The following is a 125,000-nucleotide window of genomic DNA, read 5'->3' on the forward strand; positions in this document are numbered from 1 at the left end:
ACAAATAAATACATATAGCAAAAAATAAATAGTATTTTGTTATTATAGGAGTGGGACAAATAAATACATATAGCAAAAAATAAATAGTATTTTGTTATCATATGAGTGGGACAAATAAATACATATAGCAAAAAATAAATAGTATTTTGTTATCATATGAGTGGGACAAATAAATACATATAGCAAAAAATAAATAGTATTTTGTTATCATATGAGTGGGACAAATAAATACAAATAGCAAAAAATAAATAGTATTTTGTTATTATAGGAGTGGGACAAATAAATACATATAGCAAAAAATAAATAGTATTTTGTTATCATATGAGTGGGACAAATAAATACATATAGCAAAAAATAAATAGTATTTTGTTATCATATGAGTGGGACAAATAAATACATATAGCAAAAAATAAATAGTATTTTGTTATCATATGAGTGGGACAAATAAATACATAAAGCAATAAATAAATGGTATTTTGTAATTAAAGGAGTGGGACAAATAAATACATATAGCAAAAAATAAATAGTATTTTGTTATTATAGGAGTGGGACAAATAAATACATAAAGCAATAAATAAATAGTATTTTGTTATCATAGGAGTGGGACAAATAAATACATATAGCAAAAAATAAATAGTATTTTGTTAATATAGGAGTGGGACAAATAAATACATATAGCAAAAAATAAATGGTATTTTGTAATTAAAGGAGTGGGACAAATAAATACATATAGCAAAAAATAAATAGTATTTTGTTATTATAGGAGTGGGACAAATAAATACATATAGCAAAAAATAAATAGTATTTTGTTATCTTGTGAGTGGGACAAATAAATACATATAGCAAAAAATAAATAGTATTTTGTTATCATATGAGTGGGACAAATAAATGCATAAAGCAATAAATAAATGGTATTTTGTAATTAAAGGAGTGGGACAAATAAATACATATAGCAAAAAATAAATAGTATTTTGTTATTATAGGAGTGGGACAAATAAATACATAAAGCAATAAATAAATAGTATTTTGTTATCATAGGAGTGGGACAAATAAATACATATAGCAAAAAATAAATAGTATTTTGTTATTATAGGAGTGGGACAAATAAATACATATAGCAAAAAATAAATAGTATTTTGTTATCATAGGAGTGGGACAAATAAATACATATAGCAAAAAATAAATAGTATTTTGTTATTATAGGAGTGGGACAAATAAATACATATAGCAAAAAATAAATGGTATTTTGTAATTAAAGGAGTGGGACAAATAAATACATATAGCAAAAAATAAATAGTATTTTGTTATTATAGGAGTGGGACAAATAAATACATAAAGCAATAAATAAATGGTATTTTGTAATTAAAGGAGTGGGACAAATAAATACATATAGCAAAAAATAAATAGTATTTTGTTATCATATGAGTGGGACAAATAAATACATAAAGCAATAAATAAATAGTATTTTGTTATCATAGGAGTGGGACAAATAAACACATATAGCAAAAAATAAATAGTATTTTGTTATTATAGGAGTGGGACAAATAAATACATATAACAAAAAATAAATAGTATTTTGTTATTATAGGAGTGGGACAAATAAATACATATAGCAAAAAATAAATAGTATTTTGTTATCATATGAGTGGGACAAATAAATACATATAGCAAAAAATAAATAGTATTTTGTTATCATATGAGTGGGACAAATAAATACATATAGCAAAAAATAAATGGTATTTTGTAATTAAAGGAGTGGGACAAATAAATACATATAGCAAAAAATAAATAGTATTTTGTTATTATAGGAGTGGGACAAATAAATACATAAAGCAATAAATAAATAGTATTTTGTTATCATAGGAGTGGGACAAATAAATACATATAGCAAAAAATAAATAGTATTTTGTTATTATAGGAGTGGGACAAATAAATACATATAGCAAAAAATAAATGGTATTTTGTAATTAAAGGAGTGGGACAAATAAATACATATAGCAAAAAATAAATAGTATTTTGTTATTATAGGAGTGGGACAAATAAATACATAAAGCAATAAATAAATGGTATTTTGTAATTAAAGGAGTGGGACAAATAAATACATATAGCAAAAAATAAATAGTATTTTGTTATCATATGAGTGGGACAAATAAATACATAAAGCAATAAATAAATAGTATTTTGTTATCATAGGAGTGGGACAAATAAATACATATAGCAAAAAATAAATAGTATTTTGTTATTATAGGAGTGGGACAAATAAATACATATAGCAAAAAATAAATAGTATTTTGTTATCATAGGAGTGGGACAAATAAATACATATAGCAAAAAATAAATAGTATTTTGTTATTATAGGAGTGGGACAAATAAATACATATAGCAAGAAATAAATAGTATTTTGTTATCATATGAGTGGGACAAATAAATACATATAGCAAAAAATAAATAGTATTTTGTTATTATAGGAGTGGGACAAATAAATACATAAAGCAATAAATAAATAGTATTTTGTTATCATAGGAGTGGGACAAATAAATACATATAGCAAAAAATAAATAGTATTTTGTTATTATAGGAGTGGGACAAATAAATACATATAGCAAAAAATAAATAGTATTTTGTAATTAAAGGAGTGGGACAAATAAATACATATAGCAAAAAATAAATAGTATTTTGTTATTATAGGAGTGGGACAAATAAATACATAAAGCAATAAATAAATGGTATTTTGTAATTAAAGGAGTGGGACAAATAAATACATATAGCAAAAAATAAATAGTATTTTGTTATCATATGAGTGGGACAAATAAATACATAAAGCAATAAATAAATTGTATTTTGTTATCATAGGAGTGGGACAAATAAATACATATAGCAAAAAATAAATAGTATGTTGTTATTATAGGAGTGGGACAAATAAATACATATAGCAAAAAATAAATAGTATTTTGTTATCATAGGAGTGGGACAAATAAATACATATAGCAAAAAATAAATAGTATTTTGTTATTATAGGAGTGGGACAAATAAATTCATATAGCAAAAAATAAATAGTATTTTGTTATTATAGGAGTGGGACAAATAAATACATAAAGCAATAAATAAATAGTATTTTGTTATCATAGGAGTGGGACAAATAAATACATATAGCAAAAAATAAATAGTATTTTGTTATTATAGGAGTGGGACAAATAAATACATATAGCAAAAAATAAATGGTATTTTGTAATTAAAGGAGTGGGACAAATAAATTTAATAGCAAAAAATAAATAGTATTTTGTTATTATAGGAGTGGGAGAAATAAATACATAAAGCAATAAATAAATAGTATTTTGTTATCATAGGAGTGGGACAAATAAATACATATAGCAAAAAATAAATAGTATTTTGTTATTATAGGAGTGGGACAAATAAATACATATAGCAAAAAATAAATGGTATTTTGTAATTAAAGGAGTGGGACAAATAAATACATATAGCAAAAAATAAATAGTATTTTGTTATTATAGGAGTGGGACAAATAAATACATAAAGCAATAAATAAATGGTATTTTGTAATTAAAGGAGTGGGACAAATAAATACATATAGCAAAAAATAAATAGTATTTTGTTATCATATGAGTGGGACAAATAAATACATAAAGCAATAAATAAATAGTATTTTGTTATCATAGGAGTGGGACAAATAAATACATATAGCAAAAAATAAATAGTATTTTGTTATCATATGAGTGGGACAAATAAATACATAAAGCAATAAATAAATGGTATTTTGTAATTAAAGGAGTGGGACAAATAAATACATATAGCAAAAAATAAATAGTATTTTGTTATCATATGAGTGGGACAAATAAATACATAAAGCAATAAATAAATAGTATTTTGTTATCATAGGAGTGGGACAAATAAATACATATAGCAAAAAATAAATAGTATTTTGTTATTATAGGAGTGGGACGAATAAATACATATAGCAAAAAATAAATAGTATTTTGTTATCATAGGAGTGGGACAAATAAATACATATAGCAAAAAATAAATAGTATTTTGTTATCATATGAGTGGGACAAATAAATACATATAGCAAAAAATAAATAGTATTTTGTTATTATAGGAGTGGGACAAATAAATATATAGCAATAAATAAATAGTACTGTATTTGGTATTATAGGAGTGAGACAAATAAATGGACAATAAATAAACATAGCAATAAATAAATAGTATTTTGTTGTTATAGGAGTGGGACAAATAAATATATATAGCAATAAATAAATAGTATTTTGTTATTATAGGAGTGGGACAAATTCAACATATATAGAATTTAATAAATAGTACTGTATTTGGTATTATAGGAGTGAGACAAATAAATGGACAATAAATAAATATAGTAATAAATAAATAGTATTTTGTTATTATAGGAGTGGGACAAATAAATATATATAGAATTTAATAAATAGTACTGTATTTGGTATTATAGGAGTGGGACAAATAAATGGACAATAAATAAATATAGCAATAAATAAATAGTATTTTGTTATTATAGGAGTGGGACAAATAAATATATATAGAATTTAATAAATAGTACTGTATTTGGTATTATAGGAGTGGGACAAATAAATGGACAATAAATAAATATAGCAATAAATAAATAGTATTTTGTTATTATAGGAGTGGGACAAATAAATATATATATAGAATTTAATAAATAGTACTGTATTTGGTATTATAGGAGTGAGACAAATAAATGGACAATAAATAAATATAGCAATTAATAAATAGTATTTTGTTATTTTAGGAGTGGGACAAATAAATATATATATAGAATTTAATAAATAGTACTGTATTTGGTATTATAGGAGTGAGACAAATAAATGGACAATAAATAAATATAGCAATTAATAAATAGTATTTTCTTATTTTAGGAGTGGGACAAATAAATATATATATAAATTAATAAATTGTACTGTATTTGGTATTATAGGAGTGAGACAAATAAATGGACAATAAATAAATATAGCAATAAATAAATAGTATTTTGTTATTATAGGAGTGGGACAAATAAATACATATAGCAAAAAATAAATAGTATTTTGTTATTATAGGAGTGGGACAGATAAATATATATAGCAATAAATAAATATTATTTTGTTATTATAGGAGTGGGGCAAATAAATAGAAGAAAGAAACAGTCTTTAATCATCACACGACACTCCACAACACATGCTTGCACACACACACACATGCACATGCTTGATGGTGGCCGGTGAAATGGCTCCTCTGCTTTTGACCCATCCTGGCTTGTCCTTCCTCCGGGGGCACAGCCAGGAGCAGTGGGCAGCATACGTGGACGCGCCCGGGGACCAGGTGATAAGTGTCCATCGCTGGTCAGACGATGATGGGTGCATGTTTTTGGTGGGGGTCCTTACTGACGTGAGGTGGAGGAAACCCCATGTGAGCACGGGGAGAACATGCAAACTCCACACAGAAAGGCTCCTGTTTTTGGAAGATAACAAACAAATACATATAATTGTATAATTTGTGGGACAAATAAATACATATAGCAAAAAATAAATAGTATTTTGTTATTATAGGAGTGGGACAAATAAATGGACAAAAAGATAAATATAGAATTAAATAAATAGTATTTTGTCATTATAGGAGTGGGATGAATAAATAAGTATAGAAATAAATAAATAGTATTTCGGTATTATAGGAGTGAGACAAAGAAATGGACAATAGATAAATATAGAAATAAATAAATAGTATTTTGTTATTATAGGAGTGGGACATATAAATACATATAGCAATAAATAAATAGTATTTTGTTATAATAGGAATGGGACAAATAAATACATATAGCAATAAATAAATAGTATTTTGTTATCATCAGGCTGGGACGAATAAATACATATAGCAATAAATTATATTTGGTATTTTGTTATTATTGGAGTGGAAATAATTAATAACTATAAAAATAAATCAATAGTATTTTGTTATCATCAGAGTGAGACAAAGAAATGGACAAATAAATAAATATAGAGATAAATAAATAGTATTTTGTAATTATAGGAGTGGGACAAATAAATAAGTATAGAAATAGATAAATTGTTACGAATACGGTCATGTGAACCCAAATGCAGGACACAAAATGGTTTTGGGAGTCGGTGCAAGGTTTTAATGAGGAGGCAAAGGATCAGGGTCCAGGGACAGACAGGGAATAAGGAACAGGAACAAGCAGTAAATCAGGACCAGGAGCAAAGCTCAAAGTGAACTTTATTGTCATTCAAACCATAAAACAAGGAGTGCACAGCAGAACGAAATTGCGTTTCTCCAGGCTCATTGTGCAAATATAGACATAAAAGGCACATATACATGCACAACAACAAATAGACATAAAAGACAGCATGGACAGACAACACAATACGTATAGACCTGAATATATTTCACAGTGGTTGGATTATTGAACAGTAATGTAAACTTGACACTGGTAAATATAGTGCTCGAGTGATGAAAAATTGATTTGTTGCACAAAGTAGCAGCATTAACGGGAATTTAGTAGTCTGATGGCCTGTAGGAAAAAGCTCTTAGTGAATCTGGCAGTATTGCACCACATACTATGGTAACATTTGCCCGAGGGCAGAAGGTTAAACAGACCATGGGCGGAGTGAGTGAATTCTCTAACTATTTTAGTGGCTCTGCTAAGGCAGCGTGTCCGGTATAGATCCTGTATAGTCAGGAGGGAGGTTCTGATGATTTTCTTTCCCATCCTCACCACTCTCTGGAGGGCCTTCTGGTCGGAGCCGGTACAGCTGCCATACCAGACTGAGAGGCTGCAGGTCAGGATGCTCTGTATAGTGCCTCTATAGAAGGTTGTGAGGACAGGCAGGAGGAAGTTTGCTCTTCTCATCCATCGCAGGAAGTAAAGTCACCGCTGTGCCCGCTTGACAAGGGAGGTGGTGTTAGTAGTCCATGTCAGATCATCCTTGAAGTGCACCCCCAGAAACTTTCTTTTCACAGACTCTACAGCGTTGCCATGGATTGTGAGTGGAGTATGTACTGTGTGCTTCCTCCTGAAGTCAACAGTGATCTCCTTTGTTTTGTTGACATTCAGTGACAGGTGTAACGGGTGTGGTTAGGATCCAATTGCAGCACAAAGACAGGCAGGGATATTTGGTAATGTCTTTTATTTGTAGAGCAGACGGAAGACAGGCAGGGGGCAGGCAGGATACGTCGTCGGGGACAGGCAGGTTCGATAACGAGGAGTGCAGACAGAAGACAGGCGGGGGGGGCAGGCAGGATACGTGGTCGGAGCAAGGCAGAGTCTGTAGCGGGGAATCAGTCCGGAGAACGCTGGAGAGTCTGGTGCAAGCATCGAAAACAATCCGGCAATGGGTGACTGGTGAGAGAGGCTTATATAGTGGTTAGATTGCTGATCGGGAACAGCTGTGTGCGCAGTTGAATGGAGTTGGGGTAATGAGACAGGTAGGGAGAGGGAGAGGAAGGTAGATGAAGGCGGAGATCATGACAACAGGTTGTTGTTGTGAGACAAGACAATGAGTTGGTTCACTTCCTCTCTATAGGCTGAGTCGTCGTCATTGCTGATGAGACACACCACTGTCGTGTCATCTGCTAACTTGATGATGTGGGTCGAGTTATACTTGGCACAACAATAGTGGGTTATCCAGGCCGAACAGTGGGCTCAGAACACAGCCCTGGGGGACGCCGGTGTTCAGGATAATGGTCTCTGAGGTGTTTTTGCCAACTCATACTGTCTGGGGTCTGTCTGTGAAAAAGTCCAATATCCAGTTGCAAAATGTGGTGTTGATGCCTAGTGGGCCAAGTTTGTTTACCAACTGCTGAGGGATGACTGTATTAAAAAGCGGAGCTGAAGTCAATGAAGAGCATCCGCACGTAACTGTTCTTGTTCTCCAGATGTGCCAGACTCAAGTGAAGTGCTATCAATATCGCATCATAGGTGGAGTGGTTAGGGCGGTATGCGAACTGCAGTGGGTCGAGTGTTGCAGGGAGTCTTGATGTTATTTGGTCCTTGACCAGCTTTTCTTTTATTAAATAAAGAGTATTTGTATGCCATTGCATCCAGGACAGAGTTAGTCTGCAAGTGGAGTTCAAGTTCTCAACCTGCAATGCAACTCTTTATTAATTCTTAAGTCATCAAGAACTTCTGCAATAACTGTCCTGTAGACGACCTGTAGAATGACAAGAGCACAGTTTTTTGTTATAGAGAACCACCACCAACCCCCCTCTTTGGAGAACTATTTATCATGTTTGAAGTGTGAAGACGTGTGAAGACGCTCTGTGTAAAGACACACGTCTACCTCTGCATGTCCAACGAAGCAAGGACACCGAACAAGGCAAACCTGCCTTCTTTTTCTCACTCCATACAAAATGTGCTACTACCACATCTCTTCAACTTCAAGGTCACCCAGAAGGCCTCGTTATACCATACGCCGATGCAATCTGGGTAACCTCAGGTTTCTGCAGCAAACTACTACTGCAAAGACCTCCTTCTCTGTTGGCTTGTGGAATTGTTGATCTGCAGTTAAAAAGGCAGACTTTATTTCTGGTCATGCCAACCACCTCTCCTTGGAGCTCCTTGCTCTCACTGAGACGTGGATTAAACCGGAAGATAGCGCAACCCCGGCTGCTCTCTCCACAAACTACACATTCTCCCACACATCCAGACCATCTGGCCGTGGTGGTGGGACTGGCCTGCTAATTTCCAACACATGGAAATTTAATCCACTGCTGCCTTTAAACAACTTTGTCTCCTTTGAATATCATGCCTTCTTGGTGACTGCTCCGGTAAAAGCCTATGTGGTCGTCATCTACCGTCCACCAGGACAACTAGGTGACTTCCTACATGAGCTTGACACTCTGCTGTCATCAATTCCTGAGCATGAGTGTCCCATGCTCGTCCTTGGAGACATGAACATCCACTTGGACAGTGCGAGCTCGGCTGACTTCCTGTCTTTGGTTCTCTCATTCGACCTAAGACAGGTCCCGACTCCACCGACTCACAAGGCTGGCAAAGAGCTTGATGTCATTCTTGCTCGGAGCTGCACCACTGACAACCTTCCTGCCCGACGACCCCACCGTCTCGACGCGGATCTCGGATTGTCTCGCTGACATATCCACATGGATGAAGGATTATCATCTTCAACTAAACCTGGCGAAAACGGAACTGCTGGTCTTCCCGGCCAAACAAGGTATTTATAACAACATTGATATTAAAATCGACTCTCTATCTCTTGTTCCTACCAAGGCTGCAAGGAATCTAGGTGTCATTATTGATGACCAAATGACATTCTCGGACCATGTTACCGCCGTCTCCCGGTCCTGCCGCTTCGCACTATTCAACATCCGAAAAGTCAGGCCGTACCTGACCCAAAATGCCACTCAACTGCTGGTACAAACCTTGGTGATGTCCTGTCTCGACTACTGCAACGCTCTCTTAAATGTAAATGTTTGGGTCTATAAAGAACTGATCACTACTCCGAGAGGGGGGGAATCACCGCGGGTGAGACAAATAAACAGAGAAACAAACAACATTTACACAAAAACATAAACATTGGATGACAACATGTATTGAAAAACAGGGAATTAGGTCCAGGAAACTGGAACTACAACTAGTCACGTGGCCTCTTCCTGTTATAATTATGGCAGTAAATGAGGGAGGAAAGGAGAGGGATGCAACCAGGAGGGTGCTGGGGTGCCCTCGAAGCAGGTGTGTGTCATGATCTCCGCCTTCTTCTACTTTCCCCTCCCTCTCCTTACCTGTCCCATTAGCCCAACTCTATTCACCTGCGCACACAGCTGTTCCAGATCTGCAATCTAACTCCTATATATGCCTCTCTCACCAGTCACCCATTGCCAGATTGTCTTCGATGCTTGCACCAGACTCTCCAGCGTTCTCCGGACTGATTCCCCGCTACCGACTCTGCCTCGCTCCGACCATGTATCCTGCCTACCACTCCGCCTGTCTTCTATCTGCACTCCTCGTTATCGAACCTGCCTGTCCCTGACGATGTATCCTGCCTGCTCCCTGCCTGTCTTCCGTCTGCTCTACAAATAAAAGACATTACCAAATATCCCTGCCTGTCTTTGTGCTGCAATTGAGTCCTAACCACACCCGTTACAGTACAATCTGGCCAGCAATGGACACAACCCCGAGTTGCTGGCACGCCTGGGAAGGGTGGAGTCACAGCTCCAACACCAGGAGGCTGTCCGAGCCTCCACCTCAGCGGACGTTCGGCTAGCAGCGGCCAGCCAGGAGCAAGGGCTCGCCACACTAGCTGCCCAGGTCCAGCAGCTCGCCATCGCTCTTGGTCAGTTCATCCCGCCGCCTGCTTCCCCGGACCCACCTGCACCGGCCCAGCCTGGGTACTCCCTGGAGCCCCGGGTGGGGGTTCCAGAACGCTACGCCGGAGACGCAGACGGCTGTAGTCCGTTCATTACGAACTGTTCAATCCTCCTGCTCTGCAGCCCCACACCTTCGCCTCCGAGGAAACCAGGGTGGCGTTCACCGTAAATCACCTGACGGGCCGTGCTCGGCTATGGGGAACGGCCGAGTGAGAACGATGCACACCAGACTGCTCCTCCTTCCACGCCTTCACCGCCGAGCTCTGCAAGGTGTTCGGTGTGACATCACGAGGTCCCAATGCTGCTGGTGGTCTCCTGGGTCTCAGTCAAGGGTCCCGCTCCGTGGTCGATTACGCGATCGACTTCTGCACCCAGGCTCCACTGAGCGAGTGGAACCCGGCAGCCCAGATTGACGCATTCCTGATGGGATTAGCAGAGTACGTGAAGGATGAGCTAGTTTCCCACGACCTGCCCACCTCTCTCAAGATTCAAGATTCAAGATTCAAGATTCAAGACCTCCTTCGTCCGCTGGATCCCGGGGATCCAGCGGACGAAGGAGGTCGTCCAGCATCGCTTCTGGTGGCCCTCCCTGGGTGAGGACGTCCGAGGGTTTGTCAATGCCTGCCCCACCTGTAACCAGCACAAACCCTCTCTTCTTGCTCCTGCTGGTCTCCTACACCCACTGCCGGTTCCTCATCGCCCCTGGTCTCACATCTCTGTGGACTTTGTTACCGGTCTGCCACCATCCAGCGGCAACACTACCATCCTGACCTTGGTGGACCGGTTTAGCAAGATGCCTCACTTCGTGCCTCTACCGAAGCTCCCGTCGGCCAAGGGCACTGCCAAGCTATTATTGTACCACGTTGTCCGCCTCCATGGCATCCCGGCAGATGTTGTATTCGACTGGGGTCCCCAGTTCGCCTCTGTCTTCTGGAGGGAGTTCTGTGCGCTCCTGGGGCCACCGTCAGCCTGTCTTCAGGGTACCACCCCCAGTCCAACGGCCAAACAGAGCGGAAGAACCAGGAGATGGAGACGGCCCTTCGCTGCATGACATCACAACACCCGTTGTCCTGGTCTGAGCAGCTTTTGTGGGTGGAATATGCTACAACACCCTGACCAGTTTGGCCACAGTCGGCTTCCAACCGCCTCTCTCTTCCTGCCCATCCGTCCAGGCCTTCATTCGCCGCTGCCGCAGGACCTGGACCCGGGCCCGGGCCGCCCTCCTCCAAGCCGCTGGCCGCAACCCCTCTTCCGCCAACCGTCGCCGGGCCAGAAGGTCTGGCTCTCCACCCGGGACCTCCCCCTGAAGGTGGACTCTAAGAAGCTGGCTGCTCGGTTCATCGGCTCATTCAAGATCGAGAAGGTCGTCAACCCGGTGGCAGTGCGGCTCAAGCTCCCCAGGTCCATGCGCGTCCATCCCACCTTCCACGTGTCCAAGGTCAAGCCAGTCCGGGAGAGTGCTCTGGTCCCCTTGGCGCCTCCCCCGCCTCCTCCGCGCTTCATTGACGGGGGTCCTGCCTTCTCTGTCCGCCTTCTCCTACGTTCCCGCCGGCGTGGGAGAGGCCTGCAGTACCTGGTGGATTGGGAGGGTTATGGCCCGGAGGAGAGGTCCTGGGTCCCTGCGAGGCACATTCTGGACCACACCCTCATCAGGAGGTTCCATCAGCGCCATCCTGACCAGCCCTCCAGACCGGGTCAACCCTCCCGACCGGAGACCCCACCACCTCTCTTGTCTGCGTCCTCCAGCGATGTTTCAGAGGCGGAGGATGTCGACCCTGGGGGTCCCTCCTCCGATGAGGACGTGGCCCATTTAGCGGAGGACGAGGAGATGGACGGGGCCTCCAACTACTCCGATGAGGATCACGTGGCCCATTTAGCGGAGGACGTGGAGATGGACGGGGTCTCCAACGAGTACTGTGCGTGCGTGATGAGGCCGCCAGTATGTGTTTGTGCGCGTGTGTGTGTGTGTAAGATGTCTGGTGAGTGTACATGACTTATCCTTATCCCCATCGGTACTGGTGTAGAAGGTCGGTATTATGTCGCGGTGCCTCCAAACAGCGAAAGGGGCCGCGAAGCCTCCCCGAACTCTGCAGCCCTGTAGACACCCTACGACTGCAGGAAAGCCCCTAGTCCCTGCCCCCGGGGCCCCCAGAGAAGCCAGAGGGCCGTGGAGCAGCCCCCATGCCCAGCCCTGAGGAGTATGACCCAGTCCTAGGGAGCACGAGGAGACCCCGCACCCCAGGGGGGCACACATACAACCAACCCCCAGGTGCAGGCACAAGACGCAGCCGCCGGCACAGAACCCGGGCCACGGGTGCAAGGCACGGACCGCAGGCCCAGATCCCGGCCCCATGGCGGCAAACCGACACCCTGCCCGAGCCCCCCGCCCAACGGGCGAGCTAGCAGGACCCCCATGCCCTGCACATGGGGGAGACCTGCCCCACCGCAGCTGACCAGACAACGCACCCGGTGTGAGTGCCAGGTGCCCAAACATGTACCAGCGTGTGCCGTGCGGGACACCTCGATGTTACCCCCCCCCCCCACCGATGTCGGCAGGCCACCAGGTATACAGACCCTCCGCCACCCCCAGCACCCGGGACACCCGCCAAAGAGAAGCAAAAGGCCAACAGCCGCCCCCCACACCACAACCCTCACCCACAATGGCAAGTAGTACCCCCAGGGGCACCGGAAGGCTAATGGTGGCTCTCTCCCCATCCCCGCCAGGTTGAAGCACATCCCAAGCCACCAGGTGCAAGCCGTCAGGACTCCATCCAGGCCAACCACGCCCCCACACCGACCCGCCATCCCAGGTGTGTGGGATGATGAAGAAGACCAGGAAGCGGTTTACGCCTGGCGACCTGTCCATGATGCTCCTGCTCCTAGTGGGGCTCAGAGGTTGTGGGCGTCATAGGCGGAGACAATGGAGGAGCTATAACGACCACGTTTTGTCTATTAACTTAAGAACCGCTGGTGGTAGAAATGAAATGCTTAGGATCATATTTGTTTTATTATATAGGCATACATATATTTGCTGATATTCTAGCTATTCTTGTATCCAATGTTTTTCTATTTTAAATTATAATATTTTCAAACACACATATATAATATTCTTGAATACGCTTATACCACATACACACGTGTAATCTAACCAGGCCAACACACATTAGCTGCGGGGGCCCATGTTTTCCCGAACAGAGGCAACTGAACACATTCTCTATGGCAAGCCTTTTAACATTCATCAGCTTAGTTTGACTAATAACATAACAGAATTAACATAACAGATATGATGTAATTTTGACTAGTTGTAATTACATTGTGACAAGTCAGTTTTTATTGAAGATATCTATAACGTCGTTCCGACTAGTGTTAGAAATAATATGGCGCCTCTGGTTGGAAATATCCTTTTGTGACCAGTCGCGCACATGTTGCTCCTGTACTTTTCCGTTTGCGTAGCTGTTGTTCATGTTGTTCGCCTCTGGTTGGAGTCAGTTCTTTGTGATCCATATGTCCTTTTGTGACCACTTGCTTAGATAAGACTATATAAGGATCCAGGGAAGAAGGATAGGAGCTTCCAGGGCTTCCAGGGCTTTCCACGGGCTGGGCTGAGACTTGGCTGAGCTCGGCTCCTGACCCGGCCTCGGACTTCAGTTCTCGAAGGTAATTGTTATACTTGAATTGATCAACAGAAGTTTAGTAATTGATTGAAACAGGTTAGAATGGTTTTCTACAACTGAACAACTTGGTGATCCTTCGAGGAGGATAATATTTATGATATTTCTCCAACACTAGTCAAAACGATGTTAGGTATGACAGGAATGAATATCTAGTCTAGCCAGTAAATATTAAAACAGCTTGATATTCATTACTGACATCTGCAACGCCAATTTGATGAGTCAAAGCTGTAATTAGGGGACCAGCCCCTTGTTGTTCGAGTATGATCAATATCTGTGTGGAGCAGAAATGAGTGGAAAAAAGTTGTAATCCAAACGGAATTAGAAGAACGTTGACGCTTTGTGATTAGTTGGAGGAGCAGGGCGCTTTGTGACAACATCACCCAAAGTTATTTAAGTCCAAGCTTAGAATTCCAGCTGTTTAGTGAGCCTGAGCCAGAGCCAGGTCATTTGGTGCTCTTCAGTCAGTACCACTTCTGGCTTTTATACTTCAGCCAAATTCAGAAATGTTTTGACCTATGATTGGTATGTGTGCACATACCAATTTTACATTGTTATAAAAACATTCAATACTTTAAAACCATCGGACACTATTACACACGTGTGTTGAACGCTATATTCCTATTGAACTATCCGAAGCACGAAGCATTCTAGTCTCATTTGTTGCAAGAAATAAATATGCAACCTCATCTCCAATACATATAAATATTTAGTCGTATTGAAAGAAAGAAAGAAAGAAAGAAGCGGAGCGACCGACACGTCACTGGAGACGTGCGCGTCCTGAGGACCGCTCGGCAAGCCGATGCTGCGTTTGATGGCAATTTCCCGCGGTATAAATGCATGTTGCAAAATTGAAGACGTAACTTTTATTCGTCGCACCTTATGTTATGCGGTAGCGGACGGACACATCTTGTATTAATCCATCAAATCAGTCATTTCGCCCAGCGCGAATCGTCCAACTGCTTACGCCGATATTTTACGTTACTTGCGCACATGGGAGCAAGGGTAAGCAAAGATGGTGGAATGGAATTATAGTTTGACGAGCCAGAAACTCTGATTTTAGATATCTGTTATTACTAGTGAGGTTCAAACTTTTGCCGTTAATGCGTATGGGGTTCATAACGGCTGCAGATATATCCAACGTCCATGACTCCGATTTGTTGTGCATGTCGTTGCTCATGCGAGGCTTCCCACTGGACGTTGGCCCAGCGAAGCGTTTGAACGGTGTGAGCGTAAGCAATGGCGGTTGCGAATGGGATGAAGTGCCGCGAAATTTGAAAAGCCTTTACCATCAAGGGATGTGTGAGATCGAGAGCCTTGTTCGGTAGAATGTAGTTTTAGAAATGGAAATCGCATAGTGTTTTTTTGTCTGCAGACATTTGTCATTTCACATTTGTCTGCAGATTCGTGTTCTGAGACCTCCCAGACTTCGACTATTCGAAGAGGGAGAACACGAATCTCCCGTTCTGGAGTAACGTTAGACGAAAATGTAGGGTTTCCATCAAATTAATTCCGGTGAATTTATTTTGCTTTTTAAAAAGAGATGCGACGTTTAATATTAATACTCAGACGGTAACAGAAATGGTCAAACGCGTGAAATTAGTTGTAGACAAATAAACACACAAACAAACAAATTAATAATAATAATAAGAAGAAGAAATAGCTCTGAAGTTGGGAGTGGCGCGACTCGGAAGTGGCAATTTCCGAGTGGCCACGGAATGCAGCAAAAGCTCCCTGGTGCCGTCAACGAAAGGCATGACGGCTCTCACGTCATCGGGATGCGACGGGCAGCTCCGGGAAGTAGCTCCAGAAATACCTCGCCCCCGTTGACGTTCTTTAAGAATTGCGTAGAAAATCCCTAAAAAGATGGAGAGAAACCAGGGAAATCGTGCAGGTAACAACAAAGCTTTAATAAATATGTCCTCGCTCAGTGTCTCGGCGAGCTGTTTAGCTTGCTCGTAGTTTTCACTGACTCATCCGTATAGTTCTGATGTGACTGTACCTCATGCACAGGCGCTCCTCGTATCCCCAGGACCCGAGAAAACTCCAGACTAATGCGGGCACACGTGAGTATTGAAGGAAGCCGCTGTCAGGTCAATGTCAACGTCTGGTCTACAGGAACTGCCAGCTGCCAGGCGCACGTTTAGTCAACACATGCACGATTAACGACAAGTTGCCTTTTGTTGAGGCGGCTCAAGTTAAAACTAGTGGCAGGGTTATACCGAGAGAGACGCGAGTCGCAGGTTTTAAGCTTTTTTTTTTTCTTTCCCGACCCAGTGTTGCGATCCATGAAGGAGTTTGCAGGACGGGGATTGCATAGGAACACGCACCTTGAGTTTCTCCATCTCACACCAAGGGCCGGGACTTAAGATTTAAGATAATGTCAAAGCAACCTACCAAAGCTAAATTCATTTTGGTATATATATTGTACATAATCCTGCTGCACTACCTTCAAATCTTGGCTGCCTGGTTTTGTTGGACACAATGCCTCGACACTGCTTTTGACTTTTGTCAAAGTTTGCATTGCCTATGCCACTCTTCAGCTTGTTGCATAGACATATTTTGTTAGTTTCCTGGCAGACGATTACCACATATTAAGATAAGAAATAATGGATGATGGTACTTAAGTCGCCATGGGGAGGGCATGGCGATGATGATGATGATTGTCAAAGCATTAAAGGGATACGGATTGTATACAAGATTCAATAGGTTTATTTGTCACATATGTGCAGTGAAATGTCAAATGTATGTATACATTACAAAGACAAGGTGGGAAAAAAACCCATTGATCTTTTACAGGGGCAGTGCCACATAAGCATAACTACATGACTTGTTGTTAAACCACGTACAGTATATCCATTTGTGAAATATAGCATGGCTTTTTCTTTTACTGTCTTAATATTTTAAAGAACTTAAACATAGTGAAATGGACTGCTTGCAAGCTTTGAAAGTTGCAAAACAACTTGCAAGCTTAGTAAATTCAATGGGAGGAGAGTTATGTCAAAAACAAAGTTAAGGGAGTGAGCCAGTCACAAATATCTTATATTTTTCCCTATCTTTCAAAATTTCTAAGGAAAATCTAGGTAATAATAATGATCTGTTCATGTTCTTGTCGACAGTAGGTCTATGATTGGACCAAGACATTTTACACAGCTATGCCTAGTCTCTGAGATGCTCTGCTTTTTAGCTTAGTTCTTGCTTTAAATTTTAAAGGGAGTGTTTATTTGTACGTACGTTTCAAATAACAGATCTACTTTGTTTTTCAATTCAGGAGACAATGGTCGACCTTATAAGCAGGGATTCCTTTCAAGGCTCATTCCTTGATGCTGTTTCTTCCACTTTTTTTAGTGAGTGTATTTTTTGGTTTGTTTTGTTTTTTAAAGACTGGGGTTACATTTGGTTTGGCTTTCTATTGCATAAAGATGTTTAAAATAATCTTTGAATATTGGAAATTTTGATTATTTTGGGCTGGGATTTTGTTTTACGCCAGTGGGTGTCCTTGTCTCTGCAATTTTACAGATTTAGATTTTCGTGCTTTGCGGTCCATTGACGCAGCTCTGCACAATGACATTGTGTATTCCGACAGCGATGATGAGTACAAGGATGAGCGTGGCCGTCTCTCTTTGTGGTTACCCAATGCTGAACAGAGACTGTTGGCTCCCCACCCGCAAATAAAACAACTGACCCAAGAGGTACTGTACCGGTTCAACGGGGGGAAATTCGCCCCCTTTGACTAGGTCTGTTGGCTTGGACACACAATCACATCCAAACTCAAAAGACTCTTTTGTTGTCTTATTGTCTTTTTCGTTCTGTTGAGCTGTGAGTATATTGTTGCCTTTTGTAGACGCCGTTGTTGCTTCATATCTTAAAAACAAAACCTTCCACTTCATACTTGGACCATGCTCTAGCTCTTATAGACAGAAAGTACAGGCAATGTATTCATGTACTGGATTAGGCATTCACATGGATTTTGTGATTTATTTATTTTTTTTATTTTGGAGGCTGACAGACATGCTTTGGAATTATGCGAGGAAGAAGAGAGGCAGAAGGAGAAGGCAAATAAAAACAAACTGAAGAAGTTGGTGCGTGTCTGCTCTGATCTAATTTACTGAGTTAATCGATCTTTATGAAGCAGACTGAGGATGTTTTTGAATAATATTTTGAATACGGTTTTCTTTTACAGCGTAAAAAGGGGAAAAAAAAAGTGGAAAAGGAAAATGCAGTCAAAGATAAACTAGCCGTAAGTAAACTGCATTGGATTTTTTGTGTTGACACAATCAAAGGATATCTTATATTCACATATTTTGTTCACAACGACCAATGAGCCCAGATTTAATGTAATGCCTCGCGTATTTGGGTGTGTTTGCTTAATGGTTTACCGTTTACAATTTGTTTGTTAGTCATTCAGGTTAGTATGGCACTCAAAGGTCAAAGTCCCATTGCCCTGAGAATAGATCTCCCCTTTGTCAGCGTCCTTTGAATTTGTGTATAACATTTAAAAAGATTCAAGATTTCTTATTTGTCACATACATATATGCAGTGAAATGTAATAGATCTTGAATGTAAAAGATGTTTTGATTAAGAAATGCTGCGTGTAATACATTTGTGTGTGTTTGCAGGAAGAGGAGCAGAGAGAAGAGCAGAGCGAAGAGCAGAGCCAGTCTCAACCTTCAGAAAGTCATAAGGAAACTCCGCCCAAGGAATCCAATGGTGCTGTCCCTCGTAGAACGCAAAATAAAAGCGTGGCTGCAGAAAATGCAGAGAGCAGTTCTTGTGACGATGTTGAAATGATCCAACAGGAAGAGCAGAAACCCAAGGTTTGTATCGAAGCATGTTTTTTTATTAGTTTGTGTAACCACACAACGTAATCATGCTGAAGTTCTTCTCAATTCACACATCATTTGTTCCCATATTCAATCTTCCTTTACAGGATGATAATAACTCAATTTATTCCTCACCTGAGCATACGGCTGAGGAGGAACCTTTGAAGCCGCCCAAAACAAAAAGGAAAGTGAAACAGAAAATTAAGACTCAGGTAGAAGTTTATCAGCATCACAAGAAGGAATCTGAAGAGCCACAGTTCCAAACAGTAAAAGAAGAAACCATTATTAAAGAGGTAACCAGAAAATAATTAAAATGTTAAAATAAATGAAATATCTTTTCTCAATAACATTGGTTAAAGTGGCAAAAATAGAAGAATAAAATCCCAAATATTCCTAATAGGTTAATCCAAGGGTTAATTATGTAATACATTTATGGTAGGTAATGTCCTTCCATGTGATTTTCAGTATTTAAGGAACCATAAAATATATTATGTTTGTGTTGAAATCTGTAATAACTGTGCCATGGCAACAAAAGATATCGATATAGATATGTAGATATAAAAAATAAAAAAAACACGACAATTTTGCTTCCTTTACTGGAAACCTGGAAAACCCTTCAAACTAAAATTAAATTTTTATCTCCATCTTAAATCTTTTCCCTTTGTTGAACTGTTGACAACTGTTCTTTGCTACTGTGACACCAGAAATAGTTTTATCTTATCTTAAGTAAACTTCCTGTGCACATATTTTATATACAGGAAACAACTAAAACCCCAACAGAAGATTTTTCCCAAAAAAGTACAGAGCTTGCATGTAAGTTATACACATGTGTGAACAAAACGTTTCATGATACTATTTTGCTTCCTGTTAAATTAAATAATATTGACAAATTAAATGTTTTTTGGGGGAATCTCCTCCCCTGATCCTCAGGTGCTGGAAATCGTTTTGCCGCTGGCGGACAATTTGAGATGGCGGTGCAATGCTTTACTGAGGCCATTAAATACAATCCAAAGGAGTTTAAGTGAGAGCTGAGTTTTGTTTTGTGGATGTCGAGTAAAGCTGCGTCAGGAGCCACCGCTGATGTGATTTTGTTTGTTGTGTTGCAGGTTATTTGGAAACCGTTCACTGTGTTATGAGCGAATGCAGTGTTATGAAAAAGCTCTTCTCGATGCTGATTTGGCGCTTTCCATGGAACCCACTTGGATAAAAGGTTTATTTCGGAGAGGGAAAGCTCTCTGCGGGCTAAAGGTAAATCATTCAGACTTTTGATTAATTTCTGCTTTCACTGTTTTCACGATATTTACTGGCATAACTAGTACCCGCAGCCCTAGTTTCACTCCTAATATTTCCTGTATTTCCTCTCTAGCGTTATTATGAAGCATCCTTGACCTACCAGAAGGTTCTGAGAACACAGAACTCCAGCATCGAGGCAGCTAAGGAACTGAAGCGAGCGCAGACTTTACACCTTATGGTACTGGAAACTAAAGCAACTTTTATGTGATTTTCTTTTTAATCTACTGTCAGAGTGCAATGTCCTCACATCGCTGCATGTTCAAGTTCTCCAATTGAAAAACAACAAACTAAAAAAAATAATAAAGTGAAAGGAGCAATAGACAACATTTAAACCTCCCCCAGCGCTTCCAATTAGTATCATTTTTGGCGGCGCTTTTGCAAAGTCAACCAGATGACTTTACAATCGCTCAGTGTAAATGATCAACGCACTTTGGAAATAGGAAGGAAGCCCGTTCACATAAAAGGTAAATTTAAATTGTCAGAATTTTAGTTAAATTTATTTTGGTTGTGCAATCATAGACATGTATACAGAGACGCCACATTGACCACGTTGGCAGTGATGCAGTGCCGCACTCGCACTCGTTGCTGCGATACGTCCACGTTGGAACGAGGAAGACTGGATTGTAAACAAATACAAGTGAAGGAGAGCTGCTTTATGATGCATGTGGAGTAGATTGCTCCGCCATCCATCATTCCAGCTCATGTTTACACATGGTTGACGCACTGCTGCAAATCGTTCATTTTCATGCTGATGCATAGTGATATGGCGGCTTATAGGGAACTATCGAAATGCAGGTGGTGTCATTATTCTATAGACATTACATTGTGCTATCAACATAAGTTTCATAATGATTAATAAAAGCAAGAAAGTTGCCTATTACTCCTTGAATGCCTGTGGCCAACAATTGGAAAATGTGTCTCTGGTTTCCTCTTCAGGAAATGGGATTTTCTTGGGCACAGAGTTCGGAAGCTTTAAAAAATCACCCCACGCTGGAGGAAGCTGTTGACGCTCTTTTTACCTGTGAATCTACACAAGGTTGTAGGAGTGTGCACACGACACACACACACTTAAAATAAGGCATTGTGCTCTGTGGTATTATCAATTTGTCTAAATACTTCCGTGTGGGATGTCTCCAGAACGTTGTTCCAGTAATAACTCTGTTGAGCTGCTAGAGGAGGAAGATGACGAGTGGCAGCACGTCCCTTTACCCCCTGGTAGGGGGAGGAGAGTCCTTGCCAGCAACTCTTCACCTCGACCCCTGACACCCACGCTGCAGAACAACCTCAAACCGTACGAATGCTGGAAATCACTATTCAACATGAAAGACTGTTATATGACCACATCTCATATGGTAGATTAGGGTTATGGTTCTATTTTAAAAGGTGTGCAGGGTGTTTTACAAGTCTGCATTAACTTCATTCTTATGTTTTGTCTTTTTATTCCGTGTCAACCTTTACTTATTTATTTCTTATTTATGTGTTTATATGAGAGCGGTTTCATCGTCATTACTTGGATTTGTAGCTGCAATCAGTTCCATTGTAACCGTTAACTACACATGTTAACAATATTCAATAACATTTGAAAATACATCTTAACACACACATCCGAACACACGACACAGGAATAGAATGATGTTTATCAGATGTGTTGATGAGTTAAACTATGTGTTTAATAGTACGTCTGTGAAGGTCAACTTTGTATCTGTTACAGTCCAACGTGACAATCAACAAATGACAAAAGGCAACAAACTACTAACCGCAAAAGTAGGTTAAGTGGTAGTTACAGACTCATTTATTGTTTTCTAATTTTCAAGGGAGCTTTTTCCAGTTTGGGTCGGATCCTTGGCGCCTACAGTCACTCAGTTAACACTTCAGAGCCTCTTCAGCAGGTGAAACACTGATTCTACCTCCTTCCTTCCTTTGCAAAGTCTTTTCATTAGTTTTGATTTCATCACCTTCAGGTTCAGGTTGTGATCTGTAAAGGCCAAGTAGGATGCTACCTGGAGTGAAATAGTTACGTGGGGGCCCTGACAGAGGGGGTCTGGGCCCCCATCACTCCATAAACACCAATTTAAATAGATTGATTGATAGATACATAGCTATAAATATTTTAAGACTTGATGTTATTTCATCTCTTTCTGGATTTGCACTGTTTTTGCTGTTGTAACACCTGCATTTTTAGTGTCCCAAAATGCCCCAAAGCAATAATTAAAAGGTGACTCTCTACCAGTTCTCCCTCCTTCTGTCTTCATCTCTCCTTTTTTTTCTGCCCGTTCACTCAGAGCTGGTGCTGTGCATAGTGTGAAGATGCTGCCTCAACAGTGTGCCTTTGTGCATTACACCAGGAAGGAAGACTCTGAGAAAGCCGTCCAGCTGATGAACGTAGGTTTTTAATCCAATTCTAATAGTTTGAAAGCAGCTAGTGGGGACCTTTGAGGTTTAAGGTTATTTTCATTTGTCCATGTGTTTGCAGGGCTTGCTGGTAGAGGGCACCACTCTGGCGGTCCGTTTTCCTAATAAAATCCACTCTGAGCTGGGCGTGTCCAAATGGGCCACCACTAATTCACGCGCCAGACCAGCCTCCACCTCTAGGTAAGGACACACAACCATAACTGTGAATCATGGTTCCCAGGAGTTATGTAATTTAACATGGACAAATTATTTTAAATATTTTACAATTTTGCTGCCGATCATGTGCTTAAAACAAAATTGACGAAACAAAATCGCACTAAAGAATCTACTGGAACAGTGAGTTCCAGGTTCACTTTCACTGAAACTCAGTGACAGGTTTCATGTTGTATCTGACTTTGTTATTTGGAAAAAATAAACAGTCGATAAATAAATGAATGAAAAATGATAAACACGCAGGGTCTGATAGTCACTATTATTCTAACTGGAAATCTTAGTACTCGTATCTCCATCTCCATCGCAATCTCCATCGGCAAGACCCAAGACTTAAGTATTTGTACCCTGTCCCAAAAAGATTAGAGTTGTTGCATCCCTATTTTTTTTATCATGTTTTATTGCTTGAAATGTGCCAATCAACCAAGTTTAAGTTTGTTTTCTGTGTGAAAGTACTCTGGAAATGAGGCCTGATCATTGTGAACAGGAACACACAGTGAGTATACAAGCTGATCGAAGCAGGAGGAGTGTCCTGGAGCGCAACAATATCAACGGAGGCCAAATTAAGACCAAACTGCCAGAAAAATCACCTGGGGAGCAAGCCAACATCAGCCGGATTGTACTCGTGCTTTTTAACATTTACAATTTTAAATTTGTGCACGTTTTTGGTCATTTTCAGTTTTCATTTGCAGTACCTGCCACCAATTTGATTCCAGTTCTGACTTTAATTACTTATTATTTAAAAACTATCTCAACAATTTATAATTTATTACCTTATGTTTACATAATAGCACTGTACTTTTGGTTCAAGTGTGGTTTTGGACAAATTCTATGTATACCATGCTCTAAGCATTCTTAATTCCCTACCTTTGGCATTGGGGAGTCATTTTGGGATTTTTATGTAATGCATCAAATTTAGTTTTTCTTTTTACAAAAAATCCACATTGTCATGTACATTAATCATTCTGAATTTAGACCCTGAATTGAAATTAAAAGCGCGTGGCTTAATTTTCTGCAGTGTTTTGGTAGATATTCTTTCCTGTTGTATGTATTTTAATTCAAAAACATTTATGTAGTTGTATTCAGTGACCACCGCGTGGCAGCAGTTACTCATTACTACTGGATCACAAAGCATTTGATTTGCATCAGGCTGCTTACGGGGCATTATTCTTGAGACAACACAGTGAAGTAAAGATATTTTGGGTTGTAGGATTAACTCTACCTTCCACGTTGGGAATAAGTTGTTGTGGTTCCGCATTGATTCCTCTAAATAAGAACAATTTGTGCATATTTCACTGTATTGGCCAAAACAAACAAAAAGGGAAATAGAATAAAAACATAATCAGTGTCAGTGAAACTTAAGAAGCTTTTAATTTATTCTCACAGCATCATCACAGTTAACACTGTAGTATGTACACAAACAGTACTTAAACCAATGGCATCCAAGGATAATAACAAAGATAATACTATTTTCTAAGTTATATTGTCATGGTACAAATCAGATTACAATAATTCATGTATTATACTTTTCAATAGCATTTTACTTATAAAAAATACTAATACTACTAGATACTACTTAACATGTACCACTTAGCAAACATTGTGCAAAAGGTGCAAAACATGGAAACAATTTGGCTTAGTATCAGACCACTTTATACTGTGAATATTTACCTAATTAAAAAAAACAAAACGTTTACATGTAATAGAGCACATATTCATCCTCATTTTCCCCCCTTGTTTACAAAATAGCATCACATAAAATAATTCAATATTAATAGCGGTGCTGCTTACAGCCAATCACAAGTCCTGTTTCTGTACGCGACTCGCCCCTTCCCCACAGCCAATTACATCTCTCAGAACATGTCCAGTGACTGCTCCAAGGTATATTCTACATGAGTCAGTTGGTCTCCAATTCACATCTCGGGCAACGTTATCAGGTGGAATTGTTGTGAAATTGAAGCCTATTTTTCACACTGAAATTTCAAAATAAGAGGAAAGTGCCAATTTCTAGTGGACTTCATTTTACTGACCTCAACAGTCAGGTCAGATGAATGTGAATGACCTTTGAGGACAGCAGGAATAGATGCAAAGAAGAGATGTGGCCGAAAACATTTTAAAAATGTGAGTTAGAGTGGTGCAGGTACTGTGCACTAGAAATGTGAAATATGACTTCTCTGATTAAACACATCAAGCCTGGTCATAATATTAGTGTTTCTTTACAAATGTGATATATTTTTGACTTTTATTTGATACAATTTTAATATTTACTACCGGTCTGCATATTTGAATGTCGGCCTCTATTGCCCCAATTTTGGGCTTGAGTTCAGTGGAGACATTGCTGGAAAACTCTCCTGACATTTGCCAGTAGAACACAGTGGTACGCAGTGTATCCCACACCAGGCTCCAGCTGGTCGAAGCCGTGGAGCAGCATGTGAAACGGCATCCAGAAGAAAGTACCTGGCAGGGGAACTGAGGCACCAACTTTTAAGGGGAATAGGATGCAGCCAATGGGAGCGTGTTTGCTTTGCTCCAGTTTGCTTCAGATATATGAGGCGACCAACAAAGCTCAACCCATGCATTTCAAACTACTGCGTCAGACTAAAATTTGAATTTCCCTGCACGCGGCCCATAATAAGCGTCCTGGCGTGGCTTTGAGGCCGCATCACAGTGAGTGGTCACTTAGTGGTGAAGGGGTGAAGACTGCTGGTTTCAATCCCGTTGAAGAGTCCTTGAGCAAAGCATTCTTATCTTGCTAGATAAGTCTAAAAAAAAGTCGCTATGATTTTTTTGTTAACAATAAGATCCATTTAATCCCAGAACTCTTGGCTTCACTGTTTTGTTTTGTTTTTTATATCGTCGGTGGAATTTGTGTCCAGTCCATTCTCTCCCCAAATCCCCACAGGCTCCGCTGCTTGACTCAAGCCGTTCGAGGTCATTTCTTCTTCACATACTTGTTCTGCAACATTTGGGGTGTCAATTACAAAACCCCGCTGAAATAGCTGAGTAATTACCTCAAATCACAGAGCGCAGAGGAGCAAAGCGTTCAGGTGGTTAGCCGAGAGAAGGCCTTGAGTCCTGACCCGAGAGGAAATGCTTGGACACACGTGGGCATTTAATGAGCGCCGCTGGCATCCCTGATGAGGCCCTGCCGATCAGCGCAGGAGCGGAGCATAGCAGAGGGCCCCGACCCCGGTAACATCACCTCTGGGTGAACCCTGAAGGCAGCGCACGAGATACCCGCCGTGCAAAACAGATCTGTATCTGACGGAGGAGCTGTGGGCCCCGCAGACGGCGGTGATAAGGGCTTCGGCTTCACGGCCTCCTGCCGCCGCGTGAGTTTGCACAGACGCCATCCCTCCCGGGGATTAAGTGACTCCCGTCGAACAGTCCAGCGCTGGAGGCCGCAAAGCTTTTAAAAGCTCTTCTTTATCCACATTCAGGAGGGACGTCCGGCTGGTAAACACAGCCCGCTGCTTTCCTACCGCTGATTTTCCAAAGGTGCGACCCTGCTGCACACACACCCCAAAGACATTCTGCTAAACTAATTGAGTCCTTAGTGCTTCACCGTAGGGATGCATAATTTAAATTTTATTCTAATTCTGTGGTTTCTCTCTACCCCTAAATAAAATATTGATGTGACAAGAGGGACTCGCTGACTCATACATCACCGGCCTGTTTTGCTGAACAGGAAGCCAAAACAAACGCTCAAACGTCAGCCCGCTGGGTGCGAGCAAAACCCTGATGTAAACGCTTTAGAAGTTCCATTTAAAATCAAATGTAAAGCCTATAAAAAACATTTAAGAGAGCGGCACCAGGAAGGAGCGGCATCATCCCACATGTTTAGAGACTTTAAGAGCGGGTGCAGCTGCAAACTGCAAACTGTAGCTGTGAGATGAAATATTATTTCATTAGATATTTGGAAAGTTTGTGTTGTTTATTAAAAGCTTATAAATACTTGCCATGTGTGGCCTTAGGTTGTTGCATACCTACTCAACAGCAGCACAAGGCTGGTGTCTGCAAATTCAACTTTAAAATAAATTGAATTGCACAAAGTACATATTTCATTGTGCAACGTGTGCAACATGTACATACGTAGGAATGCATTCATGTGTTTTTCGGTCCTTGTAGCCATGGATTTTTATATTATATATATATATGTATTATATATATTGTATTATATGATATATATTACATTATATATATTGTGTATTATATTATATATATTATGTTATATATATTATACATGTATTATATTATATGTATTATATAAAATTTTATATATTATATTATATATATTCAGTTATACACATTATATTATATAATATATATATTATATTATATGTATTATATATATTATATTTTATATATTATATTATATATATTAAATTACATGTATTATATAAATGATATTACATATATTATTGCATTTTGTTAAATGACTTGTTCTAGTGAGTATTCACTGTGGCAGTAACTCTGAAGCAGTGATTTGAAGATCCTGTGTCGCACTGCACCTCAGCTCCAACAAACATGGACTCGTTAGGAGTCGTTCAATCATGACATCATAATGGTTTTGTCCCCGTGGAGCCCTGCTCCCAGCTAAAGCTGTGCAGGTTGTGTGTGAAGCCGTTGAGATCAACAGGCTGTTTGGGCGTCTGTGGGACTGCTTTGTGGCCGAACAGTGGTTGTCACGATGACGAAGTGACCTTGGCTTTAATCTCCACAAGTTAAAATAGCACAAACCCAATTAGGGAATCGATGGCTTGCTTTCATTTACCTCATTTGCATCCGGGGTCGTACAGAGAAGATGAATTGACGTCTCGTCTTTTGTTCCGACCGTGGTGTGTGATTCCAGATGAACTACGGGCACCAGAAAAAGCCTTCATCTGCCCTTGAGGAAGAACCAATGTGAGCAGATTTGCGGTCGGCCATGTTGGAATGACATCACTGAGGATAGAAGCCGGTCCAGCGCAACGCTGCAAAAATCATTTTTATGTCGAGGGGAGATGATGGATCATTTGAGCCTTTTTAAAATAAGACAACTTATGAGGGCGTGCACGCACACACACACACACACACGCACGCACGCACGCACGCACGCACGCACGCACGCACGCACGCACGCACACACACACCGGTGAAAGCCTATGTGGTCGTCATCTAACGTCCACCAGGACAACTAATTGTCTTCCTACATGAGCTTGACACCCTGCTCTCATCAATTCCTGAGCATGTGTGTCCCATGCTCGTCCTCGGAGACATGAACATCCACTTGGACAGTGCGAGCTCGGCTGACTTCCTGTCTTTGGTTCACTCATTCGACCTAAAACAGGTCCCGACTCCACCGACTCACAAGGCTGGCAAAGAGCTTGATCTCATTCTTGCTCGGAGCTGCACCACGGACAACCTAAGGGTCACTCCTCTTCATCTCTCTGACCACTTCTTCATCCACGTCAATGTCCAGCTACCAAAACAACCCCCCACCTCCCCACCCATGGTTACTATCCGCCGCAATCTCTGCAACCTGTCTCCCACCCACTTCTCCTCTGTGCTCTCCTCTTCTCTTCCACCCCACGGCACTTTCTCCTCTCTGCAGGTTAATGATGCCACTGATTCTCTCTGCTCCACCTTGAGCTCATGTCTGGATAGCCTGTGTCCACTATCCACCAGACCTGCTCGTTCAACCCAGTCGCACCCTTGGCTGACTGACACCCTCCGGACAACGCGCACTGACCTCAGAGCAGCCGAGAGGAAATGGCACAAATCCAAAACAATTGAGGATGTTGCAAGCTCCCAGACACTGCTGTCCTCCTTCTCTTCCAGCATCACTACTGCAAAGAAGGCCTTCTTCAACGATAGGATCAACGGTGCCACAGACACACGTAAGTTATTCGCCACCTTCAAGTCTCTGCTTAACCCTCCACCACCTCCCCCAGCTACTAACCTCACTGCTGACTGCCTTGCCTCCTTTTTGACTAACAAAGTGGCAGCCATCAGCAGCCAGTTCACTAAACAACTTACTCACAACCTGTCTTCTCCAGCCCTGGGCTCATCGTTCCCTGGTTTTACCCCCCTCGCTGAAAGTGAGGTATCTAAACTACTAACATGTAGCCGTCCTACTACCTGTCCGCTAGATCCGATCCCATCTAACCTCCTTCAAGCCATATCACCGACAATCACCCCGGCAATCACACATATGATTAATTCTTCCCTAACTTCCGGCAGTTTCCCTTCCGCTTTCAAAGCGGCTCGGGTCGCAGCACTGCTCAAAAAACCCTCACTCGATCCCAATCAAGTAGGAAACTATCGGCCGGTCTCTCTCCTCCCATTCCTTTCCAAAACCTTAGAGAGGGCGGTCTCTAGACAGGTTACAGAGTACCTGTCAAGAAACAACCTTCTTGATACACTTCAATCTGGCTTCAAAAGTGGTCACTCCACCGAAACAGCCCTGTTGTCTGTGACAGAGGCCTTAAAAACTGCTAGAGCTGCTGCCAAATCCTCGGTTCTCATTCTGCTTGACTTATCAGCTGCTTTTGACACTGTCAACCACAGCATACTCCTGTCCATACTCTCAAGCATGGGCATAACGGGCAGTGCACTTTCCTGGTTTGAATCTTACCTCACTGGGCGCTCTTCAGTGTGACATGGCGAGGCCAGCTGTCTGTGCCTCACCACCTCACCACAGGGGGGCCCCAAGGCTCGGTGCTAGGACCCCTCCTCTTTGCCATATACACCACCTCACTGGGCCCCATCATCCGCTCACATGGCTTTTCATATCACTGCTATGCAGATGATACTCAACTCTATCTGTCCTTCCCGCCCGACGACCCCACTGTCTCGACGCGGATCTCGGATTGTCTCGCTGACATATCCACATGGATGAAGGATTATCATCTTCAACTAAATCTGGCGAAAACGGAACTGCTGGTCTTCCCGGCCAAACAAGGTATTTATCACAACATTGATATTAAAATTGACTCCATCTCTTGTTCCTACCAAGGCTACAAGGAATCTTGGTGTCATTATTGATGACCAAATGACATTCTCGGACCATGTTGCCGCCGTCTCCCGGTCCTGCCGCTTCGCACTACTCAACATCCGAAAAGTCAGGCCGTCCCTGACCCAATATGCCACTCAACTGCTGGTACAAACCTTGGTGATGTCCCGTCTCGACTACTGCAACGCTCTCTTAACAGGCTTGAGGCCTGTGCGGTGAAGCCACTACAGATGATACAGAATGCGGCGGCGTGACTGGTGTTCAACCAGCCAAAGAGGGCACATGTCACTCCGCTGCTCACCGAGCTCCACTGGTTACCTGTAGCCGCTGGCATCAAGTTCAAGTCTCTGATGCTGGCCTACAGAGTGATTGCTGGGAATGCTCCACCTACTTAAATGCTCTTGTAAGAGCACATGTTGCCCCCCGGATGCTGCGCTCGTCAAATGAGCGTCGCCTGGCTCTGCCGGCCATACAGCCACGGCAATCCAGGTTATTCTCATTTGTAGTTCCACGTTGGTGGAACGAGCTGCCAAAAATGACCAGAGCAGGGACCTCCCTCTCTGTCTTTAAGAAGCACTTGAAGACCCAGCTCTTCAGTGAGGACCTCCTGTCCTAACCTACAATTACTTAGCACTACCTTGCAGTATTTATTGTTACACTAATGTTGTTGTTACACTAATCTCTGTCGCAATGTAGCTTGAATGTTATTCTCCCTTGTAAGTCGCTTTGGATAAAAGCGTCTGATAAATGACTAAATGTAAATGTAAATGTAAACACACACGCACACACGCACACGCACACACACACACACACACACACACACACACACACACACACACACACACACACACACACACACACACACACCTAAACACACACGCACAAACACACACACACACCTAGACACACACCTAAACACACACACACACACACACACCTAAACACACACACGCACGCACGCGCACACGCACACACACACACACACACACACGCACACACACACACACACACACACACACACATACACACACACCTAAACACACACACACACACATACACACACAATCCTCTGACTGCAGCTTCATGGTTTACATCCCTGTGTTTCATCTAATTAGGTGAATAAATGATTGAAGTTTGTGTGTTTTCTTTCTGTGTGTGTGTGTGTGTGTGTGTGTGTGTGTGTGTGTGTGTGTGTGTGTGGGTGTGTGTGTGTGTGTGTGTGTGGGTGGGTGGGTGTGTGGCTGCGTGGGCGTTGAGACGTGCACACGCGCGCCTCCTTGATTAATTTGCGGTTGAATCCACCCGAGCCTGCGGTGATGGTTGTAGGAGGGAGATAAGGCCACTGACTCTTTGTTGTCTTCCCTGATAAATGGCAGGTTAAAAGTTGAATCTCTCCCCCCTCCCTCCCCCTCCCTCTCCCCTCTCTGTCATAGCACTCACCAGCGCTGACGGATTGAGATGCGGTACGGAAACGTCGTCCACACGGCCTGGCTCCACGCAACCCGGCTCCACGCGGCAGGGCGCCACGCGGCCCGGCGCCACGCGGCCCGGCGCCACGCGGCCCGGCGCCACGCGGCCCGGCGCCAAGCGGCCCGGCGCCACGCCACGCCGCCCGGCTCCACGCCGCCCGGCACCACGCCATGTTTTCCTCCCGGTGTTCATGAGAGCCAACGGCCCCGGGAACGCGTGTCCTGGCGCGGCGCAATCACTAAAGCCCGCGGTGAGGCTGTATTTCACCGGCCCCGTCAACCTCACATTCCCCGAGGCCTCATGTTCGAGGGCGTGAAAAATGTCCCGGCTTGTAAATCCTCTCATTGGTGCCTCCTAGAATTTTTTGACTTTTAATAATTGATGCCCTTTTCCCCGGAGCGGAAAATACCTCAAGTTGATCCCAGGGTTCCCCTCGCCTTTTTTTTTTTTTCAGATTGTCAACTCCAAGGGTCGAGTTCCTCCTCTTGTCATTCATTTTCCACCAAACTAAAGATTGACCTCAACGAAAAAAAAAAAGAAGATGTCTTCATTGGTCTCGGGGCTCGTTCTGTGGACAGTGATTTACTACAGGACACAGCTGCAATAAAAGCGTGGCCGTGGGCCGCACCAGGTTTCCTGCAGGAGTGCCAAACCTGCTTCCTTTGATATACATCTCCCAAACGGCGGGTGGAGCCGCTCCACCATGGCACGACAGGCGTTATAACTCTAGAAAAACTCATTAGCGAGGTTGGGAATAAAAGAATACGCTTTACGTTTCATCTCATCGCCACCTGATCCTTGTGAGTGGCCGCTCAAGTTGGACGGGTCTTAATGGTTGGTACACAAAAACCTTGGCGTAAAAACTAAACCAGGATTCATTGCAACCAGAAGAGTGAATTACATTTGACAGAGTGAAGATGCGGAGATGAAGGGGCAGCAGGGGTGGAGGTTCAGGTTTCCAGCCCAGGCAACAGCACACGCCTGGATCTCAGCAGCGGTGACGTCGCCGAGAGACAACCAGGCCCTGGTACGGTGAATTAATCCATATGTGTCATATCGGCAGAACATTGTGGATGTTTTAACATCATCTTATGCATCGCAGCATCTTGAGTGTTTACGTCATTGGTTGTCCAATCTCAGCGGAAAAAGCAACTTGCAGCTGTCACTCAATAGCTTCACTATTTTTCAAGCCGAGGCCTTAATTAAATTGTTGGTTGCCATCATTCACTACTGAGAAACTTACCACTCTGCAGCTTCTCACTGTGCTCCAATGGGGAAAACGTTCAAGCCCTTAAATGATGACTCAAATCTCGAGCAGCAAACGCAAGAAAAACATTATTTTCCCCACATTTTGAAAAACGGTAATATTGCATCTAATTTAAAACTACTAGCAGGTTGCAACTACAGGAAGAGAGTGAAGAAGAGGGAGAAGCTGCAGCAGAGTGGTAAGTTTCTCAATGGTGAAGCATCGAGTGAGGTTGTGCTGTCAACACTAAGAAATGCTGGGAACCAACTTTTGAAATAAAGCCTGGGTTTAAATACAGCCAACCTATCCATGTCCTGTTGTTCCCGTCCTCTGGATCCTCGCTCAGCTTCTCCTCACCACAAACACTCATTTCAAATGGAGTTTGTTCTCTGCTTCCTGGGTTAATCTCTCACCCGGTCGCTCATATTAATCTGCCGACCGGGAGGCGTGAGGGGATTTGGTCCAGTATCTCGGCGGAACTTCCTCCCCTCGCCTCCTCGCTCTCCCTCCTGTTTGGGAACGCTGCGGCAAATCCATCCATCGGTGCGCTCCTACTGTAATGATGGTCCTCCGGGGGGAGGCCGCGGCTCCCTGAGAAGACTCCTGGCGACCGGACCAATCCGGTCCTTACCTGGGACATGCGAGCCGAGCAGCGTCCTGGCCCGTAGACCAGGTACTGCTCAGGTAATTACAGATAATCATCATGCAGGCATTCACGCGGAGGTTCAGGCATGTCGGGCGCCGCTGCCTGGTTTTTCAACTTCCCGTGTCCCTGTTGCAGCGAAAGCTTTGTTCTGTCTTCATGTGGACCAAGCAGGGCTGCACGGTTCGGTATCATATTGAAACGCATTTCACATTGATATGGCAATTGTGGCATGGGTTGCAAATACTACTTTAATTTGTATTTTCTAGTTTGTTCTAGTTTGCTCTTAAAATATGTTCAGTGGCTTTATTATTGATAATAAGGCAATTACCTCTTGACCTTTCCTGTTTTTCCACTTCGTGAAGACATTCTGGACAAACTCCTCTCTCCAGTCATCTTTTTATCCTTCTAGACGGGGTGTTTGCCAACAGCCACACTCATGTGGATTTTTTTTTTACCAATATTTGACTCGTACGGAATCACACGCCTGAAATGGTCCAGGGCATTGCCTGCCCCCTGTGAACTCCACATATCCTGCGGCCTCATAACCAAACCCGTATCCTTGTGCATTTTGATAGATGTGCCCGTAGATCCAACAATTCCTGTTCTCTGTCCTGCCGTCACAAGCAGCCATCCAACACTTTCCCATCCAGCTGCCAGTGCCAGATCCGCTGGAGCTGACCGCTCACCTGCCGCGTGTGATGGTGATTAATGAGCGGATTATGTGAAGGAGGGTTCTCCAGAGCAGCAGGCAGATAGAGGCCATCTGCATCCCAGGAAGGACGAGCTGGGACGGGGGACTGAGCCGCCGCCTTCCCGCCATTATACAGTACAGTTCAGTTGGGTACAAGTAGAAGTTGTGCTAAGAATAATAGTGTATAATTAGTTTAATAGAAAAAATAATTTCTTACACTTTATAAAACTACTAATTATACTTTATTTTGTACGAGTAATGTTTTTTATTTTACTCAATAAACAACGGGTGAAAAAACAGTTAATTTACATCTCCAGATCTAATATAAAATTATTTTACAGATGAGATGACTTCAGTGTTTAATTTAATATCTCTAAAATATGAATGGTACTGTCCATAAACATACGTAACCAAAACATTGACAGGTAGTTGTAAATCAATTGTGTTTTTGTGATGGGCCACCATTGTTATTTTAGAGAAAATGTCTCTTCATTAAACAGTGGACAACCTATTTAGATCAACACCTATCCAAGAAGGTCCGGGCCATCGTACTCTAGGGAGGAGAAAATCAACCATGTCAGTGAATGGGAAAAAATATAAAAGATGCAGGAATGGGACCTCGTCGAACTCCTTCCTTCCTCTGACCTTGAACTTTGGTTTTGTCTCTTTTATTTAGCCATAAAGAGCAATGAATTCAGTTTTCTGTATATGCTGCTATAAGGCTCTGATGCACAATCTTTCAACACTAAAACAGACTTTCTTTTAAATTAGTTTTCTTCCTAACCATAAGTCTGTTCGTCCAAAACATAATAACACAAATAATAAAAAATACGATTATTATTATTATTATTATTATTATTATTATTATTATCATTGATTAGATTAATTTAAAATTCAGGATGGATGTGTTCTGCTGGGATAGCAAGCAGAGCCCTTACCGCACCCGTTGCCAGGTCAACCATCTTACAGACATGGAAAACGGACTCTTAATGAGGGGATCGTTCTGTTTACCTTCCTGAGTAAAAGGCGGTCTGTGATCACGGTGAAAGGTGAAGCAGTTTGGGTGGTGCAGCAGAGGAGGAAGGAGGAGGCAGCAGCCGGGTGTTATCTGATGTGACACTAGGGATGAAACTTGAAGGTTGGAGTCCCACCTGCTGGGCTGATGGAGGCAGATATCCAACACGTACTGACCACGTCCAGGGTTCACCCAGAACCGGTGGCGGAAAGTAACCCACAAGTACAAGTACAAGAACCTGTACTTACTCGAGTTTATTTTCGACTTTTCATTCTACTACATTTCAAAGCAAATACCTTTATGTTTACAGTACTCTACTACATTTCTAACACAGTTTGATTGGTTTAGGTTTTTTTTTTTAATTATATACATACATAACAGCAGAACTCAACATTTTCTTAATATTTGGAGGTATAGCCTTTCAGTTAATTACTTTTCCCCCCAAAAATAAATAAATGAAAATACTGTATATGCATACTGTACATACAGTACATATGGTACATGCATACTGTACATACTGTATGATACAGTACATATGGTATGTACATACTGTACATATTGTATATGCACACTGTACACACAGTACATACTCGATATGCATACTGTACATACTGTGTATGCATACTGTACATACAGTACATGCATAGTGTTCATACAGTACATACTGTATATGCAAACTGTACATACTGTATATATATTGTACATACAGTACACACTGTATGTGCATAGTGTACAACAGTGCACACGGCAATACTGTATATGCATACTGTACATACAGTACATACTGTATATGTATACTGAACACACAGTACATACTTTATATGCATACTGTACATACAGTACATACTGTATGCATTGTTCCTTTGGAGCGTGGTTTATGACTGATTAACCCCGAAACCTCTTAATGATTCCAAGATGAAACATTAGAGCCTTATCGTTTATAAGTGCATCTCCAACGACTCTGTGTCCTTCATCTGACGTGAAACACGACACACACACACACGCACGACACACACACACACACACACACACACACACACACACACACACACACACACACACACACACACACGACACACACACACACACACCTGAGGGGGGTTGCGGTGTTCACTCATTTTGAGCATTTTTGATGTTGAATATAAAAAACACAAAGAGTGGAGGGTGAGAGAGAGGGAGGGAGGGAGGAGAGAAAGGGAGAGAGGGAGCAATCTAGTCTTTCCACTCCAGTGAAAGAAGCTCTTTGTTGAGCACTCCTGTGCACCCACCGCTCCCCCCCTCGGCCCCAAACCCCGCGCAGGTTTTTCATTAAACGCTATCAGAAATGTGACTGGTCCTATTCATGGGCAGATGGTGAGCTGGCTGAGTGGGCCTGCAGTGGGCTGGGATCCCATGCCGCCACTGGAGAACGACAGGAATCTGGGCTGAAGGTGAAGTTTCAGGGTAGAGGGAGGGAGAGAGAGAGAGAGAGAGAGAAAGGGAAGGAGTGCAGGAAAATCAGGGAGAACTGTGCTGCCTGCACCTCGGGCTTCCTCGGTGGTGTCTGAGCTGTTCTGTGCTGTGGTACCGGCGTCGCTCCTTCCTCATGTGTTTCCTGTTCTCCAATGGGCCCAGATGCTCGCGGTGTCGGTACCGAAGGAGGAAACCTCATCTCGAAACACTGGCTTCTGCTGGTCAACAGCTCGGGGAGTTTCTCTGCCACCCAAGGCCCCGCCCCCATGTCTCATGCAAAGCCTTTTTTTTTTTTCCCTGAGTTAAAACTCTTGGAGCGGAGTGGATTCAGGAGAAAACAAAACAACATATGTGTTACCGTTTCCCTGGGGCCGAAAAAGCTCAGGTCCCTCTGTTGCTTATTTGTTTCTGGGAGAGGAGCCGTGCTCGTCGTGTTGATCGGGAGCGGTCGATCACGTGGCAGGACAATGGGGGGGCAGCGGGTCCAAGACAAACAATCATCGCCGGAACGGCCATTTAATCCGGCGGTGTTAATACCTGACACAAAGTGAACAAAGCGGAGGAGATTGGCACAAAAGAACCCTAAACTCTAGAGATTAAGTTGGGAAAAAAGGAGGATCTTTTGTGCAAAGCCCCTTTATCTGCTTTTTGAAGTCGCTGAGACCTGCCAGCGGTGCTCAGCCTCTTCATGTTCCCACCCCCCTTTCATCTGGCCCTCATGTAAGGGGCCAATTAATGCCATTCGGGGGGGGGGGGGGGGGGGGGGGGGGGGGGGGGGGGGGGAGAAAGAGGGAGCAGGGAAAGGGAGGTAGGGAGGGAGAGATGGAAGAGATAGGTAGAGAAGGAGGGAGTGGGGGAGAGGGAGGGACCCGTCTGCTTGTGAGAGAGGGAGAAAGAGGTGGGGGCGAGAGAGAGAGGGAGAGAGAGAGAGTCCTCTACTCCTTTCTGCAGAGGCAGAGAGGGAGGGAAAGGGATGGAGAGAAGAGAGGGGGGGGAGAGAGAGGGTACGAGGGAAAGAGACTCATCTTGTTATTGCAGAGGGAGATGAAGGGGGAGCGAGGGAGAGGGGAGCAACTTGACTTAAGGTTCCTTTATTAGAGGGAGGGAAAGAGACTCATCTCCCCATTGGAGCAGGGACCTGCAGCAGCTCACCCTCATTTGGTGCCAAGAGACGCTTCTGGAACCGACCACAATCCGAACCTGCTCCTTTGTTCCCCTCGTCACGGCCTTGTTTTCTCGGCAAGGCGGCGCGCGGGGCGGCGCGCGGGGCGGCGCGCGGGGCGGCGCGCGGGGCGGCGCGCGGGGCGGCGCGCGGGGCGGCGCGCGGGGCGGCGCGCGGGGCGGCGCGCGGGGCGGCGCGCGGGGCGGCGCGCGGGGCGGCGCGCGGGGCGGCGCGCGGGGCGGCGCGCGGGGCGGCGCGCGGGGCGGCGCGCGGGGCGGCGCGCGGGGCGGCGCGCGGGGCGGCCTGACGAACATCTTGCCGCCCGCGCACAATAAGCCTCCCATTGCGGTCGTACCGGCGGCTCCTGCACACGGCGGCGCTTTCCAGTCTTCTACTTGATGAAGCTGCATCGCCCTGCACCGTTTTACTGTTGACCTCCCCACCCCCTGCACCCTGCACCCGAGGGACCCGCACTTGTTCCCCGGGCTATAATCCATGCGGACCCCGGGCTCCCCCCCCCCCCCCCCCGTGCCCCGTGCAAAGGAACCGGGGGAAATAAAGCCTGCATTTGCATTACGTAATTTCATGCATTATTCAGCGCTTGGGGGAATGGTTTCGCCCAGACACGTCCTCAGAGGGCGTGCGGTGATAACTGCTAGTGACAGCACTGGCTTATAAAATGCAGAGTGACTTAAACGCCCAATCTACAGATATTACCTCGCGCCTGGTCGGAAACAGGCACTGGAACACACACACACACACACACACAAACACACACACACACACACACACAACACACACACACACGCAAACACACACACACAAAGGCAGTCTATACAAGCACACATTCACTATTATTTTCCGCCTTATTGCCGAGAGGGAAGGCACTGAGAGGGAACAAGATGCATCAGCTGCACATTACACGCTATATCTCTTTTATGATCTTCTTTGTCTCAACAGATACAGCAGGTCGGTGTAGCAGAGTACAGCCGGTATTCATGTGAGATATTTTGGAGATGGCGGCCGTACCTCTTTGTCACATAGAATCGAAGAAGATCGTTGCCAAAAAGCGGCGACATTCAAAGATTTAAAATATTAATATTTTGATTTTCCAGTATCACTCCCCTTGCGCTGCTATGCCTTTTTACTTTGATGCTTTGGAGAAACATTGTGGTGCAGCTCTCCAAAACTGAATTGGCTCTGAACAGGTTGCACACAAAGATGTCAAAGAAACATACAGTCAGATCCATAATCAATAATTCATAGTGGGGCTTTTACGACCCGCTTTTATGTTGAGCGCCGGCGCTGTTAGCCGCGGTAATTCCACAATAAGAGCGCGGGAGAAGAGACGTGCTGTAATCAAACTGTCAGTGTCGCACATTTTCTGCAGTCACGCACAGAAAACGGGCCATTGCTGCTTTATTGTCCGTGCAGTAGGAACCCTACAGAATGTTCCGTAAAGGTGCTCGTGTTTCCACGGTGCGTTTGCCACGCCGGGCAGGGCGGGGTGGGCGGGAGGGGGGCACAGCACACGGGGGCTTCCTCCCACTAATCATAGACAATGGAGTGTATTTCATTAAGCCCGATAATGGCAGCCGCATTTCATTAGCATAGATAACTAGGAATATTTAGATGAGGAATGAGATGCTCATAAAGCGCCAGTTGGGAGCCATGGTAACCCCGGAGGCCGGGCCAACAAAAGAGTTTGGGGGGACTGTTTGCAAGGCAGCAGAAAGAAATGTGGGGATGGTGGGTGAGTGGCACCGTGGTGCCGGAGATCCTCCCTCCCGGCCCGGAACCAGGTCCAGAGCCACAGTGTTTACCATGTTTATTTTACATTTCAAATGAACTCTGGTGACCACAGAATCCACTTTTCCACCTCGAGCTGTCACGGTTGAATCTCTCTCTCTCTCTCCCTCTTTCTCTCTCTCTTCTCTCTCTTTCTCTTTCTTTGTCTCTCTCTCTCGCTCTCTTCTCTCTCTGTCTCTCTCTCTCTCTGTGGGATAGCCAGGATAATCACATGCTAATGTAGCTGTGGGCCAAATAATAAACTTAATCATCACCTAAATGTGTGGTAGGAAGAGCCATCCATCAATCCATCCATCCATCCATCCTTTCATCCATCCATCCATCCTTTCACCCATCCATTCATCCATCCACCCTTTCATCCATCCATCCATCCTTTCATCCATCCACCTATCCATCCATCCATCCATCCATCTATCCATCCACCCATACATCCATACATCCATCCATACATCCATACATCCATCCATCTCGCTCTACGCACTTATGAATATTACACCCCCCGCCCGGTCAGAACTGACTCCACGTCGCGTGAATTTCAAATAAAGCTTCTGTTAACAATAAGCCGGGCCTCACGGGCCCAAATCAGCTTCAGCGATGACCTTGACCTCCATGTTTCCCATTCATCCGGCCTCGGGGCCCCTGTCATTTTTAGAACAAAGGCTTGGACGGTTTGGTGTTATTGTGAAGCAGGTTGTGAGCGCCGCAGAAAGGCACTTTCTCATTGGCTCCCTGCGACCGGGATGAAAGGCCTTCGGTTACTGTTGCGGGGAAGTTTTAGGTTAGACTTAAAAACCACTACATTGAAAGTATTTTTCAACCCGGGCCTTAATAAAATGTTGCTCCCACCATTTATAAGTTTACGCTTTACGACTGAGAACCTTAGCTTCTCGCCGCGTAAGGTACGGCCCAAGGGAGCAAAGCTTCAGGCCTGAAGGAAACTATTTCACCTTGACATTTTTATTTGAAACTTCATTTTGCGGTTGTCACGGTACAGTACATCCAGGGTGTGGCCTTGACTACAGAAGGTGGCGGGTAGGAAGCGACAAAACTTCCTGTTTCTAGTCTCTTATGTTTGCACAGATGTAGGCAGAAGACCTGATTTGGAAGGGCGAGTCAGTGAAGCCCAGAAGAATGTGATTCGGACATCCTTTCTGGCCATTTCTTCTCTGGTGACATTTGCAGACTATCTGACCATATTGTGAGCTTCCCATTTTGCCGACGGAGATTTCATGTACTTTAAAGCTTCAACCTTTGCCCCATTGGACGGTATTCAAGCACAGTGAGAAGCTGCAGCAGAGTGGTACGTTTTTCAGTGGTATGGCATTCAGAGAGGTTGTTCTGTCAACAGCTTTAAATGATAAGGAACTGACATCGTAATCAACGCCTGGGTTGACAAACGTCAACCTACCTTTTAAAAGGTTTGCATTGGGAATAAGAAAAAAAGAAATACACACGTAACTGTTCCTGTGATCTTATCAGTTGCCCAACAAATGGTAAACTGCAGCTTATTTAAATTTTTTATTGACGTTCGTGTTCAAATCAATTGTTTTTGTAATTATTCATCTGTTTGGAAGCCAAACCTCTTCAAAACATCACAGAGGATACGATAACTGTTAACGACCCCAGACGGTGTCGCATCTATGAGTGTGAAAGCAGATAGGAGTCCATGCTGAGCCACCACAGTCTGAGCTCAGATATATTCAGACATACTATCTCCATCACCCCATCTTCATTTTCATACTTTCATATTCAACTACATCACTCATTAATATTATTATACGTGCAACGCAAACAGCTTTCCAGGTTAATATTTTCTTCCTTTTCGCACATGCAGGCACATCATTCATTTTTAATTCACACAATTACATTCCCACCTGGCCACTCAAGATGGCAAACAAAGTCCTGTACTGTTTGGGGAGCATAGTTCAAGGGTACAAAATGTAAGGAATTGCAGAAGGTATTTAGGCCCTGATGTTCCTGGATGATTTTAGAAACTTGAACCTGTTTTTAAAGAATTGCACTAGATCTTCACTTGCATGTACAAAATAAATTTTCCCTAAAAGCAGTGTGAGTGCTCCATTTGGGATGAGGCCCAACTGTTTGTTTTCTCACCCAACTCCCATGTGACCCTTTTACTTACTTAGTGCCCAGACATAGGAGATCCACATGGAACATGGTTTTCCAGGTTGGAAAGCGACCCAAATCAGAATCATTTTATATTCCAATGCCTGCTGTGAAAATCTTGCCTGTGACAGTGGAGCGTGATAATGTGGACTCCCTTGGCGGTGTGTGTGTCTGTATGTGCGTGGAACCAGACTCCTGTCTTGGCCCATGGTAATGAGATCAGCCTGCTGAGCCCGACAGCCTCAGCCTCTCTCAGGGTGGCCCATCTGGCCCAGGCCCAGGCCCGGGTGCCAGGCGCTGGCTCCACTGTGCTGGGACCCATCTGTGGGTCTGTGTGGTATCGACCATCACACCACCAGGTCTGTCCTGACCTGCACGGGGGTCCGCTGGGCTGGGTTGCGCGCTTGTGTGTGTGTGTGTTCTGCAGATGGGATGGAGTGCAGCCCATGGATCAATGAATGCCACCAAACCTACCACAGTGTTTTATCAATACTAGATACATCAGACTTATACAATTCTGCAGAAAACTCAGGAATCGTGCAAAAAAGCCAATGATAATTCCTGCAGAGCCTTAATATCCTCCTCCGCTGCTTTAAAACTCCTTTGAAAACGGTTTTTTTTTTCCAATGATGACCACTGAAGGAGGCTCAAATGACACGTCAAAATTGTTATTACAAATACCTTTTCACCATGAATCTAGTGGATGCTGAGCACCCTGGCAGCTGTTTGTCTGTTTTGTTATGTCTTCCAAATGTCAGATAATCAGGACGGATGTAAGGAGCGTTGTGGCCTCCAACAAACGTCTCTCTGTATGGGGGAGTTGTCATGCAGAGAAGCGTGGCATGAGTGGAGAACGTACCCAAATATGTGTTATCGGCGGTCCCGTGGTGTGCGGTTTCGTTTTAATTCGCTTTCAGGACGCTGGATGCGAAATGAGAGAATTTGGAGATGACGGCAGCTGTGCGGCTGAAAGATCAGAAGAGACGGGCGAACACGAGCCACTACGAGACAAGAGGCGCACATCTGCTTCTGAGATCCCGTGCTCCCCGGTAGAATTACATCAGACTGACAGCACATCACTATACTACAAACAGGGACGTAAGAAAATGAAAGGGAATTTAGATTGAATGCAAGCATTATTTGGGAAGGCCTCTAATCACCAAGCGCAGCGAACGCTCAGGAATTTGTCTCAGAGACAGAACTGAGGGGAAAAACAGCGACAGCTTGCAAAGTTTTTAATGGTGCGTCCACACTCTTCGACACCTGGAGCACTTGGGGTTCGAGTGTCCCGACCACATCATGGACCATCCACCACACAATAACATTCACCGCTCTTAAGCAGCGTGCGTTCAAACTGTTTCTGTTACAACCCGTGAGGTTACTGCGGACAGTACGTTGTCTTCAAGCGTGGATGCATCCAGGAGGGATTGAATCACCTGCCTGGCGGTGCGGCTCTATCTACGCATATCTTTTTTTTATTGTTTTACTTCGTTTATTGATATAACTATGGTGGTAAAATGCTTCTTGTGGCCTGCAAAACTCCTGCCATTGGCATGCTTGGCTGCACGGTTTAAAAGCACAACCTGGAGTGCCGGACAATGGCCCTCGACAAAGGCATTGAGGTAATCGGGGCCAATGGAATTTTCCTTGCATCATTAAAAAGGGATTGGAACTGTTCAGCCCCGTTTGTGGGAAGTGCCGTTAGCCAATGCGACAAAGGTGCTGTCGCTGGGGGAGACCCCCAGAGATGAAGGCTACAGGAGGGTCTCATTGAATCCCCCGCTAATCCCCTCTGGCTCTTTGTACCGATGCACTCGGAGCCTTTTGAGCACTTCCCGCTCTAATCTCCACGGATCTGGGGAAGTTAAACAAGTTTCCAAAGAGCCACTGGGGCCTGAACGCCCCCCCCAGCCCCCCCACCCCCCGGTTCTGCCTCGCCTCTCGTACCCTCTGCAGCGAGGAGCTGCTGTGCACACAAAAGAAGATTTGTAATCATCTGTGCATGAAAATAAATGAAATGATAACTTTTATCTATGATGCATCTGTGTTACTGAAACATCAGGACTTTTCGTTAAAAACGCTATTTGCCAGAAAAAAAAAAAATTTAATTTGTTCACACATGCGGTGAGGATATGATTCGTACAGGTTTCTCTTTCTGTCTGCAAAGACCTGCAGTCAACCTCTAGTCTAGTTAATTCACAGGTCCCCAACAACAGGCTCTGTTTTACAGAATATTTAGGTATGGATTTGACTTTTTTGGAGAACCCTTTTTCTGTTGGTTTGTGTGTGTGTGTGTGTGTGTGTGTGTGTGTGTGTGTGTGTGTGTGTGTGTGTGTGTGTGTGTGTGTGTGTGTGTGTGTGTGTGTGTGTGTGTGTAAAAGGAGGTGGATCTTTCTGGGGTCAGGACACGCTAGTGGACAGCATCTAAGCTGCCTGGTGGCCATGACAGAGCACTTGACCAACTAAAAGACGCCGCCTCATTCCTGCTTGACCTTGGCTGCCCCCCCAACGGCTGCTGTGACGGTGACACGCGTCAGGTTGGTGGAGAGGGTGGGGGTCGACTCCCTGAGCTGTGGGAGGAGTGGGGTTGAAGGGCGGCGGGATGGGGTGGGGGAAGGCATGCAGATGGAGAGACCGTTGCAGGGATGCGGCACTACTCCCCTGGGAGGAGGCCAAGGTCGGGGATCAAATCCACAAGCGACACCCACCCACTCGCAGGGCGGGACGGGGCAGGACTGCAGCTCCAACCAAACACATTATGCAGTTACTGAAATTAATGCAGCAACGGGGACGGCAGGGGTCAAAGGCAAGTGTGTGTATATGTGTGCACTGCAGGCCGTGTTGATATGCTTGTGTGCCAAGCTGTTTGTTTTTAGCACAATCCAGCAGTGCAGCTGGCACGTGCTGGGGCTGGGACATATGTACATGCACGTTCACCCCCACACACACACCCACGCATGCACACGCACGCGCACGAGCACGAGCACGAGCACGCGCATGCACGCTCACGCATGCACTGTCGTCCATCAAAGTCTTTCAATTAAGGGATTTGTTAATGTTTTGTTCAACTCGACAGTGATGAATTGGGGAAGCAGCCTGCTCTCCAAACCTCCACCTCCGCCCGACACGGAGCAGATGAACCTGCCTGGGAAACCCCGTGGGACGCCGTGTTTATTCACACCTTAGCCTCAATGTTTCACCCTGGGAATCTGTGTTTATGCTTTGTGTAAACAGAGGAAAAGACTCTCAATGTTTGGTTTAGGTTGATTTTAATATTCCGATTTTTTTTTGGTTCGGTTTGAATCTTGTCTCAGTTATTTGTCTGCGTGGAGTTTGCATTAAGTGTGTGGGTTTCGTCCATCCGCTCTGGTTCCCTGCCTTCTCCAACGACGTGCATGTCAGACTAATTGGGGATTCCAAAACGCTGCTTTGTTTGAATGGTGTGTGAGTGAATGTGTGTAACCATGCAGCGGACTGGCGTCCCATTCAGGGGGTCTCCCTGCCTTACACCCATCATCAACCCCCCACCCTGAGCAGGAAAACAGGTATAGAAAATGGATGGATGGGTGGAAGGGTGGATGGACGGTTGGATGGGTGGATGTGTTAGTCCATCAGTCAGACCCATCAGAAGAAACCCAAAGAGAACCACTTTTGAAGCTTTAGGCCACGGTACTCCTCCTTACTATTGATAATGTTTTGACATCAAGGCTTTTCTACTGGAGTCAATCCCCGTCAACATTGTCACCTTTATCGCAATGTTTAAAACAGAGATCAATCTATTCAAGATTCATGATTCAAGATTCAAGAGGTTATTTGTCACATAGATATACATATGGTCATACAGTGGGGATGGTAGCTCAGGAGGTAGAGCTGGTCGTCTGGTAATCTAAAGGTTGCTGGTTGGATCCCAGGCTCCTCCTGCTAGCATGCTATAGTGTCCTTGAGCAAGACACTTAACCCCTAATTGCTCCTGATGGCTGCGTCCGTCGGTGTTTGAATAATTGTAAGTTGCTTTGGATAAAAGCGTCTGCTAAATGTAATGTCGTATATGCAGTGAAATATCATGAACAAAGCTCTATTGTATGCAATTACCTTAAAATTGCAATAGTCGGTTATAACAAGCTTTATTATGTTGTCATTTTGTAGTAATCGACTGTACCAATATATTCAGAATATATTTTTCAACATCTAATATAGTGAGGAATTTCTTTGAACATTTTCAGTGGTATGTGCACACATATTTCAAATCTAATACACAAGCTTTCTTTTCTGCTGTTGAGCCAGCGAAGCCACATATCACATTGGCCCCTATACAATTTATCTGTAGTGATAAGGCGGCCATCCATCTTTTAAATGCTCTCTCATGATTTCCTTTGTGCATGTGGAGCTGGAGGTGACCTTGGGAGGAGGACTGCGTGGTGTATTCAAATGATAATATACTGTCACGTTGGTAATGTCATCTCTTTAATATGATTTTCCTGGAGCAGAAAACACCAGCAACTTTCTTTCCTCTTGGAACACTGCACCACATCTTTTATTAATCAGCGCATAAGTATTTGGCAAAGTAGATATGAGGTGTATTTACATATTTTCCAACAGATAAATACATCTTTCTTTCTTCCTCCATGGTGCAACCTTACTGGACATGAAGGACTGTCTCCTGCCAATGGCAGCAAACACTGGTACTGTGTCAAAAGAAAGACTCCAAAGACTGCGAAATATGAGCAAAATAAGTGGATCATTCTTCAGCCAGACACTCTGCTGATGCATATTCATGTAAAATTCTGACCGATCCAATTCCTCAAAATGTAAACAAAGCCACATACTGGCCGGCAGTATCTTAACAGAAGAGAACAGAACAAACAAAACCCCTTCCACCATTAAACAAATAAAATAATAATAATAATAATAATAATAATAATAATAATAATAATAATAATAATAATAATAATAAATAATAATAATAATAATATAACAACAACAACAATAATAATAATAATAATAACAATAACAATAACAATAATAATAATTATTGTTATTATTATTATTATTATTATCATTATTATTATTATTATTATTATTATTATCATTATTATTATTATTATTATTATCATTATAATTCAAAAACAAAACAAAAAAATACAGACTTGTTACTAAATGTTACTGATTTTTTATTGTAGGCTTTGCTGAGACATACAGTCCAGAAAGTACTAATGATAAATGTCTTTATTTTAGATAACTGAAGACAAAACATCTGCTGGATATTACAAGATATATTGACCCATTAAAAACCTTTAAGTTTCACTGTTTTAATCGTGTAATGGTGAATTTGGTAACCTTTTGGCCTTAACAATGTGTGAATTGGGACTATAAATGGGATTATGCACCCAGGTCATAATCACTGGGTGCATTGACATTTCACTGCATATATGTATGGAAGAATGTATATGTATGTGACGAATAAACCTCTTGAATTGTGAATCTTGAATTATACAAAAAAATACAAAAATAAAGAAGACCATAACAAAACCATTACCATGAGATCTCAGGTCCAGTTCAACCCCAGGGCGTAGAAATATCACCTTCCTCGTATATTCCCTAAATCTTCATCTGAGTGTATGACAAAAAAGACAGTCAGTCAGTAGTCAGTTCCAATCTCTCTCTCTCTGTAACGGTGCTTTGTTTGGCCTTGACACACACTGACTGACACACACACACACATGCACGCACACACGCACAGACACGGCACACGCCGATGTAATGCATATTAATGAAGTTAAAATGTCTCGCTGTGCAGGGGAGACAATGCAGCCTGGTCTTGAACATAAAGGCCTGGACCCCAGGGATGGAGGACAGGTGCGGGGGGGGGGGTTCTCCATGTGAAATGGGTCAATACAGGCAAGACTCATCAGTTTGGGAGGGAAACGTCGAATTCTGCAAGCTGGGCCCTTTTGGATGGGGAAAGATGGATGAAATATAAATACAAAAACAAATAAAATGTTAAAATGTTACAAGCGACCTTTTCTGAGGCTGAATAATTTATATTTGAATAATAATAACAATAATAATTAATGACAACAACAATAGAATAATAATAATAATAATTATTATTATTATTATTATTATTATTATTATTATATTATTATTATTATTATTATTGTTGTTGTTGTTGTTGTTATTATTATTATTATTATTATTATTATTATTATTATATTTTTGTTTCATAATTATATCCTGAAAGGAGAGAAAAAATTTATCTCCCAGTTCTTCCCTCCTCTGGGGCCACATGGATAATAAACCCGAGCAGACCCCGCCCCCCTGCTTTATTCTAGGGAATTTATCAGCTCCAGACTCCGGCGCGCTCCGCAGACTGGACCCAGAGAAGAACCAGAGAGGACCACTGCCCCACACATGCTGAAAACAACACCGGACTAGAAGCCTCCGACCGACGGTGGACACGATGGATTTCCTGGACCACGGCTGCTTCGACGCGCGGTCTCCCTATAATTACACCTTCAATTTCTGGAACGACTACCTCGGCCTGTCCACCCTAGTGGCCAAAAACAAAATGCCCCCGTCTCCCCTGAGCCCCAACTCCATCACCGAGTCTCTGAAAGCGACGCTGGGTCTGGACGACTCCGGGATCTGCTCCTGCGCGCTCCGGCACGTCGGAGACGGAGACGCGCACACGGACTGTTGCTGCTGCTGCTGCTGCTGCGCACCGCCCGGCTCCGCCCCCGGGTCCCTGTCAGTCCCGGCGGACCGGGATCCCGGGGCGCACGGGGCGGGGAGCCGGGGCTGCTTCGGCGCGGGGCTGGACCTCCAGCTGGCCGCGGACAGGAGGCGCAAGCAGGCTCAGAGGAGTAAGCCCGAGCCCAAGGTGTGCGTGTTCTGTCGGAATAACGGGGCGCCAGAGGAGGTGTACGGCTCCCACATCCTGAAGACGGCGGACGGCCGGGTGCTGTGCCCGATCCTGCGGGCCTACACCTGCCCGCTGTGCAGCGCCAAAGGGGACACCGCGCACACCATCAAGTACTGTCCGCTGTCCCGGGAGCAGCCCGGCGCCAGGGCGGCCACCAAGGGGGGCAGAACGATGCAGGGCAAGAGGCTTCCCATATTCTAACCCCGCAGGGAAAAGCATACAAATAACAATATAACACCTTTTATTCTCATTTCAGATCGCACTGTCTGAAATCTCCATCCCCAATTAATGCACAAGACAAGTCTGAGATATTCCAAGACGTAGCATTTATTTTGTATTTTTCCCATTAGCACAAACAAATGTTGTTGCATTGACTTAAAAGAACCAAAGCACTGGAACCATAACAGCTCGACATGTGAATGACAAGAGTCGCAGCTGTGCGCGTCAACAGGCTGTTTACTGTGTTCATATGCAGCAGCTCTGGTGTCAAATGAGCGACGGTCAGTTAGAAGCTCTAGTGCGTTGGCTTGATCTGGGTGTAACTCTGAGGGGCCAAGCAAGATGCAAGATATATTTCTTTATATGGACGGAGCAGTTTTTAAGACAACTTTTTTTTTCTACCAAAGTCAATTTTGTAATGAAACTCATAGCTTGTACGTATTTTCTGTATTGTTTCTATGTTGGGTGTGTTATGTTCTTACCGTGTTTCCCTGTCTGCAGCATTTACACCTGATTTTAGGGTTTTATATCTGAATGTAAAAGGAGCTGAATCCAGACTATACTTGCAAAGAATGTTCAGAAATATATCGTTTTTTTCCCATTTGTAAATAATCCAGTAACATAGTTTCACACAAGCTCAAGACAGTTGCTTTTTTTCCATCAAAATGTGTATATTTGCAATTCCTGTGAATGTAAGATAGCAGTGAATAATTTTAGCTACGAAAAGCCTGACATTCCAAAGTCTTTATCAGAAAAAGAAATGTTTTATGTACTTATTTTTACTCTATGTATTACCGGGAAATATGTTTGCTGTATATGCCCTAATTAAACATATTGGATTTGCCTTTGACTGCGGAACGTGAAGCTTTTTTTTTTTTTTTATAAAATCTGAGATACAGAAAAAAATAAAATAAATAACAAATCGTGTCGTGATCTTAATCTCGGGAGTCCGTGACGTCACACCTGGCAGCAGAGTACGGGGTCCTACCAACTACTTTGACACAAGGTCAGTTAACAAGCTGAAAAGTAAAGTCTTAAGTAATCTCTTACTCAGTCACTTCAAACATTTTGATTCGTCATATTAAGTTTCCATGGTGACGGGTGGTAAGAGTCCCGTCGAGAGTTCTAAAAAAAAAATCAACTTTCAAACAATAACAACTCAGCTCAGTGCTGCCACCCGTGGCCCGGAGCTGTATTACAACCTATTGGACGTACAGCGTGAGTGTGCGCGTTTACATAAATGCGGCTGCAATACCATGTCCCGCCACGGCGCAGGTGAGGCAGCACTGAGGTCCTTCATGTGTGGGAAGTGTTTATGGAGTGTGATTGTTCCAAAAGTTGAAAAAAAAAAAGTAAGTTTTAAGTATCACATTGTTGTGCTTGAAGTCACAAATAATTATTTCGAGATTTTACTTTTTTTTTTTTTTTAACTTGTGAACTAATATCATGTCAGAGTGGGTGGTGGTGCACAGGGCTCAGCTCCTGCACAACATGGTGTATTAATGGATCCAAGACAGATAACAGCACTTTAATTAGCAGACACAGATACTTTTGTTTATTGCTAGTGGCAGAATGCATTTGGCTGAGTTTAGGCATAACGAAAGTCTTTAAATGGGTTTTATTATTATTATTATTATTATCATTATTTTTATAATTTTGAGTTTACTCAGACTGTATAACAGCGCCATCTTGTGTTCAACCCTCGAAATTCGTTGTCATCCCAGTGTTGCGTTAAAAGAAAATAGTGTTAGATTACAAGAAAATAGCATTTAAATCAAAATTAGAGTGAAACGATACTCAATCTATTAAATATATTGACTTTACATCTTATCTTATCATCTCTTGCTCTTATTTACCAAAGAATCGTCATGTTTTAATTAAATGAATCATTTAATTAAATCATTTTTCCTGGATTATTTTATGTGGGCACCATTATGGCAGGATGTGCCATTCAAGGGTGCAGCGTGTAGAGTTTAGTGACCGGACTTGGCACAAATGGAATATTATATTCATTAGAATGTTTTAACTTGTGTATAATATTGCATGAGGAAGTCGGAGAAGAGAGTACGTAGGCAGAGAAGTAGGTAAGAGTGGTACAGGATATGTATGAGGGCAGTCAGACAGTAGTAAGGTGTGTAGTAGGCGTGACCAAGGCATCAAAGTGGAGGTGGGACTGCATCAAGGATCAGCACTGAGCCCTTTCTTTGTTTGCAATGGTGATGGACAGGTTAACAGATGAAATCAGGCAGGAGTCTCTGTGGACTATGATGTTCACGGATGACATTGTGATCTGTAGCGAGAGTAGGGAGCAGGTGGAGGAGAGCCTGGAGAAGTGGAGGCAGCATTAGAGAGAAGAGGAATGAAAGTCAGCAGGAGAAAGACACAATACATGTGCCTGAATGGGAGGGAGGGCGGAGAAAAGCTAAGAATGCAAGGAGTGGAGGTGGAGAAGGCGGATGAGTTCAAGTACTTGGGGTCGACCATCCAAAGCAGCGGAGAGAGCGGGAGAGAGGTGAAGAAGAGAGTACAGGCAGGGTGGAGCGGGTGGAGAAGAGTGTCCGGAGTGATCTGTGACAGAAGGGTTCCAGCCAGAGTGAAGGGGAAGGTGTACAGGACGGTAGTGAGAGCAGCCATGTTGTACGGTTTAGAGGCGGTAGCACCGACTAAAAGGCAGGTGGATGAGGTGGAGGTGGCAGAGTTGAGGATGTTGAGGTTTTCATTGGAAGGGACAAGGATGGACAGGATTAAGAATGAGGACATTAGAGGGACAGCTCAGGTTGGACAGTTTGGTGGAAAAGTGAGAGAGGCCAGATTGAGATGGTTTGGACACGTGTGGAGGAGAGATGAGAGTTACATTGGGAGAAGGAGGCTGAGGGTGGAGCTGCCCGGCGAGAGGAAAAGAGGAAGCCAAAGAGAAGCTTGATGGAGGTGCTGAGGGAGGACATGCAGGCGGGTGGTGTCAGGGAGGAAGATGCACACAACACAAGGTTTTGGAGGCAGATGATCCGCTGTGGTGACCCCTAACGGGAGCAGCCAAAAGAGGAAGAAAGAAGAAGAAGATTGTCCCATGAAAATAAGAATCTTGTTTTCGTTACGTTAGAATGAGTTGTTTTTACCTCCATAGGAAGCGGGTTCGGTTCCATAGAGGCCGCCATGTTTGTACAGTAGCCCAGAATGGACAAACCAAACACTGGCTCGAGAGAGGGACTTTTGTGTTTTTTTGTGGCACCAGGAGGCCATCGTAGCATCTGTCACGTCATTGGAAAGGGAGATGTGAGATTTGGGTTTGTTGCAATCTGCACCTATGCGTTAAAGTTCCACACACTGCATGATTTCTGTGTTTGTGTGGGTAATGCCCCTGAGCAAGGCGCTGGTCCCTGGTCAGTGTACTGTGGCGGCCCTCTGCATTTGACCCATCCTACACAGGCCTAGAAAGGACAGGATTCAAACCCAGGAGCTTCTTGCAGTGAGGCAACAGTGCTAACCACTGAGCCACCGTGCAGCACTGCTCGCGGCGCCCTATATTAAAGGTGTATAGGCTGGATCAAATGCAGAGGACAAATTTCACTTTCGATGTATGCTGAGAAATGACAATAAAGAATCAAATCTAAAAGTTAACTGAGAATCCTCCTGGTGGTTGGCAAGTTTCCTGGAAGTGTTTGAATGTGCCACCCTGTCCGGTCTGGGGCAAAAAAGGATTAAAACCTTCCACATAGCAGTCAAAGGGGGTGTGTCCGTCAACACCCACCTAGCACCCCGAAAAATACTTGAGCAAAATTTCACTATAACTATAATTTCAAGGCAATTAAGAGTTTGTCGGCATGCACTAAAAGGCCTACATAGTAAATGATTAGACAACAACTAAAAATGATTAACAATACTGCCTTGTTTGTAAGTAATAAGAATAAGACTACTAAACTGAGAATGAGCTATTTTTAGATGAAAGGACTTTTAAACATTTAAAGTCAGACCAGTCACTTTGTCTTTTGCAGCGTCCAGCGTTTGAAGCTGTCAGCGGGAGGCTGTGCAGCATCTCCCCAGGCACTGAGTTTCTCACACACTGTCAGACGGCTGAGGCCAGCTGAGAATCATCACTAAAGACTGAAAATGTGAAATAGACGGAAGTACAAGCGGAATCACCAGTGAAGAGGCAGGTGTAATGACAGCCGTTAAACAGGCAACGTACTTGAAACGAAGAACCTTGCGAAATCTGACGATAACTGTCAATGGAGAAATGCTGACGACACACAACTAAGTAATGAAGACAGAGAGGTAAGAGCTGACAGCTGGAGCGTAATGTGCATTTCAGAGAGAAAGGTAGATTATGTTGTAGCGCACAGCAAGAGAAAAAAGTTGTACTTTACTGTCCTCAAAATGCATTGTGGGATACCCTTGCCAGCGTAGTGACCAGAGTTTCCATACTACGATATTCACCAGATACTATGTCATCCTGGTACCACTATTTGATGCATACTACGGTTTCAGACATGCTTATTTGGTGTACTAAATAGAATGATGGTATGCCCTTTCGAATGCAGCTCCAGACAAAAACAACCTCAAATCTTATGATGAACCTCAACAACATCAAAATATATAACTTAAATAAATATTCTCTTAGAGGTCTATATAGAAATTTCAGTAATAATTTCACCCTGGTCGAAAATCACTATGAAAAACCATCAGCCCTACCACTTCCGTTCTGCCTGCCGAGGCTGAGAGAGACTCTGCAAACCAAAATCCCTTCGCTTCACTGCAGCAGTCTGCCATTGGCTCAGCAGCCACCAAAATGCTGATGTGACTTTCTGGTGGGGAGGGGGGAGTGGTTCACTCTATAAAACCAAGGAATCTGCAGCATCACTGAGCTGGTGCAGTGCAAAAGCGCTCGCTCATCCTCACCGATGGTGTGCAGAACAAGGGGGACTTAAAAGAAAAAAAAAAAACAACAACCTTCAAAACATCCACATTCTACAACGACAAAAAAACGTCAACAAAAAAACCAACCATGAGCTACGACCCTTTCATCTCCTACCGCCGCCCCTGGGATAGCTACAGAGGCTCCCGACCCACCACCAAATCCTCTGTCTTCTTCTCCTCCTACTCCTCCGCCGTCCGGGCCCCTCCGACGGGGAGGAGGGCCCTGCGGCCGGCTCCCTCCTCCTCTCTGCCGGACGGGTGCGAGCGGATGGACCTGGCCCAGGCCAGCTCCCTCAACACGGAGCTGCTGGGCCTGCGCTCCCAGGAGCGGGAGCAGCTGGTGGACCTCAACGACCGCTTCGTCACCTACATCGAGAAGGTCAGGCAGCTGGAGCTGCAGAACCGGGCCCTGCTGGCCGAGCTGGAGGCACTGAGGAGGCGACAGAACGGCCCGTCCCACCTGCAGGCACTCTACGAGGGGGAGGCAAGGAGCCTGCACGCGGCCATCGATGCGGAGAGCGGCGAGAAGGCGCGCATGGAGGCGGAGAAGGACTACCTGCACGACGTGTACGTGCAGCTGCGGGAGCGCAGCGAGGAGGAGGCCCGGCTGCGGCTGGAGGCGGAGGAGAACCTGCACAGGGCCCGGGAGGAGGCTGACCGGGCAGCGCTGGCAAACTGCAGCACGGAGGCCGGTGTGGTGTCCCTCTGTGAGGAGCTGGCGTTCCTGAAGAAGGTGTTCGCAGAGGAGCAGGCCGAGCTGCAGACGCAGCTGCGGGTGGCTGACATCAGCGTGGAGGTAGAGGCGTCGCGGCCCGACCTCTCAGCCGCGCTGCGCGAGATCCGAGCGCAGTACGAGCGGCTGGCCAACAAGAACATGCAGGCCGCCGAGGACTGGTACAAGAACAAGTGTGCGAGCGTGGCGGAGATGGCCAGCAAGAACAACGAGGCAGTGCACGGCATCCGGGAGGAGACACTGGAGTACCGGAGACTCCTCCGCTCCCGCTCCTCCGAGATCGAGGCCCTGAGGAACGTCGTGGACTCCCTGAACAAACAGGTGGAGGACCTGGAGGAGACGCAGGGGAAGGAGGTGGAGAAGTATCAGGTGAGTATCTAGCGCCTGCTCTATCATCCTCTCTGGCTGCCTTTGAGATGAAGGAAGCTATTTGGTCTCAAATCAACAAATCCATTATCACAACATTTGGGTACAGTGTGGGGAAGATGTGATAAACAAGGCAAATTAATACTGTGCGGCAAATATGGAAACTGAACTTACAGGTACATGATGTCAGTGTCATCTCACTGACCCACCAGATCCACCAAACATCTCTGTGTAAAGACAATTACCGTCCAAATGTAACCCGGAGGACAATCAGAGAGAACTTAAAGGGGAATAATGAGGAGAGCGTATGCAGCAGACCCCATCCCTGCTATGCATGCACCGCTGCACACACACACTCACACACACACACACACACACACACACACACACAAGAAGACACACACAAACACACACACACACACACACACACACACACACACACACACACACACACACACACACACACACACACACACACACACACACACACACATACACGCACACACGCGAGAAGACACACACATGTTGTTGTAGAACTCTGCTCTGAGTGTCACAACCTGCTCCTACTGTATGACTTGGGTCTGGATGCTGAGTTCAATAAATTCAACTCTAAAATCTTAAACAGGACAGCTAAGCTCATCTTTATAGTCACAAACACACCACAACACACATGCATTTGGTGCAGCAACGACCAACACACACACACTCACACGCACACACACACACGCCTGCACGCCCGCACGCTCGCACGCACACACACACACACACACACACACACCACTCTGATAACACTGTCACAGACAAATCAAGAGTTATTATCCAACATAAATATGAGGAATTGTTTCTTAAGTATTTCCCATACAGTATTTTGAAGATATCCACTCTGTAACAAGCCTCTGAAATGACTTGAAGTAGGAACTTGCTATAAATAGTTTTTATTCTAGAATGAAGTGTCTCCATCTGTAAATACAACCACTGTGCAGAACAGAGCTTGACATGGTTGTGTTTAATCTGCTGATTTCAAATGATGAAAATCCTGAAAATCTGTTTCCCCAGATGAGGATAGGTGATCTGGAAGGAGACATCTCTGAGGCCAAGCAAGAGATGGCTCGATACCTGAGAGACTACCAGGACCTGCTGAACGTCAAGATGGCCCTGGACATCGAGATCGCCGCGTACAGGTCTGATGCCAACGAAACAACATGATGCACGATATATTAGTGAATATCCACGTGTGTGTGGCTGTCATCAATTCACTCAATCTATCTGTTTATTTAGTGCACGTTACGAAACATTGTTGGCTGAAAGGACAATATTCATCCGTAGTTTCTAACGCAGGTTCCCTTACATGTAGATTAGAGTAAAGCATGGTAATCATATCAAAAAGTGATGAAAATCACACAATATATGTGTGAACGTTAATGTTAATACAGTTAAAATTATTTGAAACATGTAATTCACCAAACACCAAGCATCATCAAGCAAATGACACAAACTAGCTCTGGGAGATATCGACAAATTAAATATCGCAATTTATTTTTGAGGAATGATATAAATGATATTAAATATTACACGCAATATTTACACGCAATAAATATGCATTTGTGAATCAATCACTAGTAATGTGGATATTACGAGGATTGATTAGAACGTGTAGAACAGCCTCTGACGCTCCTTAAAGACGGTGTTTAACTGTATCACCACGTTGCGAGAACCAAAACCCCGGCGATGCCTTGTCTCACAATGTCACCATATCGATAATATATCGATATAATATCGATCTATCAATATATCGATATATCAGTATATCAATATTATATATCGATACTATATTGATATATCAGTATATCAATATAATATTGATATATTGATATATCGATATATTGATATAATATTGATATATAATATTGATATATAATATTGATATATAATATCGAGATATAATATTGATATATAATATCGATATATAATATTGATATATAATATCGAGATATAATATCGATATATAATATCGATATATAATATCGATATATAATATTGATATATAATGTCGATATATAATATTGATATATAATATTGATATATAATGTCGATATATAATATCGATATATAATATTGATATATAATATTGATATATAATGTCGATATATAATATTGATATATAATATTGATATATAATGTCGATATATAATATTGATATATAATATTGATATACCACCCGCTCCTAAAATGAACCGCACAGTGGAACAGATATTGTACTTGTAAGTGAACTTTCATTCGGTTTTGTTCCCATTTTCAGGAAACTCTTGGAGGGGGAGGAGTTCCGTCTGGCCGTCTAGAAGAGAAGCCCGCCCTTCTCCACCAGCCCCCACCCAAATTCGGAACCTGGGAAAACACCTGCACCCACCAGGCATTAACCTCAATACATCCACTTGTCCTCCTCCTCCAGACCTCTACCATCCTCTCTGATCTGATCTCCCCATCCCCTGCTATCGTTTCATCTCATCTCCATCACCTCTTCTCCATCACCTCTTCTTCAGATCCTCTTCTCATCTCCATCACCTCTTCTTCCATCTCCTCTTCTTATCTCTGTCCCCTCTTCTGCCATCTTCCCTTCTCCATCACCTCATCTTCATCTCCTCTTCTCATCTCCGTCTCAGGCAGACTCCAAAACCACATGACCTGAAACCCAAACTGAAGCTCATGCTTCCCAAGGCAGATGCGCCCTTGTTAATGTGCAAGAGGTCCACCAGGAAGTCCCCCTTCTTCTACACAAGTTCTCACACCACATATTGAAGACGACAGTAACCTACGAGACGTCGAGTGGCCGCACTGCATTAGTTTCATAGCCAGACGCCCGACGCCCGACGCCCGACGCCCGACGCCAGACGCCCGACGCCCGATGCCTGACTCCGATGCCAGATGAACGTCTTCCCTTGGTCGAGTTCCTCTTTGTATCACTCTTCGCTAGAGTCGGAGCAGCAGGATTGGACATTGGACCCGAACCGCCTCCGGCTGTGCAAACATTTGACCAATTGTTTGTGAAGGAAGGCAGGAACTCCCTCGATGTCTGGCTGCTCCCACTTTATCTGTAGTTGTGGTAAAATAAATCATTGTTCTGCCGCAGGGAACTCAACCAATCGATGATGTATTGTCCTGCAGCCCTGGTTGTGTGTTAGTAGTGAATAGTGACCAGTAACCTTAATGTTTTCAGTTCCTTTAGAAGGACATTCGTTCCCATATTTTGCTTCCTCTTCCCTGGTATTTGCATGAACAGTAACAACACGTTTTCACTTATTTAATATGAGTCGCATTGGGTTCCACTGATAAACTGGCTGTGGATCTATTCAAATTTCAGATGGTTTCAAGCCCCCTGGATGTGAAAATACCAGGGAAGACCAATTGTTACTGGGTTGTAAAGAGCACACAGTGTACCTGCTGTTAGCTTCCTGCACATGGGATCCTTTATTTGTTGTTTCCCAACTCATCCAACTTAAAGCTAATCTCTGAAAGAATGAAACTGTGAGGAAAACCAAAACATCTGGGCAACAGCAGCTTCTTGTTATGTGTTGATCTTAGGTCTAACTGGTGCTTTACAGCTGTGAAACTAGACAAAGCCTGATCCTTGACGCTTGGTGTACTGTACTTGTAAGAACCAGCCACACGCTGAATAAAATGCATAACTCAGCTGCAAGCGAGTCTCTGTCGAAACAGAAGAAACAGTCTTTATTAGTCACGCAACACACTACAACACATGCTTACACACACACACATGCTTTTGATGGTGGCCGGTGAAATGGATTCTCTGCTTTTGACCCATCCTGGCTTGTCCTTCCTCCGGGGGCACAGCCAGGAGCAGTGGGCAGCGTACGTGGACGCGCCCGGGGAGTCTATTGCATTTTTGGAAACTTATTAATATGTACAATAGAGAAATATCCTAGACACACACCCACACCCACACCCACACACCCACACCCACACCCACACTCACACACACACACACACACGCACACACAAACACACACACACACCCACACACACAGCTTCAGTGACCATGTCAGCCTTCTCAAACCACTGTAATCCAGCTGGCCGCTCAAGTTGGATAATATAGAATCTATCTCCAAGGATGTGCTGCTACTCTTTTAGCAATACATAGACATCAAAAATAATGATACAGAAAAAAAGTCTACAACTCTTGTGAACACTATTATTTTCATCTTTAGTCTTCCAAATCACATCATTAAAAATATCTTACATTCCATCAAGTCAAATTTAACACTTATTCTGAAAATATTTTTCAGCAGCTCCGTTCAAAATGTCTTTTTGTCATGTCTCAGCTGAAGTTCAAAGTTTATTGTCTGTCATCTAATATATTGGAAAAAAATAAGAGCATAAACAGACAAACATTCAACAAATATATATATATATATATATATATATATATGTTAGTGCATAACAACTTCAAAATCAAAGAAAAGCCGTCAATGCACTAACCTTTGTCATTACCTATTAATTTCATTCATCAATGCATTAATGTAACACAAATATAGCAACTACTGTGATTGTTGTTAAATATTCAAGCAATGAGGCAGTAGTGAGTGCGTCATGCTTTCTAGTTTTGCTTTCAGTCAAGTTGTTCAGTGTTGTTCAGTGTTAACTGGATGATTATTTTCACATGATCCTGCTCCTGCTGCAGCTTCCAATGTCAGGGGAGTGAAGCGCTGCACCATTTCCCACAATGCAATGCTCCTGGCATCATGCGGACTTCACTGGACTGAGTGTACGTGTGCGTGCGTGTGCGCGTGTGCGCGTGTGTGTGTGTGTGTCTTACGTCAGATGTAGGAGAGTCCTGTGCTCATCCAACCACTTTGTCATAATGTTAATTAACACATTTGAAAAAAATAATTAAAAGAAGGTAAAACTAAAACCAGAGTCCCAAACTACAGGCAAATTATTATAAATGTGTATATATGTATGTATATACGTGTATATACGTATATATATATATATATATATATATACGTATACATATATACATATACTTATACTTATACTAACACTTAATTCATCCATGCAATTTTACAGAATATAATACAAAGAAATATATTTTATTTATTTATTTTATTTTAAATCCCGAAAGTTTTAAGTTTTTGTAAAAATCACTTTCGACTCCCCATAGATGACGTCTGCTCGCTCAGTGCTGCCACCTGTGGCCGAGATAATATTATAATAATAATAATACTAATAATAATAATAATAATAATAATAATAATAATAATAATAATAATAATAATAATGAGAACAGAAAGATATAGAGAAACAAATAAAACCGAAAGAAAGAGAGACTGAAAACAGAAAAAGAAAACAGACAACAAGCTGTAGTTGCTTGAGTGCAACACTAGGAGGAAATAGTCACAGTTTGTTTTTTCACTTCCTGTGGTCAAAGGTCACCAACATCCAACATGGCCGCTCCAATGTGACAGTGAAGAATCGTAATTGAGCAAAACAACAAACAAACGTGGTGTTCCTCGGTGGATGAACCTCCACATTATCCGATGCCCGAACCAACGACTTTAATACAATCCTAAAGCCTCATAATGTTTAAAGTACTCGGTGAGAGAGGCCTCCCCGTGGCCCGGCTCCTCACGCCCCGCGGTGGCCCGGCGCTCCAGGCTGTCAGGGGGAGGAAGTCCCGGACCGACCCGCCGGCCAAGTCCAAGGAGGGACGGATCAAAGTGCCCCCTCCCGTGGACCCGGTGGAGATGGTGGTACTCGGGGAGAGGTACACGGAGTACGGGCTGATCATGAGGGCGCTGCGGTGAGTTAAAGGGCGTTCAGCGCTGTTCTCTGTGTAAAGTCATAAGTTTGATCATTTTCTGAAATAATTTGCTCATTCAATTTTAATTTGATTTAAATATTTTATCTTTATATATACAATATTTTAAACATGACTAATAATTTATTGTCCCCTATATACAGTAATCATTTAATCTTAGTTCCTGATTTCCACCACACATTAATAAAGTGTCATCTTAAACGCAACGTTTTCATCATACATTTTGAGGAGCAGTCCCGTCACTAACTGACTTATGTCAGACGACGTGAGGCAACAATTTCCAATATCATTGTTTTGTTTTTCCAGCATGTTGCAGCATTTTTAAATGAATGCTGAAATGCTGAAAACATCCCTGTGTTTTCCTATCAAGATGGTCCGATCGGTGGTAGCGTACTATGGCGGCGTGTTTAGCATCTCACCATTAAAAAAAACCGTAAAAACCTTCCAAACTTTTGTGTGCTTCACCAGTCTGGAATTTAAGGAGGAGGTGCTGAGAAAAAAGTACGAGCAGGAGACGGGCTCCGTGGCCGAGGAGAGAGCCAGGCAGGACACGGAAGAGCATCGCTCCCTCATGGCCTGGAACGACGCAGAGAACCGCCGCATGCTCCGAATCAGGTGACACACTGACACCAAATGTTCACTGGGAAGGCCACATAGCCAAATGAAGCTCTGTCTGTGGAATACAGAAAGTGACATTTATTATTCTACCATCATGTGCAGTCTTGTGTAAGTGATGTGGAAAGCTGAGCTGAGTTTTCTTCTGCGTCCTTCAGGCAACTCCGAGTCCATAATGAAACAGAGGAGGCTGAGCTCAAGAAGCAAGTGGCGATCCTTCAGCGAGAACAACAAATGCAGGAGCTGATCAAAGAAAAAGAAAAGGAGATTTTGCAGTTACAGGTGAGATGTTTTCTGACCTGATAAATATTTTCTTTATTCTTTATCTTCAGAAAATGATCACATTGCAAACAGCTGTCACTGAACATCCAGAAGTACTCGTAGTGGCTGATATTTTTAAGCTTTTTAAGTTTTTAATGGCCGGTATCCCGCTGTGGATGGCAAAGTTTGTCTATTGGTGACTCATTTAGTGTCCGTACTTAGACAAATGGTAAATCATCAAAAAAACCACAAGAAATAATTACATGATGCAAATCCAATCAGTTTGTGGTCCAGCATTGTAAAGGTTTTCTCTCCTAGTCTGCATAATTAGTAAGACTAGGAATAATACGAGTAACTGGCTGTACAACTAGGCTTCACACATGTAAATGTGTTACAGGAGGAAGCAAAGAACTTCATAACCTTGGAGAACTTGGATCAGCGCATTGAGGAGGCTCTTGACAATCCAAAGAATTACAACTTTGCCATCGACAAAGAGGGCAGAATTGTCAAACAAACAGTACTGAAATAAAACGGCAACATGTTGTGTTGACTTTGACAACTGTCATCCTCTTCAATTCTGAGCCTCATGAAATCTACAATCTAATGACTCAATCGATTGATGCAGATATGCAAAACATTCTGGAGCTGAAGAAGTGGAATTGAGATACTGGGAAACATCTGATGTACGGTTATCACACTCCTTGGAATTTAGCTAATTGAAAATAAAAAAGGCCTTTTCATTTCAAGAATAATTACCAGAGGACACATCCGATGGTGGCTGTGGTGTGGACGTCATTCTTGTGCGACTGTAGGATCAGGCTAAGGACTGGAGCTGTGTGCTTTGTTTTAAATGTAATGTCAAATGTCAAATATAACTTAAGATCATTATGTTCCTTGACCTTTTATGTGTAACTGTACATAAAATAAAGGATACAATGTACTATGAAAGCCATTTGTGGTATGCGTTTATAATGTGTAGTCTCGGTATGGGGTTTTTACACAGTTTACAGGGACAATACGTGATCAAATTTATGGAAAGTACATGGAAACCTCAGAATTAATTAATCAGAAGATGAATCCATAAGATAATGGAGGCTTACATAAAACTGACCACTAGGAGGTGCCAAAATTGAAATGTCCATTTCTTCTAGCTCATTTAAAACAGCAAGGTACCACACACCCCTGGATCTCAGTGCTAGCTTTGACACTGTTGACCATCAGATTTTATGAGCGAGATTACAAAAATGGGTTGGCCTACCTGGCCCGAATCTAAACTGTTTCAAAACTTTGTGTCCATTGGAGATTTTGTTTCAAACAAAGTTGATATTGTATGTGGAGTGCCCCAAGGTTCGATTCTTGGCCCATTATTGTTTAACCTCTATATTCTCCCTCTTGCACATATTGTAAAGAAACACAAAATAAATTTCCATAATTATGCAGATGCTTCACAACTGTGCTTCACTGGTTCCCTATCTCCTGATGACCTACTTCCCGTACACTCCCTCACTCAAGACATAAAATTGCAGCTCATCTCAGTTCTCTGTCCCTGGAGAGCAAGAATGGAGCCAGAAACCTGGCTGTAATCAGAGAGGGCGATCTAAATTTTAAGAGCCATAACAGTCACATCACAAAATCAGCCTTCTACCATTTAAAAAACATTTCAAAATTAATAGGCTTCCTGTCAAAAGCAGACTCTAAAAAATGAATCCATGTATTGATAAGGAGTAGATTGGACTACTGTAATGGCCTCTTCACTGGCCTCCTGAAATAAGCTGTGCAGTGGCTACAGTTCATCCAAAATGCGACTGCACGCGTTCTCACTGGGACTAAAATGTTGAACATATCATACCTGTTCTTAGATCTCTACATTGGCTCCCCGTAAAAACTAGAATTGATTTTAATGTTCTGCTACTTGCATATAAAGTTATGCTAATTATACAGGAAGCAGCAGGAACTCTCAGGCCCACAGGCAGTGGTCTTTTAACTATCCCTCATACCAGTTCTAAAGCAGGAGAAGCTGCTTTCTGTATCTATGCCCCAAGTAAATGCAACACCCTACCGAGGAACCTGAGAGAGGCCCCCACACTGAAGACGTTTAAAAGCAGGTTAAAAACCTCGCTTCACTACAGTCCATGACTGACTTCTGCGTGTATGTGTGGGCTGTTGCTACGGCGGTTGTAGTTGCTTTTGTTGCTGTTTTTGTTTTTGTTGCTGTTTAGGTGTCTTGGAATGTGTGGCATCCCAAGACAGCCCCCGTTGTATAAGATAATTACTAACAGACAGTGCCAGGGGTCCCGAGAGAGAGAGCACATCACCAGGGGTCCCGGTGATAAGGGAGGTGAAATGTGACCTGTGACCTATGTAGGGGAACCAAATGGTCAGCGTTGTCCTTGGACAAGCATAAAAGACTCGCCCGAGTTTCATTCGACAGAGAATACATCCGGCTCGGTTCTCTCCTGGACGTCCATGGCACGTCTGGTCCGATGCTGTTCTTTTGTAATAAACCTATTATTTTACTCAAGTCAGCGTCAGCGGTCACTCCTTCTTCATCAACACATCAAATTCATCAAGAAACTACAAATTGCCGTCACAAACAGGATCTGTTAGGCCTCACCTGCCGATGCTGCCCGCTCCAGCGAGGTACCACTTTAAAAACCTCAGGGTGAGTGTTCCCTCACAAATTGAGCTGTGTGTGGTTCTTGAAGCGGTAGTGTTTTGTGCAGAAGGGCTACGCTGACAAGAGCAGAATGTGCAGAGATGGAGATGATGTGGGTGAAGTGAGTTTCCATCTAAATTGGGGTTTATTAAGTTGTAAAAAATGTAAATAAGGGTAATAAGAGAATTGTAATTAACCTATTATTTTACTCAAGTCAGCGTCAGCAGTCACTCCTTCTTCATCAGCACATCAAATTCATCAAAAATGACACTGTTTTTTCAGGGGCATTCCTTTTGAAATGACCCAGCTGACAACTGTTTTTTAATTTTTTTTTATTGTATTTCTTTGTAAAGCGCATTGTGTTGCCCTGGTCTGAAATGCACTTTATAAATAAAGTGTGACTTAACTTGACTCCTGCAATCCTGCTTTCTCATGCAGTGGAATTTCTGGTGAGATCATGAAAATCCGTCTTACCTAGCTGAAGCTTTACACCAATCATTATACAGTCACAGTTAACCTTTGTGGAAACTTACCTGCAGTAGAATGGAGTGCTAAGAAGTGACAATACAATAGTGTACTTCCAAGAGTAAATGAGTCGATTGGATACAATATTTCTGGGCTTTTATTTGGTTCAGTGAGTTTATTTGGCAAACATAACATACACATAAAACGTCTTAGTTGACCTTGTTTGAATGTTTTGTCAATGCCCGAGTGACTTAAATGGTGTAATTAATGGTATTGGTATTAATGTAATTGATGTTATGTGAATTAATTGATGAATGTAGTTGATTACTTTTAAAGTGGCTCCTAAGCACTAAAAAAAGACAGTAGGACCAATGGAACAAGCAACAAACATGTTTGTTCAGGATAGCCCTCAAACACACTATTAATAATAAATACGTTACAGAAATAAGCGGTGGATGCAGGCACTTCATAGCTACGAATGTGATCTTTTAATGTATCTGTAGCAATGGTTGCAGAGGGACTTGCAGTACACTAAGCTAGCGCAGGGTTTGAATATTTGTGCTCAAGGCACTAAAACAGCAACTCTGGGCCTAGTACTTTTATCAGGGTATCTGCAGGTGTTGGCCACCTTTTGTACTATTGCAGTAGAAAATGTAACCAAGGTTACTTTCCATCCTGAAATAGGCTCACAATTGGAAATCAAAATATTTACAGTATTAATTCAAAATGTACGAGCAATTGAATACCCCCTAAAAATACTTTTTAGACATATTGATATATTGCAAACAGACACTCTTTTTATAAAACAGGACATTTTTTTCAAACCAGCCGCCCTGTGATGCCGAAGCTGCGCTCAGGCCCTGAAAGATCTTCCCACGGCCAAGAAGAGGCTTCACTTCCTGTAAAGGCCTCGGGTTGTTTGGTTTGTTAATCCCATCTGAGTGTAAAATAACTGGATATAAACCAAACACTTCGACTCAAAATAACAATCGAGCTTCAAATGGAAAACTTTGACGACCGCGTACAAAAGGAAAAGGAAAAAAAAATGATTTTTTTAATATTCTTGTCACTTAATAATTACTTAATAAGCATACTATCCTCACATTTGACATAAAAAATAAACATTTTAAAACAAAAACAAAAAAATCTAGATTAAAGAGTAGCACTCGAATATTCAAGTATAATAACTCAGACGTACACAACATTCACGGTTTGATGTTATTACTGCGATTGAAACCATAACCAATCCAGAAGATGACTGGGGGGGGGGGGCCTGATATGTTTTTTATTTTGGGGGGTCGGGGAGGGGGACATCCATCCAGGTTGCTAGGCGACAAGGGGGGCTTCGGTGAGATGTGTTCTTTAAACAGACAAATCCCACCGGGCTTCCCCTGCTGGTGCGGAAGATGGAGGTTGTGGTCGTGGATTAGGAGATCTGGTTGTTGAGCTGACCGGGATACTTCTCAAACCTCCGCTCCGCCTCCTCGCTGAAGGCATCGCCTGCAGAAAGACAAACAGATAGTGAGAGAGCAATGCACTACTACAACTTCTAGTTCTACTTCTGCAGCTACTACTACTATTAATAAGCTTATTTTACACTCAAAATGTTCAAAGTTTTAGTATAGTTCAAAGTAAAAAATTCCAATAAGTAAATATGTAAAGTGTCCATCATACGATACTAATACTAGTATTAATACTACACTAGTACACTTCAACGACTTGTATAACTACTTCTACCACTGATGTTAATACAAAATGCAAACTTATTTGACATTATAAATGTGAATGAAGCGATGACGTTGCCGTCTGGGCTGCGTACCGATGTGGCAGTTATGGAGCCAGATCCGATGGCCATCGTACTTGCAGTTGCACTTCATGGCGTTGTTGGTGAAGTCGCTCTCTGCCACCTCGAAGTTTGGATTTATCACAATCTAAGGCGGGGGAGACAACACAGAGTAGTACAATGGTGACTTCAAGAATTTGGCCTGGAATTTGGAGTCACGGCCGCTCCTCACCTGTAGAATGTAGTTTCCGGGCTTCATGTCTGTGATGTCGATCCACTGGCAGTCGATGTCGTGACGATACAGATCCCAGCAACCCACCGTCACGCCTTGCTCGCCGAAGTTGGCGCATTCATAACGCTTGGAAATACCTGGTGAGCGGAGGTAACAAGAGGTAACAAAAAAAATCATTTGTGAAAAATATCTTTGTGAGCATTGGAGACGCGGGTGGGCCTCACCTTCCTGACACTCCGTGTCCTCCAAACAGAAGCTGGCTTTGTGACCTTCTGCCACTTTGCTGCCGTTAGAGTTGAGCAGGTCGTAGTGGGTGAAGATGTCCATGCTGTGGTAGTGGCTGCAACAACAGTAACAAGTTCATCATGGTAAAATGGAGGATTTGTCATCCGGGTAAAATGCTGCCTGTTAGAAATAAAAGGGACACTGGCACTCATGAAGTCAAGGTATGTTTTCAAACCTCCATTGCCCTCTAGAACGCCCCTAGGGTTGAGAAAACGCTGTGAAGTGCCCTCTAGAGAGGGAACCAGAGGGTAAATGTAGGGGGTAGATGTAAATGTATGAGCGTATGTAGATGTATATATGACCCTATGTATATGTATGTATGACCCTACGTATATGTATGTATGACCCTACGTATATGTATGTATGACCGTATATATATGTATGTATGACCGTATGTATATGTATGTATGACCGTATATATATGTATGTATGGCCGTATGTATATGTATGTGACAAATAATCTCTTGAACTTGAACTACAGCGCCCTCTACAGTGCCCCAAAGATAGAAAAAAAACATTATAAAGTGTCCTCTAGAGTTCCCTTATAAATGAAAAAATGGTGTGAAATGCCATATAGGGTGACTAAATAGAATATGCACTTTACAGTATATACCCCTACACTAGAGTAACTGTGAGCAAGTGCCCTCTAGGTGCCATTGTGGTTAATACAATGATAAAAAAGAGGCTTCAGTGGCTCAGCGGCAACACGAGTGTGAGTTGAAAAGCTCCCTGAGAGCAGGGCTGATCATGACGGAGACCCGGTGCCATGATGGTTCAGATGCTGCCGTCACAGGTTCCAGTCCAGATTTTCACACAAGTCCTATTCCTTAAATCAAAGGATTGGACGACACGACCAAGCTTTGTAAGACTAAGTGGCTGAAAGAGATAAGCCGCTGTTGGAGGGAAAGCTGTTTTCTTCATCATATTTTCTTTAGCACCCACAGGGCTCCTCCAGTAAGTTCCCTCCCCCTTCCACCAGCGAAACCTGCCCTTTTCAAGATTTTTGCCCATGCCTCCAAAATGCTCCGTGCACGCCACTGGGATGCACTGTTACCAGCTTATCACAGCTGGTAAAGATTCAAACCACTAAACTCTCAGGAGCAGATTCACGGCTGATGTGAAATGCAGAAAAGTCAATAAAACCATGAAAAACCTGATAAAAATACATAATTTCAATTTGCACTTTTCATAATAAGGTGTAAAAGCTCTCTGATTATATTGTGAGTTTCTTGTTTTCCAAAAGGATATTTAACGTCAACAGTGAAGTGTTCAATGCAGTTCTAACAGTTCTAAATAGACTGAGGGATGTTCCATCGACGTCGTGAGTGGGAGGCTCGCTCTCCTCACTTCAGATCATTTCATGTCCTGCGATTGGGTGTTTTGGGGTGTGACGCTGCTCCCACCTGCTCACCTCACTGAGTATTTTCTAGGGGCGCCACTGACAACAGCAGCAGGGGATTGAGTGTCCCCAGCAGACAGCAGAGTAGACACAGGGCAGAATATCACCTTCATGATGCTCACTGTGCTTTCAAGTAGGAAACTTCTCCCCACCAAAGAAAAATGATGTTCCAAAGCTCCGACTAAGAAGGGAATTTACCCGTGACAGGCGTGCCACACCCAGGAGTGGCGTCCGGCTTTGGGCCTGAAGTCGGCTCGCCCGATGTTGTGGATTTGGGAGGAGAAGCGAAGCAGGCGGCGGTGTCCGTACGGCCAGTTGGCCTTGGCCGCCGACTTGGACAGACAGTCCTCCTCCGCCGCGCAGTAGAGCATGTGCAGAGGACGGTCCTCGATGTAAACCGTCTCCTGCACCAGAGGAGCGTTCAGCACCAGGTCGGACGCCGCTGCAAATCCCGAGATAAAAAAACATTTAATTTAGTTCCTGCCTCCCTCATACCGCAGCACACCAGGTTCCATTTAATATTATTTATTATTATTCTAATATTCACACTGATATCATCGGTGAGAGTCATTTGAAACACCTGGGATAATGAACATGTATTTGTATGTGTAGGATACAAAACATTCAAACAGAGTTTGAAACAAACAGTGGCACAGTGCATTGCACGGCTGCCTCACAGCAACCAGGTCCTGGGTTCCATTCGGAGGGCATCGTCTGATGAGGGGCCTTTCTGTGTGGAGTTTGCATGCTCCCCCCGTGCTCACATGGGGTTTCGTCCATGTGACATTGTAAGAACTCGCACTAAAAACATGCGCAACAAACGCCGCCTGGCCAGTGAGGGATTTAGATCTTGGTCCCCGGGTGCTGTACTGTCAGCTGCCCATCGCTCCTGGCTGCCCCCCGGAGGAAGGACCAGCCGTGTGTGTGTGTATGTGTGTGTGTGTGTGTGTTGTGGTGTGTGTGTTGTGGTGTGTGTGTGTGTGTGTGTGTGTGTGTGTGTGTGTCTGTTGGTCGTTGCTGCACCAAATGCATGTGTTGTGGTGTGTTTGTGACTATAAAGATGAGCTAAGCTTGTCCTGTTTTTAGGGTTGGATTTATTGAACTCAGCGCCCACACCCACGTCTGACAGGAGGAGCAGGTTGTGACACTCGGAGCAGAGTTCTACAACAACATGATCCACTGTTTCTACTGCACCACCTGCTACCCCATAAAAGAAAAGAACACCAAGTCGGGTATTTCCTGCTTTTATCTTGGATCTTATCTGGAAGTAGAAAGAAGGATGTGATACCAGCCGCCGGCGAGACAGCTGCTGCGTTGTTCTCCTGGAGAAGAGGTTTTATAAAAGACCTGGGAGAGCTGCTATTGAGGACTCTCCCAAGGAAACAAACAAACTGTCCAAACGGTTTGTTGGTGCAGACAAGTCAGAGTCCTATAGTATATACTACACTATGTATCACTATAGTATATACACCTCCTTACTGCACTGTATATACTACACTATGTATCACTATAGTATGTACACCTCCTTACTGCACTGTATATACTACACTATGTATCACTATAGTATGTACACCTCCTTACTGCACTGTATATACTACACTATGTATCACTATAGTATATACACCTCGTTACTGTACTGTATATACTACACGATGTATCACTATAGTATAGATATGTCTATACTAAGTACATTTGCTGATTAGGTGGGTTTATATGAAGTGTGTTTTTATATGAAGTGTGTTCTTTTATATTAAGTGTGTTCTTTTATGTGAAGTGTGTTCTTTTATATTAAATGTGTTCTTTTATATGAAGTGTGTTCTTTTATATGAAGTGTGTTCTTTTATATTAAACGTGTTCTTTTATATGAAGTGTGTTCTTTTATATTATGTGTGTTGTTTTATATTAAATGTGTTCTTTTATATTAAGTGTGTTCTTTTATATGAAGTGTGTTCTTTCATATGAAGTGTGTTCTTTTATATGAAGTGTGTTCTTTTATATGAAGTGTGTTCTTTTATATTAAATGTGTTCTTTTATATTAAGTGTGTTCTTTCATATGAAGTGTGTTCTTTTATATGAAGTGTGTTCTTTTATATTAAGTGTGTTATTTTATATTAAATGTGTTCTTTTATATTAATTGTGTTCTTTTATATGAAGTGTGTTCTTTCATATGAAGTGAGTTCTTTTATATGAAGTGTGTTCTTTTACATTAAATGTGTTCTTTTATATTAATTGTGTTCTTTTATATGAAGTGTGTTCTTTCATATGAAGTGAGTTATTTTATATGAAGTGTGTTCTTTTATATTAAATGTGTTCTTTTAAATGAAGAACTGTGTTGCAGCAGCTCCTCACATCATCGGTGAAGCTGACTTGGCTCGACTACGAGTCCCTCGCTACTTCACCACTTTGATGAAGCTTTCTTATTTGAGGAAAGGTGGTGAGGGTCTCGTACTCTCGGAGCAGATGACCCCTGCAGCGAACTTGGCGGCGACTCTCTGACAGTTGAGCACTTTGTGATGCTGACACTGGCTCAGCGCCAGCTCCGTCCCCGTGCACTTCACGCCGCTCATCACCATGTCCGTCACGTTGCTGCTGTCCCAGTACCACGTTTCCTAGGAGACGGCGGGACACAAACACACAAACAAACAAACAGTGTTCCATGAGGAGACATTACTGAGCGACGCTGAAATTCCACAGATGTAAAAACTCAAGTGGAGCTGAAAGTGCTGGGTGTTATCATTTTAATCATCAGGATGTTGGAGACGTGGAGTTGAGTGTGTGAGCAAGTGGAGGGCAAAAAACATCTTAAAATATTTAATATTTATTATAATACACCTTTTATACACCTCTTAGTTCTATGGAATACTGAATCAACAGTCCAAATAATATTTTATAATTATCTAATAACTAATAACTTATCCAATAACCTTTTTTTTATCCGCATCTTTATAGATAAGGGTTTTTATCAAGATATATATCAGGTTTAGTTGGCCAATTCTGTCTAACATCTTTAATGTTTTATTTTCCACTGTATTATATTATTTATTTATTCATCTATTTATTTGCTAATTTATTTGTTTATTTATTATTATTATTATTATTATTATTATTATTATTATTTTAATGTTGTACAGCAGTCAGTGCTTTACAAAAAACACTTCAGTTACTATCTTTCAAAATCTTGCTTTAATTCCGCTGTTAAACCTATTAAATTCAGCATCAGATTGACATCCAAGTAGAACCTTCCCTTCCAAGAATTACCTCCAGAAAAGACAAGAACTCAGACTACTAGTATTTAATAACTTTTTATAAATAAAGATATCTATCCAATATCCTTTCCCAAACCCAAATGTTGCTTTGCTTAAGCTTTAAAACCCTATTTAATAAATGATTCAATAACTATTCAATTAACATAACCATCCAATATCCTTTTTCAAAGCCTCATTTAGCTTTAATTTGGCTTCATTAAACATATTCAACTGGGGCTAGAGCCTGGAGCCTGGAGCCTGGAGCCTGGAGCCTCTACTCACGGTGATGGCGTGCATGGAGTATCCCAGGCCTAGCTGCCTGCAGACCACCATGGCCTCCTTGGTGGTCCAGCCTGCGCTGCACACCGTGCCCCACTTGGACCCCACCTGAACCTCCACGCGGCCCTCGTACGTGGTCCGACCGCCCACGATGCGGACCTGTAGGGGGGGCCCTGCGGGATGTGAGTGCTTCCTGTTCTGTCCCTGAACTGTCTTGGTCCGGTTCTAATGTTCTGCGTACAGAGCAGGGGCCTGGGGGGCCGGCGGCAGGGGGGGCAGGGGGGGGGGGGGGGGGGGGAGTTGTACTTTATTTGGAAAAAGTCTAAAGTTAATACTCAACTCAGAATAAACTGACGGAAAAAAAAGTTGAAAATGAGTGTGAATTGACCTGATTCAAGTCACTGTTAATACTTATTATCAACGTACAATGTTAATAGGTTAGAAATGCTTTAGTTTAGGTTTTAGGAATAAAACATAAAACCTAAAGTTAGCCATCTAACTTTTAGATGGTTAGGGTGAGGTATAAGGTATAAGGTTTCCAGTTAGGGTCCTTGGGGTTAGGGTCATTGAGGTTGGGGTCCTTGGGTTCCTTGGGGTTAGGGTCCTTGGGGTTAGGGTCATTGGGGTTGGGGTCCTCGGGGTTGGGTCAGGGGGGTCTCAAATTCAAATGACCCGGGGGCCACTGACCAGGTTGTCCTCTAGATGGTTCATGGTTTTTGGTGTTAAGTTAGAGGTGGTTTACAGGAAGTGAAGGGATGGGTTGGGTGGGGTCAGCTTCAGCGTTGGAGGAAGGGAGTTCCCAAAGTGAAATGCAACCAAATGCCAATGGGTTAAGGAGTCCCCAACCTGCAGAGTTGATACCAGGGTAAGGTTTAAACCAGTACTTAAGTATCAACTGCAACACCCAAGTCAGTGGATTTGAGTATGAACGTGAAACTATCCAAGTGAACCCTAACCCTAAACCCTTTTAGACCGACCAAGAAAAAGATGTTTCTATTTTGTTTTTGCTTTTCGGGTTTTTGTATATATATATATATATATATATATATATATATATATATATATATATATATATATATATATACTTTTTAAACTGCAAGATTTGAATCCATACATGTCAAGTATGATCTAAACATACTGTACATTTCAATAATATTCCAATGAAGTACTTTTGGATGTATAACTACCATCTTACTGGAGAGATTTCCTCCTTTTTTTGCTTCATTTCTTTGAACAAAACTTGACACAGGGTAGTTGTAGTTCAGTGGATCTCAGTTTGATTATAAACAGTATATTTGTATAGAAGAGGGTCAGGGTTATATTTACATATAACATATATTGCATATGATTTGTAGTGTATTTTTTATATTTGAACATCTGTTTCAAAAGGATTAACAGCAGTATCTCCCACTGTCTAAACCGAGAAGTAAATGCAACTATGATCCTGCAAGGTTCATGGCCATTGCTAGCAGGTTACCAGCAGATTACTACTATGTTACCAGCAGGTAACTAGTAGGTTACCAGCAGGTTACCAGCAGATTACTATTATATTACCAGCAGGTAATTAGTAGGTTACCAGCAGGTAACTCGTAAGCTACCAGCAGGTTACTACTATGTTACCAGCAGGTAATTAGTAGGTTATCAGCAGGTAACTAGTAAGTTACCAGCAGGTTACCAGCAGATTACTACTATGTTACCAGCAGGGAACTAGTAGGTCACCAGCAGGCTCCCAGCAGGTTACCAACAAGTTACCAGCAAGTTACTAGTAGGTAACCAGCGGGTTACCAGTGGGTGACTAGTAGGTTACCAGCAGGTAACTACCAGGTCACCAGCAGGTAACTACCAGGTCACCAGCAGGTTACCAGTGGGTGACTAGTATGTTACCAGCAGGTAACTAGCAGGTCAGCCGCAGGTTACCATTGGGTGACTCGTATGTTACCAGCAGGTAACTAGCAGGTTGCTAGTAGATTACCAGCAGGTAACAAGTAGGTCACCAGCAGGTTACCAGTAGGTTACTCGTAGGTTACCAGCAGGTAAACAGTAGGTAACCAGCAGATGACTAGTAGGTTACCAGCAGGTTACTAGTAGGTTACCAACACGTTACCAGCAGGTTACCAGCAGGTTACAAGCAGGTGACCAGCAGGTGACTAGTGGGTTACCAGCAGGTTACTAGTAGGTTACCAGCAGGTTACCAGCAGGTTACTGGAAGGTTACCAGCGGGTTACTAGTAGGTTACCAGTAGGTTACCAGCAGGTTACTAGTAGGTTACCAGCAGGTTAACAGTAGGTTACCAGCAAGTTACTACTATGTTACCAGCAGGCTACTATAAGGTTACCAGCAGGCTACTAGTGGGTTACAGAAGGTTACTAGCTGTTTCTATACGGTTACCAGCAAGTTACCAGCAGGTAACAAGAAGGTTACCAGTAGATTACTGGTATGTTGCCAGCAGGTTACTAGCAGGTTACCAGCAGGTTACTATAATGTTACCAGCAGGTTACCAGCAGGCTACTAGTAGGTTACCATAAGGTTACCAGCAGGTTACTAGCAGGTCACAAGCAGGTTACTATAAGGTTACCAGCAGGTTACCAGCAGGTTACTACTATGTTACCAGCAGGCTACTATAAGGTTATCAGCAGTTTACCAGCAGTTTACCAGCGGTTTACCAGCAGGTTACTAGTAGGTTACCAGTAGGTTACTAGCGTTTTTAGAAGGTTACCAGCAGATTACCAGCAGGTTACCAGCAAGTGACCAGCAGGTTACCAGCAGGTTACAAGTAGGTTACCAGTAGATTACTGGTATGTTACCAGCAGGCTACCATAATGATACCAGCAGGTTACTATAAGTTTACCAGCAGGTTACTAGTAGGTTACCAGCAGGTTACCAGCAGGTTACTAGAAGGTTACTAGAAGGTTACCAGAAGGTTACCGCAGAAAACTTTAAGGTTAACAGCAGGTTACTAGCCGGTCACAAGCAGGTTACTATAATGTTACCAGCTGGTTAATTACTATGTTACCAGCAGGCTGCTTTAAATGTTCCCAGCAGGTCACCAGCAGGTTACCAGCCGGTTACCAACAGGTTACTAGTGGGTAACAGTAGGTTATTAGCAGTTTCTAGAAGGTTACCAGAAAGTTACCAGTAGGTTACTAGCAGGTTACTATAGGGTTACCAGCAGGTCACCAGTAGGTTACCAGCAGGTTAATGACCTACTTGCAGGCCCTGGTTGCCGTAGCCCAGGCCCAGCTGCCTACAGGCCACCGTCACCTCCTTGGTGCCCCAGCTCTCGCCACAGATCAGGCCCCACCTCTGGGTCCCGTTGGAGTCGGCCCCCAGCACCTCCACGCGCCCCTCATAGCGGGTGCGACCCCCCGTCAGGCGGATCTGGGCGGAGCAGAGAATGGGGGGGCAGATACACATGGTGGGGGCTGGTTGGGCTACTGACACCGAACCACCCTGGTGAACATCTCACCAGTTTTATCAGTGAAGGCTGTTTTTTCAGGGTCGGTCATGTGTCTGTTGGGTTTGTGTGGCCCAGAACATCCATGTGTATCTTTGGAGCCCACAGAAAAGCATGATCTAGCAAACAATGATATGTTTGCCAGTCACACTTTCCAGGAGAGGCATGTTGATGCTGTTGGACAAAGCATGTATCAGCAGAAATACATGTTCCAGGGGGTTCAAGGGCAATTCCGTACATTTTCAATCCATTTTCCAACCATGGCGTCCATCAGGTTCTGACCTACAGCACAATGAAGTGAGGCATGTCAATTGCATGCACACATCACCGAACCCACCATGAAGCCACACGGAACACATCATGCTCCTTCTGCACTACATTTCAATCAGGCATGCTTGCCAGATACTTTCTATTATCTTGTTTTTCACAGTATACATGTTCTGTTCATTGTGTTGAATCGGGGTTAGATATTAGAAATTGGTCAGAGGCGATCACCATGGTCAGAAAATATATGAAAATGATATCCAGATCAAAAATGACTGCAATGATTCTTGAACAAATAGAATAGAATAGAATAACTTCATATTTCCAAAGGCGGTGCCAACCGTAGCAACCAGTTTGTGACACATAGCTGTTGTTAGACATCTCACACGTTCCGCCAGAAAACAGTTTGGGTAAAATTTGATTTAAAATTCGGATTTTCTAGTGAGTTGTGAAATTACGATGAGATGACACTGAGAATTTGATTGGAATCTGCTATTTCTACAGGTCGAAGAATCATGAAAGCCAAGCCACCCAAAATGTTATGTTCAGGTAAGACAAAGAAGAGGTTTTTGAGGGTTTATAGGAGCTCCTGTCTGTTTTCTGAGTTGCATCAGGAAGAAGGTGGATGATAAGGGAGGTTGGATCTGCTGCACCACCATGATGTTAGTTCTCAACTGCCCTCATAGAACCCAGACCCTGAAACATACTGACTGAAAATTCATAAAAGATCACTAGCTGATGCATGCATATGTAATGAAAACTCAATATCAAGTACTTTTATCAGTATAATTATGAAATAAATGAAATATGAAATGAATGAAATTAAAATGAAATTAATACAGAGTAAACAAAATAATAATAAATTTGATTCAAAATAACTCCCCACCACGGGTGGCAACATTGAGCAAGCAGACATCACATGCTGGAAGTAATAATAATATTAACAACAACAACAACAACAACAACAACAATTATAACAGTAATAATAATAATAATAATAATAATAATAATCCCAATAAAAAAAAACATAATTCAAAAAATGAATAAAGGCGTCTTGAAATGCAGCTCTGACCGTGCTCTCCAGCCCCAGGGAGGGCACGTTGCAGCGCACGGCGGCGTCCTCCAGGTGCTGGCAGTCCTCTGACGTGATGTTCCTGGATGGACAGTTCCAGATCGACTTCTCCAGACCCACGCACTTCACCTCGTTCATGTGGATGGGACCGATTCCTGCACGCACACACGCACGCACGCACACACACACACACACACACACACACACACACACACACGCGCGCACACACACACGCACACACACACACACACACAACCACACACACACAGGTTTTAGCCATGTTTTTTTTTTTTTACCTTTTTTAAGTAATTTAATACTTGCATACAGTGCATGACATTAGATTTTTTTTTTATTTCATGACTTCTTACCTATTATTTTACATTCATGCAAACTTACACAATTTCTTACTTTTGTTTGTGGGGTTGTCGATACAGAGGGCTGTTGTTTATTGTTAATTTCTTCTATTTTTTTATTAAAGTTTTATTACTTTATTATTATGGCCTGTTATTTTGATGTGAGCTGCTCTAACGCCGCAATTTCCCTCTGGGGATGAATAAAGTGTCTGTCTGTCTGCATGTCTGTCTGTCTACGCATCCCAATATTGCCACGTGGAAGGTACTGGATCACTTCAAACCACACGTCACAAAAGACAAACTCACACAGTAGTTTCTTGGTCAAATAGTTATTTCACTCCGTGTGGGTCGGTCATGCACGCCGGCTTCTGACACTGGCACCCTGAGCAACGAGCAAAACACCAAAATGAGTTTCCTCGTTTCATCAAACCCTTTGAAATTACAGCCACCACTGGTTTAAATGTCGTATGATCCCTCTGAAAGGAATCCCTTCTCCCTTCTTGGCTTCTGTGACGTCTTAGACTTCCCATGGGGGGAAAATGGCGTCTCGTGGGCGGTCTGGCGTCCAGCTACGATGCCCCCTGTGACTCAGGCTTCCCGCGGTAACACACATTATGTGCACGCGCACGCACACACACACACACACACACACACACACACACACACACACACACACGAGAACCAAGATGTGAACCTGTTCCTCACAAAAAGCTCCTTGAGAAGACTGGTTGTTTTTCCCCAGAAGGGAACTGGAGGTAGCGTACCTTCAATCGAACAAAGCTCCATGTTCAAGGAGAGGCCCAGCAATGTGGAAAATGCACACGCACAGGTGCGCGCGTGTGTGCGCGCGTGTGTGCGCATGTGTGTGCGTGTGTGTGCGTGCGCGTGCGTGCGTGCGTGTGTGTGTGTGTGTGTGTGTGTGTGTGTGTGTGTGTCTCTGCCTGCATTGTCTCTGCCTGCGTTTCCTGCGTTTTTCCGTGCTGTTGTCACAGTGTGACAACAGCACGGATGCAGAAGGCTTCCATCCATCCTGTGATCTGGAAAATCACTGGGAAGGGATTGTTGAATGAAGTTAAAATGCAATTTTTTGAATGTAATCAATGTATTTAATCAATTGTAATTCATTTTTAATTTCCTAAAATGGAGTTAGGGTTAGGTTTTCCTGCAAAACCAATTTTAAGAATCGTTTACAAATCACCACATTTCACCCCAACTACTAACTGAGGTTATTCAACCCTTCTAACTGACCAAATAAACGATCATATTGAAAATGATTATTAGCTCAAACACATGATACTGAACTCACAACTGACCGAGATTCAGGGATTAGAAATATTCTTTACTGGAACACAAGTTGCAAATGTTGTTGAACTCTTTGAGCAGACCCATCATTGGAGATGACGGAGGTTCAATCTATCGATGACTGTTAAAACCTTTTATTCGAGCTTGGAGATGCTCTGTCGGCCCTGAAGGTGGTTTTCCTTTTTTCCCCACCGTAAAGATCTTCTTCTTGTGAACATCTCCATGTTCACAGAGATGTTCCCATGTTTTTCTAAAGAGCATTCCATTCATTCGTTCCTCATCAGGAACGTCCTCTCTGGGCGGAGGGCCGATTATCAAAAGGTCCCGAGGGGTCGATGACCCCGGAGATCAGACAGCATGGACGCCTTTCGGACGAGATGATGAGTGAAGGCTCCACAATAAAACACAGTGAGGGGCATTTCATGACTAAGATGCCGGACCGAGATGGATCTGGCAGGACACCTAGAGCGTGAAAGATCATAAAAACCATAAAAAGTGGTGCGGCGGACCAAGGGGCGTGGTCAAGCACCGGCTGCGGACGACAGCCCGCCTCCCTTTCCCGCGGCCGCCGAGCTGCCTGGAGGGGGAGTTCCTCATGTTTGCCTTGCGGAGGGGATCGAGCTTGTCAGACGAGCGGGAGCCAGCTCGGAACGTCATTCCTCCCGTGCCCAAAATCATCCTCATCGTCATCATCATTATTATTAATTATTATTCATACAGCCAGCCGTTCCTCCATGTTGGCGCTCCACGACAGGAAGGACTCCGTCTCCCATCCCCAGTACTAACCAGGCCCCACCCTCTTTATCTCCTGCGATGGGAGGAGTTTGGGTGCGATCAGAGCGGCAAGACCGTGACCGATCCCCTCTGCAAGGCAAACATTGACAACTCCCCCTCGAGGCGGCCGCTGGAGGGGGAGGCGCGCTGTCGTTTTACAGCATTTAAAACGATCTAAAGGTGTTGAAAAGGAAGAAGTTAAATAAAACACTAGAGATGGCCTTTAATAAGCTCTAACCAGCCATTAATACACACCTAGATAATAAGACATGGATTTGTTTATTGGTTAGGTTTGGTAGTTATTATACATTTCTACTTTTAAAACCAGGCCCAAAGCTTTTATATTCAGCACTACTTTTCAGCAAATAATCAACCTGCTCTAAATTGCATTTTGACCTATTGTTCATCCTACCTTATGTGTTTATATTTGATTTTTTTGAGCTTTTTATTTCAGTATTTCTATCATTTCGCCTTGTCCTTACATTTAACTGGTTTGTGTTCAACGTGTCAAGCTCTTTGCGCTGCAGTCGTTCCCCAACGTCTTCTATCTGCTGCTCACCTTGACCCATGCGGGCTCCGGTCAGGGCCTCCTTGGCGCTTCCAAAGCCCAGGTCCCTGCAGACCACGCTGGCCGACTGGAGGCTCCAGCGGTCGTCGCACACCGTCCCCCACTCGTTGTTCTTCAGCACCTCCACCCGGCCCTCCCCGGTCCTCGCTCCGCCCTTCAGCCGCACTGTGGTCTACAAGAAGCAAAGTTTTAGCTTACTGTCATGTGGTCGGACGTTTCCTGCCAACAATTTGCAGGTTGAGATGCACGGCAGTGAAACGCTTCCAAGTGATCGCTGCGAAAGAAAGAAGGAAATAAAAGGTGCTGTGATTAGACTTTTTAAAACGTCCTTCAGCTCATTTCTCATCCGGCTCCTTAACGAGGTTCCTGCTCCGTCTCATTCATCAGTCACGTCCAACAGATAAACATCCAATAATGAGGATCGTCTCATCAGTTCCCTATCGAGCAGTAGACATAGAGTAGACATAGAGTAGAGGAGAGGTAGAGGGGGGTCGAGTAGAAGTAGAATAGAGGTGTAGTAGAGGTGGAGTAGAATAGAGATGTAGTGGAGGCAAAGTAGAATAGAGGTGTAGTAGAGTAGAATAGAGGTGTAGTACAGGTAGAGTAGAATAGAGATGTAGTAGAGGCAAAGTAGAATAGAGGTGTAGTAGAGTACAATAGAGGTGTAGTAGAGGTAGAGTAGAATAGAGGTGTAGTAGAGGTAGAGTAGAGGTGTAGTAGAGGTAGAGTAGAATAGAGTAGAATAGAGGTGTAGTAGAGGTAGAGTAGAATAGAGGTGTAGTAGAGGTAGAGTAGAACAGAGAAGAATAGCGGTGTAGTAGAGGTAGAGTAGAATAGAGGTGGAGTAGAATAGAGGTGCAGTAGAGGTAGAGTAGAATAGAGGTGTAGTAGAGGTAGAGTAGAATAGAGGTGTAGTAGAGGTAGAGTAGAGGTGTAGTAGAGGTAGAGTAGAACAGAGAAGAATAGAGGTGTAGTAGAGGTAGAGTAGAATAGAGGTGGAGTAGAATAGAGGTGCAGTAGAGGTAGAGTAGAATAGCTGTGTAGTAGAGGTAGAGTAGAATAGAGGTGCAGTAGAGGTAGAGTAGAATAGAGGTGTAGTAGAGGTTGAGTAGAATAGAGGTGTAGTGGAGGTAGAGTAGAATAGAGGTATAGTAGAGGTAGAGTAGAATAGAGGTGCAGTAGAGGTAGAGTAGAATAGATGTGTAGTAGAGGTAGAGTAGAGGTGTAGTAGAGGTAGAGTAGAATAGAGTAGAATAGAGGTGTAGTAGAGGTAGAGTAGAATAGAGGTGTAGTAGAGTAGAATAGAGAAAAATAGAGGTGTAGTAGAGGTAGAGTAGAATAGAGGTGTAGTAGTGGAAGAGTAGCATATAGTAGAATAGAGGTGTAGTAGAGGTAGAGTAGAATAGAGGTGGAGTAGAATAGAGGTGAAGTAAAGGTTGAGTAGAATAGAGGTGTAGTAGAGTAGAATAGAGGTGTAGTAGAGGTGTAGTAGAATAGAGGTGTAGTAGAGGTAGAGTAGAATAGAGGTGAAGTAGAGGTAGAGTAGAATAGAGGTGTAGTAGAGGTAGAGTAGAATAGAGTAGAATAGAGGTGTAGTAGAATAGAGTAGAATAGAGGTGTAGTAGAGTAGAATAGAGTAGAATAGAGGTGTAGTAGAGTAGAATAGAGTAGAATAGAGGTGTAGTAGAACAGAGTAGAATAGAGGTGTAGTAGAGTAGAATACAGTAGAATAGAGGTGTAGTAGAATAGAGGTGTAGGAGAGTAGAGGTGTAGTAGAGGTAGATACTATTAAACTTCTCGGGGCTTAGTCTGTCATGCTGGTACTATAAGTGCAGGTTATGAGTGAGAGCGCTCTCATACTAAGTGCTGGTAAAGACTGAGCTGCTGTGTCAACATGACGCTGGGCTGTGATGGCGGCGTTGCGTCGGTACCGAGGTCTTGAGCTTCTTCTTCAGGTTGCTGTTGTGGGTGAACAGGGGTCCCGGCAAGCAGCTGACCACGGCCGGCGTCCCGCCCGCGCACGCCGTGCTGTTGGGCTTGGTGAACTCCAGGGGGCAGGCCGCCAGGTGCACCTCCACCCCCGTGCACGCCACCGAGTGCACGTAGAAGTGGCTCTTCTGGCGCTCCAAGTACAGCCTGCGGGTGGGGATGAGTGAGTGAATGAATGAATACTTCAAAAAAAGCACCCAGTGTGCAAAGATATAAACATTTATCATTCAAATGTTGTCATTGGCCTGACTTGAGTCCAGGAATGAATGAGTGAATTTATTTATTCATGAATGAATGAATGAATGAATAAATTCACTGTATGTAGGAGAATAAAAAGCACCCTGTGTGCAAAGATGTTAACGTTCATCTTTAGAATGAAACAAAATATGTGATTATCCTGGAATTGAGTGAATGAATGACCAACCATCCGTTTCCACTGCTAAAAAAATGTTTCCATTGAAACACACACATGCACATACACAGATATTCAAAGAGAGACACAAATGCATTTCTGTTTGTATTCCAAATAAGAAAGTTAGTTCAGTGCAAATAAATGATCATAGACATTTTTCATGTATTTTTAACATTTATCAAATAAACCGTTAAATGAAGTAGCATTAGATTCCTATGGGAGGAATTGTTCATATAAATATCTGAGGAACCAGTAAAAAAAAACGTGATTTAGAAAAAAAAAAAAACCCAAATTGAGTCTCTTCAGGGTTTGACTGAAGCAGGTCAGATATTTTACTTTAATAAAGATCATGTTTCAGAACAACCAGCCTTGGCTCTTATCTGGAAGGTGTTGAAGCGGCATGGACTTCATGGGGAAGGCCAGTCGGGGTTTTGAGGGAACAGGTTCCTTTTCATTAAGAACAAAGTCAAGCACCTCCGCTCGACTCAACATCGTTCACTTTACAACAGTCGTCCGAGCGGAGAGACACTCTGACCGCAACATCTTGAATTCCTCAATTTACCTTTTGCCGGCGACGCCGTGTTTAGACTTAGAGTTTGCTTTAGCTTTGGGCGGCTGCCTGCAAGGTAAACACTGGTTAGACGCAGAATTCGGGGGGAAAGTGACGAAGAGGGAGAGGAAGACGTCGGTGAGAGTCACACAGACGGAACCCTGTGGAATTGGACCAATCACAATGAGAATCATATCATGACATCACTGTCAATGTGACAGTTTATAAGCACGATCATCACAATTTAAACTGTACACGCTAAGGTCAATCAGCGGAGAAAGCGATGTTATTCCGTTTGGACTCGTGCAACCTTCCTCCGTCACGGCAGCTCTGTGCTTCTCCAGCTGCGATGCAGAAATGAGAAACAGACTCTCTGGGTGAGTAGAGTCCTGCCGTGAGGGGGGAACCGCTGTTGCGTTTCATTCAACGGAGCTAAGCAGAGGAACGCACACACGGCGCAGATCGACCGCGTCCGTCGTGTGAACGGAGGCGCCGCCCAACAGCAACGTCATCCAGGAAGCCAAACCCCCTTCCGACGCATCTGTCGGAGCGCCACGCCCGTCTCATATCCACACCTTGTCCAAAATTTGTGGCTGCTCGCTGTGGCTCCAACTCTCCAACTCCAATTCTATTTCTTAGGAAGCGCTTTGTGCGAATTACTGAGCGGGGGTCGATCTGTGCCGTTCGTCCATATCAGAGGAAATATGGTGCAAAGGAAAAAGGAAAGGACAAGGTGAAGGAAACAGGCAACAGGGAAGAACACAACCACAGCCCCACAGAGCAGGGGCAAGCCCCCGCATGCCGTGCACACCAGGAGGAATCCAACTACCAAGCAGCTAAGTTCTGCGTTCTAGTCTAGTTCTGCTTCTACGTGCGCAGGAAACCCACTGCGGCCCTCCGCCCTGCCCCCCCCGGGGGGGGGGGGGAGCAGGGCTGGCGGTGGCTTCTCCTTCTGGGAAATACCTTCCACCTGCCGAAACATTAACCTTTGGCTTGGAGAGCTTCGGCGCCGCTCGCTTTACCACGCGTCTGCAAACAGCCAGAGCCCCATATTACAAGATGCACGGTGAACACACACACACACACACACACACACACACACACACACACACACACACACACAAACACACACACACACACACACACACACACACAAGCACACACACAGGAGTCTCTGTAAAGCACTGAAGGGCCGACTTCGATGAATAACATTTTTTACATTCCTCTGGCTTTTCGGGAGTTCCTCTGACAGAGCGGCGTCTGCTCATGTATCGGGCCGGTTACAGAGATATTTCTATTATTTCTATCAAGGTTTGAAGCGGCTCCAATAGCACATATCTGTATATACATAATTGCCTATTCCATATACATAAGCATATTCCTTCTATCTATTCCATTTGATCTCATTTTATTTTATTGTATTTTATTTTTATTGTATTTTATTTTATTTTATTCTATATATTTTTACTTTATTCTATAAGTATTCGACTTACTGTATTACATTTTAGGAGTCAGTTAGTTGGTCTATTAGAAAGAAATTTTTCCTAGGACATATTGTGTGTTATCACCGGGTGCGTTGCATTACATTTCACTGCATATTTGTATGAAAGTATGCCCATGTATGTAACGAATAAACCTCTTGAATCTTGAATCAATACCTCAGGTTGGTACCTCAGTTAGTCAGATTGAAACCGAAAGAAACAAAAGGTGTTTGGTCTATTTCCCTCTATAACATCATACATCATCAGGTTTAGTGTATATTGCCATATTTTTATTGCGTACAGTTAACTGTAAGAGTTTATTGCATATTTTCAAATTTTTCTATATATTGCCATTGTTCTTTGTTATATATATATTTTTTATTGCTTTATTATTATGGTCTATTTGATGAGAGCTGCTCTGACGCTGAAATTTCCGTCCGTCCGTCCATGGATTTCTTAATGATTCGTATACATTTTGTAAATATGTGTGCCACCAATGGACGATGGATTTGAGGGTTGTGATTTATTAAAGCAAATCAGCCGAAAACATCACTTCAAATTCATTTATAGAAACAGGAAAAACAATGTGTAGACTTTTCCCTGATGTTTTTTGGGTTTATTCTACAGCTTCAGCAGCTGTCTTAGTGTAAGGTTTGTGGAAATGTGCGATCATTTCATTTTTATTCTGTCGTTAACACAAAATCGCAATTGGCCTCCCCAAAAGTCACCCTCCGCCACAGAGATCTCTCATACACTGTAAGTAGACTTCTGCAGCTTTACACTTTACACTCAAAACATGTTATTATCTTTACATCTTTAGAAGAATGAATGATCACTAATCTACATCTGTTGGTAGTAGAGACGTAGTAAACTCAGAGCGGTGACCTCTGACCTCCGACCCCCCCCCCCCCCCCCTCACACGGGGCTGAGAGAAAACACACGTTGGGCCTCGTAGAGCTGCTTAGTTTCCTAATTTAGTAATATAAAATGTAATAAAGCAGTCATCATGCTCCACAAACCCAAGTATTTCACTACTTAGACACCGTTTATTTGGCAAATTAAATACAAATAGCAGTTTGATGTAAAATAACAGCCGATGTTAATGTGTTATAATTGGATCATTAATATAGACGTTAACACATTAACAATAGAATGTAGTGCAGGAAAAGAGAGAAGACAACTCAACAAAGCAGAGTGCATAGAAAAACAGGAACATCTTCCACGGGAAAAAACATCAACAAACAGCCGAGGAATCACCACCAAGGCGGAGCTTCGGTCTGAGCGTTTCCGCTCTGGTCCCGTGCGACACCACAGAATGTCTCCCAAGCCGCAATCACGTCTTGAGCGTGGTTCACGGTGTCTCAGGGCCCGTTTCTGCTTTCATTCCATCTTTTAGGCTTTAAAGGAAGGTTCCCATCTTTTAGGACTGTTAAAACACAACCTCACCCAACGCTTTACTGTCGAGAAACCGCTCTGATGCACAAACATATCACTCTGCTGCACTAACTTACCACTCTGCGGCACTAACTACCCACTCTCCTGCACAAACTAACCACTCTGCTCCACAAACTACCCACTCTGCTGCACTAACTAACCACTCTGCTACACAAACTAACCACTCTGCTGCACTAACTTAACACTCTGCTGCACAAACTAACCACTCTGCTGCACCAACTTACCACTCTGCTGCACTAACTAACCACTCTGCTAACAAACTAACCACTCTGCTGCACAGACTAACCACTCTGCTACACAAACAAACCACTCTGCTGCACAAACTAACCACTCTGCTACCCTAACTAACCACTCTGCTGCACAAACTAACCACTCTCCTGCAGAAACTAACCACTCTGCTACACAAATTAACCAATCTGCTAACAAACGAACCACTCTGCTGCACAAACTAACGACTCTGCTGCACAAACTAACCACTCTGCTAACAAACTAACCACTCTGCTGCACAGACTAACCACTCTGCTGCACAAACTAACCACTCTCCTGCAGAAACTAACCACTCTGCTACACAAATTAACCAATCTGCTAACAAACGAACCACTCTGCTGCACAAACTAACGACTCTGCTGCACAAACTAACCACTCTGCTGCACAAACTAACCACTCTGCTGCACTAACTAACCACTCTGCTACACAAACTAACCACTCTGCTGCACAAACTAACCACTCTGCTGCACTAACTAACCACTCTGCTGCACAAACTAACCACTCTGCTGCACTAACTAACCACTCTGCTGCACAAACTAACCACTCTGCTACACTAACCACTCTGCTGCACTAACTACCCACTCTGCTGCACAGACTAACCACTCTGCTACACAAACAAACCACTCTGCTGCACAAACGAACCACTCTGCTGCACAAACTCTTTATTTGGATCCATGATGTCAGGTGGAGAATTTTGTCGCTTTTAGAGTAGAAATTTGATTTTGGGGATGCAGAAAGTCTCTGAGGGTCTGAGTGGGTCACAGTGAATGTCGAGACTTGAATGCCAAGACCTCCATCAAGCTTTGTGTGCTCTGCTTCTTTGGAAAGACTCTGAGGTCCGTCAGCCTGAGGAGGAGGATGAAGATGGAGGAAGGGATGGGCGGGGTCATGGGGGTCTTCCACTTACTTGTAGAAGTTCTTGTTGACCTTCCTCTCGTGGGGGAATCCCAGCATGCCGCAGACCACCCGAGTGTTTTTGGGCGTCCAGCCCAGGTCGCAAACCTGCGCCCAGCCGTCCTTGTACTTCACCTCCACCACGCCCTCCGTCACGGGCATCTTTCTCTTCGCCGCGGAGACCACAGGGCGGAGCCTCACCTCCTCCACCCGGTTCTCATCCACCTGCGTCTGTCGGTGATGACGAGGACAGATTTACAGTGGGGCAAAAAAGTATTTAGTCAGAAAAGAAGAAGAAACAGTCTTTATTTGTCATGCAACACACCACACTACAACACATGCTTGCACACACACACATGCACATGCTTTGATGGTGGCCGGTGAAATGGCTCCTCTGCTTTTGACCCATCCTGGCTTGTCCTTCCACCGGGGCCACAGCAGGAGCAGTGGGCAGCGTACGTGGACGCACCCGGGGACCAGGTGATAAGTGTCCATCGCTGGTCAGACGATGATGGGTGCATGTTTTTGAGGGGGGTCCTTACTGACGTGAGGTGGAGGAAACCCCATGTGAGCACGGGGAGAACATGCAAACTCCACACAGAAAGGCTCCTGTTTTTTTGGAAGATAACCCGCCGGAGCACGGTGCCAACAGCGCCCCAGGCGGGAATCGAACCCAGGACCTTCTTGCTGTGAGGCAGCAGTGCAGTGCACTGCGCCACCGTGCCACCGCGCCACCGTGCCACAGCAGCCACCAATTGTGCAAGTTCTCCCACTTAAAAAGATGAGAGAGGCCTGTTATTTTCATCATAGGTTCACTTCGACTATGAGAGACAGAATGGGGGGAAAGAATCCAGGAAATCACATTGTAGGATTTTTTAATGAATTAATTGGTAAATTCCTCTGTAAAATAAGTATTTGGTCACCTACAAACAAGCAAGATTTCTGGCTTTCACAGACCTGTAACTTTTTCTTTAAGAGGCTCCTCTGTCCTCCACTCGTTACCTGTATTAATGGCACCTATTTGAACTCGTTATCAGTATAAAAGACACCTGTCCGCAACCTCAGACAGTCACACTCCAAACTCCACTATGGCCAAGACCAAAGAGCTGTCAAAGGACACCAGAAAAAAATTGTAGACCTGCACCAGGCTGGGAAGACCGAATCTGCAGTAGGTAAGCAGCTTGTTGTGAAGAAATCAACTGTGGGAGCAATTATTAGAAAATAGAAGACATACAAGACCACTGATAATCTCCCTCGATCTGGGGCTCCACGCAAGATCTCACCCCGTGGGGTCAAAACGATCACAAGAACGGTGAGCAAACATCCCAGAACCACACGGGGGGACCTAGTGAATGACCTGCAGAGAGCTGGGACCAAAGTAACAAAGGCTACCATCAGTAACACACTACGCCGCCAGGGACTCAAATCCTGCAGTGCCAGACGTGTCCCCCTGCTTAAGCCAGTACATGTCCAGCCCCGTCTGAAGTTTGCTAGAGAGCATTTGGATGATCCAGAAGAGGATCGGGAGAATGTCATATGGTCAGATGAAACCCACATAGAACTTTTTGGTAAAAACTCAACTTGTCGTGTTTGGAGGAGAAAGAAAGCTGAGTTGCATCCAAAGAACACCATACCTACTGTGAAGCATGGGGGTGGAAACATGCTTTGGGGCTGTTTTTCTTCAAAGGGACCAGGACGGTTGATCCGTGTAAAGGAAAGAATGAATGGGGCCATGTATCGTGAGATTTTGAGTGAAAACCTCCTTCCATAAGCAAGGGCATTGAAGATGAAACGTGGCTGGGTCTTTCAGCATGACAATGATCCCAAACACACCGCCCGGGCAACGAAGGAGTGGCTTCGTGAGAAGCATTTCAAGGTCCTGGAGTGGCCTAGCCAGTCTCCAGATCTCAACCCCATAGAAATTCTTTGGAGGGAGTTGAAAGTCAGTGTTGCCCAGCGACAGCCTCAAAACATCACTGCTCTAGAGGAGATCTGCATGGAGGAATGGGCCAAAATACCAGCAACAGTGTGTGAAAACCTTGTGAAGACTTACAGAAAACGTTTGACCTCTGTCATTGCAAACAAAGGGTATATAACAAAGTATTGAGATGAACTTTTGTTATTGACCAAATACTTATTTTCCACCATAATTTGCAAATAAATTCTTTAAAAATCAGACAATGTGATTTTCTGGATTTTTTCCCTCATTTTGTCTCTCATAGTTGAGGTGAACCTATGATGAAAATAACAGGCCTCTCTCATCATTTTAAGTGGGAGAACTTGCACAATTGGGGGCTGACTAAATACTTTTTTGCCCCACTGTACCTTTCAGTTCGGTCATTTCAGCTTTGTCTCAACTCCAAACGCTGGATCATTCCTTCAGAGTTACACGTGATTAAAAACTTAACGATGAACAAATGCAGCTGAAGTCTGGAGCGAAAAACAGATCTTTTAGATTGAGTTCAGGGGGTTCCAAAACTGGGGTCAGCGGCACACTAGGGATCCTCAAAGGAATTGCAGGACAACAGCAAAATGATTTATTTTTTTGGATATTTTTATTAATAATATTATCTATTTATTAAAAAATAAATGATATACTCAAATCACTTAATACTCAATTAATTACGTTATTTTTTGTGAGATTTGCACTTTTTGTCAGTAGTGATACTTTCGGTCAAGTGTGAAACCAAGAGCTTTTTAGGGGGTGGGGTGAAAAAGTTTGGGTTCCCCCAGATCTAGTGGAAATAACACACCAGTCTATACGCACGCACGCACGCACGCACACACACACACGTTTTCCCATATTTCTAACGAATCAAGCACATTCTGTGTCTTTTAATGTGGAATGACCTCATTCCTGGTGCATCTGTTAAAATACCTTTGAAAGAGTTGAACAGAGCGGAGTGAGTCACAGCCGGAGCAGAGAGTGATCATCTTGGCTTCAGGACTCTCTAACCGCTCATATATGGGAAATGTGAGTGTGTGAGCGCCAGTGTTTGAAGTGAGTCACCTCATTGTGGTTGAGTGGAAAAGAGTGATGCCACATTTCACAGAGGACTCCCTCCCTGTGGGGGAGGGGGCCAGAAACAGGGGCAAAGGTTCAGATTGAGAATTGTGTTTCTTTTTTTTTACTCTTCCTTTTTTATGAAACCCATCTTTTAATGAGCAAGAAGAATGGGACGGAGGCAGAGTTTCAGCAGCTTGCAGGGAGCTCCCATGCAGACCCTGTTCACCTGGCTGTGGTCACTCTCCAGAGGAGGAAGGACGGAGCTGTGGGGATATCCAGGGATGGGTCAGACCCATGGATAGACTCTATTGTGGATGGACAGAATTCATTTATTGAGTATATCATTGTAATCTGGTTGTCAGTGGTTCTCAACGTCAGGTCTGGGGACCCTCGGGGGTCCTTCAGCAAAATGATTAATAGTTAAACTGCACTGTTATTTCATTTACAGGAGGTTGGCACAATTAGACAATGTCCAGTAACGACTGTTTGGATCCTAGTTTCACTGTTACCTCCCTAACTAGAGATTAGACACTAAATCATCAAAATCACAATATACCACAGATAGCACTGCCAGTAGTAGTGGTACTTCTACAGAATATTTTTGCTTTTTTATCTTTCCAAAAATGTGAGTTATTTTTGGCACCACAGGTCACCCTTCATCCTGAAAGCCGTCAGGTACAGTCTCGTGTTATGTTTGATTGTTGTCAACTAGATACCGACACTGGGAATTACTATTGTGAATTTGTACCTCGGTGGGGGAGACCACAAGGATCCATTTGACCCAACGACCCTTTGGTCCCGACCCCCATCCTCAAAGCTCTGGGCTGCGATTGCACCATAATGCAGCGTGTGATCATCTGTGGCTGTGAGGCCTTTCCATCCACTGCTTCACCTCAAACCAGTGGAAACCTACTGCATGTAAAGGAGCTGATTGACATCATATGTGTGATAGGAGCTGCGGGCGGGGTCCTGCCGGGTGGAGAACACCTTCCACGTGGACTCGCAGATAGTCTGCAGGGAGGGGGGCGTTCACTATACTTCAATAAACTTCCATTCCCAACTCATAACTTTAACCACACTTTTCACTGTGTTTGTGGCTTTATGGGGGTCTGACATCATGGTCTTCCAAGAAACAGAAAAAAAACAAAAAAAAAAACAACAACATCTGGATCAAAAAGACGCCGTCATCCTTACGTCGATGACGTTGGAGTCCACGAATCCGGGAATGCGCTCGTCCTTGCAGACCACGCCGGCGTCCTCGTCGTGTGTGCAGTCGCTGTTCCCCCAGCCGCGGGACCTGCACGCCTCGATGCTCCTCTCGCCTCCGTTACACAGCACGTTGTCCAGCCAGATCCTGCCTGCGAGGGAGGGCAGACCGCTCAACATGGCGGCCAGGAGGCTGCTTGCCGGGAGAGGAATGTTCTCACTTAATGGCTTTGTCGTGGAGCTGGGAGGTCAGCTCCTCAAGACCCCACCCCCAGAAGAGACCATGTTGGGGGACTATCCTTGGGAATCCCATGTAATTAGGATCTAATATCTGGGCAAATACTTTTGGCCGTTTGTATATTAATTCTTGCGTTTGTTTGGCTCTACTTGGTGAAGCGGGTGGGTGGTGCTTACAGGACAATCCACTGAGAAATAAAAGAGGAGCCTATGAAAAACGAAATGTGTGAATGACTACAAGGCCCTTCGATACCATCCATCCATCTTACCATCCATGTTCCCCTCTGCCGTGTATTCCTCTTCAGGGTTGGATAGAAAAATGGATTTTGTTCATCTGGCCATCATAAGATTTATTTACTGAGCTAAAAAATGACAAACACCATTTTGTCTGACATTGGCAATGATTTTGGGATCAAATAATAGTCTGTAAAGGCCCATTCAAAAAGTCTCTAAAATATACACAATATATAAATAAAACAGACATATGCATAGATGCAAACTGTGAAAGCTGGTTGCATGGCGTTTATTCCTGTGAGCTGCCCGTCTATAGAGCGACACTGCTTTAGACGAGCGGCGTGTGCTGAAGTTAAAGGACGCAGGCTGCAGCAGCAGCAGTCCTCTCACCTTGGCCTTTGCCGTACTTGGCGCTGTGCGTCCATCCCGTGGCCGACACGAAGCCCAGCTGGCGGCAGAGCACGTTGGCGTTGGCCAGAGAGAAGTCGTCGTCGCAGATGGTGCCCCACTCGCCCTTGTAGAAGATCTCCACCCGCCCCTCGTTGTGCTTCCGGGGGTATCCCTGCAGCCTGAACTTTAGGCGCTCGCCCTGGGGCGCGGTGGAGGGCGGGGCCGAGGCCGAAGCTGCCGGCGGCGGAGTGGTCTGAGCGAGGCCGGAGGACAACCACAGAGCTAATACAAGGAGCGTGGAGAGATGCTGCTTCTCCATCACTTGAGCTGTAGGTGGAGGGAGGGAGTAGATAAGACAAAGGATCTGGACCGTCCTGCTTCCTAAAGCCAAAGGATCCGGGACACATTTAGTGCGACATTGGGCCGGGTGTGACACCCCCGACCCACCTCCACCCCCAGGCCCCATTCGTCTGATAGGATTTCAACAAGTGAAGAACATCTGACATCATCTAACATCATCTCACATCATCTGACATCATCTAACATCTGACATCATCTAACATCATCTGACATCATCTAACATCTGACATCTGACATCATCTAACATCATCTGACATCATCTAACATCTGACATCATCTAACATCTGACATCTGACATCATCTAACATCATCTAACATCATCTGACATCATCTAACATCATCTGACATCATCTAATATCTGACATCTGACATCATCTAACATCATCTGACATCATCTAACATCATCTGACATCTGACATCTGACATCATCTGACATCACCCAACGTCATCGACATCATCCGACCTCATCTGACATCATCTAACACGGTTACTACTTTCATTCATAAACCCTGTCCTCAGTCAGAACTCAATCAGTTCTTTCCATGTTTCTCATCCTCTTCATTAAGCGTCTGGAACTTGATCAGATGTTTGTGTTTTTCACGCTCTTCCATCTGCATCTGCTCAAGGTGCAAGAGACGTCCTGCGTCCTGCATCCTATGTCCTGCACCCTATGTCCTGCATCCTATTTCCTGCATCCTATGTTCCTATCCTCTTGTTCCTACCAAGGCTGCAAGGAATCTAGGTGTCATTATTGATGACCAACTGACATTCTGGGACCATGTTGCCGCCGTCTCCCGGTCCTGCCGCTTCGCACTATTCAACATCCAAAAAGTCAGGCTGTACCTGAGCCAATATGCCACTCAACTGCTGCTACAAACCTTGGTGATGTCCCGTCTCGACTACTGCAACGCTCTCTTAACAGGCTTGAGGCCTGTGCGGTGAAGCCACTGCAGATGATACAGAATGCGGCGGCGTGACTGGTGTTCAACCAGCCAAAGAGGGCACACGTCACTCCGCTGCTCATCCAGCTCCACTGGTTACCTGAAGCCGCTTGGTTACCTGTAGCCGCTCGGTTACCTGAAGCCGCTCGGTTACCTGTAGCCGCTCGGTTACCTGTAGCCGCTCGGTTACCTGAAGCCGCTCGGTTACCTGTAGCCGCTTGGTTACCTGTAGCCGCTGGCATCAAGTTCGAGTCTCTGATGCTGCCTACAGAGTGATTGTTGGGAATGCTCCCACCTACTTAAATGCTCTTGTAAAAGCACGTTACCCCCCGGATGCTGCGCTCATCAAATGAGCGTCGCCTGGCTCTGCCGGCCATACAACCACGGCAATCCAGGTTATTCTCATTTGTAGCTCCTTGTTGGGGGAACGAGCTGCCAAAAACGACCAGAGCAGGGACCTCCCTCTGTCTTTAAGAAGCACTTGAAGACCCAGCTCTTCAGTGAGTACCTCCTGTCCAAACCTACAATTACTTAGCACTACCTTGCAGTATTTATTGTTACACTAATGTCTCTGTCGCAATGTAGCTTCAATGTTATTCTCCCTTGTAAGTCGCTTTGGATAAAAGCGTCTGATAAATGACTAAATGTAAATGTAAATGATCCTATGTCCTGCATCCTGCGTCCTGCATCCTATGTCCTGCGTCCTGTGTCCTCTCTCCATGTCTGTCACATAGAATTACATTTCCCCGTGTTGAATCTGAGAGAAGAGTGGAGTCGTTCTTCCACACCACCCGCTCCGTCCGCTGCACGGACACTGGCTTCATCTCCACTATGGCAGCTCAGAGCACTTCACCATCCATGCTTCTTCATTCAGCGTCTCACACAGTTGATCAGCGTGGTCAGGGTTAAACGTGTCGCTCCAGAGACACCAGAGGGATAAAACCAGCAAAGCGTCTGATACCCGATGACTGATTTACTCCACTCCCATTTACACTAAAGGAGAGAGAGACGGACGGTGATCCCTAAATATGAAAACAATGAGTCGATGGGGCGTGAAGCAGGGGACTTCACAGGTCATGAAACAAACCCTTTGACTTGACATAGAACGTGTTTGGTGGAGGCAAATCACTGCCAAACCTTTCAAAAGGACATTTTGCCACTTTCCAACCGCTGTATGCTGGCGGCGGCATTCCAGACGCTCAGATTGTTCTGGGTTTATATTTAGCGCGGTGTCGTTTGCACAGTATGCACTGGCTTCCTCCTCCTCCTCCCGGAGTGGAGCTGCAGTCAGACGGAGCGGGAGCCTGATATGAACCATCTGGACGCTGTTTACTCCTTTGTGGAGAAAGAATAACAGGAGACTTTTAAAGACACAACGCCTCCACGCCGGCCAAATGGTGTCTGGGATATCTGGGATATTCTTTCAAGAAGTCAATGAAATCATCTCAAATGTCAATTTTAGTATTTTGGGTTACTACCGTGTTTGAAATGCACCAGGTTTTAAAATCTGTATAAATGACCATCACTTCAGACATGAGGATAAAGCTGTATTTGACCAATTAATCCTTCGAGGGCTGTCTCGTAATATTTTTGGGTCTTCCTCCATACTTCCATGTGAATGTTTGAACTGAATATTGAGAAAAATGACTCTGAAATCTCTAAAACCTTTTTGTAATGTGTCATAAATGTGAAAATTGGGACTCAGTTAAGAGACGGCGAGGCATACACAGTGATGTGATTATTATTCCAATAAACTCACAATATGCTATTGAATAACCAATCTGCAATATTTTATGGTTTTTTTTTGGTTGCCTGGACGATCCAGCAGGCACCAAAAAAATATTAAATTGGCTCTCTTAAAGCTTCCAGTCTTCCAGCCAACCAAGTGGCACATAGACCAGCTATTGATGACTGCAGGTTTTGGGCGGGTGGGGTGTTGCTCCGACAGTGTGACGGATACAGTAGTGTGGTGTGTGTGTCCAAAGCACAGATTTAACATGCACTTTCCAAAACATGTCTGAGGCTGACTGCAGCGTCTGAGGCCGATTTCACAGTGCACAGACACATGGACACACACACACACCAACCCTGATCCTCCCTCATACCTAAGTGCTCAAGGAGCAGGTCAGGAAAAGGCTATCACTTCTTTACATGAGTCACTGCACAGTCTTTTGGTCCGTACATTCCCATTTCTCCAGCACACTACTCTCGTATTCTCTTCCCTGAATTAATTCAATATACTTTCTGTATATCAGACAAGACCCCCTTGGCAGACCAAGCTCTGGATAAGGACCCATCCCCCAAAAAAGGTGTCCCCACTTATCTTCTCTTCATGTGATTTAGCATTTGACTCCAAAGTCTCTCAACATTCTACCACCATCACTCATAAAGTTGAGTATCTTATATACTGTAAATATTGTGAACAAAGTATAAACAAATATTTAGATTTTTTCAAACGATTGTCCCGATTATTTTCAAGTAAACATAGATATAAGCAAGCGAACACTTGCATGGAACCTGAGAAGATATAAACCATGCAAACCACAAGTGGAAAACCTAAAACACATGGGGACTTTCAAAGGGTCTAAAATAATAGAAAAAAATAAATATATATATATATATTTATATATATATATATATAAATAAACATTTTAAAACAGACATATCCATGCAGTTGATCTTTCCAGATTTCTACATTTTAAGACTCATTCAGAATTCTGAGAACAAAAAAAAAAAAAAAAAAAGTCCCTGGTTCATATTACAGTAAAGGCTGTTGAGCTTTGAGTTTTAAAGCTGATATTTTACATCACTTTCACAAGTGGTTGAAAATGAGATGTGACTCTTAACTTCACTTTCCTTTGAGGCCTTTTCTTTGTATGTTTCTGCTTCACTTGCATTCTCTCATACTATTTTACGCATCATTTTTGTCTTACCTTATGTTTCCAGTGTAAGGAGCCTGAACAAATTGCAGTGGGACGGTTTCTCCCCCCACCCCCAATTAATCCAATTTGGCAATCCCACAAAATGCATACAACAAATAATCCCAATGGGCGTTAATTCATCTTCCAGCAGAAAGGGCTCCCTCCAGCTCAGAGTGCCAGCTGTACAGAGGAGGAGGAGGCTGCAGCTCCAGCTGAGGAGGAGGAGGCTGCAGTTGCAGCTCTGAGGGCTGGATCTGCAACACTGAACCTTTCATTCTCAAACTTCTTAAATCCTTGCATAATGTCCAATAGTTCCCAATTCGATTTTGGGTTGGTGTTTTTAAATGTGCCCTAAGGTTTTTGTTGTTTATGGTTATCGTGTTTCTTGCGAGTCTGAAATGCATACAATAAATCAATAAAGAGATGATTTCTAATAATGGCTTGAACACATTCAAAATGCAACACGTCATCTGTCCACATTTGTATGAATAGATTTTATTTAGATAAAACATTTCAATCCAAACGTTGACATTCTGTAATGGATCCGTTTTTGGTGTGGTTCCAGATGCCACCAACAGAGGGAGACTTTAGTCTTTGGTGATTAACAAAAGCCTAGGTCTTCAAAATGATTGTCATCAGGAAAAACAAATATTACTATTTAGGCACTTAAAAAAAAAAACAACAAAAAAAAGAAAGAGTCTAAAGCCCAAATAAAAAAGATGAACCACCTTGAGATGTTGGTCTAGTCTCTGTTTGATATGGTCCCTGGTCCTCCCAAATGTGCACCCGTTTTTGTTAAAACACGCTTGAAAACAGATCAAATTCAGTAACAAGGGTCGTGTCAACCTGACAATGCATTTTTAGAAAGTGCTTTGGAAGTTTGATTACTTAAAATTAAAAAGAAAAAAATCCCACAATGACCGGAAAGTTGCATCTTTACACCAATTTCAGGTGTTAAGTGTGACTAATCACATTAAAATAAGCATGTTCTTCCATCAACGACAGAGGCAGAATAGTTGGTAACATTACTTACAGCTCTTAAAATCACATTAACACTTGAGGAATCCTGATTGGGTATCATAATTGGGCCCGTTGTGTCTGAGAGTCCAGGTAAAATCTTTAAAATATGGGTCATGGTAACACGCCGGCCCCCCGACAAGTTATTGCACCGGGATAGTCTTTTTTTTAAACTAAAATAGAAGCAACATACACATATAGTCTGGCTGCATGATGAAACATCCGATGTGTCAATTCAAACATACCTATAAGGCAGGGGTTCCCAAACCGGGGTCCGAGGGCTCTTTGAAGGAACTGCTGAGCCACCATGGTGTTTACCAGGTACCAACATTCACATCACTGTTTTCCAAACACGGTGCCATAGCACACCAGGTGTGCTGTCAAAATCTTTCAAATTCTTTCGAATTCCACTTAAAAACACTAATTACAATGGGAATTAGCTCCTGTGTTGCAAGATCAAAACTGTACTAGTTCATCATTAATTAATCAGTTCCCGTCGGAATACTTACAAGCTCTGGAATCATCACAACAAGCGTCTTTTCAGTTGTGGCCCGTGTGTTTGTGTGGTTTGTAGTGGTTATCAGGGTGATACAACGCGGTGGGATTTTTTCAGTTTAAAAAAATAAAAAGTGTGCCGCGGCAGAAAAAAAAAAATGTTGTGAAGCGCTGATTTGGACAGATAGCTCGTAAATCGACCAAATTATGTGCTCTTTCCTCGGTATTTGACAAATCACATATCCCTGATGAACACTTCATGAGAGTCAAGAAAAATGAAGTCAAACAAGTCATGGACACTAAAAATATCAATCAATTCAAAAGATTCTCAGTGATTTGTTGAACACCCTGGTTGTACCAAATGGACGGAGCTTACTTCTCTGGGACGATTACGACCGGATCACGAGGCAAACGAAACAAACTGAAAAGAGCATTGACTGTACCATTTTAACTTGCCAAGATCCTAAAGGTGAGCCCACCCTAGAGAATCAACTGATCTTAAAGTCTATCTCTAAACAGGACTTTGCTATGAGGATTAAATGCCAACTGACATCAGACGCATTTCAATCAAAGCCTTTTAGGCAATTATGGTGAATTTCCTTTGGAATAAAAGGTTCCACACAATTTCTGTCTTAGTTTGCAGTCTGCCAGAAACAAGATCTGCATTTGAGATGCCACACATGGAGCCTTGCACCCAAGCCACGGCATAAAACAATTGAAATAAATCCTGAGCTTAGGGTCCGAAACAACACACTCCGGGACACTGTTCACAGTTTTTCAAGCCAACTGGACAGTGGAAACAAACATACAAACACAAAACAATGCTTGTTGACCGCCAGTGAGGAGACAAGCCAGCGGCCCCCGCCCACCACACGAGGCGGGCGGGGCCCTCCCAGCCGGGTTATTTTCAACAGTCTTCTTCGGTGTGAAAATCTTTGAGCAGCAGAGAAAGGACTTTTGTAGCTTCATTCAGGACGGATTGAGGAGCTCCAGCAGAGCTCCAACAGCCCCAAAGTAACCCTGAAAACACACACGCACACACATTACATGGTGGTAACCCTGAATACACACACACACACACACACACACACACACACACACACACACACACACACACACGGTAGTAACCATGGAAACAAACACACACGGTAGTAACCATGGAAACAAACACACACACACACACACACAACATGGTAGTAACCATGAACACACACACACACACACACACACACACACACGGTAGAAACCATGAAAACACACACACACACACACACACACACACACACGGTAGTAACCATGGAAACAAACACACACACACACACACACAACATGGTAGTAACCATGAAAACACACACACACACACACACACACACACACACACACACACACACACACACACACACACACACACACACACACACACACACACACACACACACACACACACACCTGAAAACACATTACATGGTAGTAACCTTGAAAACACACATATTACATGGTCTGAGGACACGCTTCCAGGGGCAGTTTTTTTTCCGCCTTTTATAATTTTTTCCTCCCTCCTCACCTAGAGGCCATTTGAAAAAATGTGTGCCCGTTACACACAGGGCTTTTTTGTTTCATTCAATGTAGGGACGTTAATAAATAACCGTAAACCGACAATAGGAATTTTGACCGACTAATACTATTAGTTAAACAGTTAAAAAAAAAAAAAAACACACACACACTACATGGTGGTAACCCTGAAAACACACACACACACACACACACAGTAGTAACCCTGAAAACACACATATTACTTGGTAGTAACCTTGAAAACACATATTACATGGTAGTAACCTTGAAAACACATATTACATGGTAGTAACCTTGAAAACATGTGTGCCCGTTACACACAGGGCTTTTTTGTTTCATTCAATGTAGGGATGTTAATAAATAACCGTAAACCGACAATAGGAATTTTGACCGATCAATACTGTTAGATATATATCGATCGATCGATCGATCAGATTCTCCGTGAACTGTTCGATAAGAAGGATGTATAAATGTTTCAACCCCCCCGACATGTTGTTTTTACCGGTTTTGTCCAAAACCAACCCATAATTCAAACCATGGTTATCTATCAAAATACCCCGGTATATGGTATTTCAGGTATTTATACATTGTTCCCCCATTTGTTATCTGTATATTCAATGAATAAATAGTTCATACTGAAAAATAAAAGCCGTGGTAAAGCCTCTGATGCGGTGCAGTACAGAAGGCACTTGTCAGCGCTCTCAAGTTCACAGGAGCAGCAAAACGAGGAAGAACTGCGTCACGGCAATATTTTAACGACACGTGCCTTATGTTACTTGCGCGCATGGGAGCAAGTGTAAACAAAGATGTTGGAACGCAGCGCTTGGGGAAAAGCACCAACTGGATAGTAGTGATAGTAGTAGTTCAGGTAGTTGCTAGATAGGAATTAGGTTAGCTATTATGTTCTGTTTAGAAACTATTGTGCATAATCTCCGGGTGCGTTGTGAAGACATTTCACTGCATGTATGTATGAACGTATGTACATATATGTATGCGACAAATAAACTTCTTCAATCTCTCTTGAATGATGTCTCTTAGATGGAGTATTACAACATTACACCGTCTGGTACCGTGCAGCGATCACATAAGTTCACTTCTCTAGGGCTTTCTTTCTTCTCTTCTTTTCCTCTCATCTTCAATTTCGCAACATAAACTTATACCGTGAGCACAGTGTAACAGGGAAAGGCTGACGGTTCAGAACCGTGGTTGCTTGATACCGCAGTATACCTTAAAACAATATACCGTTACATCCGTATTACACAGAAGGACTTGCCTAAAGTGGGCTCCTCTAGCCCATTTTGCGCCAACAGAACCTTTAATTTGGCCCGGTCGCTCACCTCGTGTCGGAGGAACAGGGCTTTGAGTTGACCTTTGGACCAGTAGTCCATGGCGTAGGCCAGCAGCTTCATGGACAGGGTGTTTACCCTCAGGAAGTTCCCCACAAACACCACTCTCTCAATGTTCTGAGAAGAAGAAGAACATTGACAGGTAAGACATGTTTCAGGGATGGCTTTTTATTCATTTTAGTTTGTTTTCTGGACTTTTCTCTAGCGCAGTTCACACCTGTGAATCCACTGAAACAAGGAGAAATCAAGGCAAAGATATTGCAGCCAAACCTCTGTGCCCTCATAGCCCTGTACAATGCTGCTTGATCCAGATTCCACAAGGCAGCACCGTAAAGAGGCTGAAGGCAAAGAGGAAACACCACCCAACCACAGAACAGCTCTACTCAACTGGCAGCCCATGGATCAATGGACACCGCCCTTTGCAATAAACGTACAAAACACACAAAAGTTGGACCATTGGTTCAAAATTGAAATATGACAAATTTAATTTTGTAAAATTTATCTGAAAATGAACTTTGATCTGTCTGCCCTCATTCCTGATAAAACATAAACTATCTGGCAAAAGGCAATTTCTTAGCACCTCATTGAGAGCACACATTCTGGTAATGGAACCGATGTTGTTGGTGATGGTGACCAGTGTTGCTCGGGCAAGATCCTCTTTGGACACAGAATCCCTCTTCTCCTTGGACATCATGTTCCCAAAGCTGGCAGGGAAACAGGATGAGAATACGCAAATAAATGAAACCAGACAAATTCCATTACAAGAAAACAATCAATTTACAAATAAGAGAACGCTGAAAAATGAATTGTATTTTAAATTGAGACAACGCTGAAAATAAATACAACTAATTTTATATATATATATATATATATATATATATATATATATATATATATATATATATATATATATATATATAATTTTTTTTTTCCCCCCTCCTCACCTAGAGGCCACGGCCCACCCCGGCAGACCAAAGCGCCCGTAGTCTCCGCCATAGATGTCCCGCACCAGCTTGTCCACCCGGGTGCTCTCCCCTAGAGAGGCCATCTCCAGGGCCTCCTCGAAGGTGGAGCACCCAGTCAGGAGGCAACACAGACCCAAGAAGGTCCCACCACCCAGGCTGGGAACACGAAAAAACACACACACACACACACACACACACACACACACACACACACACACACACACACACACACACACACACACACACACACACACACACACACACACACACACACACACACACACAGTTCAAGCAAAGATACAAACAGAACATATTTTTAGTGTGTATAATTAGAGATGGACTGATGCTGGTATTGGATGGCAGGCTAAAACAGCAACATCAGAGTATTGATATCTGAGAATACTCAATACAAAAATCCCACACCAAGTGCAACACAAAACCTGCCATTTAGTTGTGGAGGGTGAATGGATTTTGAGAGGTTTATGGTAGAAGATACTGTGTGAGGCACAGCAGAACTGTGGCGGATAACTGGGTTATTATCTCAGCTAAAAATAAGCCTGTCTGTTGTAAACAGCAGAGGGTTCTAATAAGCTTCCAATTAGGGCTGGGGAGCTTGTATTTCATGGTGTAACAGCAGTGTAACTTTACACAAATGTAAAGTTGCCTCTTGTGTCTTTATTTCCACATTGTCAGTTATTTATGATACTGCTGCAATATTGAATTCTTTGATCGTATTAAAAAAAGAAAACACATAATTACCCTGTTATTGTACCATGACTGAACTGTAAAAGCCATAATGGTATTCCATCAAATATGTTCCCTAGACCTACTTATAATACTTTTCATCGAAGAACCCACCCCCGCAAGCAGGGTTGGTGATTGACAAAATCAAATAAAATATTTTTAACCAATACCTTGATATCGATTATTTGCCAATATTTTGAGGGTGGCGCTTTCCTAAGATATTCCCACACAAGTAATGTTTGAGGAACAATCATTAGTAATGTGGATATTACGAGAATTGATAGCTAGAAAATCTATGATGTTACATTAATTGACTGTAATGCAACCTTAAAGACAAGATTTAACAACATCCTGATTGAGCCCAGACGATATCTACTGTCATATCATATGATGGATATATCACCCTCAACCGTCCTGGAGTACTTTTAATCTAAAAAGCCGCCCCCGCGTCAGATAAAGTTATTCCATGTCCCTGATCTCCACCTGGTCCCAGTGACTCGCTTGTAGTTGTTCTCGGAGTAGACGGCCAGGATGCTGACCCCGGACCCTATGTTGACCAGCAGCAGGGGGTAGGGGTTCTCCAGCGTGTAGGGCCGCTGGACGCAGCTGTCCGGGTCTGTGGGGTTCTCGAAGTAGTAGCACTCTGACAGGCCGCTGGATACCACCGAGTCAATGTACAGCACGCCGCGGATCAGACAGTCCAGTTCGTCCAGCTTGTGGAGCTGCAGGTCGGCCATCTGCTCTCAGGAAGGAGAGAACACGGGGAACGTTATTCCGGAATGGAGGGAAAACACAAAGAGGCAGGAAATGGGGGGAGGGGGAAGGAAGGGACAGAAAAGCAGCAGCCGAAAAGAAGTGTAATGTGACAGCACAGTTAGCACATTTCCACGTCCTCTTTCACAATCGACATCCACTTTTAAGACAGAATACACTCATCTCTTTTTATCTTTTCTCATAAGGATGGACAGAAGGATTCTAGAATCTGATACAGGTCCAACAGCAGGCTGCAATTAGGTATTGTTAAGTCAGAACATCCTAAAACACAAAAAACTGATACCAACATGAAATCCATGTCAGATATTAAGGAAGTCACTCGATTCTCAAGTTTCTTTTGAGCCTGAATGTTAAAGCATGTTCTGGAATGAAGACAAATGGATGACATGTCAATCATTAGGTTATAATGAGCCCAAATAAAGTCTCAATCCAGACTGTACAATTCAATATTTAGAATCTGTATCTGCATTGAAAAACAGAGACACTTCCATCCCTAATTTCAGTGATCGCTCTGTATTTCCACACAAAACTCATGTCACATTATCTTTTGGCTGAGACTTAATTTTGGACCTGGGGTGAACCACTCAAAAAGTAATTCTGTGACTCAGTAGACCCAGCATTAACAACACTCACACACACACACACACACACACACACACACACACACACACACACACACACACACACACACACACACACACACACACACACACACACACTCTCAAGGCAGAATTTGGGAATTCAGGCAGCGATGCAAGTCACCAATTGTACTCATTGGGAGCAGTTAGGGATCCTGTGTCTTGCTCAAGGACACTTCAGCACACCACCATGAGGAGCCGGGGATCGCACCAGCAAATCTCTGACCACCATTTTAAACACAACGGCAGACCCACCGTGCGGAAATCAGACTCAAACTTGTACGCTCCGCCACCGGTGGCACAGAGGGTGGTGTGCAGGCTGGAGAAGTGCTTGCTGCGGCCCATCTGCAGGAAGGCCGGCAGGTCGTGGGTGGGGAAGCGGATGAAGTGCAGGTTCCCCGTGCGGCCGCACAGAGTCAGGTCCTGCAGCTCCAGGTGGACGTCCCTGATTCCCGTTTTGCCGTACGCCGTGTTGGAGGTCAGGTAGCGGCGGATGCTCTTAAGGTTCTCCACCTCCTCCTGCTCCTCAGCCGCTGTGATGTCTTTGGGCTCGAAGTAGACCAGCTTCACCAGGGTGCCCCCGATGTCCATCCCAAACCAGGGGAAGGCTGCAGGGTGGACCAGCAGGCAGATAGATCAGTTCTTTGTGCATCTCCAACGGGGAACCTTGGCGTTACAGCAGCTCACAATAGGCAATAACAATTAAGTAATGAGAGTAGATATGGAGAACCGAAAAATAGACCAAAAAAAAAAAACGATTTGGCAATATACAACCTAATCTAAAAATGTGAAAACTGATGTATCGACAATTTACGCTCTACTAAGAATATAAAATTGTGCAAGGATTGCATAAATATATAACATTAAATCTTGCATGTACGGTGTACATTTCATTTAATTAAAACGTCACTCAATTATTTTCATTGAATGGATAATGATATATATATATATATATATATATATATATATAATTTTTTTTTAAACATAGGAATCACATTAAACTCTGATAATAAATAGTGAATAATACATAGCCTCAGACAGGATAGATAAATAAAGCTGATATTTTCATCTTGGCCCAGTCTCCACCATGAAGCAGCAGTACACTGTGTACTATACACGCCATCTTGTTGTAAAACAGAACATGGCAGTGCATGTTCTATTGAATGCAACCCATCATTTTAACATCATTTTATCGCCGCGTTTTTACATAAATTCTAAACGTGTGTTTGTTGGTTTTTTTGGGGGACCATACGCTGAAATCTGGTCTTCAGGCGTAACCGTCCCTCTCCGGTAAACAGCCCCCGCCTTTGCTCGTGTACGTACGCGGCCTGCTCTTTCTCGCCGAGTCTCTCCGAGGCCTCGGCGTCGAGTTGGACGCTCGACGCTCGGAGGCGGCGCTCCCCCCGGCCGCCGCCGCCTCGACGCCCGGCTCGCCCGCGACACCGCTGGGCGTTTCCTTCGCGGAGCGCTTCGTGGGCGTCTCGCAGTCGTCGTCGGCGGCCCCGTCGTCGCGTTGGTGGCCGTTGAACGCCATTGGGGTTAAATAAGGAGCCACATATGTGCTGCGGTTCGGGGCTGACGTCACATCCCAGCTAGCTAGCGGCTAACTAGCTACAGCGGCTAACTGGCTAAAGCGAGCGCTGCCGCTTGTGGGCGTGGCCTGTACCCATAGCAGCGTATAAACAGCTTGACATGCGCATAGCTGCGTTCATCTATTTAGATGTTGTTTGCAAAGAGTTTTTAATTTTTTTAATTTTTTTTTTTTTAAATATAATATAACATTTAATACATAATTTTTCTTGCACTCTTCAACTTGTGATAAAAAAATACAACAACAAAACATTGCAGTGTTTCTCTCCCTGTGGATGTATGTGAGTAGTAGTCTAAATCATTGGTTCTCAAACTTCTTTTTAGACGTGTACCCCCTCCAAGATCTTCTTTATTCAGCTGGGTACCCCTTCACTGGCATTGGGAGCAAAAATAATTAACATAAATTATGTACTGTATTATGTGTTTTTCTTTTAATTTTAAGAGTATCCCCTGCAGTACCCATAGTTGTACAAGTACCCCCATTTGAGAAACACTGTTCTAAATTATTAACTAAATTAAGTTATTTTTTTAGACCCGTCAGACTAACTTCCCAAAAAATATTCCCATGTGTTCTGAACATTTTATTTTTGCTACATGACATCATACTGTAGATGGAAAATGCTTTTAATCAAGCTATATGGAAGTGAAAGGACATTGTCATGAGAACTTAAAGGTGCAGTGTGTAGAATTGATGGAGCAGACTTTGCAGAAATGGAATATAATATCACTTAGTATGTTTTAATTTGTGTATAATCCCATGAAAATAAGAATCCTTGTGTTGGTGTTACCTTGAACTTGATCTTGAACTTGAACCTTAGAATGAGCCGTTTTTATCTACATAGGGAGCGGGTACGCTTGGCGGAGGCCGCCATGTTGCACCTCCATGTTTGTTCTACAGTAGCCCAGAACAGACAAACCAAACACTGCCTCTAGAGAGTGCCTTTCGTGATTTTTCACAAGTTTCGCGGCCACTGTCTCTCCCACAGTGGCCGCCATGTTGCACCGTTTGGCCATGGGCCATTTAGATCCCACTAAATTCTACACACTTCACCTTTAACTTCAACACAGGTCAAACTTGGACTTTCATATTTTTATTTCAGTGCATAATGTAATAAACATAGGCAGGGATACTGACTACCTCCCAAATCCTCTGCCATAATTTTTTAAAATGACATCTCTGTGAATAAATGAATGAATGAATGAATGAATGAACGAACGAATGAACAAACGAATGAATAGCATTACATCGTTAAGTACGGGGAAACTGGCTCTCACCCGCAACAATTAGCTTTTCCTCCATTTTGGGAACAAACGTTTTTGTGGGAGCCAAACTCAAGGGGTTGTTCAGGGTTTATCAGCGGACGGAGCAGTGGAAATGCATCATCGCCGCCCCACGTCACGGCCAATTAGCAAAAAGTTTAATTTCAGTTGACTTCCTCCCGTCGCCAAGTCGCGTCGTTCTCCTTCGCTCCTTGTCGCCACCTCCCGTCGGAAATGAGCGACTCGAGCCACTTTATCGCTGCGTGTCGCTCCTGGTGTGGGTGTACGGTAAGCCACAAGCGTGGACAAAATGGATCTGGAGATTTGAGAGGTTCCGTCAGGCGAGTAACCTTCAATGACGCCCGGAGGAAAATCAAGTCAATATGATGATTTCTTGCATGGAGGATGAAGCTGACGATGTATTGGGACTGAGAGGCTTAAATCCAGATGATGATGAACAGGGGCGATATGAAAACCTGAGAGACGGCTTCCATATTTTAAAAGAGAACGAGTGGACAGTGCAACAGTGGGTTCATTTATCACTGCCCTGTATGCTGTAGCAGAACAGAGCAAATTTGGAGATTTTGCACGTTGAGTTCATCGAGGACGGGCTGGATGTAGGGCAAGCGGATGTGCAGCTCTCAGAACGCACGAAACCGGACAAAGATTTAACCCTCGAAAAAGCAATAAATAGGGCTAGACGACAGAGCACGCTGAGACAAAGAGACAAATCTTACCTCAGTGAGCAGAATGTTTAAAGGCAGCCAGCCAAGGGGCTAATGCCATAGATGCAACACTCACTGCACGCGCACAAGCAGGCAACACACTAGCCACAGCACCAGGTTTCTGAGAATAAAATGCAACAGGAGGTAATTTATCTCAATGAGGTTGTAACAACACAGCTGATGTAGGACCATCTATCTCATACACATTTAAAATAAAAGGGCGTGTCATATTCGGCAAACCCAAACGCGGAGCAGATGCAAGAGCTTGTTTAAGAGCAACAAAACTTTCCTCCGCCTCAGGCGACCAATCGACACTATCTGACGACGATAAGCCCTTCCCCCATCAGCCATTGCTGATAGTGGCTCAGCAAGTATCGCATAATCCACAATCCAAGAGCGACAGTAACCACAGAAGCCTAAAAGGCCATCACTTGTTTTTTAGCCTGTGGTTTTGGCGTATCCAAAATGTCGGCAACTTTAGTGTTGCCCATGGTGCCACCTTGTGATGAAATGTCATGACCCAAATAGTGAACGTTCTGATTCTGCAGCTGGAGTTTAGTGTTGGACACTTTGTGACCATCTCTTAGCTAAGTATTTTAGGAGGGCCTGTGTATCGGCAACACATAACTCTTCGTCTGGCGAGCAGATCAGTGAATCACCAACATATTGGATAAATGTGCTGCCATTCATGGATTTGAAAACCAGCTTAAGGGTTAGCTTTTCTCCTCATGCGGCAGAGGACACCGCCGCAGATGCCGCATAGTCCTGTGGCATGCGAGTCCATCTGTAACGCTTCCCTTTAAAGGTGAAAGCGAACCATGATTGTGAGTCTTTGTCTAAGAGAGTGACGGGAGAAAGTTTCCCTATTATGCACAGTGCTTATTTCAGTAAAAAGAGGAAAATAAAAAATGAAATAACCTAATAACCTACCTACCTAACATCTAAAATAAAAAGAAGCCTCGGTTGGTACCGTTGGAGCGCGGAAAGGGGGGCAGGTGCACAAATTGTGCCCTGACCGCTCCCTCTCTGTGCCCCCAGCGGGATGGTACCCCAGGCGGCCGTCTATCGTGTGTGGCCACCATACAGGTGGATGGGGCAACAGTCGGAGAGTGTGAATCTGTGAGGTGGTTTCGTCGTATTAGCTTCTTCTTCATTGTCGTGACTTCTAAACGAACGGTGAAACTCGCTACTATTCCTAGTCCTGCTGCCCCTACAATGGCAGTCGAGCTTCCCGACAACGGTGGGCTTGATTTGAGTTCCTTAGTGCAGAGCTCTGAGTATCTGTCACTGGAGGTGACAAAAAATGGTATTGACTCACCATTTATCTGGAGGATGATGGACAGAACAGGGAGGACGAATGTGTCATCTAGGTTGGGGTCTGATGAGGCATCTTGAGGTGGGATGTCTATTGTGGGGGCGGGTCTTTTTTGGAGCATGTGTTCGCCTTCCATCCGGACAAAGCTTTACACAGAGCGAGATGCCGAGAAGCGCAACTGAGTCCGTCCGCACCGGGACGGCCCTCCGATGTGATAGGAGTCTCGTCCGGATAATGAACAGCACCAGAGATCTGACTCCACAGGGTCTGACTGTCTCGTCTGGTCCGACTCTCTGCTGCCTCAAAGGTGCTGCATGTGATCGGTTCGCTTCCTAACCATCACCACGAAGCAACAGGCTTCATAGAAATGTGGGCATCCAGCGATGCAATGCAACAACCAGTCAGAATCCTCGGGCCAGATCATCCATACAACAGCAATTGATGGGTTAGTCGATTGAGTCATGCCAGTTTTCTGTTGGTTTTTGGGAAAAAAAAAAACGCATTAAAATATATATATTATTAAGAATTGTCTCTGGAGGAAGGGTATAGGGCTGGGAAGGAGATGCGTCTGCCCAGCACTGTGCTCCCACTAAGAAAGAATCCTGGAAACGTGAAAAAATGTGATCAATGACGAACTGAGCGACTGATGAAATGTATTTTTTTTATTTGGGGCTGAGGGGTTTTGTCCGTTGGTGGGGTGTTTTTTCTTCTCATTTAATATGGCAAACACCCACAGACAGATGCGCATTTCTCTCACAATGCAAGTTGTGTGAAGAATTTTTTTTTTATTTGGGGCTGAGGGGTTTTGTCCGTTGGTGGGGTGTTTTTTCTTCTCATTTAATATGGCAAACACCCACAGACAGATGCGCATTTCTCTCACAATGCAAGTTGTGTGAAGGAATTTTTGGGTTTGAGGCGCATCTCTTCACAGCCCTCCAAGGTGCAGCTTGTTCGGCAATGTCGTTGACTTTTTAAATGCCGATGAAAACCCGTTGTGGTATGAGAAGAAGAAGAATCTTTAATTGTCACGCAACACACCGCACTACAACACATGTATACAGACGCTTTGGATGGTGGCCGGTGAAATGGTTCCTCTGCATTTAACCATCCTGGCTTGTCCTTCCTCCGGGGGCACAGCCAGGAGCAGTGGGCAGCGTTCGTTGATGCACGGGGACCTGGTGATGAGTGTCCATCGCTGGTCAGACCATGATGTGTGCATGTTTTGGGTGGGGGTCCTTACTGACGTTAGGTGGAGGAAACCCCATGTGAGGGCGGGGAGAACATGCAAACTCCCCACAGAAAGGCCCCTAATTGCGAGACAACCCACCGGAGCACAATGCCAACAGCGCCCCAGGCAGGAATCAAACCCAGGACCTTCTTGCTGTGAGGCAGCAGTGCTATTGCTGCGCTTGGCAATGTTCTTGTGGATTTGGAGAGCTCCATTGCAATGTGCCCAATGTTAAAATAATCCAATCTTTAAAGTTCACGTTTGTTTTTTTTTTCACAACCTAACACCTCTTAATTTTTTATTTAAATATTTGCTTTCCCCTGTGTGGTCATGCAGCCCGGTGCTAAAATTGAATAAGCTCTGATTGAATACCTTTGGAGCAAGCAAAACGATGAGGCGTTTGAGGTGATTTTTCATTTGACATGGAAAAAAATACCAAAATGTTAAGTTAAGATAATGATGTAATAATGATGTTTAATATTAGATACACAGGGAAATCAAACCAGAGAAATTTTGATTTAATTTTAAGTTGTCAAAGTTGTGTGGTTCTTCCTCGAAGGAAGGAGGAAAACATTACGCTGGTCTATAGCCTCAACACAAATCCAAAAGCTGCACATGGTTTGAAGCTGATTGGATCTATTCAAGAATCTCTCCTCTGATTGGTGTACTGGGGTGGATAGTTATCAAGCTTCTGATTGGCTGAGTGTGACATCACTCATTGCTACATCAAGTCCACATTGTTTGCCAAAAGCGAGGACTATCCAATAAATAAAACACAGCGGGTGTGATTTCACCAGCGATTCGTATTATTGTCTGCAGCGACACACTAGGATTTGAAGACAGGTTAATTGTTTGCCAAGTTTAATTCTCGACGAGACAGACCATTTATCAGCAAAATGAAATTGCCCAAGCCTAGAGCAAAGCATCACTTATTGCATTTTTCTATCACAGCTATGGTGCCATATTTCTTTATATTGACAACAATTCACAATAAATACAAAAAAGATGACACATGTCATGTTTTTTCTGACTTAAACAAAAAAATAAAACAGACAGTAGTCAGTCAAAAAGACCAAATCAACAGTATTTCTACAAGATAATAGCTAAATTTCAAAACGAGACTGAATGGCATGATGAATGATAAAGAAAGCAATACTGACCAAATGGTGCAATCTTCAGTACAAGACGATTTTTAACTTTTAGATAAAAACATCACCCATTAATACATACAATGGTGTAAAATATCTCATCATTGATTGTCCAAATGCCCTGTGAGATATTTACATACAGGCAGCCATTTCAATGTTGCACATCCAATTACCTTTATGTCTTTGATACATTTGGTTATTAGCAGCGTTTGCTGGATAAAAGCCAGGTCAGGAACCTTATCATAAAAGTGCTTATCAGACAAGTGGGTATATACACAGTGTACCTTCACAAACCACATGTTTCAGGAGGTACACAAACAACCTGAGACCTATACTCCGTTTGAACAAGTTCATCAAGGTAAATCAAGTAAATAAGCATGAGCCAGATAACAGTATGTAGTCTTTGTTCATTAGGGCTAAATCCATTACACATTAATTGAACCAAGCTTGTACAAACTAAACAATAGGCAGATGATTCATTCCTGATCAAAGTTCTAAAAAGGTCAGCTATTACTATGGTAAATATTAAACTGTTACCTCACCCTGGGAAAACAATATTTCAGCCCTCGGAGTCCAGCAACTATGATAAGGCAACAATGACTGTTGGATCCTGCTCTCGAAAGCCTTGAAAAGATCATATTCCTCTCCCATTAAGAGCGTTAAATCCCCTTAATGCAGCACTATGTAACTTTTGGTATTTGGCATTTGGCGCCCCTAGAGTTTCAGAGTGCAATTGCACTTTTACACCACTTTTGTAAAACTCGGTCCGGTGTCCAACAATAATTTGTATTACCGGGCAAATTTGAACCTCATCGGTCACGTTTAAATAACAGTCTATGTTAGAAATGCAAGTTGAATTTACATTACATTACATCAGCGCCCCTGGCACAGACCTCACTGCTTCCCAAAGCTGTGGACTGAGTCTACAGAGCCGCAGGAGGGCGCAGTGATTGGACCCCTGCTAGGGGTCCAATCACTAGGTACCAGATGTGCTCGGCCTGTCACATCGGCTCGCACGCACGAGTGAGAGTGTGAAACAAACCCCGTAGTGCAAAGAAAGCGAGGGCCGGCGGGCGTCGGCTGAGGTGCGGATGCCGGTCGTACCACTGGACCCTCTCATTCGCGCTGCGGGGAGGTGGACCGGCTACGTTTTGTATGAGCATTATTACAGGACATTTTGATCGCCAAGTTTATAATTTATCGTTTTTTTTCTTTTTTTTAATATAGATTTTACCAGGCAAAAAAAACCAAAAACATAATTACCGGAGCAAACATCAAAAAAGTGGGTTAGTGCCGTAAAGCGTGACACACTTTTCTTACTAGAACACAGAAGTTATCTGGTGCAAGAACAGGCGTTCCGGGGATGGGGATGACAGAGGTGCCATTCTCCATATTACAAGTCAGTGTAGCATCAAAACGATTCTGAAGCTGTTATTTTAAGGTCAAATAGTTACATAGTGTTGCTTTAATTCTTCAGCCTCCATGCCATAAACATGGCACCGGCCCCAATGGCTACAGCTGGCAGTAAGTACTTTGCGTTTGGTGACAAGCTGCTGGCCGATGTCTCCGGCTTCGCCTGCTGTTGATCAGGGGCCGTAGAGCCCGGCCGCAGTTCCACGGCCCCACACTCTGGAGGAGCTGACCCCCACAGAGGAGCAGAAACCGGCTCCTGAGCTGGGGAACCGCTGGTTTGACCGTTGAGGATCAGCGCCTGCGGTCCCTCAGGTGGGCAGGCTTCACTTCCACGGCTCTCATCCCAGTCGACCTCCCCGCTGTGATAGAACGACTCCGGGGACACAGAGGACGCACTCTGAACCATGACTTCCGGGTGGGTGACCTCAATCTGACCCAGTTCCGGGCCCTCTGGTGCATCTTCATCACTTGCCAGGATTCTGCGGATCTGGCCGGTTTCGTTTTGGGCCTCCTCCTCCTCAGCTACGTGGACCACATTCACCAGAACCCCCTGCTCACTGAGGGGTTCGTAGTGGTTTTCCTCAGGCTGGTTGCAAGGCACCGGTGGAGGCTCCTGAATCAGCGTAGGCAAGTTTTCGGTTCCGCCAGAACCAGGAGGTTCTGTGTCCGACTCAGAATCACTCATCTCCAAGCGGTCGGTGTTCCCAGAGTAGGGCTCTTCTGCTGGGAAAACAGCGATGGCATCGTCCTGTTGGATGCTGATCAGCTGACCGGGCTTACTGAAACACACAGACGGAGGATTTGGGGCGTGGATGCCCCCTACAGGAGGGGGTGAAGGTGGGGGGGGGCAGGCGGTCTCTCTGTATGGACGGTCTTCAGTGAGCTAGAAATTAAATATAAACGTCAGATGTCATTTTCAACCTTTACCTTTTAAAATGTCATTTGGAAACAAAAATCTGAACCATACATATTGTATGATATCATGTTTTTTTGTGACCGTCAGTTACAAAGCCTGATTGTACGCTTGCACACAGTGCGTGCAACGAATTTGATTACGGTTGTCAGTGCTCAAATTATTCAAAGAAAATACAGAACATAAAGTGAATGGTAACAGAGGGAAAAGTAACACAAAATTTAAGAAAATTAAATACACTAAGTATACAGTATTTCCAATATTATCAATATTTACGATGAGTGCAGTGCAAGCAGCACATATAATGAAGAAGTGTGTTCAGGACGAGGATCGTAATGAATTGAAAGGTTGAAAACAATAAACAATCCTCACAAACCATCAATGGAATGTTTCTTTTCTTGATGGACATTTTTCACATTGTCATCATTCCTCAAAATGTCCAGACATGTTATTCTTTCTCTTACATCACTAGATAGCTACCTGAGTGGCACCAGGGTCAGAGAGCTCCACCGGCTGCAGGGTCACCGTAGCTCTCTGTGCTGGTGGACTGGATTCCTGAACTGGGAGCTTGGTTGTGGTCATTATAACGGAGACGGATTCCGGAGTCAGGTGACATGAAGCTGCACACCGCGAAGCATGGCTCTCCAGGGACACAGAGGCTCGGGCAGAATCCGGCCGGCACATGACAGCTTCGCTATTTTCATGCTCCGCAACACAAGTTCCCACCTCAGGGTCGACCTCAAGATCGACGGCGTCTCCCACCTCATCTGGGATCCGACCTGGATCGTCCGCAGCGGCAGGAAGGTCAGATTCATATTCAGAGTTTTCTTCGGGCTCCTGCTGTGGCGGTGGGGTGTCCTGACGGCGTGCTGCTTCCTGCGAAGGAGAAGGTGCAGGCGGGGCGGGCAACACAAGAGCCAGAGGAGAGGGGGAGGCCGGCTCTGAAGAGGATTCGGGGATAATGGGAGCTTGTGGCTGCACGACAGCGTCCGGAGTGTCCGGAGCGTCCGGAGTGTCCGAGCACCGAGCGGTCTGTTCCGGTTCCGGAGGAACCTCGGCAACAGGGGAAGCCACGGTGGCTTGGCCGCTCTCCGGAACGGGTGGAGGCTGATTGGCAGGTGGTGCCGGATGGACATGTGCTGTGATGACAGTTGAGTGAAGGGAGGGTGGTGGTGCTGGTGGTGGTGGTGGTGGTGGACTGGAATCTAGGCAAAGAAAAGCAAATATGGGAGTGATACCAGTTTTGAACACTCAATGGTTTTCAGGTTACATCTAGAGGTGGTACAGTTATTACAGACTCGCCTGATCGTAATCAGTTCAAATGATCGCAACCATTTTGTAAAATCGTTACGATTCCAAAACCATATTTTTTTCATTTCAATTTCGTCAGAATTTTGAGCCAATGTTAAAAGAAATGACAGCGGTACCTTGATTTCCGAGTACACTTACATACCAGTTTTCCGAGTTAGGAGCCGTCGTTCGGTCGATTTTTTGTATTGATTTGCAAAAATGTGAGTTAGGAGGAGCGAGCTTCAGGTGGCTCCTTCGCTTCACGTGTAAGCATCGCTTTCGCGGTTTGTGCTTTTTGTGCAGTTATTTTGCCAATTTCTTTTTTTCGAACCATGGGTCCGAAAAAAGTCAGTTCTGAGAAGAAGAAGCAGATGATGTCATTGACTTAAAGCGCAAAATAATAGAAACACATGAGCGAGGTGTGCGTGTGATGGAATTGGCGAGGCAGTAGGAGCGTAGTACTTCTACCATATATACCATACTGAAGCAGAAGGAGACGATAAAGGCTACTACGCCAGCCAAGGGCGTTGAAATAACGTCTAAGCTGCGGACCGCCGTCCATGAAAAGATTGTGTGCTGTGGGTGTGGTTGACGGAGAAGCAGTTCGCAGTAGACAGCGTGACGGAGGGTATCCCCTGTGAGATGGCAAAAATGATCTTTACATTCTCTTTTATTATGCTTTTATACAATATTTGTTATTTATAAATACATTTTTCTTATTTAAAAACACGTAACAAAAAAAAATTGGGGAGGGTTTTTGGGGCTGGAACGGATGAATGGCATTTCAATTAATTTCAATGGGGAAAATGTATTTGCTGTACGAGCAGATTGAATGACGAGCTCTGTCACGGAACCTATTAAACTCCTAAGTCAAAGTAGCACCGTATATGGTTGACATGCCAGCTGACCTGCACCAGGACTTACTGTTCTGGCCTCGGAGGGAGTCGTACGCTGCCCTGATTTCGGATGCCATAGTGGTCTGCTCGCATGCTTCCAGTGCCGCGATCAGCTCTTCCGGCCAGTTCTCCCTCCGTCGCAGACATTCCAGCAGTTTCTGCATGGCCACATAATTGCCACTAATCTCTCTTTTTGCCTCTATTTCCTCCTGAAGATGGTGCGTTTGAAAATGCGGTGGGGAAGAAACATCAGTTATTGACGCCAATCACAATGAGAACACATAATGACTTTATATTACTTTCAAATACAAATAGTTTTATTTGAGTACATGTGGGACACTCATTACTATGATAGCCACTGTTAATTACCCTTATAATGACATGTCAGCCATATATAAAACATGCAGTAAAAGAAGACGACATCACCAACACTGAACAAAACTCACCCGGTCGGAGAGAGTCAAGCACGACAGGTGGGGCACAATTTCTCTTGATTTCACCTTAGTCGCCATCATTGCCATATTCTTCCTCAGATAGCCATCAAAAAGTTTATCACTGATATACGACATCTGCGAGGACACACATGAGGCAAGAAAGACAGTGAATTAAAAGATGCGATCAAAAAAAAAGACAAAAATTGAATTAAATCCAATTACCAAGTATCTTTCAAGTGTCACTCCCTGTGCTGCACTTCAGCTTTACCCATCGTGGAAAGTAACGGTGTGGTTTGGAAGTGAACGTCAGGCCATAGGAACACCACTAAAACTTTTTTAAAAGGTTTTTCAATAGGGATTGCTGCCTTCATCAAAACAATTATAGTCAAAAGGTTGTAGTTGCCCAGTCACAATCAGGCACAATGAGGATGAAGAAAAAAAGTTTTATCTCACGCCGAGCGGGAGAGCGAGTTTGGATAATCACACACCACTTTTTGCCAAGAGCTGGAAATGCTCAACTTCTAGTGCTGAAATCAATAATTTGTCCAAAAATGTGACTTGAATCAATGTATTACATTGTGTACAGCCGCAGAAAAGCACCACTCACATGACGTGGTGGTGGCTCAGCTGAGTAAGCGTGCGTACCATGTAGGCAAAATGCCTGGAGCGCCCCGGGTGCAAGTTCAGCCTGCGCTCATTGGCAGCATGTTTCTCCCTCTCTCTACCCCCCATTTCCCGTTTCTTTCAACTGCTCTCTACAAAAAGAAAAGTTAAAAAAAGAAAAGCATGAAATATCCAATGCTCAGCCACAAGCCTGGCTTCTCAGACAGCCTCTAGTGGGCATGGCAGTAATGACATACTGAAGGCACATATAGCTTTTGAGTGTCATTTTAGGGACTACCCTACTAGGAATTCCCCTCCATTTGAAATTTCTGAAAAAAATATGGACGACTATACAGAAAATGCAATGATGAAACATTATTTGCGAAGACATGAAAAAATGCTAAAACACTGGGGGGGGATTTTTCAGCCCCTGTCCATGACAAGGCAAAATGAAAGTGAAACTGCAGATGAGCTGGCACAGCACATCAATTGTTTTGTTTTTTTATTGGATAGACTTGGGACCGATCTGTAGGCAGCTCACACAGTTTCCCAGTAAATATACTTTAGCGCAGGTCCCAACTCGAATGCAAAATGAACATTGAGTTACATCAGAGGCTAATTTGGGTCCATAAAGGTTGAACAGGCCCTGTTCAGTGACTGATTAATGACCTACAGACTATTATTGAGGCAGTTTGGTGGCGTGGACAGTGCAATAAGAGATTGTTTCTCTTTCATGGATGACCGCCTTTCAAGGTAGAATAGAAAAGGCAGCATAAGCTCCTTTGTATTGGATACACTCTAAAACCCCTTTGGTTTGTTTATACTTATACAGGCCAGCTGAAATAATCCCCGGTTAAGCTCAGCTGGGGTCAAATTCTTTAACAGGATCTCAAAGTCAACACCTGCCCTACAGCAAGTGCATGTCACCGTCAGGAGCGTGTTAACATTTACATTAATCCTGAGGGGTTGCAGGCTACTCACTAACTGCCCTCATGAGAGGTTAGGTGACCGGCGTCAAAGGAGCAAAGTCTCCTACCTGTGGCTTGAATGAGCCCAACAAGAGGCTGTTTCAGGTAAAAGTGTATCGTTGAGGTTTGTGTCACTGGATATAATCATTTCAAATTCAAAAATCTAATACTGGCAGCCATGCCCCTACGTTAGCGTGGTGAGAGATGACATATGAATGAAGGGGGAGAAAGCACCTTGGCCCAAGGGCGTTCATGCAAACCTGTGCCCTCCAAAGCAGCAGGTCGTGAGAGCCTTTTGTTGGCAGCAAACCCTGGTAGTTCTTACACCACGGATCAGATTTCAGACAAGGTAAAACTACTCTTAAATGGTTTAGGAGATAAGACAGCGAGGGTATTTAGAGCAGCCAGGGAGGAGATTGAAGTAAACATCATATGCTGCTTGCAATATTATTACAAATATTATTATTAGTAGTTGTATTAGTAGTCGTAGTAGTATCATTATTATTATTATTATTATTATTATTATTATTATTATTATTATTATTATGATTAGTAGTAGTAGTAGCAGTAGTAGTAGTAGTAATAGTAGTAGTTGTATAATCATTAATATAATCATTATTATGAGTAGTAGTAGTAGTAGTAGTGTTATGGGTCACTCCACCATGACAGTTAGGGTTAGGTTAACCTCTAACTGAAATCACAATAATTTAAAAACAACAAGAGATGTGTTTTACTTAGCACCACCTTGCAGTATTTATTGTTACACCAATGTTGTTATTACACTAATCTCTGTCGCAATGTAGCTGAATGTTATTCTCCCTTGTAAGTCGCTTTGGATAAAAGCGTCTGATAAATGACTAAATGTAATGTAAATGTTGTTTGTCAGATAGAAATAATAATAATAATAATAATAATAATAATAATAATAATAATAATAATAATAATGGTGTATATATACAGTATATATGCAAAGACATCCCACACACACATCTACATGATCTATAATTGTAGTTGACTTTTATCGGTGTACGTATTATTACTGTTTCCACGACACAACTAGTTTGTCGTCAACACTTGAACACGACACGAGCGGTAATAAAACCGCCGCCGTGCGCCATGTTTGGAGACACACACCAGAAAATGATTCACATAAGAATAATAAACAACTCAATCTCACCTTTGGCGCCGGATGTTCCGCACCTCAGCCCCGCAGCTCAGCCCCGCACCTCAGCCCCGCACCTCAGCCCCGCACCTCAGCCCCGCACCTCAGCCCCGCACCTCAGCCCCGCAGCTCAGCCCCGCACCTCAGCCCCGCAGCTCCGCGCCTCCCGCACACAATGCGCGTGCGCACCGTGGCCCGGTTTTTTGGGGGGAGGGCGTGAACCTGCGCACATCTGGCCCCGCCCCCCCGCCGCCCCACCCCGCCCCCCGCCGCCGCTGACAGGCCTGTCCGTCAAAGCGGCCGACCAATGGGAAGCGTGGTGGCCTCATCCCCCCCTCAGCTGGGTGGAGGCCCCTCACTGGCATTAAGAGAAGAAGAAAAGGAAACGAACATGAGTGATGTACTGTATGTGTTTTTTGAACATTATATTCAACCAATATTTCTAAACACATTTAATGTTTATTTTCGGAGTACCCCCTGCAGTGCCCTCATTTGAGAAACTGCTCTAAGACACACGCACACGCACCCAAATAGGAGCCTTTCTGTGTGGAGTTTGCATGTTCTCAGTCAGTAAGGACCCCCACCCAAAAACATGCACACATCATGGTGTGAGCAGCGATGGACACTTGAGGAACCATTTCACCGGCCACCACCCCAAAAAGCATGTGTATGTCTGTGTGTATATATATATGCATGTGTTGTAGTGCGGTCATGTGACAAATAAAGATTCTTAATTCTGAATTCTTAATTCTTAATATATATATTTATATATATATATGTACTATATATACTATATACAGGTATTACAACTATATACACTATATACACTATATATTTTATATATACTATATATACTATATACACTATGTTTACTATATACACTATATATTTTATATATACTATATATACTATATACACTATATACACTATATACACGATATACATTATATTAACTTTATTAACTATATACACTATAAACACTATATATTTTATATATACTATATATTCTATATATACTATATACACTATATACACTATATATTTTATATATACTATATATTCTGTATATACTATATACACTGTACACATCTCTTCACCTTTTTCATTCACAGTCTCGTTACCTTGATACCTCTGTCAGTATTCACTATACTAGCGTTCGCAATCGCCACGCCCCCTTACTGTGAAATAACACTGTATATACTATATCTACTTTATACACTATATATACTATATATACTATATGCACTATATATACACTTGATACACTATATATACAAGTGTAAATTACATGACATTATATACATATATACATACATACATACATACATTTACATTTACATTTAGTCATTTATCAGACGCTTTTATCCAAAGCGACTTACAAGGGAGAATAACATTCAAGCTACATTGCGACAGAGATTAGTGTAACAACAACATTAGTGTAACAATAAATACTGCAAGGTAGTGCTAAGTAATTGTAGGTTAGGACAGGAGGTCCTCACTGAAGAGCTGGGTCTTCAAGTGCTTCTTAAAGACAGAGGGAGGTCCCCGCTCTGGTCATTTTTGGCAGCTCGTTCCACCAACGTGGAACTACAAATGAGAATAGCCTGGATTGCCATGGCTGTATAGCCGGCAGAGCGCAGCATCCGGGGGGCAACATGTGCTTTTACAAGAGCATTTAAGTAGGCGGGAGTGTTCCCAGCAATCACTCTGTAGGCCAGCATAAGAGACTTGAACTTGATGCCAGCGGCTACAGGTAACCAGTGGAGCTCGGTGAGCAGCGGAGTGACATGTGCCCTCTTTGGCTGGTTGAACACCAGTCGCGTCGCCGCATTCTGTATCATCTGCAGTGGCTTCACCGCACAGGCCTCAAGCCTGTTAAGAGAGCGTTGCAGTAGTCGAGACGGGACATCACCAAGGTTTGTAGCAGCAGTTGAGTGGCATATTGGCTCAGGGACGGCCTGACTTTTCGGATGTTGAATAGTGCGAAGCGGCAGGACCGGGAGACGGCGGCAACATGGTCCGAGAATGTCAGTTGGTCATCAATAATGACGCCAAAATTCCTTGCAGCCTTGGTAGGAACAAGAGATAGAGAGTCGATTTTAATATCAATGTTGTGATAAATACCTTGTTTTGCCGGGAAGACCAGCAGTTCCGTTTTCGCCAGATTTAGTTGAAGATGATAATCCTTCATCCATGTGGATATGTCAGCGAGACAATCCGAGATCCGCGTCGAGACAGTGGGGTCGTCGGGCGGGAAGGACAGATAGAGTTGAGTATCATCCGCATAGCAGTGATATGAAAAGCCATGTGAGCGGATGATGGGGCCCAGTGAGGTGGTGTATATGGCAAAGAGGAGGGGTCCTAGCACCGAGCCTTGGGGCCCCCCTGTGGTGAGGTGGTGAGGCACAGACAGCTGGCCTCGCCATGTCACACTGAACGAGCACCCGGTGAGGTAAGATTCGAACCAGGAAAGTGCACTGCCCGTTATGCCCACACTTGAGAGTATGGACAGGAGTATGCTGTGGTTGACAGTGTCAAAAGCAGCTGATAAGTCAAGCAGAATGAGAACCGAGGATTTGGCAGCAGCTCTAGCAGTTTTTAAGGCCTCTGTCACAGACAACAGGGCTGTTTAAGTGGAGTGACCACTTTTGAAGCCAGATTGAAGTGTATCAAGAAGGTTGTTTCTTGACAGGTATTCTGTAACCTGTCTAGAGACCGCCCTCTCTAAGGTTTTGGAAAGGAATGGGAGGAGAGAGACCGGCCGATAGTTTTCTACTTGATTGGGATCGAGTGAAGGTTTTTTGAGCAGTGCTGCGACCCGAGCCGCTTTGAAAGCGGAAGGGAAAGTGCCGGAAGTTAGGGAAGAATTAATCATATGTGTGATTGCCGGGGTGATTGTCGGTGATATGGCTTGAAGGAGGTTAGATGGGATCGGATCTAGCGGACAGGTAGTAGGACGGCTACATGTTAGTAGTTTAGATACCTCACTTTCAGCGAGGGGGGTAAAACCAGGGAACGATGAGCCTAGGGCTGGAGGAGACAGGTTGTGAGTAAGTTGTTTAGTGAATCGGCTGCTGATGGCTGCCACTTTGTTAGTCAAAAAGGAGGCAAGGCAGTCAGCAGTGAGGTTAGTAGCTGGGGGAGGTGGTGGAGGGTAGAGCAGAGACTTGAAGGTGGCGAATAACTTACGTGTGTCTGTGGCACCGTTGATCCTATCGTTGAAGAAGGCCTTCTTGGCAGCAGTGATGCTGGAAGAGAAGGAGGACAGCAGTGTCTGGGAGCTTGCAAGATCCTCAATTGTTTTGGATTTGTGCCATTTCCTCTCGGCTGCTCTGAGGTCAGTGCGCGTTGTCCGGAGGGTGTCAGTCAGCCAAGGGTGCGACTGGGTTGAACGAGCAGGTCTGGTGGATAGTGGACACAGGATATCCAGACATGAGCTCAAGGTGGAGCAGAGAGAGTCAGTGGCATCATTTACCTGCAGAGAGGAGAAAGTGCCGTGGGGTGGAAGAGAAGAGGAGAGCACAGAGGAGAAGTGGGTGGGAGACAAGTTGCGGAGATTGTGGCGGATAGTAACCATGGGTGGGGAGGTGGGGGGTTGTTTTGGTAGCTGGACATTGAAGTGGATGAAGAAGTGGTCAGAGAGATGAAGAGGAGTGACCCTTAGGTTGTCCGTGGTGCAGCTCCGAGCAAGAATGAGATCAAGCTCTTTGCCAGCCTTGTGAGTCGGTGGAGTCGGGATCTGTCTTAGGTCGAACGAGCGAACCAAAGACAGGAAGTCAGCCGAGCTCGCGCTGTCCAAGTGGATGTTCATGTCTCCGAGGACGAGCATGGGACACACATGCTCAGGAATTGATGACAGCAGGGTGTCAAGCTCATGTAGGAAGTCACCTAGTTGTCCTGGTGGACGGTAGATGACGACCACATAGGCTTTCACCGGAGCAGTCACCAAGACGGCGTGATATTCAAAGGAGGCAAAGTTGTTTAAAGGCAGCAGTGGATTAAATTTCCATGTGTTGGAAATAAGTAGGCCAGTCCCACCACCACGGCCAGATGGTCTGGATGTGTGGGAGAATGAGTAGTTAGTGGAGAGTGCAGCCGCGGTTGCGCTATCTTCCGGTTTAATCCATGTCTCAGTGAGAGCAAGGAGCTCCAAGGAGAGGTGGTTGGCATGACCAGAAATGAAGTCTGCCTTGTTAACTGCAGATCAACAATTCCACAAGCCAACAGAGAAGGAGGTCTTTGCAGAAGATGTTTGCTGCAGGGACCTGAGGTTACCCGGATTGCATCGGCGTATGGTATAACGAGGCTTTCTGGGTGACCTTGAAGTTGTGGGGATGCGGTAGTAGCACATTTTGTATGGAGTGAGAGAAAGAAGGCGGGTTTGCCTTGTTCGGTGTCCTTGCTTCGGTTGACGTGCAGAGGTAGACGTGCGTCTTCACACGAGAGCGACTACAAATGGGCCAACGCTTGAAGCTCACGCTTCAAGGGCAGGACCATAAATAGGTGATAGAATACAGCTGCTCATGTGATTAGGGTTGCACCTGGCTAAGAGCAGGCCCACATAAGAGAGGACTTACCTGAATAGGGGGTGTGTCTGGAACACAAGCTTGTTGGCAGATCAGCAAATAGCAGTGAAATGTGCAGAGTCAATCCAGTAGTCCAAGTTGCAATACTACAATACGAGCAGTGATACACTACACAGCAACCTCAGCACTAGAGCTCGACATATATATTATCATATTTTGTATATTTAATGTATATTATACACTATATATACTATATAAACTATATACACACTATATACACTATATACACTATATATACTGTTTACACTATACTATATAGAGGTACACATCACTTAACAACCTACCTGTTTAACAGCAGTTCAGATTTCCGACCAGCTCTCTGACCAGTCTGTATAATACCAAGCAACTCATCAGCCTTTATACACTCTACATACAATATACACTATATAACTGTAAATACTATAGACATTATTTATACATACAATATACACTATATAACTGTAAATACTATAGACATTATTTATACTATATATACTATATGCTCTATATACACTGTGTACATCTCATCGCTTCATTGTTCAGTCTCAGTCTCGTTACCACGATACCTCTGTCAGAATTCACTACACTAGCGTTTGCAATCGCCACGCCACGCCCCCTTACTAAATAACATTATATATACTATATCTACTATATAAAGTATATATACTATATACACTATATATACCATATATACCAGCCACGCCCCCTTGCCGTTAAATAACACCATATATACTATATACACTATATATAAATAATACATATACTATATATAGTATATATGCTATATACACTATATTAACTATATATGCTGTATATACAATTTACACTGTATACACTATATACACTATATACACTATATACTGTATATACGATATACACTATACTGTATATACACTAAATATACTATATACACTATATATACTATATATACTATATGCTCTATATACACTGTACATCTCATCGCTTCATTGTTCAGTCTCAGTCTCGTTACCTCGATACCTCTGTCAGTATTCACTACACTAGCGTTCGCAATCACCACGCCCCCTTACTGTGCAATAACGCTATATATACTATATACACTATATATATATTATATATACCAGCCACACCCCCTTACCGTTAAATAACACTACATACAATATATATACAATATATACGATATATACTATATATACTCTCTATACTGTATATACTATATACACTATACAAACCAGCCACACCCCCTTACCGTGAAATAACATCGGTCCTCCCAACAGGCTTAACGACCTGGTTGTAGGAACGGAACTCTGTCGTTAAGTGAGGAGTACCTGTATATATATATATAAATATATATGTGTGTGTGTGTGTGTGTGTGTGTGTGTGTGTGTGTGTGTGTGTGTGTGTAAATATATACATATATATATTTTTTTTATATGTGACATGAAGGGATTCATAAGTAAAAACATTATAAAAAAAAAACAGCAACAGAAACCTAGAAACATTTACGACTACGATGGAGGAAAACAATAGGTTCGAAAATGGGCTCCCAAACTTCCCAAATAATGAATGAATGAATGAATAAATAAATAAATAAACAAATATATGAAACATTATATAAATAATGTACATTATCTGCCGATAATAAATTGTTGTACAGACTGTGGAGCACAGGATACAGGCAAATACCATCTATCCTAAACCTTGCTGACAAATAGCACAAACCTCACAACTAAAATATAATTCAACTACATTAGTGAATGGGGAGTTCATATTTTTAGTACAGACAAACAAAAACATATAAAAACTGCAATTCCTTTACGGGGGGAAGGAAGGGGGCCGCCGACCCCAGCTTGGGAACTACTGGGGTACAATGCGAATGTACAGTGACGTGTATAGATTTACTATACTCATACAAAAATAGTGAAAAAAATCAACCTGCATATTTCCAAAGCAGCTGATTTGGAAAATCATGAATGTTTAAGTCCTGACATGAGACAAAACACTTCTAGGGCGGTACCCTTTTTGACCACAGGGTGGTGCTCTCCGCACACCAAGTAAGACGGTCAGCTACTGTACAGCCCTGGAGATGTACTGTAAATGTCGATCAGAATCAGCATCACTTTTATTCTCTGGTACATTCATGATTATTGATTTGATGACAATTAATAAAAAGTTATGTTACTCGTCCGAACTTCACTGAGTACATTATAGGCAGGAA

The 125,000-nt window shown here is 43.6% G+C and overlaps 7 protein-coding genes across 13 annotated transcripts; 4 read left to right on the forward strand and 3 right to left on the reverse strand.

Moving 5' to 3' along the window:
* The first annotated feature begins 15,836 nt into the window (after positions 1 to 15,836).
* On the forward strand, positions 15,837 to 23,805 carry LOC307239598 (uncharacterized protein). Of its 3 annotated transcripts, none has more exons than XM_080013067.1 (18): positions 15,837 to 15,948; positions 16,068 to 16,120; positions 17,326 to 17,401; positions 17,574 to 17,746; positions 18,056 to 18,136; positions 18,238 to 18,294; positions 18,674 to 18,871; positions 18,985 to 19,170; positions 19,636 to 19,690; positions 19,808 to 19,898; positions 19,984 to 20,125; positions 20,244 to 20,348; positions 21,107 to 21,206; positions 21,308 to 21,461; positions 21,985 to 22,059; positions 22,453 to 22,552; positions 22,644 to 22,762; positions 23,246 to 23,805. In XM_080013067.1, the coding sequence occupies exons 1-18, from the start codon at positions 15,921 to 15,923 to the stop codon at positions 23,649 to 23,651; spliced, it is 2,199 nt and encodes a 732-aa protein (XP_079869193.1). In that variant the 5' UTR covers positions 15,837 to 15,920; the 3' UTR covers positions 23,652 to 23,805. The 3 variants fall into 3 exon arrangements, with proteins under 3 accessions (XP_079869193.1, XP_079869195.1, XP_079869194.1); XM_080013069.1 differs by having other exon boundaries at positions 23,280 to 23,432; XM_080013068.1 differs by having other exon boundaries at positions 15,854 to 15,948; positions 16,040 to 16,120.
* Positions 23,806 to 47,795: 23,990 nt separating this feature from the next.
* On the forward strand, positions 47,796 to 49,417 carry LOC307239468 (nanos homolog 1-like). The gene has a single exon (XM_080012852.1). The coding sequence runs from the start codon at positions 47,862 to 47,864 to the stop codon at positions 48,522 to 48,524; it is 663 nt and encodes a 220-aa protein (XP_079868978.1). The 5' UTR covers positions 47,796 to 47,861; the 3' UTR covers positions 48,525 to 49,417.
* Positions 49,418 to 53,536: 4,119 nt separating this feature from the next.
* Positions 53,537 to 57,049, forward strand: neff2 (neuronal intermediate filament family member 2). The gene is made up of 3 exons (XM_080013021.1): positions 53,537 to 54,558; positions 55,612 to 55,736; positions 56,855 to 57,049. Exons 1-3 carry the CDS (start codon positions 53,545 to 53,547, stop codon positions 56,892 to 56,894), a joined length of 1,179 nt encoding a protein of 392 aa, XP_079869147.1. The 5' UTR covers positions 53,537 to 53,544; the 3' UTR covers positions 56,895 to 57,049.
* A 2,954-nt stretch (positions 57,050 to 60,003) lies between these two features.
* On the forward strand, positions 60,004 to 62,228 carry mrps26 (mitochondrial ribosomal protein S26). The gene is made up of 4 exons (XM_080013025.1): positions 60,004 to 60,373; positions 60,860 to 61,006; positions 61,165 to 61,288; positions 61,665 to 62,228. The coding sequence occupies exons 1-4, from the start codon at positions 60,153 to 60,155 to the stop codon at positions 61,794 to 61,796; spliced, it is 624 nt and encodes a 207-aa protein (XP_079869151.1). The 5' UTR covers positions 60,004 to 60,152; the 3' UTR covers positions 61,797 to 62,228.
* A 2,299-nt stretch (positions 62,229 to 64,527) lies between these two features.
* On the reverse strand, positions 64,528 to 95,916 carry loxl3b (lysyl oxidase-like 3b). Of its 4 annotated transcripts, none has more exons than XM_080013012.1 (16): positions 95,755 to 95,916; positions 91,521 to 91,847; positions 90,648 to 90,811; positions 86,460 to 86,677; positions 83,313 to 83,378; positions 82,362 to 82,418; positions 81,330 to 81,534; positions 79,390 to 79,570; positions 76,402 to 76,556; positions 71,615 to 71,770; positions 70,537 to 70,696; positions 68,286 to 68,529; positions 66,628 to 66,743; positions 66,404 to 66,540; positions 66,208 to 66,319; positions 64,528 to 65,888 (listed from the first exon to the last, which is right to left on the reverse strand). In XM_080013012.1, exons 2-16 carry the CDS (start codon positions 91,837 to 91,839, stop codon positions 65,815 to 65,817), a joined length of 2,364 nt encoding a protein of 787 aa, XP_079869138.1. In that variant the 5' UTR covers positions 91,840 to 91,847; positions 95,755 to 95,916; the 3' UTR covers positions 64,528 to 65,814. The 4 variants fall into 4 exon arrangements, with proteins under 4 accessions (XP_079869138.1, XP_079869137.1, XP_079869140.1 ...); XM_080013011.1 differs by lacking the exon at positions 71,615 to 71,770 and adding an exon at positions 74,819 to 74,989; XM_080013014.1 differs by lacking the exons at positions 82,362 to 82,418; positions 83,313 to 83,378 and adding an exon at positions 74,819 to 74,989.
* A 301-nt stretch (positions 95,917 to 96,217) lies between these two features.
* On the reverse strand, positions 96,218 to 104,868 carry pank2 (pantothenate kinase 2). Its single transcript, XM_080013020.1, has 7 exons — positions 104,617 to 104,868; positions 103,549 to 103,901; positions 102,365 to 102,618; positions 101,117 to 101,293; positions 100,753 to 100,876; positions 100,164 to 100,289; positions 96,218 to 98,274 (listed from the first exon to the last, which is right to left on the reverse strand). The coding sequence occupies exons 1-7, from the start codon at positions 104,825 to 104,827 to the stop codon at positions 98,224 to 98,226; spliced, it is 1,296 nt and encodes a 431-aa protein (XP_079869146.1). The 5' UTR covers positions 104,828 to 104,868; the 3' UTR covers positions 96,218 to 98,223.
* A 5,387-nt stretch (positions 104,869 to 110,255) lies between these two features.
* Positions 110,256 to 118,344, reverse strand: mavs (mitochondrial antiviral signaling protein; the record flags this gene model as incomplete). Of its 2 annotated transcripts, none has more annotated exons than XM_080013016.1 (5): positions 110,256 to 112,855; positions 113,366 to 114,090; positions 115,100 to 115,280; positions 115,518 to 115,640; positions 118,254 to 118,344. In XM_080013016.1, the coding sequence occupies 4 exons, from the start codon at positions 115,638 to 115,640 to the stop codon at positions 112,025 to 112,027; spliced, it is 1,860 nt and encodes a 619-aa protein (XP_079869142.1). In that variant the 3' UTR covers positions 110,256 to 112,024. The 2 variants fall into 2 exon arrangements, with proteins under 2 accessions (XP_079869142.1, XP_079869141.1); XM_080013015.1 differs by lacking the exon at positions 118,254 to 118,344 and adding an exon at positions 116,151 to 116,237.
* Between the last annotated feature and the right edge of the window lie 6,656 nt (positions 118,345 to 125,000).

This window comes from Zeus faber, assembly GCF_960531495.2.
Source record: "Zeus faber genome assembly, chromosome: 13".
Classification (NCBI taxonomy): domain Eukaryota; kingdom Metazoa; phylum Chordata; class Actinopteri; order Zeiformes; family Zeidae; genus Zeus; species Zeus faber.

Bases quoted from the DNA above. Each gene is read 5' to 3' on its own strand.
- LOC307239598 (XM_080013067.1), top strand. From the start codon at position 15,921: ATGGAGAGAAACCAGGGAAATCGTGCAG. The intron at 16,121-17,325 runs GTGAGTATTGAA...TTTTCAATTCAG, and splicing joins CCAGACTAATGCGGGCACAC to GAGACAATGGTCGACCTTAT. The intron at 20,349-21,106 runs GTACTGGAAACT...TTTCCTCTTCAG, and splicing joins CGCAGACTTTACACCTTATG to GAAATGGGATTTTCTTGGGC.
- mrps26 (XM_080013025.1), top strand. From the start codon at position 60,153: ATGTTTAAAGTACTCGGTGAGAGAGGCCTCCCCGTGGCCCGGCTCCTC. The intron at 61,007-61,164 runs GTGACACACTGA...TGCGTCCTTCAG, and splicing joins CGCCGCATGCTCCGAATCAG to GCAACTCCGAGTCCATAATG. The intron at 61,289-61,664 runs GTGAGATGTTTT...AATGTGTTACAG, and splicing joins AGGAGATTTTGCAGTTACAG to GAGGAAGCAAAGAACTTCAT.
- neff2 (XM_080013021.1), top strand. From the start codon at position 53,545: ATGAGCTACGACCCTTTCATCTCCTACCGCCGCCCCTGGGATAGCTAC. The intron at 54,559-55,611 runs GTGAGTATCTAG...CTGTTTCCCCAG, and splicing joins AGGAGGTGGAGAAGTATCAG to ATGAGGATAGGTGATCTGGA. The intron at 55,737-56,854 runs GTCTGATGCCAA...TCCCATTTTCAG, and splicing joins ATCGAGATCGCCGCGTACAG to GAAACTCTTGGAGGGGGAGG.
- LOC307239468 (XM_080012852.1), top strand. From the start codon at position 47,862: ATGGATTTCCTGGACCACGGCTGCTTCGACGCGCGGTCTCCCTATAAT.
- pank2 (XM_080013020.1), bottom strand. From the start codon at position 104,827: ATGGCGTTCAACGGCCACCAACGCGACGACGGGGCCGCCGACGACGAC. The intron at 103,902-104,616 runs GTACGTACACGA...TCCACCCTGCAG, and splicing joins GGCGAGAAAGAGCAGGCCGC to CCTTCCCCTGGTTTGGGATG. The intron at 101,294-102,364 runs GTGGAGATCAGG...TCGTGTTCCCAG, and splicing joins AAGCGAGTCACTGGGACCAG to CCTGGGTGGTGGGACCTTCT.
- loxl3b (XM_080013014.1), bottom strand. From the start codon at position 91,839: ATGGAGAAGCAGCATCTCTCCACGCTCCTTGTATTAGCTCTGTGGTTG. The intron at 81,535-86,459 runs GTAAGTGGAAGA...CCCCACCCGCAG, and splicing joins GTCAACAAGAACTTCTACAA to GCTGTACTTGGAGCGCCAGA. The intron at 79,571-81,329 runs GTACCGACGCAA...TGCTTCTTGTAG, and splicing joins AGAAGAAGCTCAAGACCTCG to ACCACAGTGCGGCTGAAGGG.